The sequence below is a fragment of the Bos taurus genome, chromosome 13 (genome assembly GCF_002263795.3).
Source record: "Bos taurus isolate L1 Dominette 01449 registration number 42190680 breed Hereford chromosome 13, ARS-UCD2.0, whole genome shotgun sequence".
NCBI lineage: Eukaryota > Metazoa > Chordata > Mammalia > Artiodactyla > Bovidae > Bos > Bos taurus.
Window position 1 is genome coordinate 66,867,615 of NC_037340.1, and position 119,765 is coordinate 66,987,379.

Sequence of the window (119,765 nt, forward strand, 5' to 3'; positions counted from 1 at the left end):
GTCCATGGAATTCTCCAGGCAAGAATACTGGAGTGGGTAGCCATTCCCTTCTCCAGGGCATCTTCCCAACTCAGGGATCGAACCGGGGTCTCCTGCATTGCAGACAGATTCTTTATCATCTGAGCCACCAGGGAAGCCCAATGTATTCTGGTTGTCCATAAAAAAAAAAAAACACAAAAAACAGTTTGGATATGACATCTGGGATTTGCTTCAAAATAACGCAGGGGCTGAGTGGGGGCGTGGAGGTAACTGGGAAGGGGAGGGATGAAGCAGGGCTGGCCAAGTCCTGACTGGTGCAACTGCGTCATGGCCACATGGCCGTCAGTAGACCATTATCCATGGTAGACAGTTGAAAAATACTTAAAAGGCATCCAAACAACTGTCAGGAGAGTTTGCCTCTAGAGAGGGAAACTAGATGTCTGGTGAATGAGGATGGGGAGAATGACTTCTCAGTGTTTTGTACCACTTGGATTTTATACCATGAGTCTGTTATCCCTTTACAAACATAAACTCATTTTTAAAAAGTCACCCAATTTAAATAACAAACTTCAAAGTGAGGTCTTGATCATACTTTTCATTCAAGAAGTGCCTTTATTTCATTTCCTTCCAAAGAACAGGGGAGGTTCCATCTCCTTATTTGAGGAGAGGGAGGTGTGTGAGTTGGTGCTGCCGGCCAGTGACCGGAAAACTCGTGGATGGGTGTCGCTTCCACGTGGCCCCTGAGCGCTCACAGGACACACACAATGCACAGGCCTCTGCCCCACATGTCCCCAAGCTCTCGGGTATGGGTGTGTGTGTGGGGTGGCCTGTGAGGCAGCTGGGGCCGCAGAGGTGGTAAGCTAAGGAGTTAAGCCCTTAGAGCTGCCAGACAATGTCATTTGAAAACACCAGGTATGAAATATAAATAACAGTCGGCTGCTTTCCTTCAATCCAATTTCTGAGCAGTTGTGTGATCGATCAATTTATAAATCGATCGGCTGTCTAATCCACCTTGGCAGTCTTCTCCGCTGCCACCACCGCCGCCCTCGCCAGGGTGGGGTCGGCCCCACGACCTCGTCCTCCTCGGCAGGGGAGGGAAGGGACCTCCTCTGGCATCCACCTGCCCACCCGGGAAGGGGAGGGCTGTCACTGCAGCTCCGGGAGCAGGAGGAGCACGTTGGCTGAGTAGGGGTTCTGCTGCCTGGTGGCCCCCCGCAGCTGCACAGGGTGGAGGCTGGGGTGGGGAGGCGTGAACTCCTCCGGGCAGTAAAGTTCGTTCAGGAGGAACCAGGTAGAGTCCGGGTCGACCTTCATCAGGTGGAGGAAAACGCTGTGGAGAGATGGAAAAGGAGTGTGGGGGCATGGGGTGGGGGGTGGCTGCTGGGCTCCCCGCACCCCCAGAGGCTCTATACTGGGCTATTTGTGAAAACAACTGATAACCACATCACTTCAAACAGCAGAACAAAACCCGCTTTAGTTCTGAAAACCATTATGATGGTCCCATAGATGGTCTCCTTCTAACAGAAAGAGAGGTAAAGAGTTTCATTTCCGTTGACAGAAAAAGAAGGAAAGTAATTAGTCTGAGTGGAACCATATTGACATCAAACAAGCTCTTGGCAAAGAAAGTGGTTAAATTCTTGGCTACAAAGCAGTTTTTAGAAGAAAGGAAATGGATAGGGCCCACCTCCATTACACGGTCCTCTCCGCTCACGGGACCAGTCGGGGGCAGGGACTCCCTGTCCTGCTTGGGGACCTGAGCAACCCTCAACTCGTGGGCCTCAGGTCCTTATCTCTTCCCTCCGGCAAGCTGATGAACTCAGTAGTCGAGGCCTCTGAGAGCCATGGAATTTCGGTGGTCTGGATTCACCCACAAAGAGATCTGATCCAGTTGTTCTCCCGTGGCAGGATGGGCTAAGCCCTGCCCTGAGACCTTTAGCAGATGCCAAGTACTGGTCACGAACATACAACACAAACACAGCAGAAGGGCCCAGGCTACCCAGTGCCAGACACCCACCACAGGTGAGGTTCTTTATCTTGGTCTGAATTGTGGGGTCACAACCCTTGCCTCTTATCTGCTCACATTTCATTTCTAAACAATGCCCAGGGCCATGGCACTGGGCAACCCAGGTGTAAACTTCTTACGCTCGGCTGACTCAGCGATGCAGAGTCTGGCTTTTCAGTCTCAGGAAGGGTGAGGCCCTCCCCTAGCTGGGTGGCTCTCTTGCAGCCATCGTGCCCATCTCACACCTGACCCACCTGCACAGAGAGGGTGGCCTTCCCGACCACCTTGCCTAGGTGCTTGCTCCGACTTTTCCTTCTCAGGACACTCTTTCCAGCATTTGTCAATGGCCTATTGACTGACCATCTCCCTTCCTTATAGCACAAGCCCCTGAGGCCAGGGACGCCTGTTTGGTTCACTGATGTATCTCGGGTGTTTGGTGTCCACACGGTAAGCACTCAACCAACATTTGATTGAACAGGTTTCATGTTTAATAAGGAAGGGACTTACCATGCTGCCCACTAACGACTTCAGGTGGCATCCCTCACTGAAATAGTTGTTGTTCAATCGCTAACTCATGTCTGACTCTTTGCAACCCCATGGACTGCAGCATGCCAGGGCTCCCTGTCCCTCACCATCTCCCATAGTTTGTCCAAGTTCCTGTTCATTGCATTGGTGATGTCATCCAGCCGTCTCATCCTCTGATGCCCTGTTCTCCTTCTGCCCTCCATCTTTTTCAGCACTGGGGTCTTTTACAATCAGTTGGCTGTTTGCATCAGGTGACCAAAATATTAGAGCTGAAATAGCGATATTCTGTAAAATGACCTAAAGAAGAGGTGAATGGCTCACCACTAAGGAAGGATCCACGGATGTCACTAACGGTAGTCACGTTACCACAGACGTCACTAGCTGTGTGACTTATCTTCATCTCAGGTTCCTCATTTCTGAAAACGGGAGATACACTTCACCCAGGGCTCTGCTGGGGTTTAATTGGGAAAACACAGATCCGGCCCTACACAGGGCTGCCCGCATGGGATCCCTGTCTACCAGCTAACAGTAGACAGAATCTATCTGATGGATCACGTTTGATTCTTGATGACCATTCTGAGGAGTCTCTCCCCTACTACTGGGTGTCGGATAGGAACTTAAACAGTTGTGGCGTGCCTGCTTGGTCATGTCCAAAACGGTTGCTAACTGGCGCTAAATTCTGGCTTTTAATTTTGTTAATCTGAAAAGCCTGTGCCCTTGGGGGACGGGATTCAGGTTTTACTTCAGTGGAGCCAGTTGTGCTTCCTTCCTTGGGTATAACAGATGTGGGCTCAGGTGGCCAGGGAGGCAGGTGGAGGGGGCACTTTGATTTTCTGACCTGTCTAGTGCCTGAAGTTTTCTTTACTCAGGATAATCTTGAGTTTATAACCTCAGCAGTGGCTCCTGGAGAAGTGATTAGAATATTCTAATGCATTGTTTCCACTTCACCGCAGAAAGGAGATGGGGCCTGCGTAGGAGACAATTTTTGTTTAAAAACAAAAATATCTTTGATAATTAGAGTGGCGAGGGAAGTGATGAAAAAATGCACCAAAACTGGGAAGCAGATTTCTATTTACACGTGACACAGTTGATAGTTTTTCCTGGTGCCAAAGGCTGTTAGAATGCAAATGATTTCATTTGATTTTTTTTTTTTCTCCTCCTTCAAGAACTGGAACAATTCTTCAAGCGATAGCATGGGTGCACACTCTCAACTTCAAGGAGTATTTTGATCTGGGCGACACCCAGCCAAGTGGTGCTGCAGCCCAGTTCAGTCACCGCTCTGTTCTGCAAAGCTGAAGTTCATTTTCGGCATCCCTTTTTAACTTGCTAAATTCGGGTGTTATATTCGTTGGCAGGAAAGGAAAAGGAAGGAAACCACTCTCTCTGCCCTTCGAGAACCCTAAATAAGACACTAACGGGGAAGCAAAGGAAAAATCACGTGCAAAGTTCATCTTCTTCTAGAAGCCAGGGCCAAACTCTTGGAAGAATTATTTTGGGTCTCATTCCTGAGCTCCTAAAGTGATAGAATCCCCAGAATGGCAGGTTGGCAATGCTGGTTTCTTCTCTCTGCGTCTGGAAGCAAATTATTTTGCCTCTGTGAACCTGTTTTCCTTTTTCTCCAAAGGAAAATAATCACACTGGCCCCACCCTCCTCACAGGTTTGTTCGGAGGCTCTAAGGAGATGAGGTGCAGGAAAACACTTTGAAGTGTATGATGAAAACAACTGTTCCTTCCAGAAAGAGTGTGTGTGTCTCAGGAATAATTATCACTACCAACCCCGGCAGGACTGCCACACCATGGAAAATTCTCAGATGCTCTGAAAAGGGCAGAACATTTGTCTTTTGCTTCAGTCATAATTTCCTTCATATTGACTTGGTAGGGGTCCCAATTCTCAGCCACTGGGGTTGTAATTTTGCCCATTATTTTCAGGAAGAAATGAATGCACTGTTCTTTGCCCTCCATGTGCCTGAGGTCGCGAGCAATTACTGTGCCGTTCAACTGTGCCAGGTGCCTGGTAGGCAGAGCTGTGCTCTTTGCTTGGCAAAAGACATGCGACCTGCTGAACTCTAAACACTGACAAATTCTGAACCCAAACCCTCGCTCACTCTGAGGCCCTGGGAGCTGAGCCTGAGACCCAGGTGGTGTTGTCTGACTACTCAGAGGCCCAGCTTTGCTCCAACCTCTAGGATCACCCTGTCCCAGGCCAGGTTCCTGGCCTTTTTGGGGAGACGGGCACCCAGACAGGGAAAGGCAGAAAGCCAAAGACCCTGAAAGCATCCTTCTGCATAATCGAAAGATGAAAGACAAAGAGGAGACCTCTGCTTTGAATTGATTGGAGTAACTGCCTGGAAAATGTTCCCAATACATCTTGAGACATGGCCGGGATGGCTGGTGAACACGCCAAATGGCCAACTCCATCTTTTTTCAAGCCCAAAGAAAAATACTTTAAAAATATATATATATGTACACCATTTAACTCCTGCACAAAAATTTCTTTCTCTTTCCCCCAGGCCCAAATCGGTGGCTCCAGGGAGCACAGTTATCAAGAGATTATCTGGTCCCCAGAGTTCTGGGAGGCACTCAGCTGGGCCTCCTGCCTCCGAGTGTCCTGAGGCGAGTGATTATCTCTCAATAACCTGTAGGGCCGTGTAGCTTAAATGATAACTTGACTTTAAAAAATTTAGAACTCGCCGTTAGGCAGTTTCTAAGCAACCTCTGTTTCCATGGCAAAGAAGCCTGGTGTTTATACTGATTTTTCACTTAAAATGCGGTTTTATTGAATTTCACTTCATGCAGGCAGCCATTTCCCTGCACTTCAGCCCTATCTACAGTTGACGGGTATCAGTAAGTACCTAATAAACTCCAGACACCAAACCAACAGAAGCGACTCATTCCTTTACGATCAATATCAGGTGCTCTGAGTGACAAAGCCAGGGGTGAGGGCGCCTGGGGGGCTGGGAAACGTGCTGCTGGAATCTGATTGGCTGGGTCTGGTCCCATCCCTGTGTGGTTCACCAAATGTTTACTGGCACCTGGTCCAGCGCAGGGAGCTGTGTCAGGTGTGTGTGGGACACAAAGATGGGTGGACGAAGGCTCTGGCCTCAGGGCTCCCTGTCTGGTGGGGGAGGACAGACGGACCACAGACACCCACAGTGTGACATGAAGAGGGCCAGGCTCAGGTCACGGCTGGGCCGGAGCCGGGGAAGGACTCCTGAGGTGGGGACCCGCAAGTCTTTCCTGGACATCAGTGAGATTGCTTCTAAGCCCCTTCCAGCTCCAACATGCCCCAGAAGTTCTCAAATCTGGGGGCTGAGTCCTGGGCCTGTCCATCCCAAGTGGGGCAGAACCAAAAAGACACCCTTCTGCTGAAGACGCGAATATTATGGAGTGTGTCCTCACCATCTCCTGCTAGACCGCGCTGGCTTCAAGGGGAATTCTAGAAAACCGCCGGCCAATTGAGGCTCGGCAAAGCTAAATAAACCGTAACTGAAATTCAGTGCTCCCAGTTCTCCTGGGTGACAGGCTATTCTTTCTCTGTCAATTACTTGCTTGAGGGATCTGCTGCTCCTTGTCTCCTTCTGGATTTATAAAATGCTCTCATGAGCTGTCTGCATAAATGCCAGTGGTAAAGAACTTGTGGCTCTGAGAGGTTTATTTATTTATTTATTTGGAGCACTGAAAGAAGTTACTCAGGGCGTCTCCTTAGGGACACGACACAGGCTGTCTCAATGTGGGTGCAACTAAAGGCAACTGGAGGATAAACTCACTTGTTGGAAAGCAGGCATACTGCAAAGTGATTTTGGCTTCCCTGTGGTTCCCTTTCTGGCAGAACAGCCGCCACATTCTTCTTTTCTCCGGCCACCTCCTCTCCCATGATTCTGTACCTGCTGACTCAGTACATGCTGACGCTACAAATGAGGCTGTGCGTTTCCTTTTAAATAAACGGATGCTAAGGGTATCCACGTGTTGGAGTCAGCAAAGCAGTGGGGCGATGCTTCCATACTCGGTAATTTACTCTAATGGGTCTCGCTTCATTGGTTAACCAGTATTTCAAGCCTGTCCTTTCTTGCTATTCAATTTAGCTATCTTCCCCTGCACAGAGGCCGTTTTTTTGTTTCTAAATGTTGGAAATGGAGGATTATGACTTGGAGCAACGATTTACTCTCCAAATAAATACCACCAATTGCCTTTGCAGCTATACATACTCGTTCGACTTAACTATATTTACCTGTTCACAGCCATTCATCTATCGATCGCCAACCCGCACACTCATGCAGAGCCCGGTATTAAAAACATTTTTAAATGCAACCGGGATAGGAATTAAAACCATAAACACTAGTGAAAGCTTACGATGCTAATGCAGTCCCTAAAGTATCACAAGACAGAGTATCATAGTTGCAGTGGAATGACTCCATGGCTTTGTGCATATTTAAAAAGATATGGCACTGAGAGGCCCAATCTGTTACCGACAATTCAAAAATAAGCCAGAGCCGAGAAGGGTTTAAATCCCACTGGGGCCGGATTTAAAAGCAGTCCTTCCCATCTGGCCAGCTCTTCCGGCTCCAGGCCCCACTGACAGCCCAGATCCCATGATGGCAACGCTGCTGGGCATGGATCTCAAAGTGGCCCTGCCCGTCTGTACTTTCCGGCTGCATGCCAAGTTTCCTGGCCCTCCCTGGAAGATTCACACCCTTGCAGAAAAAGACATCTTCCTGGTAGCCTACCTGTTTTGCACCCCCTTCCCTGCCACCCTCAAACTCTTTTCCTGAACCCACGCTTGGGCACCAAGCCAGCAGCCTCCACTGATGGAGCTGTAAGAAACAGCTCTAGGAAATACTTCTGTATTTACTGCAAGGATGTTAGGAGTCATCAGTCACAAAGGTACCTAGTGTTCTTTTAAGATGACCCAGGGGGTGCATTTTCTCAGGGTTTAGTACCAAGGGGATTCCAGAGGGTTGCCTTCTAAAAGCTTTCTGTTCTGACTTCAGTGATGACTGTAAGTCGCACAGCAGGCATGTCTCCCTCTCTGCCTCCTGTGTTAGGAAGCCCAGAGCCTGCTGCAGGCTCATCTCTAGCACAGGTGAAGAGCTCCAAGTCTGTGTTTTACAAATGAACCTCAGCCCTGGCTTCACTTTGTTTCCCCTCTTCTTATTTTTCCTTTAAAAAATGTCTTCAGTTCTTATTTACCTTGTTGCATACACTTCAGTTTGTAAGATACTCAAGGTCTTTTTTGGAATAAGGAAGAAGTTTAAATAATGATAATGATTGACTTTTTACTTTGGGCTGACATTTTGTGCTATAAACTAATATACATGACTTTGCTAAATCTTTGTAATAATTTTATCATGCAGAAAAAAAAAGATATGCTTATTCTAGTCTTGTAGATGAGGAAACTGAGACTTCCAGAAGGAATTAATTTGCCCAAGGTGATACCACTGCTAAGCAGTCATGTGAGGCCAACTCTACCGTGGTCTTTACCTTTGAACTCTCAGCACAGTATCTGGCGAATAAGAGACTCTAAAGCATCTTTTGAATAAATACATATATAATAAGACAATTGAGGCCATGTCCCTGGCTACTTCACTAAGCACTGAGATTGTCAACATTCATTCCTGCTTCTTAGGTGTTCAAGACAGACCTCAGACCCTGCAAAGGGATGAAATGACCACTCTGTAGTCGGCCAAGGCTTCTGATATCTGAAATCTACTTGGTGCAGGCTGTCCAGCTACCAGGCTCGATCTCCCATCATGAGCATCATGGTTCCCGACCCAGTACGGCACATATAAGTGTGCATGCAGGCCCCACACTGGGCTTTACCACTGGGTGGTAGAATGGATGACCCTGGCAGATTATCAGTCATGTGACAACACCGAGAAAGCAGGGGAAGGATTGGTAGCATTTGATTTAATTGGTGGCACAGAGGTCCCTGCCTTCTGATCTGAAACCCAGCAACCCACTTCGTTTGTAATTTGCATGGCAGATGTCTCTTATCTCTGACACCAGGAAATCATGCCTATATCCACACAGTGAACAGCCTCAGATCTGAGTGCATTTTTAGAACAATGAGACTTGAAAAGCAGCAGTGCCTGCCAAAAGATGGATAATAGGAAAGCTAACTACTGGGTCTGGATTTGTCCACCATTAATCAAATATCAAAAGGAAAAATATTAGGAGTGCCCTCATTTCCATGCTGGGTGTAGTCTGAGAGGGAAACAGCTCGGCAGCCCAAGCTCAAACACATTGCCCACACCATTTAAGGGGGTGAGCTGCTAATTTCAAGCTCAGCTGAACTAACGGATCACCTCTGTGGCTGCTGATCCATTCAAATATAATAAGCCCACATGTGGGTAAAGAGGAGTTGGGGCTCTGACGGGGATGAAATGAACAAGCCTCTGCCAGTCTGAGTTCGTCCAGGGTTTGAGGCAGTGGCTGCATCTTTGATGGGCTGAGATCCTACTGCTAGAAAGAATGCGGGGAAGTCAGTCAGTAAATGAGCATTCAAACTTGGTCCTGGCTGCTCAAGCAAAAGTGGTAAGGGAAAGGTTTAACAACTGACATGAAAAAGACCTTTCAGGGACTTCCCTGAGGCCCAGTGGTTAAGACTCTGCACTTCCCCTGCGGTGGGCACAGGTTCTGTCCCCAGTTCAGGAACCAAGATCCCGCGTGCTTCGAGGTGCAGTCAAGATAAGTACATAAGATTTAAGAAAAAGATCCTTCTGAGGTGAATACCCCGTTTCAGATTTCAGTCAAGATGAAGCAGGCTTCCAACAAAAATACCATGCCCAAGGGTATACATGTATGTGTAACAAATACAAAACATATCATATATTTGGCAAATTATATATCTCCCCACATGGATGATTCCCTGGTGTCTCAGATGGTAAAGAGTCTGCCTATAACACAGGAGACCTTGGTTTGATCCCTGGGTCAGGAAGATCCCCTGGAGAAGGCAATGGCTACCCACTCCAGTATTCTTGCCTGGAGAATTCCATTGACAGAGGAGCCTGGTAGGCTACAGTCTATGGGGTCACAGAAGAGTCAGACATGATTGAGCGACTAATGTTTTCCACACAGGTGTGCACATACAAACAAATGTTAACTCCAGAATGGGAGCACCATGAGGGCACAGGCCTTCTCTCTCCTGCTCCCCTCTAGTTTTCATGCCTGGAACAGTGCCAGGCACGGAGTAGCTACTCAGTCAATCAGCAGCATGAATGATTGCCGAGTGGAGTCTTACACACTAATGCTAAGCATTGGCGTGACATGTCGGGAGGAAGCTGTTATCACCAAATCCGGTTTACAGGGAAAGGAGATGAGGGGCAAGGAAACGAAGCCACCTGCTCAAGGTCGCAGAGCTAGGAAGATGTGAACCTGGGTTTGCCTGCGTCCAGGACTGCAGCCCCGGGCCTGTCTACACAATGTCCAGGAGAGGTAGATGGGGGAGGCTCTCTCCCTTTCCCACCACACGCATCAAGAACCACAGCGTCCCACACCTGCCCAACCAGGAGGTGTACCAGCTGGTCACTAACTGCTGGCACCTTGCACCCCCACCTGGCACCTCAGGGTGACAGGTGGAGTTAGGACTGTGGGGGTGGAAACTGGGTGGCCTGAAAGCATTGTCCCTCCCTTGCTGGGCATGGGCTTCCAAGTTTGAAAAAACAGATATTGCCCAGTTCTAGTTCTGTTTAGCCTGAGGGTGGGAGACTGACTGGATGATGTATGCAAAAGACAGGGAACCTCAGAGGCTGCTCGGAGAGAGGCCTGAGGAGTGTGGTTTTAATGGAGCTGAACTGAACCAGGTTGAGAGCATGTACTGATTGGAAGGAAAAACACAGGAATTTGGGGGAATGCGTGCTTATCTCAGATTCCTTTCATGTAGGAGAAGGAAAAGCTCCGTGGCCAGAAAGGCACAGAACCGTGGAGGCCCACTGCATGCCGGGAGGTGCCTCAAAGGCCACTGGGGCCACTGGGGAATTGATGTCAGTTAAGTTCTCCAAGGCTGAGACGGGGGCGTGGCTGAGAGAACGTGTTACTCTGTACTCCAGTGCTTATTCTCAGGGACTGGGCCTTATTTATAGCTACTGACATGCTGACCCCTCCTCCCACACCCCAAACATGGTTTTCTCATTTGTTACCCACTGAAATCACTTAACTAGGTGAACTCTGGGAGAGTTGGTATTTTCTCTTGCACAGCCAGTTAACAGTGACACCTGGTGGTAACAAACAGCAAGATTATACCCCTACTCCTACCACCCACCCCCATGCCCCCCATCCCGCCCCCCTCCCCCCAACCAAGCTGCAAGATTTATGTTCCTCCTTACAAGGCACATTCGCTAGATAAAAGCATTAAACTGGAATGGCATCTCCGTTCTTAGCATTTATGGCCTTGGTTATATCAACCACCCCCTGATCAATTTCCATTTCTAGAGTTTACAGCCAGGATGTAAAAGCCTGCCACAAAGGCTATATTTAATATGACAAATTAAAAAAGTAAACACAGGCTTGGTCATTCTTTGGAGCCAGGAAGAGCAAACAGGAGGAAGGAAAAATCCAACCGTGAATACACGCAAAGGGGAACTCGCCTCGAGCTGCTGAGTCTGCCTCCATCCCCACACGAGGCAGGCCACCCTGCCGAGGTCTCACCGAACCCCCACCTGCCAGACCTACAGACACAGCTGCTCCTCCATCTCCTTTCTGCGTTGGGGTGGGGGTGGGCTCAGAGCAGCCACCTGCCCTCCCAGGTATCCTCACCAGCCCTACCACAGCCCAGCCAGTCACCTGCCCGGTGCCAGGAAGTCACTGCCCTGGAGGGAGCTGGGGCGTCTCTGAACGGCTCTAGTCTGTACTAGTTCTCTTGAATACGGAGCTGAGACTGGAGTTTTTGTAACCCTCTGGTTACAGAACTCCCTTATGGGCGCTGGCAAAGAACACACCACCTTTACTTCTCCCCCAAGTGGGTAGGGGTGTCACTGACAGTTGTTGGGGCGGAACACTGAGGGGCAGGAGTGGAAGCAGGGGGCTGGGGTGAGGCTTCTGCAGGGGATCGTAAAGAGATGAGGGTGCCTGGCCTGGCAGCTTGGAGGTAAGGAGAAGCAGACAGTGTTAAGAGAGATATCGCAAGTTAGATAGACAGGCTTCACTTCTGGAACGGATGCGGCGTGTGAAGGAAAGAGGAGAATTAAGGACAAACAACAGGATGGATGTGCAGCCATTTGCTGAGCTGGGGCCTGTGTCTCACTCAGGGGACCTCGTTCGTTAGTCCCTGGAGGTCTGACTGCTTTCATACTCACTGGCCCACCCTTCTCCCTGCTTTGCTCTGCAATCAGACTCACAAAGGGACCAGGTTGCCTATTGTCTCACGCTTCTTCTCCCATTTAGAGAGCTTATTAATTTCTGAATCAAGATGCCAAATCAGCTCCGGATCAAGGACAACACAGGTATTTTTTTCCTCTGACTTCAAAATAAGTTTGCAGATGATGCGTTCGTGAAGCAATCAACCTTGTACTTCCTCCCCGCCTGGCCCGCCCGGCAGAAGGAGGTCATCTGACTCAACCCTGAGTGGAATGCGGTGGAGCAAACAAAAGGCACCTCTATCAGGCTGGCAGCAACCTCCTCCTTCCCCACCCGCCTCCTCCTGAGGCACCTGGAATTCCAACTCAAGAGTCAGCAAGGTCCAGTTTGGGTTTGATTGCTTTCAGTGGCAAAAAAAAAAAAAAGAAAATTAGAAATGAAAAGATAATGAATTGTGAATATTAGCCTGTTTGATGGGTCTGAATTGGAAGGACAGCTATGGGGAGGGTGGAGGAAAAGTAGAATGAGATGGGAGATGAGAAAAACCAGACCTTTCAGACTCTCGATTGTAGCAGACACCCAGAAGAATCTGCTTCCAGATGGATCCATCATGTTCGTGAGTTGTACTTTAAATCAGAGCACAATTAGCTTCAGGGACTCTGCCTGGGGGAGGACGATTTTCATCTTTAAGGAACGAGAATGTCTGGGGACAAGAAGCTGGTTGAGATGCACCCCTGCGCTCGAGAAACCATGACTGATTCTGGGCCTAGAGGATGTGACAGGAAAGGGACAGAAAGAAAAAAGGGAACTGGGGAAATCAAGAGCAGAAAACTGGAAAGGATAATAAATCAATTTGAAGAGATATTTCCATCACTCCCAGAGAGTGCAAGGTTTGTAAGGGAGCAAGTGGGCTTTCCTCACTCTCAGACAGAGAGCAGCCTTCCAGCCCTTCAGGGAGTGAGGCGACACTGAGCCCACCAAGGAAGATTAGGGGCACATTTCCAGAAACTGATGGAGTGGGAGGGGCTGTTTCTTTGCCTGGGGAGGTGGAACTGTAAGGCCCAGGGCAGCAGGCAGTGCCAGGCAGACCGGCCAGCTTTCACCTCCGCTGCAAACATCCAAAGATGGCAGTTCCAGGGCGCAGGCTGCTGCCGGCTAGAAGGAGGGCTTGGGAGAGGAGGGTCAGGGTGCACTGTGGGTCTCAAGTCGGGGGAAGGCTGCTGTGCTCAGTTTTAGCTTTTGCTGAATATTCCTTAGGACTCTCGGAACCAGACATAGGTTCTTCTGTTGAAGGCAGTAGAGCTATTCTTCAATAAGCAAATCTTTTAGAAATGAGAATCACATAATTTCAGAGTTGAAAAGGCCCTTTAAATCATTAGTCTAGGGGTTTTGAATAATTCTTGGTTCACAGACTCCTATTATATATCAGATGAATGATGTAGACTCCATCTAGAGAAAGACATGTACGTGTCTGCTTGCACACACACACACACAATGCTGCATACGATTTGTGAGGGTCTGTGGCACCTGAAGACCATTCAGACATTCTGTGGAGCCAAGGTCTGGTAGATCAATAACGCAATGCTTTTGCTTTGCGAGTGGGGGAGCTGAGAGAGAGGCGCCAGGGAGGAGAGCTAGACGCCAATCACCCTCTGCCTGCTCCCCTCCAGGACACTGTCTTTATGCTTCTGGCCCCTTTGGGACTGTTGCTGATGCTGCAGCAGAGGAAAAGGTTACTTTCCAAGAGAAAGGCGTCTAGTCAAAATGCCATCTCTGGATGTTGGCACAGTTAAAGAACCCATCTTAACCTGGCGAGGAGAGAGAGAAGAGAAAGGAGCAGAGATGCCTCCACTCTGCTCACCATTAGCAAATCATCCATAATTTAGGACAAACGTAAAAGAGATGCGGGTGATCAAGCAGACGTACCTCCTGGCCGCCTCTTGTAATTTCACGGGCTGTTTGGCACTGAGGTAAATCAAGCAGGCATCCGCCACTTTACTCAGGTCACCCTCACCTGCAGAGAGGAAAAACAAAACAAGCGTTGGCCCTCAGACTTCATCAGGGATGAGCAGTAACCCACTGCTGTTGCATGAAACTGGAACAGCTCGGCAAGATGCATGGGCTCTATACTCCATCCCCAAGTCCAAAAACACAGCAAGGTAAACGGATAAATGAGGCCAAAGTGAGATGGAAGGATGTGCACAGGAAGGGAGATGAGGGAAGCAGGGCCAAGTAAAGAGGGCAACAGAGCGGGTGAGACAGAGAGGATGGGGTGTGGGTCCAGGCGAAACGGGCTGGTGCCTACCGAGGTCCAGTCTCTCACAGAGGGGGCCCAGGCCCTGTAAGACGGCCAGCTGCAACTTGAAGGCCAGCGTGTGGGAGTAAACTGGTCCAGCTCTGGCACTGACGGGAGCCTGGCTGACTAAAGAGCCAGCCAGCTTTGGCAAGACATCTTTGCAGAACCGGCTCCTTAGAAAATCGCCACACTTGCCTCCCAGGGTACGCAAAACCTGCGGAAACAGTCCCTAATCCGGTGACTGAACATCGCTAAGGCAGCAAGAGCGTTTAAGAGAATGTTTGGTAATTCAATTTCATCTCAGTCTCTGCTTGGAAAAAAAAAATAGAATTATTGCTGTTAATTCCTTGCCCACGGTTTGTGATTCTGACAGTTATGAATTCGGAGGTCTCTGTTCCCGAGGCATGGCTGCTTCTATCCATAAATACAGATTATGTGGAGAATAATTCAAAGGAATCTTGGGTTGGATGAATAATATGGTTAATACCTGGATTTTCCTTCCTTTTTTGTTAAAAAAAAAACCAAGAGCTTAAAGCAGTTCACATAGATCATCTCTCGAATCTTCCTAACAGCCCTTGAAGGAAAGACTTGTGCTTTTTAACTCTGAAAGAGTTGGCTGAACACACACAAACAGGCCCAGGAGCCCAGGCCCAGCTCAGCTGCTGCCATGTGCAGGTGTCGGGAGGGCAGTGACTGGCCGAGGTCCTTGGCTGGGTCTGGGCAGGGACCCTGGTGGGCAGAGCTGAGTCAGAGTTCCTTCTGTTCCGTGGCACAATCTCTTATGTACATCATCCTCATTCCAACTTTCACAACAGGCAGTCTCTTTGCATGTCTCGTTTTAAACTTTCTCTAGCAGAACATATTGAAACGTTTTGCCCCACTGCACAGGACTGAGTGTACAGGATAATAAGAATTTCTTTAAAAATTGGTAAGCAAGGCATATCCAGCACAGACAGCATTTGCTGACTTTGTAGAGAACGAGGCACTTATTTCAGCGCCCTCAGCTGGGCTGCACAAGGCCTGACGGAGCTCAAGGGTCACCAATGGGTCTGGCAGTGGGAAAGCAGCCTCAGTTACAGTGCATACACCTTTATATTTTTTTCCACACTTGCTGTCATTTCAGATAACCTATTAATTTTCTTAAAGGAAACAACACAGCTGAGTACAATTTGAGCAAGACCTCCTTCCTCCTCCCTTCCCCTAACTTCTCTTCTTCCCTCTCTCTCTCTCTCCCCACCCCGCCCCACCACCAACACATCTGTGTGTCACCTTGCACATTTTGCTTTTGAAAATACATTAACAATTTTGTATGTTATCAATGTAAGCTTGCATTTTGGTCCAGTATATGTTAAAGAATCTTACAGAAACACAATATACTTCTGCCAAGTATATCAGTTGCATCCCTGGCTTCATTTTATATCCCTACACATCTTTTTTTCTTTGCCTTATCTTGCTCACTCACTTCTAATTTATGTTAGCTTGCCATGGTAAATGTATCTCTGTAAGCTGCCTTAAGTGCTTTTTAGAACAAGGAAGGATATAAATAAATAAGCCAAAATATGTGTGCTAACATAAGCCAAACTAACTCAGGGAGAATAATACCATGCATACACAGAGGGCTTTTACCTTTTTGAAGCATTTCATCAAATAGTCCCATTTTATCCTTGACAACAACTATGAGAAAGGTGGGCTGGGTGGCCGCAAGCTTTGTCCAGAGCTGCTCAGCTGGACAGAGGATGCCCACTGCTAGACTGCAGACCCTCGGCCTCTTCACCTTGACTCTTTGTGCCATGCACAGAGGTGGGCATGAGCTCACAGACTCAGGTCCTATCACTGACTATCTGGGTCTTTACTGCTGTGTGAGGGCTTTCTCTAGCTGTGCTGAGTGGGGGCCTACCCTCTCGTTGCGGAGTGTGGGCTTCTCACTGTGGTGGCTTCTCCTGTTGTGCAGCCTGGGCCCAGACTGTGGGTTTAGTAGTTGTGGCACAAGGGCTTAGCTGCCCTGAGGTATGTGGGATCTTCCGGGACCAGGAATTGAACCTGTGTCTCCTGTACTGGCAGGCGGATTCTTAACCACTGGACTACCAGGGAAGTCCCTAGCTGTGTGATCTTGAGAAAGTTCCTTAATATCTCTGGGCTTGTTTCCTGCTCTGTCAAAGATGGGGATGTTAGTATCTTCCTTGCAAGGGTGTTGTAAGATGAGCTCACACATGGAGAACTGCCAAGCATGCTGCCTGGGGCACAGGAGGTGCTCAGTGGATACTGGTGGCCCTTTCATCTACTAGCTCACTCATTCTGCTTCAAATTCAAAAGGAAACTGACTTTCATTTCTTTTTCTCTGTGCTTTTCTTATTTTTCTGTACTTTCTTCAAGGTATAGTAGGTCACATCAGATAAAAAGAGAACCAATCCCCCCAAAACACTGCTGAGCTTTCAGCTTACATCTCCCCATCCCTATGACTGATGGCAGTGGGGCTCTGGTGAGGTACCTTGAAGGCTCTGAGCACCGCCAGGGGGTCATCGTTGGTGAGTCGGTGTACGAGCGAGGGCCATGCCCGATGAGCCAAGGGAAGCAGCTGGTTCTTGTGGGACTGCAGAACAACCACGCACAGATCCAGCACGTTCAGGACCTGAAAGGGAAGAGGACATGATTGCAGCAGACCATAAAGGCTTGAAACCAAATATCTGCAATCAAGTCGCCACTTGAAAAGAATAAAACTTAGACACTCATTAAGTCAAATAAGTATTCATGAGTTCCTGACTACATGTCAACCACTGGTGAGGTATACTGGGTGGTAGCACACAGGGACAAAATATGTGTGTTCATAATACACGTGTTTCCTTGCCTTCATGAGGGGCTTATGGTCAACTGCGGAAAGACCCAAGGTCTCAGACCTTAGCTAAGACAAATAAACGGATGAATGATCGCCAATTGTGACGAGTGCTACGAAGGACAAAATCAAGGGAGAAATGCAAAGACACTAAAGGGAGGGATCTACACCATACAAGCTGCCGGGAGGGCTGCTGGGCTGGCTTCCTCCTCTGTCAAAAGTGGGGATGTCAGTATCTTCCTTGCAAGGTTGCTGTAAGGAGATAAGCAAGGCAGAAACAAGGTAGTAACTTCCACAAGGAGGCATAAAGGATGAGCAGGAGCTAGTCACATAAAGAGTGGAAGGGGTGGGACTTCCCTGGTGGTCCAGTGGCTAAGGCTTGGCACTCCCAATGCAGGGTTGCTTGGGTTTGATGCCTGGTCAGGAAACTAGATCTCACATGATACAACAAAGATCTCGTGTGCAGCAACTAAGACCCTGTACACCCAAATAAATGAATAAATAAAATTAAAAAGAAACTAGAGCAGGGCAGCATGGAGCATGACAGAGGAGGGTAAGATGGGGCTGGACCATGAAGGCATCACGTTAAGACTTTTTTTATCTGGTACTAAATGTGGTGGGGAGCCAGGGGAATGTTCAGGAACGTGACATGATACAATTCATGTTTTAAAAAGGTCACTCTGGCTGCTGAGTGGAGAGGGGACTTGAAGGGGGAGTGAGAAGAAGTGAGGAGGCCCTGGAGGAAGCCAAGACATATGTCCACTTGGGTGGCGTGGGGGTGGAGTCACGCAGCCACACGCTGGAGACAGAGGCAGGGATGTGAAGCGTTTGAGATCTGTTTTGGAGATGAAATGGCTTAAATTGCTGAAGGACTTGCTCTTTGTGGAGGTGAAGAAAAGTATTAAAACGAGCTGCTTGGATTCAGGCTTAGCAACTGAACAGATGCAGGTGCAGCTTTACGAGACAGGAACAGGGGAGGGGGAGGAAACTGGGAGAGGGGAGGGAGATCGGGTTCTGTGACCTCTAAGCAGAGAGGTCAAGTAGGCAGCTGGGACACCAGTAGACCTCAGAAGAGAGGTCTGGGATAGCCTAGATGTCAATTGGTTTTTTTACCTTTCCTGAAAACATGTCTCCTGATCTCTCACGTCTCAAAGTTCACTGAAGATAGACGGCCTGCTCAGGGTCACAGGCAGCGGTCACCATGATGACCAGGGCGGGCTTTCCCCCAGCACAGAGGTGAGGGTGCGTATGTGAGTTAGGAAGACAGAGTGAGGTCTGCAGGAAACGCAGATTGGATGCCTAGTGTGTGCTGGTCATAGGAAGACTGGAATAGAAACAGAACAAAATAGGCCCTGCCCTTGAGGGCTGAATAGTTAGGGGAAGAAGAGAAACCTCAGGAGAGAAGGGTAGTACTCAGGGGGAAATGGCTTTGGGATTGCTGACTGGCTTTGGATTTGTGTTCTGTCACTAACTGGGCAAGTTACACCATACTTCATTGACTCAAAGATGCATGTTTTCCCCCTTTTGCCTGGAATGTTCTTCCTCTCCCTTTTTCCCCTGCAGGGCTGGTTCCTTCTCAGCCTTTAAGCTTAAACATCACCAACAACCTGGTCTAAATCAGAACGTAAGCTCCCTCTTATTCAACAGGCCGTGGGAGAGTAGGTTTCCAAACACGTTTACTACAGGGGTGAATTTTCTATCATAGAACCTCTTACTACCTTCACAGCATTTCCTCCATGTACATGTGTGTATCTGTGCATCACCTCTTTCCCCTTGAGAGACAGAAATTTCCATGAAGACAGAGATCATGTCTGCTTCACTTCCTTCTACACACCCTCTGTCTGATCTGTAGCAGTCCTCAGTAAGTACTGAGCGAATAAGTGAATGAGTATAAATGCCACACCTGATGCTGTTTTTTACTTATAGCCAACAACTCAGTGAGGCAGGTCATCATCATGTCTACTTTACAGATGAAGCAGAACATGCTCAAAAAGGTGATGTGGCTAGTGAGGGGCAGAGCCAGGATTTGAACTCGGGTATGCCGATCTGACTCCAGTGCTGACGTTCTCCATAGCTACAGTGTTTACATGGCAACTGGGCTTCCCTTGTGTCTCAGCTGGTAGAGAATCCGCCTGCAATGTGGGAGACCTAGGTTCAATTCCTGGGCTGGGAAGATCCCCTGGAGATGGGAAAAGCTACCCAGTCCAGTATTCTGCCCTGGAGAATTCCATGGACTGTATAGCCCATGGGATCACAAAGAGTCTGATATGACTGAGTGACTTTCACTTTCATACATGGCTGCTACAAAGTGTCCAGAAGAGGGAAGACACTTTGTTAATGTATCAACCAGACACCACTAACAAAAGGCACCTGAAAAATGACTCCTGAATGGAACAGAAAATACTAAGAAGTATCTCTGGGAAGACTAAACAAGTCCACAAAACCCAGATGCTGAAGTTTGAAGTAATCTGTGGACCAGGGTTTTCCAGCCCACTGCCCCTGGTCAGGGCGAAGTGCCCTAGTCACTATCAGTAATTCATGGAGGCGGCTGTGTTCCTCACTCCTGCTTGGGGGTGGGCAGGAGCGGGTCAGGCTGTACTTTCCTTTGGGTGTCAGATCTGCCCCCAGGTGATCTGAAAACTGTGTCTCCCATGCTCACCCTGCCCCCATGCCCCCAGCCTATTATCAGAATCACTACTGTATAGTTTAAGTCCTTGCTGATGGGGAGGAAACTGCTGCTTCAGAAACTGCCAGCAAGTGAGGATGTAAGATTAAGAAAAGTGTTGATGCTCGGCCTAGGATGAGAATGGAAGCGGAAACAGAGATAAGGGCTACAGTCAGGCTTGGAAGAACGACCACTTTAAAGTATTAAAACCTGTGTCCCACATTAAGTCAGCACAGAAAATGATATCCTTCCCAAAGCTTATGACTTCCCTCCCCGCCGCCCTTGGAGATGCGATGACTCTCTGAAACTTTGTGCTTTTTAATTCCATCAAGGGGACTCAGCTCCCTTTTGGCATCTGGGTCGATACAGAAAGAATAAGATGGCATCCCACAGATAAATTCCTCCTGGGGCCTTCTCTCGGCCACCACACATGCACCGGAGATAAGGGTGGCTCCTGCTCACCCTGCAGTCACTGCCCGCAGACCAAACCTCATCCCGCTGCTCTGTGAACACAGGGGTAGGGCTGCACACTGACCTTCAAGCGCATTTTCAGGCTTTTATCTGACATCAAGTGGACGCAGCGCTCCATCACATCCGTGGCTATTTGGATCTGCACTGGCAGTGGTGGCTCCACGTGGGGACCGGTGTCATCCCCCTCCACTTCGGGAGGGTCTGACTGCTCCTCTGGAAAAAAAGGATACCTGGGGGCAGTGTTTCCTGAGAGATGCCGCACCTCAACTTAACCTCCCAATCTCAGATCTGGAGTAAGATTTTAGAGGGAAAATGTCGAGGAACTGATCCCAAGAAAACCATGTAAAAAAGGTGGGTCAAGCTCTGAGTCAAGATATTCACCAAAATACTACCTCTAACAGCTAGGGAAACCCTCCATGTCCACTGTAGGGGGATGGTTATATAAACCATGGTATGATCCATAAAATGAACCGCATGTTATGAAGGCCTGAAAATTTGTGTTTATCAAGGGCTTTAAGGACAAGGGAAAATGCTTATGAAATAACATTGTGTTAAAAAGAGAAAAGCAGGATACAAAATTGCATACACAGTGTGAGTACTATTATATAAAGTTTTATATAAAGACAGGAGGAAGTACAAAATATTAACAGAGATGAGGTCACGAGATAAGGATTTTTATTTTTTCCCTACACCATTAGCCTTTTCTAAGTTGCCATTCATAAATATTTAAAATAAAAACATAAGAGGGCAAGGTTCTAATTGGGAGCCCTGAGGCTGGGCAGTTCCCTGGTGGGCCTCTGGCCCTTTATTCTCTTTCCTCTCCTTTTGACTAAGGGGGTACGTGTCTGTCTTCTCTACCAGCCTGGAAGCTCTTTGGAGGGCCAAGATCAAGCCTTGTACCTCCTGGTATGAGGGATAACACCAGGGCAGCTTGATGCAACATACAGTGATGGGGTTTGGTCAGAGGACTAGTCTTGCCTCCTCATCCTACGAGCAGCTCCTCTCACCCCATGTTACCTCACTTGACAAAAATGGGGATAAAGCATTGGCTTGTTGAGAGAATTAAATGAGATGAATGTCACCAGTTATTTGCTTTCACCGCCTGGAGTGCTACATTGCATGAGATAAGTGTAAGTTTGTAAATTAAAACAAAAAACACTTGAGTAGCGTGAAACCCAGGCCAAAATGCCTTCCCTGAAATTCTTCCTCCCTCTGCTTATAGCCTCTAGCCTCCTCCCCAATCCTCAATATCAGCTGTGCTCATTTACACGGAGCTGAGCATTGCTCCCCTAACTTTCTTCCATTTCAGTTTCCTCTGCTGGAAAAACAGAATCTTAAGAGTCCACATCTGTCTCTAACAATGCTGAAAAGATAAAGGAAAATGTGTTTATAGGATGCTTGGATTTCCTGGTGAGAGGCTTCAGATACCCAAGGTGCGTTTATGGCTAAAACAAAAAAACCCATGTCAAACCACTATCAATCTAAACATTCCTTATAATGCCAAGTGTGTGGTGTGTACTTGATGAATGATAACGATAAGAACAACAAGGCTGTGCTCTGCTTCTAGAGGAGGACTGGTTGTTTGAAATTCACCTACTGTGGAATGCTATTTGAGAGCTGCAGATTCTTGCTATTGGAAGAAAAATTTGATTCATTCATTCCGCTCCCGGCAAACATCAACTAGAACCAGAAGCTCCTAATCATGAAAGAATGGATTCAGGGACGATGCTAGAATTTCAAACAGGAATTGGCAATCTGGATTACCAGGGATCAAGATGCCTCTCCTTCATGGTTTCTAGGCTTGGTTAAGGGGTGCAGTTTACAAGGATTGGGTTGGCTCCAGAAACAAAATGGAGAAGAAAAAGCTGGATGGATTTCTGATTAGAAAATTCTGTTTCTGGAGAGAAAAACAACTCAGCTCTGCATAAATTGTTTCTTGGTTGTGATGCTCCCCTGCTATTTAGAAGGAATTTGTTGTAGTTTGCTGCATTGAACTACTATTTCCTGTTATCCTGAAAAAGTATTGGCTTCAGTTCACCAGAGCCTCAGAGTAGAGACTGCCAAAAAAAAAGAGAGAGAAATCTGCTCAACTCCAACCTAACAAACTAATTTGGGACTCAGTTCGATTTAGGATAGTTCTGAGACCACCAAGCTCATTATGACTTGGCATTTTATGTTTGCAGAGGAGATTCTAATAATTTATTAATCCTTCCGTGACCTGAAGCTCCAGATTGAGCTTGTGAATAAAACAACAGGCCAAAGCTTCAACTAGCCTAAACTCCCTTCTTTATCATATCAGTTGGTAAGAAAAACACTGGAATCTCCTCCTACCAATAAATAAAATAAATGGACAAAGCGTATGAAAAGATAATGGGCGTAAGGAAAAAAAAAAACTGTTAGGAAAGATGCATGCAGAAAGATGTTTGACCTTTCTAGTGATCCAAGACATGCAAAGTGAAATAATCAGAACCAGTTTGATTCAGCGAGGAGTAAAACTGGTGATAGTCGTTGTTGGCAAGGCTGTGGTGAAACCAGTATTAATCCTGTACTGCTAAGGGGAAGGCGTAAATTGACACAACCTTTCTGGAAGGCAATTTGGCAGGCGTAAAATAATGTTCATATCCTTGACCTAGAAATCCCACTTCTGGGATTTATAAAGAAATATGCAAAAGGAAGGAAAAGGTCACATGCACAGAATCATACACTGAAGCACTGTTTATCAGAGTGAAAAGCTAGAAGCAACCTAAACTTCCCACAGGGGAATGGATGCTTAGGAGCAGCTATTAAAACATTAATTATGAAAACTCCATAGCAACATGAAGAGCTCCTTCTTATATAACTAAATGCAAAAGGGGTATCATACATTTCAACTGTGGCTGCAATCAAATAAAAACAGGCCTGCAACAGAAAAGGATGGAAAAAAGACAGCACACAAAGTGAGGATGCCTACGTCAGCATGGTGGGCTTATGAATGACACTTCTTATTTCCAAACTGTCTATAACGATGTTTCATTTTTTTACAATAATCTACTTCAAAAAGAAAACAAACAAACAAACAAAACAGTTGAAGCCAAAATAAATGATAGTTACCGTCTTCATTATCAAGATCTGAGACATTCCCAGCTGCCACATCCTTTTCCTTGAGGTAGTTCAGCACGAACTGCTCGATGTCTTCGGCTGTGGTGGGGTTCTCAAGGCCTTTCTCAAGACTTGCTGGTCTCTGGTTCAAAGGACTTCCCTCTTCCCCTACGCTTTGCTCCTGGAGTTGCCCGAGATGACCCGCGTCTGGGAACCACTGAACTGTAAATAAAGTGTTATAAAGATCACCTTGGTCATTGACGATAGGCATTAGTACCTTCTAACTAGAATAAGCTCTTTGCTATGGCCCGTGTGGCCACCACAGGATCCAGTCTCTACCTCTCTCCAATCTTCTCTTCTAACCACTCCTGGCTGCCTGTTCACTGACCGTCTTCTGGTTCCTCCAGTCTGTCAGATGTCCTCCCGCCTGTGAACTTCCGCACATGCTGTTCTCATTGTCTGGAATACTTTCACCCCTATGTCACATCTGGTTAATTCCAACTCACTTTTAGTATCTTAATACAAATACACCTCACCCAGTAAAGCCATCCCTTGACTCCCGTACCCCATCCCAACTTCAGTCTCTTGTATGCTATATTAGATATGTTCTTTTCACGTCTAATGTTCTTTCATTTCAACTCATCAGCATCTGCAGTTACTGTATTTACTTTGTATGTCTTGTTTAGTGCCTGAATCTCCCATTAGACATTGTGCTCCAGTGATTACCCCTGCAAAGTCAGTCTGCCCAGCATGGAGTGGATGCTCAAAACACACGCTGAATGAATAAATACACTAGACTGAAGGACAGCTACAAGAGACAAAATTCTGAGTGCAGACTACATTGCTCATCAGCACAAGAGAGGTTCAGCAGAGCCTTGAGAACTAACAAGGCTCACACAGGTATTTGATACAAAATGCTTCAGAAGGCTGGCATTTTCTCTCCAAAGCTTTTCCTTCTTCAGTGATCCTCTAATACTTCTGATGTGTCACCACGGAATAAGCTTCAAACAGTACCGAATCTGGTTTTCAAACTGTGCCTTGAGGAGCCCTAGGGCTCTGCAGAAACGTCTCAGGGTCACAAGAGGAAGGGCACCCACAGACAGCAGGTTAAAGGGTGGGAACAGGGTTTCTACACTTTCTGTGGCCAGCACTGCTCTAGTTTTAACTCTTTTTATATATTGGGGTCCCCCAGGGCTTCAGTTCAAAATGGCAGTTAATACTTAAAGAACAAAACAATAAGAAAGCCCTGTAGCCTGAATTTTTGTCCTCCTTTTGCAGACAGCAGGGGAAAGTCTCTGATAACCTTTGGCACCTGCTAATCTCCTTTCTGCTTCCCTGGTGGCTCAGCGGTAAAGAATCCACCTGCCAAAGGAGGAGACGTGGGTTCAATCCCTGGGTCAGGAAGATTCCCTGGAGAAGGAAATGGCAACCCACTCCAGTATTCTTGCCTGGGACATTCCATGGACAGAGGAGCCTAGCAGGTTGCAGTCCATGGGGTCACAAAGAGTCAGACACAACTTAGCAACTAAGACAACAGCAGCAACAATCTCCTTTCTATCAAGGAGTATCTGCAAAGAGTCACAGCAGTAGCAGATGGGCTATGCCTGGGCCAGGCAACTGGGAGTGGCAGAGAGTGAATGCTGGACATGAGAACCCCTGGTTCAGTATTTGAAGGTTCCTACATGAAGGGATCGATTATGCCAGTGCTTCACTGCCCAGACATAAACCTGTCCTTATTGTACTCTGAGGGACTGCAGTCCCAATGGGTTAAAGCCAGTACCCAGCATTTACACTGCTGAAAGCAGACACGCTGCGAAGATTATTTTCTAGATTTAAGGCTACTGCCAGACATTAAAAAGTCTTTGCTCACAAATGGCTTTTAAACATATGAAAAGAAGCTCAACCTCACTCTTAATGCAAATTAAACTATAATAAGGTGCAATTTTTCTCCTACTGGATTAGCAAAGATCAAAAAGCTAAGGTAATATACAGGGTGGGTGGGGGGTGGCAAAATTGCTGCTCTCTTATACTGCTGATGGAAGTTTAAATTGGTGTAACCTCTTTACAGAGCAATTTGAAACTGTATCTCTCTGTGAAAGACTCAAATGTAACACTCTCTAAGCCAGCAATTGTCTTAGGAATTTACCCTATAGATACACTTAGACATGTTCAAAATGACCTACAAAGATACTCACTGCAGCATTTTTTGGGGGGAACAAAAAGATCAGAACAAACAAAATGTCCACCAAGAAAGGACTGCTTAAATCATGGTGCAGCCGTGCAACAGAACACTATGCGGCCATCAAAACAATACAGCAGCTCCGTGTGTGCATGTGGCACGTTCTTCGGGGGCCAAGGTGTGTGGCATGGATGCTTTCTCATTTTTCAAAGAGACTCAATTTTTTGTTGTTGTTGCTGTTACAAATAATCAGCCAACCAGTAGCTGGTGCTAAGCAGTAATTTAACTGACAGTTCTTGCCTTCACTATGGAACCTTATGGCTTTTTAGTCAATGAGTGTGAAACGCTGTGCTTATAGTAACTCGGTTTCCTAAAAGGCATACCGGGTTCTTTTAAAACCTTTCGGAAGTTCCCTGAGACCACACTTCCACTCCCGTCTTAAGAGAATGTGACCATCAATTAGAAGAAAGAAAGCCAGCAGACAGTGCTACTTTGCTTCATGCGGGGCTGATCCCCACATGTGCGTTCCCCACAGAACTGCTTACCATCCAAAATGCAAGTGTTGTCTGGGTTATTTTGAAACTTCTGGAATAGCTATCCCCACTTTGGCAGCTTTTCCTAGAATGTTATCAAGTCAAGCTTTTGCCATCCTCATTATCCTTTCTACAATTTAAGGAAAGGGTGCTATACAGGATCCCTCCTTTAGAAATGATCAAAGACACTGGCAATCCAAGGCAATTCCATTTTCAAGGCCCAAAATGAGATATCTCCTGAGAGAATATATATATATAAGTAATTCCATAGACAGAGGAGCCTGGCAGGTTACAGTCCATGAGGTTGCAAAGATTCAGACGTGACTGAGTGACTAACACACTTTGGCCTTTCTCGATGGCTAAAGCGGATCAAGAATCCATCAGCAGTGCAGGAAATACAGGAAGAAGAGGGTTCGATCCCTGGGTCCAAAAGATCGCCTAGAGGAGAAAATGGTGACCCATTCCAATATTCTTGCCTGAGTAATCCCATGGACAGAGGAGCATGGTGGGCTACAGTCCAAAGGGTCACAAAGAGTTCGACACAACTGAGCAGGCACAACTACCATGAGTGTGTGTATGCTGCACAGCATGTGAGATCTTAGTTCTTCAACCAGGGATCAAACCCGAAACCCCTGCACTGGATGCATGGAGTCTTAACTGCTGGACTCTCAGGGAAGTCCCCGAGGATATTTTTAATAGGTTTTTTCTTAATATATTTTTTAAAACTCAAATTAAGACATAGTAGAGTTCTCCAATGGTACCCCACTCCAGTACTCTTGCCTGGAAAATCCCATGGATGGAGGAGCCTGGTGGGCTGCAGTCCATGGGGTCGAAAAGAGTCGGACACGACTGAGCGACTTCACTTTCACTTTTCACTTTCATGCATTGGAGAAGGAAATGGCAACCCACTCCAGTATTCTTGCCTGCAGAATCCCAGGGACGGGGGAGCCTAGTGGGCTGCCGTCTATGGGGTTGCACAGAGTCGGACACGACTGAAGCGACTTAGCAGCAGCAGCAGCAGCAGCAGCAGAGTTCTCCAAAGCACTACGGGCAGGAGTCTAGGCCCTGGAATATTTGGGCCATGGAAGCCATTCATAATCTAAAATCTATAAACAGTCAGCAAGTGTTAGCTGCACTTCCACAAGGGCAGGGACCACCAGGTTCTCCTTGGTCATGGCTGCTATCCCAGTGACTAGCCCAGGACACAGGCTTCTTCGTGGTTGCAAAATATAACCCCTACTCCTTCCTTTGGTCTACAAGGCCTGTGGGATTCACATTTACCCACCCTTTCAATTTCATCTGGTGTCACTCTCTCCACAGTGACCCCTCTCCCATTCTCCAAAGACCCCAAGCCCTTTCTTCCCTCCAGGCCTTTGCATCTGCTATTTGCTTGGCCTGAATATTCTTTAAAACCCTGAAAAGGACATGAAAGCTCCATGATGAGCCCTTCTCAAACTTTGGGTCATAACTATAATGTCCCTTCTTCTGAGAAGCCCTTCCTGACCACTCTGCTACTGTTCCTGTTACCCTCTCACAGGAGCAGGAAAGCTCCTTGAGTTTATCAGTCTTGTTCACTGCTGTACCCTGATTTAGCACAGTGTCTGACATCTAACAGGCACTCTTTATTTAATGAATGAATCACAGAACATTTACATTGCATGTTCATGAATGAACACTGGAAGCAGGATCAGCTACAGGGCAGAAGACTGTCCCTGTTCAGTCATCTTCCTTGACAAACTTTTCTTAAGTGGTCTTGGCTTTGTCAGCTGATAGAATGAGGTCAGTGACCTTTCCACCTACTTTGGCAGCTACTAGCAGTACTGAAATAAATACTGGATGTATGTTCTCTGGATAGAAGGAGCTCATGTATATAGCTCGTTTTTTAGTTTTTTATTTTTTCATGCAAAGATGGACTATCCAGTGGAGGGCTCTTTTTCTTAAGAGTCCAAAACTTTGCCATTGCCAATGGTGGCTAATACCTCCAACAGACACCCAACGAGGTCAAAGGGAAGGAGAGAAATTCAAACCAACTCATACAATTAAAAGGTTAAAGTTTCTAGGCCTGCTCTGACGTGGCCGTCGCTGGCTATGTGTGGCTATTTAAATAAAAATACTTCAGTCCCTCAGGTGCACTTGCTGCATGTGGTTAGTGTACTGGACAGAACAGATATAGAACATTTCCACCATCACAGAAAGTTCTGTTGGACAGTACTGTTCTGGATTATCTGTGGACTGAATAATTCATGCTAGTTCTGTTGTCCATTAGCAAAGATACTGCTAACTCTAAATACTGTCAGAAAAAGTCTGGTATATTGAAGAGAAAAAAGTCATAAATCCTGACTTTCCTCCTTATTAATTGTGTGACCTCGGCTAAGTAGGAGCTCACTGAGCTTTAGTTCTCCTTCTCTGTAAAATAAAAATAACGTTTATATTTAAAGTGTGCAGGGTTTTATGTCCCTGGGATGGAGCAGGGGCATTGAGCCTGTTGGGATGGAAGAGACTGTTATAAGCATAAGAACATAAGCAATGGAACCCTAGCATAACATGTGGGACCAGATAAACAACTATACAAATAATGAAACAATGTCCTCCATAGCATAACCACAAATAAACAAACAAACAAAAACAAGATGCAACAAACAAGGATACTAGTCCTTCCCTCCCATCAGCATTAAAAAGGGCTCTCAATTTACCTAACGCTGCCATCAGGGCGTGCAGGACACTGACAAAAGTTGCAGCTTTCTTATCATAAAATTGGTCCAGGGTGGCCAAGACATCTTGAACCACGTCTGCCACCAAAGGAAGCAGGCTCGAGTCCGAGTTCTGCAGCATGACTTCCAGGACCTTCGGGGTGTGGGGGTGCAGAGAGAGATGACGCAAGTTTAAAGAGATCCCATTCACCAAATAGTCGGAATTCTCATTGATCAGGTGCTGCAGGGAGTCGTAGCCACAAGCCTGGCAGATGTCTGTCATGGTGCCGATGGCCGCCTGACTGATGAGCAGGGTTTGGTCCCCAGCCTTCTCCAGTACTGGATATAGGGCTGACATCAAGAGCAAACGGAAGTCCTTCCCTAGTGCGTGTGCGAAGTGGCCTATCCCTTCCAACTGGATGCATATCTGCCAGATGTTGCTGTTCATGGAGCAGACCGTGGGACTTGGCTTTGAGAATTCAGGGAAAGAGGTAGGTGGGCAGGTGTGTGGACCAGAAGCGAGGGCCTGAAGGCCCGTCCACCTCATCGTCGGCTCCTCTCCCGCTTCTTCAGCTTCCACACAAGTGACCAAATACCAGTTTTCTTGGCTCGTGTACACTTCCAGTATGGAGGTCACAATCTCCCTCAGCTCCTGCAGGTCAGCTGGAGTGTGTTTTTCATGGAGATTCTCCACCCCCAGCCCAGCAGCTCCCACGACCAGCTCATTCAGAATCATGGCGGCCTGCTTCCGGTACACCATGGACTCGTGGTACAGTTCCATAAAGTGATCCACAAGCAAGTAGAGGTTCCCATAGAAGCCAAGCAGCTGACAAACCTGCCTCAAGAGCAGAAAAACCCTCTCGTCGGTGAAGAAGCGGAAATATCTCCTCTGCATTTGAGCCCAGGGCCTTGCGGCTGGAGCCTCTGAAGAAGCGCTCAGATGTTCAGAGTTCCAGCGCCGCTCTTCAACAATTTTGACGTCGGCCACGTCTAACTCCAGAACTTGGATAAGCGCTTTGGAAAGGCGCTGGAGGTGGGCCACAGAGTTGAGGACGAAGTCCACTTTGGGGCCCAAGAGTTTCAGGTATCCGAGTAACAGGGAGAGAGTGGAGAATCGGCCCTGGTCGTCTTGGGAGCTCATCAGGCGGGGAAGGGACGTGGCCAGGGAGTGCAGGTTTTCTGACAGGATGTCAGCGAAGGCTCTGCTGCCCACTACCACCTTCTCGTCTGCAAAACGCCTCAGGGCTTTATCGCACTGGGCTTGGACGTCAGGACTCTCATCGTTTGTCAGACTCACCAGGGCCTTCAGAAGGGGGCCAGCTGACTCGATCAGTGACCGACTGCACTTTAAGAGAAGGGCCTCGACAAAGTCTATCAGCTCCAGCCTGACCTTCCAGTGTGGGTGGACTGAAATGCACTCTGTTATCTTCTTAATAAGGATGGTCAACTTGTCACCAGTATTTTTTACCCAGCTGGCTTCCCTGTGAACCATCAGTTCTGCTACCCTGCGCTCCACGGCAGACTTTGCCTGGACCTCTGAGACCCTTCCGAGCTGGTCATCGGCCATAATGAAACTCACTGTCTTGTAAAAGACCTTGAGGGAAGACACGACGATGCTGTGCCCCTGTTTGAAGTCTCCTGTGATGACTCTGGTCAGGGTAGTGGAGAGTCCAGGTAAAAAGGAAGCAAACAAATCCCCCAGCTGCTTCTGCTGGAGCGCATCCAAGGTGCGGGGATGGTCCGGACAGTCACACTGAAAGAGCAGAACCTGCAGACATGTTAAGGCAGCCATTTTAATTTCCTTGGATTTCTCCTGTTCTGCGAGGCCCAACAGCAGAGATACGGCAAATCCTAAGCGAGGCAGAATGGAGGGCTCATAAAAATTCAGAAGGATGTCCCCATAAGCTGAGTGCATCAACGTGCCGAGGCCCCGGATCACAGCCAGTTTCAGCTCCTCCGACACAGCCGCAGGTTTCCGGGAGCTGGGCGAATACAGGCAGGCAGAGAGCTCCGAGAAGAGCTCCTGGAGGAGCTCTTGTTCCTTGACGCATGTGGAAGAGAGGACGAAGGTGATACACTCCACCACGCTCTGGATCAAGCGCTCTCTTTTGGGGCCTGGGGTCTTCAGGGTAAATCGCAAAGGGAAGAGAATGTACTGCTGAAGTTCCTGAAGGGCAGAGTCACTTACGGCTTGTAACTGGGCCTGCAGACGCTCCACGTTCTCCACCGTCTGTGTCTTGGTGAGCTGAACGCAGACTGGACGCAAGACACCAAAGGCCTCCTCCGGGGTATCAAATACCGCCATTGTGCAACAGCCTTCCTCTCACTGAGGAAACATCCTGCAGGCTGGAGGGAAGGAGACTTTTCAGTACAGAAAGCCAAGCTCAGAGCAAATACAAAGTGAACTCGCATTCATCACTCAACAGACGTTCAGCAGGGGCCTACGTGCCAGTCACTGCACAAGGTGCTGGGGGAGCAACGGACGGAAAAGAGCCGGTTCCTGGTCTTCGGGAGCCCTCAGTCCAGTGAGGGAAGCAGATATACAGTGACAACACGGTCTATGAAGAATTAGGAGAGACCTGTGCTTACTGTCCTACATGAGCCTGGAAGACCTACGTGTCTTAACACTCAGACAGACAGCCTCGGTTTCACAGGAGGAAAACGCTGAGGCAAGACTCAAGGGAGGAGTGAATAGAAACCTCAGTGGATTTCAATATATGCAGAGGCCCACGAAACACTACCCAAAATAAAATACAGAATTATTTCCAGCACACTGAAAGGCTCCCTCATTCCCTTTTGCAATCAATTCCCACTTCCCCTACCCATGGGTTCCTCACCCAGAGGTAACCGTTACTCTGACTTTTACCAGTGTGGACTAGTTACACCTCTTCTTATCATAGACAGGTTCTAAGCAGAGGGTGACTGAATCAACTTTACTCACTGAAAAAGACTCCTGGCAGCTAGTAATACAGAAGACTCAGAACTGGGTGGGGCTGAGAGCAACACAAAATGAAAGGGAACGGCCAGAGAGATGGGAAAACCAGGAGCGCACACGATCACAGAGACCACGAGAGAAGAGAGGCTGGGGCAGGATGGAGAGGTGGACGGCAGGTAGGCAGGGAAAGGAGACAGGTTTATAGGTAATCGAAGGAGCTCAGCAACTTTACACAAGAGAAGCTCTTTTTCTCTACGAGGGGAAATGCAAAGTCATGGGCTGACAGTGAACAAGAAGGAGGGGAAACAGAGGGCTTGAGGAGAGAAATAAAAGTCTCCAATATTCCCTCTGGGGAAAGCAAAGCATGCTGGGAAGACATAAAAGTCTGGTCCCAGGGTACTGAGGATTGAGCTGAAGCTGGAGACCATAAATACATGTGGCTGTAAAAGGCAGGCAATGGATGGAGGCTTAGAGATCACCTAGCCTGGTGGTGTCTCTCTCTCTCTCTCTCACTCTCTTTATTTGCTGGGGGCTTTTGAACAGATAATGACAAGAAAGTGTCTGCTGGCACTTCCCTGGTGGTCCACGCTGCATTAGGACTCCACGCTCCTAATGCAGGGGACCTGGGATCGACCCCCAGTCAGGGAATTAGATTCCACATGCTGCAAATAAAAATCCTGCATGCCATGCCTAAGACCCAAGGCAGCCAAACAAATAATTTTCTTTTTTTTATAAAAGTGTCTGTTGCTTCTCCCTGTCCCATTACAGCTGGCAGGCAAGTGGTGCCTGGTAGGTGTGGGCAAAACCTGCTCAGCCCAGAGAGAGAGCTAGTCCTGGATTTCTCCCCTGGGGTCAGGAAGGGGCTCTGGGGCAACAATTAGGTTCTCATACCCTGTACAGAGTTTGGTCCCCAGAGTTCCACGAGAGGAAGGGCACTGCTGGTCTGTGAGGTTCCTGGTCTCTGCGACCTCCAATAAGCCAGGGAAGGGAAGAAGCTCAAATCCTCTCTAATCCAGGCTAGCAAAATGCCAGGTATGGATGCCAGAAAGCTAAGTCAAGGACTACCGACGCTCCATCAGCACCAGCTCACACACCGATGATCCAGAGGTACTAGTAACTGTAACAACAGAAAGAAAGAAGTTACCACTTAATGGGACACAGAGGTCAGGAGTAGGAAAGGCAGACAGAGCACCCCTGAGGTGGTGAACCTTAGAGTAACAGAACAACTGAAGGAGATACAAGGTTTCCCTGGTAGCTCAGCAGTAAGCAATCTGCTTGCTAATGGAGAAAACACAGGCTCAATCCCTGGGTTGGGAAGACCCACTGAAGAAGAAAAATGGCAACCGACTCCAGTATTCTTGGCTGGGAAATCCCATGGACAGAGGAGCCTGGTGGGCTACAGTCCATGAGGTTGCAAAGAGTCAGACAGGACTTCACTTCAGTTCGGTTCAGTCGCTCAGTCGTGTTCGACTCTTTTCGACCCCATGAATCGCAGCACGCCAGGCCTCCCTGTCCATCACCAACTCCACTTAGCATGACCCAAACAACAACAAAAGGAGATAGATAAAAATCCAAAAAACAGTAATAAGGAAATTCAATTACAAGACAAAAAGATATCTCTTAGAATTTTAAAAATATGTCTTTCCATACCAAAAAAACTGATTAAAAAAAAATTTTTTAAGACAGTTAATCGCTGTGATCCTATTAGTGGTTGGCAAGATCAAGTAGAGCTATCTTAAAACTGAGCAGAAATACAAAGAAACAGAAAATGTGAGGCTTGGAGGATGGGAATTCTAGAAGGAGAAAAAAGAACAGATGGAGGAGCTAAAACAAATAAACAACTGAAACACTTCCCTGAGCTGCAAAAGGATTTACCTGGAGATTGAAAAGACTGAAGGATACACATCTAGTCACATTCTGGTAAAATTCCTGTACACTAAAAGATAAAAGGGGGGAAAATCATATATGCCTTCAGGAAGAAACAACAAATAACTTAGAAAAAGACCAGCTTTGGACTTCTCATTTGCAATAGAAGACAGTGGAATAGCATCTACTGACTGCAAATTAAGGATTGTGGCCCCCAAACCCTACTTACAGTAAAGAGATGCACCCATCAGGGTCAAACAGCCACAGACAAGGATTCAGAGAGGGTAGCACTGCATGTCCTACCAAAGGACTCCATTCAAGCAAGCGACTCAAAACAGACTTAAAATGGGAAGATGAATGAAGAAGGAAACACTGCTTAGTAACTTTCTTATCTTTTAGCATGGAAAACTTCCTTCAAATAGAACAGTTTAAATGGAAGCCCAGCATGTAAAACTGATAAAATCAGTGTCTGGTTAAAGCTGGGTGGAAGGCGATGGCCTGGGGTCCTGCATCTCTCTTATTCATCTCAGGAGTTTCAGGAAGATAACCTGGGGGTCCCAGGAACTACGTTCTCAGATTACATGACGAAAACTGTAACAGAGCTAGTGAAGACACCACAGCCTGTCCCAAACTGGACTCATCTGCTCTTTCTGCTGTATTCCCTTCGTGATTTATGGTCCTCACCTGGGCTAGACACCTTAGACTCTGCATTCTTTCACCTCCCTTTAAAAAAAAAATTATTTTTGGCTGTGCTGGGTCTTCGTTGCTGCCCAAGCTTTTCTAGAGTTGTGGCGAGCAGGGGCCACGCCTCATTGTGGTGGCTGGGCTCTCCCTGCAGTGGCTTCTCTTGTGGTAGAGCACAGGCTTCGGTAGTCGCAGCTCACAGGTTTCAGTAGTTGGGGTGGGAGAGCTCAGTAGTTGCAGCTCCCAGGCTCCAGAGCACAGGCTCAGTAGTTGTGGTGCGCAGGCTTGGTTGCTCTGTGGCACGTGGGATTCTTCTGGACCAGGGACTGAACCTGTGTCTCCTGCGTTGGCAGGTGGATTCTTTACCACAGAGCCACCGAGGAAGCCCTCACCTTTCTCTTAATTCCACTCTTCCCTTAAGCTTCATCAGTTCTACGCCTTCAGTATCTTTCAAATCTACTGATGCTTATAATCATCTATTTAACATTGGACTGATCATAATGTTTTTTCTTTGGCAACCCTTGCCTTGTGTGTATGTCCTTCTTGAACCCACATTTCACATTGACATGTAAGTAATTTTTTAAAACAAAAACCTGGATCACTCTTTTCCACGGTTAAAATTCATCACCTGTTCTTTGTAGCCTGCTTAAAGTACAAACGCCTTTGTACCATGGCGTACAGGGCTCTGCACCATCAGGCCCATGCTCATCAACTTCATTTCTTGCTGCTTCGCCCCTTGAAGTGGAAACTGCACCATGTGAAATGACAAAACTTGCAATTCCCTAAGCAGGTGGTGCTGTCATAGTCACCTTTCTCCTTGCACTGTATACACTGCTACTACAGTATTCAGCATGCTGAATTATTTTGTTTGTGCCTGTTTTACCTACTTTAGACTAGGCAACCATACACCTAGAAGCTGCAAGAGCATCTGGCATATGACAAAGCACTCAAAAACATCTGTACAGATTCTCCTTTCAAGTAGCTCCAGTAGAGGATAGCAGGCCAATACACCTGGTGACAACTAGAGAAGCCCAGAGAAATTTTAAAAACCACTTCTTAAATCAAAGTTGGACTGTGAAGCACAGAGTTGGACTGTGAAGAAGGCTGAGTGCCGAAGAATTGATGCTTTGGAACTGTGGTGTTGGAGAAGACTCTTGAGAGTCCCTTGGACTGCAAGGAGATCCAACCAGTCCATTCTGAAGGAGATCAGCCCTGGGATTTCTTTGGAAGGAATGATGCTAAAGCTGAAGCTCCAGTACTTTGGCCACCTCATGCCAAGAGTTGACTCATTGGAAAAGACTCTGATGCTGGGAGGGATTGGGGGCAGGAGGAGAAGGGGACGACAGAGGATGAGATGGCTGGATGGCATCACTGACTCAATGGACGTGAGTCTGGGTGAACCCCAGAAGCTGGTAATGGACAGGGAGGCCTGGTGTGCTGCGATTCATGGAGTCTCAAAGAGTCGGACATGACTGAGCGACTGACCTGATCTGAACTGAAAGCATCAAATAGTTGTAGAAGCAACAAAGACCAGATGGACTAATATTCCAGCGAAGGATGAAAGTCACAGTGAGTCAACAACCAACAGCTGGTTTGTTTGTTTTCCTTTGGTCTATTTGCTGATTCTGGACGTGGCTCAAGCTTATGATGAGGCCTAGGCCGAGGGCTGTCACTGATGAAAAAGCAACGATGATGCTTTTAATGTGGTCATATAGGATTGGGGTCCTATAAGCAAAACCATAGTCTTCAGGAATCTCAAAATACATGACTTCTGAGAGGAGGCTGCTGCTGGGGGACAAATGGCTGAGAAATGGCTAACAAAATGAAAGAGATTAACCCACAGATTCAAGAAGCTTAGAAACTCTAAGCTGATAATACAAAGAGAAACACAGAGACACATCATACAGCCAAAAAGCCAGAAATAAAGAGAAAAATCTTAATACAGTGGTAGAAGTGATAGATATCTTCTCTAAAGAAATGATGAAATCCACAAAACAACAGAATGACATCTCTAAAGCGATGAAAGAAAGTAACCGCTAACCTTGAATTTTACACTCTACAAAAATATCTTTCAAAATTAAAGGTAAAATGCAAGACAATAATGCACAAAAGGTGCATGGATGGTGTAAAAGGAAATAAGGATATTAAGACACTAGTAGTACCAGCAAGTAGTTAAAAAAAAATCTGTATTAGCTAACATGTCAAGAATGCATGTTGAAATCTGTAGGGTAAATTCCAAAAGAACTATAAAAGAATATGTTTCTAACAAGTTCAGAGAGCAGTAAAAATGGGATACTAAATTCATTGTTGTTCAGTCACTCAGTTGCATTCAACTCTTTGCGACCCCATGGACTGCAGCATGCCAGGCTTCCCTGTCCCTCACCATCTCTTGGAGTTTGCTCAAACTCACGTCCATTGAGTCGATGATGCCATCCAACCATCTCATCCTCTGTCGCCCCCTTCTCCTCCTGCCCTCAATCTTTCCTAGCATGAGTCTTTTCCAATGAGTCAGCTCTTCGCATCAGCTGGCAAAAGTATTGGAGCTTCAGCATCAGTCCTTCTGATGAATATTCAAAGCTGATTTCCTTTAGGATTGACTGGTTTGATCTCCTTGATGTCCAAGGGACTCTCAAGAGTCTTCTCTAGCACCACAGTTTGAAAGCATCAATTGTAGGGGCTCAGCCTTCTTTATGGTCCAACTCTCATGACCATACATGACCACTGGAAAGACCACAGCCGTGATCCATGGAGCCTTGTTCCATGTCTGGTTCTACAGGGAGGGAACACAACCTCACCCATTAGCAGAAAATTGGATTAAAGGTTTACTGAGCAAGGCACTGCCCACCAGAGCAAGACCTAGCTTCCCTTACAGCCAGTCCCTCCCATCAGAAGCTTGCACAAGCCTCTTATCCTTATCCATCAGAGGGCAGACAGAATGAAAATCACAATCACAAAAAACTAACCAAAATGATCACAGGGATCACAGCTTTGTATACCTCAATGAAACTATGAATCATGCCATGCAGGGCCATCCAAGACAGATGGGTTATGGTGGAGAGTTCTGACAGAATGTGGTCCACTGGAGAAGGGAATGACAAACCGCTTCAGCATTCTTGCCTTGAGAACCCCATGAATAGCATGAAAAGGGATAATAAATATTTTTTGTTAATCCAAAAGAAGGTGAAAAATGAGAAAAAAAGGAAGCAAAACCAGTGAGTCAAACAGAAGACCAATACTTAATAAGATGGTAGACAGAAGCCCAAAGAAACACTGATTACGTTAATTCTGAATTTCTCTACAGTGGTTCTATTGACATTTTTGAGCTGGATAATTTATTGGTAGAGGACTGGTCTGTGCATTGTCAGATGTTGAGCAGCATCTCTGGCCCCATCCCCAACATGCCAGGAGCACTCCCCTAAGAGTACCAACCAAAATGTCTCCAGCTAGTGCCAAATGTGCTGTGGAGGGTAAAAATCACTCTGGCTGAGAACCACTGGTACAGAGTCAACACAATCCCAACCAAAACACAGTAGCGTTTTTGTAGAAAGTTACAAAATTATTCTAAAATTGATATGGGAATACAAACCACCTATAATAGCTAAGATAATCTTGAAGAAGAGGAATTAAACTGGTAAATTACACTACCTGATTTCAAGATTTACTGTAAAGATATGATAATTAAAGGCAGTGTGTTATTGGCAAAAAGAAAGACAAATTAATGGAGCAAAATACAGTCCAGAAATAACCCCCACACAAAGAGACTTAACCGCCTCAACAGAGCCTCCCCATGTAGGCTCACATACGTGACAAAGGTGACACTGAAATAAACTGGCAAAGAAGAGGTCTTGATTACATCTCACACTAGATTTAAATGTGAAATGTCAAATAATCAATCTTTCTAAAGAAAAAGGAAATCTTTGTAATGTTGGAGTAGCCAAAGATTTCTTAAACAGGACACAGAAAAGAGCTAACCATAGAAAAAAATTGATAAATTGGATGATGTTAAAATTAAGAACTTTTGTTCATCAAAAGATACCATTAAGAGGGTGAAGACAACCCATAAAGTGAGGAAAGATATCTGATATGTCTGATAACACATCCATATTTATAATAAAGACTTTCTATAAATCATTAAGGAAAAGACAATCCAGCAGAAATATGGAAAAGGACTTGAACAAGCATACCACAATAGAGTATATCCACATGGCCAATAAACATATGAAAAGATATTAACATCATTAGTTGGAGAAGGCAATGGCACCCCACTCCAGTACTCTTGCCTGGAAAATCCCATGGACGGAGGAGCCTGGTGGGCTGCAGTCCATGGGGTCGTGAAGAGTCGGACACGACTGAGCGACTTCACTTTCACTTTTCACTTTCATGCATTGGAGAAGGAAATGGCAACCCACTCCCGTGTTCTTGCCTGGAGAATCCCAGGGATGGGGGAATCTGGTGGGCTGCCGTCTATGGGGTTGCACAGAGTTACAGCAGCAGCAACATCATTAGTACGGAAAATGCAATATAAAACCACAACAAAACACCATTACACAACAACTAGAAGGGCTAAACTGTAAAAAGGGGGAGAAAAAAGCAAATACTAAGTGTTGGCAAGGATATGAAGCAACTAGAACTCTCATTCAGTGCTGGTAAGAGTATAAGTGGTACTACTACTTTGGAAAATACTCAGGCAGTATCTATTATTCTAAAGATAAACATACATACACACTATGATCTAGTAATTACATTTTTTGATAAATATACCTGACAGAAATGCATACAATAGGTGTGTTCTGGAATACACTATCCAGAATTGCCTCCACATTAAAAACTACTGCACATCTATAGTATAATGGATAAATAGCAGTATATTCTCCCAATGGGATCCTGTACAGATGAAGATTTACCACAATTGGAGATCTTCAAAGAATGGGTTATGGGTTCAGAAATACATAAACCAGCTTTCTGTAAGGAAGAGAGTGTAACAAATGGCTACTTTGGCATGACTATAAAAGGTACTCATATATAACACCTTTATGGGATGGCCATGAAATCACACCTGTGTGACAATATGTCAATTACAGAAGAAACTGTTTAGAGATTTAGAAGCTTAGGTGTCCTAGATTCTACTCCTATAAAATGCAACCCTGATTATTTACAGTGGTACTGCAAAGTCTGATATTTATATAACTTATAGCAAGGGGCATTCTGGCCCAGAAAGTGATATTGGGATGAGGCACTCAGAACAAGCTGATTCTCTGGGTGAGCAGAGAAGACAACCCAGAGTTCAACTGTGGCAGAGAATGACTGAATAAACCAGTTCTCGACTCTAATCTTTTCCAACTTCAGTGGAGCCCTACTGGGTTGTGGAAAGCAGTCCCTGGGGAGGTGCTAGAACAGAACTGCAATCAGTGTTTGAGTGAACTCATTTCCCTGGCAACCTCTCCCCCTCCTCCCCGACTCTTTCTGCTTTGTCACAGGCATGGGCGATATAAGACCTCTGTGCCATAGTGTACAGGTGCGGAAGACAAATGGGACACTCTGTATAGGATAAGGTGCTATACTTCTGTTGTTGTTGTTTAGTCGCTAAGTCGTGTCCCACTCTTTTACGACCCCATGGACTGTAGCCCACCAGGCTCCTCTGTCCGTAGGATTTACCACGCAAGAATACAGGAGTGGGTTGCCATTTGCTTCTCCAGGGCATCTTCCGGACCGAAGGATCCAATCCAAGTCTCTTGCCTTGGCAGGCAGATTCTTTACCACTGAGTTACCAGGGAACCCCCCCTCCACCCCAACCCTCTTACCTTCCTTTATTTTTATTCAAGGCACTTACAACTTTTGGGCTCATTTTACACACAACTATGTTTATCTTCCTGTGCAGAAGATAGGCTTCTGAGGACAAAGATTCAGTCTGTTTGCACTATTCTGAATAGTGCTTCAGACAAAGGCTCTCAAAAATTACTGGCTGAAAGAATAAATGAACCCCTGGCTTGAGAGTGAAAAATCTGTGACAAGATAACCTCAATTTGATTCCCAGTTCCGTTGTTTCTTGTGTCCAAGTGACACTGAACAGATTACTCATCCATGTTTAATGTTTTCTCATATATCAAATAGTGATACCCATTCCCCATAGGACTGTTGTTAACGATTAAATAAAAGAATGTATGTAAGATGCTTAATACATAGGAACTTGGTGTAAAAGTGCTCACTATATGACACTGTTACTTAATACAGAAAGATGGCCTAGATTTGGGGCTTCCCTGGAAGCTCAGCTGGTAAAGAATCCGCCTGCAATGCAGGAGACCCTGGTTTGATTCCTGGGTTGGGACTATCTGCTGAAGAAGGGACAGGCTACCCACCCCAGAATTCTTGGGCTTTCCTGGTGGCTCAGCTGATAAAGAATCCTCCTGCAATGCGGGAGACCTGGGTTCGATCCCTGGGTTGGGAAGATCTCATGGAGAAGGGAACGGCTACCCACTCCAGTATTCTGGCCTGGAGAATTCCGTGGACTATATAGTCTATGGGGTCGAAAAGAGACGGACACGACTGAGCAACTGGACTCAAAGGCCCTAGGTTATAATTATGACTGGATATTGACTGTGATTTTAGGCTTTTCAGCTTTTTGATATTAATTCACTCAATCAGCTACAAATAAGGTGTTAGGGTAAAAAATATAGGTAGAGTCCCTTCCCTGTAATCTTAGATATGTGATCTTAGGTAGGTCACCTAAACTTTCTCAGCCTCAGTTTCTTCATTTGCCAAATGGGAATACATAATACCATCTCATAGCTTTGTTGCGACGATTAAATGAGTCACTGTGTGAAAACAACGTGTCTAACTCACAGCAGCAGCTCATTATGTTGGCTATGATTATCACCATTCCAGTCTGGAAAAGTAAAAGCAGCTAAGCAAAAAACAGGGCAGTAAGAGCAAAAACAGGCATCAACTATAATAGAACAGGGTCTCCGAAGTGGAATCTGCTTCAACTGGTCGGTTCCACTGTGATCGGGACATTTTAAAATTCTGTTATGTCTACAATAACCTAACTCCCTACCACCAACCTCATTATCAGTTAAAAGAACAAACTGCTCTGCTGATTTGATAACTGAAATTTATAACTTTTTTGAAATAGGAAAAGGGTACAGAGTATTTCTGTTTCTGAAAACAGAGTGTCAAATAGTGTTTCTTAAAGGAGGTTAACGAACCCACTGACTTCCTTATCCACCCACAAAGTTAACATATGGTACTTAAATTTGAGCAACAGTCAAATGGACCCCTCACCCCACCCCCTCAAGAGGGCAGCCTTTAATTCCCCGAAGAGCAGGAAGATACCCTGGAGTAGGAAACGGCAAACCCACTCCAGTATTCTTGCTTGGAAAATCCCATGGATAGAGGAGCCTGGCACGGCAGTCCAAGGGGTTGCAAAGAGTCAAACACTAGTGAGCACGCACGCAGGCACGCACAACAACTAACAGCACAAAGGTGTGTTTTACAGCGGTGCTGTCACAAACTCAACATCGGAACTAGCCACTACGGGTGGTTCTGGAGGTGGAGTAGGAACCCACCACGTGGGGAGGGGGGCGTCACCTCTGGAGAAAGAAGAGCAAACTCCAAGGTGTGGAGGCAGAAAAAGTGCACGTGCGTGGCTTGGCAGAACCAAAAAAAAGCTTTTTGTGGTGGTAGGTCAGAAAGCAGGAGGAAGAGTGTGGCTGCGGCCTGCCAGGTGAGGGAGAAAGGCCCCGTTCCATTCCCAGGTTATGATCTCTCAGCCTCATCGTCTCCCTGGGATTCCCCTCTAAGGGCTCGAGGTTGTTGGGCTCCCTCCTGCTCGCGCCAGTCTTCCCTTACCTCTTCTTCCAGCCTTTCCCTCAGTCTCCCGCCTCCTCCGCCGCGCCGGAAGTGACGCGTAATTCGCGCACCGCCCAGAGCCAGAAAGGTTCTGCGGGAGCGGGAGAAAGGGTTCCGATGAGACTCACTGCGCCGGCGTGCGGGCGCGAGCGGTCAAAGCGCCTTCCGGAGGCCGTCGAATTGCGCTTTTTTTCCCGGTCTGCCGCTCTCGGACTACTCAAGAGCGAGTTTCAAATAGGCGTTCAACACTAGGGTGTTTTCTACACTCTGACTCTCGCCCCACGGTGTCCCAACACTTCTGCGCTTGCCCTTTGACCCTGCGCTCGCGGCGGGGTGAGAGGTCGGTGGCCATCTTGTGGCGGCGGTGCGGGTGGCTGTTACTGCGGAGACCCATCCCCTCCCCCGCCGGGCCCCCCGGCCGTCTGTCAGTCCGTAAAGAGTCCCGCAGGCGGGTGGAGTGAGGCCCCGGCCTCGTGCCGTCACTCTTCCCGCCGCACTGGGCGGCCTAGGCCGCTCCCTGCCGGCCCTCACCGCCGCCACCATGTCCTCCTTCTCCGAGTCGGCGCTGGAGAAGAAGCTCTCGGAGCTGAGCAACTCTCAGCAGAGCGTGCAGACCCTCTCCCTGTGGCTCATCCACCACCGCAAGCACGCGGGCCCCATCGTGTCGGTGTGGCATCGCGAGCTCCGCAAAGGTAAACATCCCCTCCGTCCCCCTCCGGTCCTACCCCGGGTAGCCCTCGTCCGCACCCACTCCCGCGGCTCCTGTAGCTGCTTTGCTGAGCCTTGGCTTTCCAGGCCCGGGCCTGTGATCGATTGCGCTTGCTGAGATTGGAAACAGTGTTATCCTCATTTCTCGGAGAAGGAAACCGAGGCCTCGGAAGGTTTAAGGTGCTTGTCTAAAGTTCCACCGACCGGGGCTCAGGATTCTCAGTTCATCCAGTCGTTTTCCCCCTCCGGCTTTTTCTGACACTAGTGACTATTATTCTCTCGGCCCCGTTGAGCGCCAGGTGGAGGGTACAAGCCCTGGCCTGTTGTGTGCCAGGAGCTGGCTAGGGATTTGAAGTAAGATTGCCCAGATCGAGCCCTGGCTCAGCCACTTTTACTAGCTGAGTGATATCGGGCAAGTTTCTTCTAAGCCTCTGTTTTCTCATCTGTCAAACGAAAATGAGGACAGTTGGCCCTTACAGAGGCTTTATTCTGTGCCAGTTAGTGTGCTAGGACCTTTCGTACATCCTTGTACTCAATGCTCAGCACTGTCCTGGGGAGTGGATATAGTCACTGCCATTACAGAGAAGTTAAGAGGCCACTCCACCTACACCTAGCCTCTCAGGCTCCTCTTCTCATGCAGGTCTCCTTGGTTCTAGATCCTGCTCAGGATCTGGCTGCCATTGATTGAGCTCAACCTGTCATGTACCAGGCACTGGGTTGGGTGCTTGAAAGCCTGTTGGCCCCAGAGGCCAACTGCCTCAAATCTAAGCCCGACTTTGTCATTTACTGAGCCCCGGCAGCTTAACTTCTCTGTTTCTCAGTTTCCTGATCTGTAAAATGAAGATGATGATAAGTGATACTTACGGTTCGTTTGTTCTGTGCCAAGTGCAGTACCCATCTCTTTACACACATGTCATTTTTTAAAATTCCCAGAGTTCTATGAAGTAGGAACTTGGCAGGTGAGAAAAAAGGAGGCTCAAAGGGTGTATGGTGAAGAGTAATCAGCCTAATCCACATGGACGTCTAGCATGGTGTCAGGCACAGTGTAGGCATTGGATGGATACCATGAGGGGGGATACTGGTGACTCCATGTGCGACACGGTCTTTGCCACAGTTGCTTTCAGGTGAGGAAAGATGGGCACCTACATAGCTGTCTTATGCCCTGGTGAGTTTCAGAGCAAAAAGCTGAGGAAATGAAGCTTAGCGCTGTTTTGGACAGCCTGTGTGTGGTAGACCTTTTATAGCATAGGAGGTAACTTTACATGTGTCCTCTGCTCTCTGTGAGCTCAGGATGTCACCCTGTTATGCAGATGAGAGAACCCATGAGCCTCGGATAACATCAGATTGGCAGACACCAAAATCCAGGATTCTTTGGGGAGACCCAATTCTAGTCCTCTGGCAGAGGCCCTCCCCCCAACCCCCTCCAGATATCACGTGTTGTACCGAGATGTGGGGGGCAGCCCCCTCATCCTTCTAGGTAGTTGGAGAATAGAGCCTGGGGCTCCCAGAACCTCATTCATGGACCCCACTGTGCCACTCAGATCATCTGAGATGTGGGGAGAAAATCTGAATTGCCTCTATAGGATCCTTTCTAGTAGGATCTCAGAGGCATGTCAAAATCCATCTCAAATGTCACTTCTTTTGTGATGCCATCTTGATTCCCCACCTCACCTTATTTGAGTTATTGAGAGTAACAATTTAGAGTTCTTTTGTTTATGAAGCTTCTTAAACCCTAATCTTGTATAATGGAACCTTATGTTGTAAGTAGGTCAGCATTATTATCCCTGTTTTATAGATGAAAAGATAAAGATACGAAGAGATTAAATGCTTTGTTAAAGGTTATCCAGTTGGGACATGAGCTTTCTGTGATGAAAGAAATGTTTTACATTTGCTGTCCAATAAGGTAGCCTCTTGCCATGAGCACTCACAATGTGTGACTAAGGAAGTTTCAAATAAATACAATGGAAAATTCAGTTCCTGAGTTTTGTTACGTACAAAGCAAATATTCATAGCTGCATGTGGCTAGTGGCTACCATATTGGACAATATAGGACTAGAGGCTGGTCTTCCAAACCTCAGGATACAGTTTTCTAATACCCAAGCTTCCTTCATGAATTGAAAATGCCTCCACACTAAAGTGGAAAAGGATTTTGTGCCCCATCGTTCGATTGACTAGCCCTTTAGGTTCTAGCCCACCCTGAGTCTTTAAAAGTGGACATTTCTGTCTGTAGTCATTTCTTTAAGACACTCACAGATTGTCTTTATGCCTCCAAATATTTATGAGACTTTAAACTTTTTCCTTTTCCTGCTTGGAAATAGAATACTATTTCTATGCCTACTGTTATTTTCTTTCCATTTCCTAGGAATAAGTCTTAATTTATCCCTTTGGACTCTGTTCTAGGTAGAACGACTCCCTTAATTTTTGAAACAATTTGGTGTAAGATACTCTGTGTTGTTGTTATTTAGTTGCAAAGTCGTGTTCAGCTCTTTTGCAACCGCATGGACTGTAGCCGGCCAGGCTCCTCTGTCCATGGGATTTCCCAGGCAGGAATACTGGAGTCGTTGGCCATTTCCTTCTCCAGGGAAAATGCTCTTAGATGAACATTTTTCAGTAGTGTTTTGTACCTTAGCCTGAATGCAGGTAAATAAACCTTTTTTAAAAAAGTTAGTTTCCCTAGATGTCTGAACTAGCCAAACAAGTGAAAATTTTTGGACAGCCAGTTACTTAAACCTTGCTCAATAACTGTTTGAACCAATTTGGAATGAGCCTCTGTAGGGAGTGAAAGAATCTGTACTGACATATTGGAAAGACACCTGAACAAGTGAGTTATCACCCAGGGCTGGAGTAGACGGGTGGGTGGGGGGGTGTGTGTGTGTGTGTGTGTTCTGTGTATTATGACTGTATTTTCAAGTATTCTAGGGTTTTGTGGGGGGTTTTTTGTTGTTTTTGTTTGTTTCGGCTGTGGCTTGTGGGATCTTAGTTCCCTGACCAGGGCTAGAACCAGGCCCTAGGCAGTGAGCGCTCAGAATCCTAACCACTGGACCACCAGGGAATTCCGTCTAAGACTTTGTTATATTGCCTTTGCACACATGGTGCTAATGTTGACTATTCAGGACATTGAATGTGGAGGGATGAAGTTTTATCCTAAACAAATTCCCATTGCTTAGTTTGAGGGTGATGAGAATTAATTACATCATAGATGGTGAAAACCTTGGCTCTGTATCTTCTTAGCTATCATATTTGTAATAATGCACAATATATCAGGTCTTGAATGGCCTAATAGACATTTTGCAATATGGATTCTGGGCTTTTTTTTTTTTTTAACATAAAGTATATCATATTTGTAAACCTTCACTTAGTTCGATTTGCTTTGTAGAAGTTCTGTTTTACTTCTGAATCTTCAGCTTTCATGGTGTTGTTTACGTGATAGTTTAATTTGCTGCAATATCCTAGAAAAAGGTTTACTTTTTTAAAAAAGTGCCTTTTGAAGAAAGCGCTTTTTGCTGTAATCATACCTTTGTAGCAACAGTGGCATATTGAAACTATTGACGCTTACATTCTGCTTTTGAATAATCATTAGAACAGTTAAAGATAGCTCAAGGTGTTCAATATTCACATCAGCTGGCTGTCTAAACTAGGTTATTACCAGAAGGTTAATACAGTTCAGTGTATCCATGTATGATTTTATGAGCATTTTAAGTCATCAGTTTAAACTATAACATGCCTTAAAAATCTTGTTTTTACCTGAGTTATTCTTCTGTACTACATTTTAAAATGTCAGATCTTATGCCTGCTGTGTCAGAATTTATGCATGCTGTGTGCATTTCAAAAGAAACAGAAATGGTTTCTCAGAGCAAGGAATAAGGACTAGTAATTCAGTGTGTAAAGTTTGACATAGGGTTTGCTTGAGTTTTTCAGGCACTTTGATGTTGAAGAAAACTTTGTTTTGAACTGATTGTGTTACAATTTATTTCTTACAAAGGAAAGCTGGGACCAAAAATGATATTGATGTAACTCCATGGTTGAAAAGTTATGTGCAGAGAAGCTGGGAAATTCAGTATGTTCCACTAAGCAACTGTAACTCAGATAGATTGCATGAGGTTTTTATGGTTTAATATATGATGCCATGTAGAGTAATAGAGAATGCTGCATTTAGTAGGTATAAGAGAGAAGAATTTTTGTGGGAGCCATGGTTTTGCATATCCAGGTTTCAGACGTGTGTAAATTTTCACTGATTATGTAGCATTAACATGTATTTTTATTTAAGATGAATATCCACGGATAGGTACATCTAGAGATTCCTCTGAATTGTAGAGATGGTATCATTGACTGATTATGGTTATTGAACTGTTGAAAAAGAAATTCAAATTCTTGGTCCAGGAGCATAAATTACAAGAATCTATTTTAAAATTGAAACCTAACTCAGTCTTTCATTCTGTGGTATTTGATAATTAACAGTGAGTTAGAAATGTTCCCTGGTGGCTCCGATGGTAAAGCGTCTGTCTACAATGTGAGAGACCTGGGTTCGATCCCTGGGTTGGGAAGATTCCCTGGAGAAGGAAATGGCAACCCACTCCAGTACTCTTGCCTAGAAAATCCCATGGATGGAGGAGCTTGGTGCAGGCTACTATCCATGGGGTCGCAAAGAGTCGGGCACGACTGAGCGACTTCACTTAGAAATGTTCATCTTTGCAACAGAATAAATGAAAATCTTGCTTTTAACATGTCTTCTGGAGAATATTGACTGCTTATCTTTTAGGAATCTTCTTTGGATTATTTTCATTTTTATTGCCAATTAATTACACTGATTAAAATAACACAGAAATTAAGATGGCTTTTTTTGTTTCCTGTTTTTTTCAAAATTTGTATTCTCAGTCCTATTTTACTAGACACACCTCCAGGAGTTCCTTAAATTGTGGTTTTTTTTGTTTGTTTTCAAACATAGCTGTCTAGACCTCAAGTGGATAATGTTTGTCTTAATATTCTTTAGGAGTAGCATAATGCAAAAGAATTGTGGATTGAGAATTTCCTTGGTGTAAGCTATCTTTTCTTTTTTTCCAGCCAAATCAAACAGAAAGCTTACTTTTCTATACTTAGCCAACGATGTCATTCAAAACAGTAAAAGGAAAGGACCCGAATTCACGAGGGAGTTTGAATCTGTCCTTGTGGATGCTTTTTCTCACGTTGCCAGGTATGTTTTATTTTTAAATGCATTACTTTTTCCCTTTTGTTCTTTTTTTGTGATAGCCTTTGTACCTCACCAACTTCATACTTAAAAGAGATGTGCTTTATAGAGAGTGTGGTTTTATATTTTGCCTGGGCCCTTGAGAACTCTCTCAGACATGTAAATATTTTGTTGTATTGAAGGGATTCAGTCTAGCACTTGAAGCACATTTTGTCTCTTAGAGGTACTCACTATTGAATTTATTTCTAGAATATGGTATTTTCCTTGGTTTGGCTGAGTTACCTCATTAGCTTATGGTCAAAAAACAAAGCTAAATTATACAAGGGAACCTTCCGGTAACAAAACCATGCTATTTAGCAAGAAATTAGTTGCTTGTGCCTTTGTTTTTATTTACTTCCTTCTGGGTGTCTGGATGTCTAACTCACTAAAAATAGTAGTCATTATTGTAACTGCAAAGATAGGAGCTATTAGTGTTAAAAGTTTCTCTGGCTCTGTCATACTGAGACTCTGCCCCTGTTGTGTTTTGTGACAGAGGACGGGAGCGTAGGGCATACCTATAGCTGAGATCATGGAAATTATACATTTCATTAAAAATTTTACAAATCATTTTTATTCATTTAAAAGCAAACTGCTTTTGACACCTAGTTGCCCAGAAGAAGCAAAGAAAAGTTACTTTTCACTAGAATGTTACTAAGTAAACATATGAAAGTAAACATCTTTGCCAAAGGAGACTGGCAGTGAGGAGACTAGTGGGTTAAACAGAAACTGTTCTAGGGTCTAGAGTGTAAGTGAAAGACCTTAAGTGTGGAAATATGTCTGGCATTCTGTGAAAGATTTGCAAAGTTTGAAAGAATGAAATGAGAAATTCAGAACATTTTGAAGAGATGACATCTAGCTTTATAGAGATGGAAACAAAATATTTGTTTGTCAAGTGACTTTTTTTGTGAACATGGCTACTGAAAAAGCAGAATGTGTTAGGAACTTGAAAACATGGAATCCTCGTAACAGTGAATAAACTTAGAACAGACTACTAGAGTAGCCATCTGAAATTGGAGAGAGGCAATTTCTTTGTTTGAGGAGATTTAGTTAACAGTTTCTTAGATGTGGGCTGCAGCTCTACCTCCAACACTGTCTGAGTGGCCTTGGATGTGTTACTTAGCTTTTTGAACCCGAGTTTCATTAATTGGTTAAAAGGGGATGTTACCACCTATCTCCTTAGAGTTGTTGTGAGGTTAAAGTAAAACAGTCTTTGCTCATTCATGGGAGTGCACTAAGTTATAAACTCTGTGAAGAGAAGGACTGTTTCATTTTTGTTCTTTGCTGTGTTCCAGGCACTTGGTGCAGTGTCTGGCGTAGAGCTACTGGCTTACATAGCTTAGGTAACACCGTTTAGTCTTGATATCAGTGGTATCCCAAGAGCTGAGCAATATTGTTGCACAGCTTTGGCACAGAGTAGGGATACAGTAAATAGTCACTGAATAAGTTAACTAATTTAGAGTATAGGAAATTGACTAAAATAATTCCTGTGGGGATAACACACATTTTCCTTAAACATTGAACAGTAATCATTAGCTGCCCCCAAATCAGAAAAGGATAAGTAGAAAGGGGTGGGAGAAGAGGGATGAGCAATACCAAGATTAAAAATTCCTTTTCTACTTGGTTTCATCTTAAAACCTTTCCAGGAGACATTGTAAACATGTCTTGGCAAATTCCATGGCATCGTGGGGAAAATAGACCTGATCCTAAAAAACATAAAATAGGCCTGTTACCTTTCCTCTTTGCATTCTTCTAGTTCTTTTAAGGTTCTGTTTGGATATTATTCCCAAGATGCCCATGTTTCTAAGTTCCCTCCCTACTCCCACTCCCATTATTAGGATAGAAAGTCCAGCCACTCCACTTTGATCCCGAGGCACCTTATCAACAATGAGAAATGCTGTCTGTATTGTTTTTTGTGTGTCCAATTAATGAACAAAGATAGACCCATTAATATTGACTAAAATTGATTAGGAATCTCTTTATGATAATTTCTTACTTCCTCCTTCAAACCCCCTGCCACCTAGGGTGGGGGGAGGGGAACAAACCTCTCAAGTCTGGGAAAGCTTGCCAAGCTTGTAAGTAAATAAGTGTTAGTCGATCGTTTGTGTCTGACTCTCCTTGATCCCTTGGACTGCAGCCCCCCAGGCTTCTCTGTCCATGGACTTCTCCAGGCAAGAATGCTGGAGTAGGTTGCCATTCTCTTCTCCAGGGGATCTTCCCCACCCAGGGATCGAACCGGGCTGTCCTGCATTGTAGGCAGATTCTTTACCATCTAAGCTACAGGTTGGAACCCAAGCTCCTGGGAGTAGATATAATTTGAATAGCAGTTTAAGTAACCAGAGAGGCCAGGTGACAGTCACATATGCCCTGTGAGCCTTGGCAGAGTGTTAGGATTTTGTCCTGATGGGATGTCAGTGAGGGATTTTAAGCAGGGGAATGATGTATTCCAATTACTTTTGTTCTAGCATCCCTCCACTTTGGGGTGGAGAATGAATTATAAAGGGCAGGGACATGGGCATGGCGGGTCTTGCACTTGCATGGGGTAGAGATGACATTGGCTAGGACTCAGAAGCGCTGAGAAAATTACAGCTTTATTAAATGTGTATGGATAGATTTGTGTGGCCCACTCCCATGTAAAATCGAGAAGATTTGTGGGAATTAAGTGGAAGCTGGTAGTGAGGGAAAAGAGAAGTCAAAGAGCGCATATTTCTAGGTTCTTGACATGAGTATATGGATGACTGATGGCCCTGCTTACTGTGATGGAGATTGGGGTAAAGAATTGGTAGAGGAAATCAGGAATTTTGTTTTGGCTATATTAAGTTCGAGATGGCTGATAGATATTCCAAGGTATGATGCCAGATAGGCAGATGGATGAAATAGTTGGAAGCTCAGTAGGAAATTAATTTCTGGAGACATGAATTTGGAATTATCCCCCTATACATATTTATTTCCTGTTATAACAATCATGGGTCCCCAAGACCACTTCCAGGTTGGTGACTTTCTAGGAGGACTCACCGGACTTAGTGTGTAGTTGTGTTCATGGCTGTGAGTTATTACAGTGAAAGGATATAAAGCAAAATGAGCAGAGGGAAAAGAGGCAAGGGCTGCAGTCCAGAGGAGGCCAGGCATAAGCTCCCGGGGTCCACTCGTGGTGGGTCCCACGCGACACACTCAGTTCTTCCCACTTTGAGTTGTGATGGCACACGCCAAGTGTCAACTACCTGGGGGCCCATTAGAGATTTAGTACCTAGGGGTTTTGTTGGGGTTGGTCACAGGTATTCTTGGCCAAAATTCTAGACTCGCAGAAGAAAAGCAGGTGTTCAGCATAAAACCATACTGTTTGTACAAACAGTTTAAGCACAGAAAACCACCCTCTTCCATTAGGACGTGATGGGGCCATGTCTGAAATCCAAGTTCCCAGATGCCAGTCAGGGGCCAGCCCTGTGAGCAGGCCTTTGTCAGGGCAGCAGTCTCAGGCCTGCCGTGTTAACTCTTTTCTCAGTTCAGTTGCTCAGGCATGTCAGACTCTTTGCGACCCCATGGGCTGCATGGACGCCAGGCTTTCCTAACTTTTTTCCTATTTTCTACACAATTGCAAAGAACTGTTTCTGCTCTGCTGTTAACCTGAGGTGCTTTTGGAAGTGCTGAGGGTACTTAGCATTTCTATCCTGAGTAGGCCTGCCATTGGCCTACTGTGCATGGGATTAGAGAGAAACATACGAGCTATGGTGGGTGTGCCAAGGAAGGCAGTGCCCTTAGCACTGCAGAGGAAGACCTGTAACCTGGCTTGGCGGGCCCTCGGGTATCCAGCTGACACTTCAATCAGCAGTCCCACATGGGTATAACACATACTTTTCACTTTTTAGATTAGATTTTCAGTGGTTGAATTTATAATAATTAGAATTAAGATACATACTAAGTTGTGTTCCACAAAATAACTTATATATGTACTTATCTCTCAGTTTATTCATTGATAGGTGGCAAGGGGTTTTTTGGTGTTTTTTCACTTAAATATCTCTAATTAGAATGGACTTAGTACAACTTGAAAAGATAGCTCCTCCTATCATAAAATGATTTTATTGCTTTGGTTGTATCCAGTTCAGGTACTAAAGTGACTTCAGCTTCATTGGAGCTACTTATAGCAAAACCCCATCTGTAAAAAGATTTGTTGACTGTTGTGTCTCTGTCTTTGGACCTTAGGTGGCAAAACTTTGTTTTACTATAGTGCTCAAGGAATCAGCCTATCACGGTTAATTAGTTCACTCATTAAACTAGAGTGCCCTTTTGGGCTAGTGGCTCAGACGGTAAAGCGTCTGCCTGCAATGCAGGAGACCTGGGTTCGATCCTGGGGTTGGGAAGATCCCCTGGAGAAGGAAATGGCAGCCCACTCCAGTATTCTTGCCTGCAAAATCCCGTGGACCGCGGAGCCTAGTAGGCTATGGTCCATGAGGTCACAAAGAGTCAGACATGACTGAGCAACTTCACTTCACTTTAGTGGCGAAAGCCTTTTGAAAATCTTTTGGTGATGACAGATGTGAGCATCAGTATCCACTGTCCGGTAGTGAGACTGCAGCTGCACTGCCGGCCTTAATGGAGCACCAGGCCACCTGCCTCAGGAATGGCGCGTGGTGTTTGGGTGGTGTCCCTCAGTCCTTTCAGGAATTTGTTGACATGATTGCTTTCTCTTTTAGGAAAATTTGCAGACGATGGATTTTATTTATTTGTTTAATTTAAAAAATACTTATTTGGCTGTGCGCTGTTTACTTATTTGGCTGTGCGCTGTCTTCATTGCGTCAGCAGGAGCTTTCCTTGTGGCGCACAGTCTTTGCAGCACGTGGGCTTAGTTGCCCCTTGGCATGTGGGATCTTAGTTCCTCTACCAGGGACTGAACCACATTCCCTCCATTGTGAGGCAGACTCTTAACCACTGGACCTCCAGGGAAGCCCAAGAGAACAGATTTCATGTTAAAATACCAACCAGTTAAACTCTGGTTAGTTGTGATTTTGTTGTTACAATAGTTAAAATGACTTTATTTTTCTAAAGCCTACATTTGATCACATTAGGGACTTTGTTGCCTCCAGGATAAAGGCCATAACGACTTAACAACAAAATAAGGTCCTCTATAATCTCAGGCCACTCTGTCTCTATCCCTCCAGTTTCTTCTGCTGTTTCTACATACTCCCTATACACTTCAGCTACCTGAATTACAGCTTCTTGCTCTTCACCATGTTCTGTTTTGGGGGTTCCATTCCAGGGAGCGGAGATAGCATGAACACAGCCACATTCACCAGTGGCAGCAAAATGCTGAGTAGAGAACACGGTTGAGTGTTCTAGAATGTGAAGATGTGGAGAGGTGGGGTGCTGCTAGATCAAGTCCTAGAGGTGAGGACTTAGACCTTGTTCAGTGTATTCCAAGCACGGTATTTCACAAACCCCAATGAATGAGCAGATGAATATTTAATTGAAATGACATCTGACATGAATGACCTCCATGTGGTAAAATAGTCTTTGAAAGCTAACTAATTGCCTGGCCTACTGAAACTTATCTAAAATTTTATTAAAAACATTGCAGTTCAGCATTTATTGTGTTTATTCTTGGGCATATAGCAGTTGGGGGAAGACACATCCCTGCCCTTGTGAAAACTACATTCAAATGGAAAGAGTATAAACAGGGAAACTATACATACAGCACATCCAAATATTAAACGTTGTGGAGAAAAATTAAGCAGGAGTAAGGAGTGTACTTTTAAATAGGAAGATTAGCAAAGGATTCACTGGAAAGGTGCTGTGTGAACAGACACACCTGAAGGAGAGCAGAGGGGCCTTGTCGGGCCTGAGCTGTGTCGGGTAATGTGGTTCCAGGCGAAGTGCAAAGGCGCTGAGGCAGGAGGGCCAGGGAGCTGCTGGGGAGGGAAGGGAGCATGAGGACGGGAGGTGAGTCAGGGAGATGACGGGCTGGGCCAGGCGCTGAGGCAGGAGGGCCAGGGAGCTGCTGGGGAGGGAAGGGAGAGTGAGGACAGGAGGTGAGTCGGGGAGATGATGGGCTGGGCCAGGCGCTGAGGCAGGAGGGCCAGGGAGCTGCTAGGGAGGGAAGGGAGAGTGAGGACAGGAGGTGAGTCGGGGAGATGACTGGCTGGGCCGAGAAGGGCTTTGTAGGCTCTGTTAGGCCCTTCACTTTTATTCTGAGGGAGAATAGGAAGAACTGTTGAAAGTTTGGAGAAAGAAAGTGACGTGTGAACTGCCTCCACAAGACAGGTAGGAATTGGAGTTTGAAAACTTGGGACTAGATGGAGGACAGGGTGGAAGTAGGGGGACTAGTAATGAGCCTGCTGCAGCCATTAGACCAGAAATGATGGTGATTTGGACCAGGCTGATAGCAGAGAAAGAGAAGGGATTTGTTTCTAGGTGTATTTTGAAGATGGAGTAGAGATGTTTTTGTTATAAATATCAAGGTCATATCTTTAAGTTTTATAAGCTATCAGTGGAAAGTTTTCCCCCCTTTTCCTCATCCTGACCTCTGACTTAAAAAAAGGCTGAACAAAAGAATAATTAATTTTGCATGTGTCCTGATTTAGTTAGTACTTTGACTCCCCCAATTTAGCAAAATTTGCCACTAATAATTCGTAAGTAATACAATCTGACCAGATGACGCCAAAACCTCAGCTCATCTTTTAAGTTTTAAAAGTGTTGTCAGGGCTGGTGGTGGGTGAAGTTCCCACCTAAGTTGAACTTGGTATGGAGGGCTTCCCTGGTGGCTCAGTTGGTAAAGAATCTGCCTGCAATGCAGGACTTCCCAACTTCCCTGAGTTGGGAAGATCCCCTGGAGGAGGGCATGGCGACCCACTCCAGATTGTCCAACCCCCTAGAAAATCCCCCTAGACAGAGGAGCCTGGGGGGCTACCGTCCATGGGGTCGCAGAGTCGGACAGGACTGAGTGACTTTCACTCACTACTTTTTGAGGTTCTTGTTAAAGCTATTTATTGACTTAGATGCTAAAATGTCGGGGTATTTTTTCTTGTGTAAAGCCCCTCAGTGCTTCACGGAACAGAACAATTCATAGTGATACAGCGGATGGTGAGGGGATTTGTTTTCCTTTCGAAAAGTCTTTCCCCGACGCTTCCACTTGCTGTCTGACACTTTATGGTAAACAACTGTCTAACACTGCTTGTGAGCTATGGTCATTGCCCTGAAAAATGGTCTGTTTTAAGAAGAGTAATATGTCAAGAATAAAACTATCTAGCTTCTTTCATTCAGATATAAATTACAAAGAACTGTATTATGCTCCCTGTGTTCTAAGATTATCTGCTCCACACCTTTGTGTGAACCTGGAATGTAGACCTAGCAAGGAATGAAAATAATTATGAAGTAGTGAGTATAAAGTTGAGATTAGTCTTGACATATATATGTGTACAGTTGTATTTGTGCATGTTAGAGGTGTTGGTGTGTTAGCATTGATGCGTTGTTACAAATGTATTCCCCATTTTAAACATTTGATTTTAATCATTTTTTTCTCATCCTAAAAAGTTTTGGCCTGCTTTAATTTTCCAGCAGTATGTCTGGCACTAGATTTAAGTTAATGCATTCTAAAAAGCAGGCTGTCACAATTGATATGATTGGTTTTTGATAATTTTCTGTCAGTGAAAATGAGCCTTTGGCTTTTGCCCTATTTGCCTTTCAAAGAGGATAAAAGACACAGATTACTTTTGTAACATAATCCCTCTCTCTTCCCTACACACCACAGGAAGAATATAGTTTCTGGTGAAGTTTTGAGTATCCATTAATTACAGTATGTACCTTACTCTTTCTTCTGTTTTTAAATATGTAAATCATGTAGTCAGTTGTTGATGTTTTCTGTTTTTTATTTTTTTTAAGTAAATCTGTCCTAATTAAAATAAAAAATCTTAAGCTTATATATATCTTTTCATCTTTTCTGGGCAGAGAGGCAGATGAAGGCTGTAAAAAACCTTTAGAAAGATTGCTGAACATCTGGCAAGAAAGAAGTGTGTATGGCGGCGAGTTCATCCAGCAGCTGAAGCTGTCTATGGAGGACTCCAAGAGCCCTCCCCCCAAAGGTAGAGACATCACCACATGCTTACAGCTCTTGGTCTTTGCCTACTTTCGAATCAAATATGAAAAGCTGCAGTGGGGGTTGCTGTGAACCACCAGCGATTGTATGATTCTTCAGAGAGAAATGCTCATAAATGATGGTGAGAATTTACATAGTGCTTGCAGCGTGTAAGCCTGGTTCTCGTATTCATGCTGTTCATCATCTCGTTCCCTGCCTTTTGCTCTGTACTCTCCTTGGGTCGCTCCTACCTTTCTGAGACTTTCCTTGCACAAGGGGAACGAACGACAAACTTGTTGAGAGTTCTAGGGAACTAGGAAGTACCCTGAGTAAGATTTTGTCCGAGCTTTGCCGTTAACTACTATAGGCTCTTGAATAAGTCCTTTAGCCCTTTTGGAACTTGGTTTCATTAAATATTCATGTGGTTTGGTGATGTATCTTTGACAGGTGTCAGCTGTCATCAAAAATTGGTTTTGGTCTTTACTGAACCAAGAATATCCTCAGGTAATGTGTACATGCATGTATGTGAATTTTGCCAAGTCCTTAAAAGCTATTTTGTTTTTTCCTTTGAAGAGAAATAAGACCAAACATTATTTGGTTCTTTGGCTTCTGGTTAGTTGTGATTGAATTCTGGTTGGCACAGCTCTCATGTGACTGCATATATACCCATTGCCTGGAGGATCAAGTCCGAGTCCTGACATGGTGTTCTCTTTATAATGTGAACTAGTCTCCTTTTCCAGATTCTTCTCCCATTTCCTCATATGTACCATATTTGGCCATTCCTAACAACTTCCCTTCTGAATGCTCTGTGGTTCCCCTTCCTTTGCATCTGCTGTTGCTGCTGCTCCTGCTGCTAAGTTGCTTCAGTTGTGTCCAACTCTGTGCAACCCAATGGATGGCAGCCCACCAGGCTCCCCCGTCCCTGGGATTCTCCAGGCAAGAACACTGGAGTGGGTTGCCATTTCCTTCTCTAATGCATGAAAGTGAAAAGTGAAAGTGAAGTTGCTCAGTCATATCCAACTCTTCTTGACCCCACGGACTGCAGCCCACCAGGCTCCTCTGTCCATGGGATTTTCCAGGCAAGAGTCCTGGAGTGGGGTGCCATTGCCTTCTCCGTTGCATCTGCTGTTACCTCTGCCTAAAATGTCTCTCTGCCCCCTTGTACGTGGTGAACCTACTCTTCAAGAATGCTACTCTGATTCTGACATCTTTGCCAGCTTGACTGGGTACATGTAGCCAATTCCCTCCTTGTTCCTCTAGTATTTTATACATGCGTCTGTAATAGAATTTAACCATGATTAGCACTTTCACTTTTCACTTTCATGCATTGGAGAAGGAAATAGCAACCCGCTCCACTGTTCTTGCCTGGAGAATCCCAGGGATGGGGGAGCCTGGTGGGCTGCCGTCTATGGGGTCGCACAGAGTCGGACACGACTGAAGCGACCTAGCAGCAGCAGCATACGTGATGATATTCATTCAACAACTCTTTATTGTATACCTTTCATGATCCCTTCCAGACCTGAGTTTATATGTGTTTTAAGGTAGGATAACTTCCTGTGAAATTATAGGTTAGAGGCTTGATAAGAATGGCATAAGTGCTTTCAGATTGCAGATCATTGTTGTTTTACTTGGAGTTGACAGAAGACAATTTTGGGGTCGCTCTGAAGAGCAAGATACTTCCTATTTTGGATTCTGGCCGTGTTCGTGTTGTGTCCTTTGGAGGTGTTTTGAACAGCGTCGGTGAATTATCCAGCATTCTTTTCTCTCCTCTGACTTCAAGTTCATTGGTAAACAGTGCTGATTTCTTAAAAACACCTTTGGGCAAGTAGGAGAGCTCTGAAAGATGATGTTTGAAGCCAAGTGTTGAATTTCAATTCAGCAAACATTTGCCAGATATATGCTATGAGTAAACAGATCTGCTAGACAGTATAGGAAAGAGCAGAGAGGAGTGAGAAATAGTTCTGCACTCAGGGAGCAGTCAGACTAATTGGGGGATTTGTGGTAGCAGTAGATTTGAAAATAGCTCCATTAGGTTTCTGATTTTTTTTTTTTGTAGTGTCTAGACATTAACAATAGAGACAATATTCCTTTACTGTGGAGGGTGATGCTGATCCAAAGATAATTTCTCTTTTTCTAGTTTGTAAAGATGAAAACACTTATCAAAAGGTTCCAGCGTGTGTATTCGTCTCAGCTAACTCACTGTCTTCTCACTGTCTTCTTCAAACTTCAATTACCAGAATATTTTACACAGTCCTTTCAGAATGTTGATGAATTTTTCCAGAAGCTTATTTCCAGATTTAAATAGTCCATTTATATTGCAGTGTTAATTCATGAGTAATTCTTTGTCTGCAGACAGCTTTATAAAAGTTTACCCTTGGAATAAAAATTTTCTCGTGGAACTTTGGCAGTTCTAATCTTTTAGAATGTATGAGTTTAGGAATTTTTAGAATTGGACTTTTTTTGAGTTTATATACCTGTGATAGCTTATGGTGAACAGTGTCGGATTCTTGATCTCCGAAGATTTAGCTACAGGACCAGGGACCAGGCTTGATCACTCAAGAGCTTTTGTGTAGCAGAGTTTTATTAACGTAAGACAAGGAACAGAGAAAGCTTCTGACATAGACATCAGAAGGGGGATGGAGAATACCCCCCTTGCTAGTGTTAGCAAGGGAGTTACATACTTTTTAATTATTACAATAAATCAAAAAAATGTCTCAAGTTTGTGAAAATTTTACCAGACCCACTCCCACAATTTACATTTTAAGATAACAGGATTAGCCAGAAGGTTTTCAGGAAGGAGAACTGCCCTCAAGCAGGATACATTGTTGGTTATATAATCCTTAGCAGAGTTTAAACTGAGTTGTGTAATCATCAGTTACAGACTTAAAGAAAAAAACGTTGTATATGACTAAGATTAATGAATGTAGAGAAAAAAAATGTTTGTCCTTTCCTCCTTGAGAACCCCAGACCCCTCTCTCCTCGGGGACCCCCGGAATTCTTATCAACCTGCCTAGGAATTGACTCGCTCACCTGTCTCTCAGGTACAGGACCCAGGGATTCTAAAGTTGTCGCTCTGTTCTTGGGAATACTCAAGTCGTTGCTTGTCTGGGTGGAACATCATCATTTACTTGAGTCCCGCATAAATCACACAGCATCCTATAGTTGTAGACTTTGGAAGGGAAAGCGAAGTACAAAGGAAGTAGCATTTATTCAACTCCAGTCTCTCTGCTGGCTTCTTTTCCTGTTAATTTATTTTAGGTACTTAAGGACTATAGGTATTTAGTACTGTATCTCAGATGACAGTACTAAGACTCGAAAGGATAGAGTACTTTTGTCCAAGTAGATACAATTGATAAGTAAGTCTATATAAACTCAGGTCTGTATAACTTAAAAGCATTATTTTCTTCACACCTTAACTTTTCCTTGCAAGCACATGGATTCAGTTGACTTGAATTAGGTTATGAATTCATGAGTAGGTCACTCAGCTTCCCTGGACCTTTAGTATAGTTAGTTTAGCTATTCGGGGCAAGGGTTTGAAAGCAAACTTCCAGAGTATGAATCCTAGCTCTGTCGCTTGCAAGTTGTGTGACCTTGGGCATGGCATTTGACCTCTCTGAGCCCCAGCTTCCTCACTGTACAGTATGGCTATTGATAGTAATACCTCATAGGCCTGTGTGAAGATTTCTTGAGATCATGTAGATATGAAGTTATTAATGTGATCACATGGCTTCTTTTTGGCACCCCCTCCCAGTTCTAATATCTAATATTCTGAGTTTCTAAATACAAGCCAATAGCAAAAGTAGGAAGAATCTTGTTAGTATTTTCAGTCCCTGAGACTTTGCGCGAGGTTGGAAAGCATGGTGGTTCAGAGCGCACACTCTAGGCTTAGCTTCCTGGGTTCAGGGCTGGACCTGGCGGTACAGTCCAGTGAGATGAGAAGGGTCGGGTGTTTCCAGAACTGTGCCTCGAGTGTCAGCCCTTGGTTTGCTGCACATCTTTTTCTCCCCACAAGTAGAAGTTAATGTGTTTTTTAAAAGAAGAGTCTCTTTTGCAGGGAGGGAACAAAGAATGAGGGAGCTATTAGAAATAGTATTTCCTGATTCTTTTTTCATTATAAAAGTAATATAAAATCTGTGGGGGTTTTTTTCTTTTTTCTTTTTTTTTTTTAATCTTAGAAATTTTTAGTAGATCTTTAGAAGGTCCAGCTTTTTGGGTAGATGACTGCATTTTCTAATGTGATTGGGGACCATTCGGGCTAACTTTTTGCCTTAGAATTAGTTTTATTGTCGGAAATTCTATCACAGTCAGGTCTATGCATACTGTAAACCCTTCGGTCACCAGAGCATTTGACGGTTAGCGGAGTGCAAGGCCCCCTGGAGACGCGGGAATGAGTTGGAGGACGGAACAGAAGGTGTGCAAGATGAGGACAGAAGGAACTTTGCCCCCAAGGTGTTTGCCCTGCCTGTGAACAGCGTGAGTGAGGGCGTGAAAAGGGGATGAGTGGAACTGCTGTGGTCAGAGCCGGATGGATAGCGGAAGGTCCCTGGTCTGAAATCCACTCAGGAACGGGCCTGGCAGATGCCTGGGTCGTTTTAATGGTTGTGTGACTCAGTTGAGGATTCTGGGCATCCTCACTGCTAACCCTGCACATGAGCAGAGGAGAGTCTGGTTGGTGTAAAGGACAGTGGGGATGGTCATTGTGGCACAGCCCTGGGGCTTTCCAAGCACTGTGCTTCCTCTGCCCTCGGGAGGTTTCAGGCTCAGGTGTGTTGACACTTTAGTGAGCATCGTAGGGCTGTAAAGGAATAAGGTGCTGAAGGTTTCTATCAGCACAGAAGGCCTGTGCCTGCCAACGGCCATGCAAAGTAGCAGGGCCAACTGCTTTCAAAGAGAGGCCCATGGGGTTAGAGGGAGACGGTGATGCTTGAAAGCGAGTGCTAAGAGAGATGCTGCCATTTCCATTCATTACCAAGCAAACTGAGCCTCGGTGGCCTTTCCAGGGTTTTGAATAGAGGCCTGATGGGGCCAGAGCTCAGCTTTAGTAAGAGAAGGGAGTATAGTCTATGTTGGAGAAGAAGTGGTTGGAAGAGGCAGGAGGCAGTTGGGACAGCGGTCTGGATGAGGCATGAGAAAGGACAGGTGGCTGATAAGAGGCTTTGGGAAGAAGCAGAAAGTGGACATATGGAAGAATTCCTCACAGGTGTGGAATCTGTTACAAGCTGGGACTCGGGGAGAGAGTCTGCTGTTCTCCAAGGCATGGTACTTGGAAGATGGAGCCAGTGGAACTAGACAGCTCAGGAAAGGAGGAGCCTTGTGGGGGAAATGATAAATGATTTATTTCCAATAGGTCCTCTAAGTGGAGACAGGAGAGAACCGGAAACAGGATGATGATGGTTACTTCCTATTACACCCTCTTCCATCAGGATGTTGAAGGATGGAAACAGCCCTAAAATTGTCATCAGTTTGATTTTAGTTTTGCATTGCTGTGAGTGAGTGACAGCAAGAACTCCCGCTTAGGAGACAGAAAGCTTTTGCTGTAGGACCCAGACTTACTAAACAAGGTCTCTGGCTTTAGAGAAACCTCAGCTGATGGGCCTTGACATTCTCATGAAAAATGAGGTGGGGAGCAGTGGGGAAAGCAAAGACATGGTTATGTGTAAGGGCTTCCACTATCTGAATTCAGTGGTTCCGAGTGTCCTGAGATGTTCAGTGATATGTGGTTTTTATATGTAATAATTTCTGTATGAGAGTTGGAAAATTGAAGTTTTATAATTTTTTCTCCCTTCTTTAGTGTCTTTAACAGTTATTTTTTGAGCATTCTCTTCTAGGTGTTTGGAAGTGAACAGAACAATACTATAAATTCATTTTTGCTCCAGTGCTTACATTCTTGTGACCACTAATCAAACATAGCCACTTTGACGCTGTAGTGACTGAATGTCGACAGGATCATACCACACGCTACACACTACTTAGGCAGCCAGTGTGTGCAAAGACATTTCATATGCAAATTATAGCCTTACAGGTTTTCTGTTTGAAAAATACAGCCATCCTTGCTTTGCATAGTGCAGGACTGTAAAAATGACTGGTCAAGCTGAATATCATCAAAGTGATCTTAATAATCAGTGTGGAAAATTACAGTTGTTCTGTGACTTTTAAAATTTTTTTATCAAAGAAAAACTCACTGTTGATCTCAATTGTATAAGAAAACAAAAAAGTAAAACAAAGATTTATTTAGCATGTTTTAACATAAATTAGAAACATGAGTTGCAATGTTTATTTCTCTGTAACAGACTTATCAAGAGTGATTTGAACAAAGCTTGTTGCATCTTTTCCATCTTTGTCATGCTCCTTTCTAACTTTGGATCGTTTCTAACATTTTTTCCTTTGTGCTGTCACTGTTGTGAAGTATCTCTTAAGCGTTCCTCTAAAGTGAATTTTGTCAACATTACTTCCTCTAGGATATTCTTTTCATCACAACCACTTTCTTCATTTATGTTGATAAGTTGGCCTTCACTAAGTTCCCTCTGGCTATGAATCCAGAGTCTCCTGGAGAACATGACAAGGGTCTGCATCCCTACAGCCCCAGTCTCTTGTACAGCCCCATTTATGTTTATGTTTCGTGTGAATTTCATTTCCAGCATTAATTTTAGTTTTAGTTTCTTTGTTTCTCTTTCATCTTTGTCAGTCAGTTCCCTGTTTTGATTATTTATTTTTATAAAATGTCATGTGGATTTTGACACTGGGAGACTAACAACACGACTAAACACTTCGTTGCCTATGTGTGAACTGAATAACAGTGACCAGTTACTTACCTTGAAAGAGGTGATGCGGTCACTAATCATGATGCCCTTTAGTTATTTACAAAGTGATTTGTGGACCGAAGTTAGCAGCGAGGTTTGTGGTTGATGCAGTTACTCCGAATAAATACGCCATGACAACTGAAATTTAAAGTGTGTTGGGGGAATGGTATCATTTAACCAAACTGTGGTAATAAATCTGTGCATAATAGAATAGCACGAAGACAGGACTGCCCGTCATACAGATGCTGCTGTTTCTCTTCTTTAGCAGAGCAAACAGAACATTAAGAAAAAAAAATGAAACCCACAATATTGACTTGGCTTTCACGTCAAACACAGTTTGCTCGGTTAATATGTAAGGTAGAGAACAGAAGCTACATCCTGGGGTCCAGAAGAGAATGTTGAATTAAGCAGGAAGTATCCTGTCCTGTTTATAACTCACAGAAATCTGAGGCAGGTGCATGGTGCCCCTCCCTTGACAAGAGGAGAGGATAGTTGTGTGGCACTAAGTAAGCTTTAGTTGAATTTGGTGGAAAGCACACAGATGTTGAAATCATACCATTACATGAGTTATTCAGCCTCTCTGGGTCTTCATTTTCTCACCTATAAAATGGAGACACACCACGCCTTAGAATTGTTGAAAGGGTCAAATGTAAAGAGGCTCTTGGGATGCCTGGCACATGTTAGGCGTCCAGTAGTTTCTTTACTTTCCAAACTTGAATTTCTCGTTTATGTCCCTCAGTTGTTTGGCGTTTATTTTGTATTGTCCAATTTGATGCAAAAGGAATGATTTTGGAATTAATACATCCATCATAAAAATTTAAGAGCACATGATACAGATAATTAAAAAATGTAACCCATTAGCCTCAAAAGTGGTTAATTTTAAATGTTGACTTAGGTCATTTCTCTTAGTAGTATCATCATGCTCAGCAATGGTTATTTTAAATTTTAGTGTAAAACTAGGTTTGTTTTGTTCTTAAAGGGACGATTTAAAGGGTATTTGTTTTTAGAGCTTTTGACACAGTCTTATCGATGGGTCTGTCTACTACTTTTTTCTGAAATGATCCCGGAAAGTGTAAAGTCTCTCACTGTACACACGGTATAGTCTGTTCAGGCCTTGGCAGACGTTGGCTTGCTTCATTATATTTTCTCATGAGGTTTGTTACCTTTTTACTTTCCCTGTTAACTTTTTCTTTTCTTTTAAAGATAATGAAGTTTTTTAGTGAAATATGTTAATTTGGTAAGTTTCACTTTTAGATGCTTTTTTCCGGTGGTGGTTTTCCAGTGAGCCAGTCTGAGACGACCAACTGAGGCCGTTTTGACTCTTCTCAATAATGTACGGAATGACCACCACTGGAAAATAAGTGGCAGTTAGGGTTAACGTTAAGCCATCTCTGGAAAGGTGCACCCTTCTACCCTGTTTTACTTGTGACCCGTTGTGCTTAGCATTTGACCTACCTCTTCAGGCTGCAGTGACCCACGTGTGCCCTCTTTTCTTTCCTCTAGCAACAGAGGAGAAGAAATCTCTGAAGCGAACTTTTCAGCAAATACAGGAGGAGGAGGATGACGACTATCCGGGCAGCTACTCTCCCCAGGATCCTTCCGCAGGGCCCCTCCTGGTACGTCCGGACCCCCCAGAGCACTGGGCCGAATGGCTTGAAGTGACCCCTAGTTGAAGATTCTGGCCACAAGGTGGAGCTAGTGATCAGTAGTGTGGAATCACCAGAGGGCAGCTCTTGGCACTGGGTGCAGGATCCACGTCGTGAAGCAGGCTTGATTTTGTCTTTGCGTGCCTCAACTCCGGGATGGATTTGTGTTTTACAGAGTAATTGGATTTGGCGTTTTTTCACTCCTAGAAATTTAAAATATTCTTTAAAAGTAGTTTTTGTAAAGCAGTAGATATTACAAAGACATTCAGAAGTCCTCTACTATGGCTTGTCTTATAAGTAAACAAGGTGTTAGTATCTGAGGATAGTGTGTGTAACAACAGCAAATTTGCTACACTATAGCCTATTTAAATATTAGACCAGATGCTAGCATTGACTGAGTTTTTAGCCATATATTTGCATTGTTTGACCCCCTTGTGTAAGTTAGTTCATGAACTCTGTATGGTTGGTTCGTTTTAGCTGTTTGTTTATTTATGTATTCATTTACAGTCAAAGAAAGTGAGTCTCAAGGAGACAAATTAAGTAACTTACTTGGTGTTTGAACTGAATCTGGGCCTGGCTAACTTCAAAGCCCATACACATTTCACTGAGTTGCACTGCTCTCATTCTGCCTAATGCAGCTTTATTTTATTACACATGGGTGTGCTTAAGGCCTGTGTAAATAGAAAGCATGTCTGATCTGTGTTATGTTAAGATGTCAAATTAGCCTGGGAGTTAAATGAAAACAGTGTTAGGCCATGTATCTTTGCATTTAAAAACTTGCAAGAGAACAGCCCAAATGACCAACTTTCAGGACACCCTGACTGCCATCTCCAGGGCACTCTGGGGGTCGTTGTGAACTAGCTAACCTGACTGCCGTCTCCAGGGTTCTCTGGGGGTCGTTGTGAACTAGCTAACCTGTCAATGTTGTATGTTTCCCTGATAATTAAAAGACCCCTTTTTGGTATATACAGAATATGCGTTCTTGGTTTGTTTTTTTGTTTGTTTTTGTTTTCTTCCCTCTTTGTTTATAATTAACGAGCTTGACACATTTAGTTTTGGTAGTGGCTGCCGAAATCAAAAACGTCATCTTTGTGACATTCATTTTGTAGAGCAAATCCAGGAAAGAATTGAAGTAGGTAGTGTCCTTTCATTTAATCAGGTTGCTGGAGCATTTGATACATGTTCCTTTACTCTAAACTGGAGGCCGTTCTGTACTAGAGACTATGAAACTAAGCAGTGTGAACCAGACTCCATTTTCTTAAGTTTCCAAAAACATACCCTTAAAAAAAAATTCTTTTCCACAGTTATGTAGAATTTCATTTGTGTTCTGCCTCACACTTAGAAATACTATGTGCATTCTCTTAGAATTTGTATCACTGATTCAGTATACACTGGGGTAGGGACAGTGGTTCTTTTTTAAATGTCAGGGATGATCAATTTTAGAATTCGCCTTCACCTTGTTGAACTCCAGCTAAGTTTCTCTAAACCCCACATCCCCACATATCTTCACGGATGGTATTATCTTTGTTTTCCTTGTACAGACTGAGGAGCTGATCAAAGCTTTGCAGGACCTAGAAAATGCTGCATCGGGGGATGCTACTGTCCGACAGAAAATTGCTTCTTTACCCCAGGAAGTGCAAGACGTTTCTCTTTTGGAAAAAATAACAGGTGAGAAGTTAGAGGTCGGGTGAAGGATGAGGGAAGGGGAACGTATCTCCAGTGCATCAGACCCCAGGACATGCCAACGTCTGCAGATACAGACCTTCTACCTGGGCCTAGGTTCTCTATTGTCTTGAGATTTGCAAACATAACTCACGGACTGAACAAAGGAGCTGCTGGGATAGTCTGAGCTTGAATAGTGACTCTAAGAATTATTGCAGAAATGCTAGCGTGCCACAGCCTGTGGTACTCAGTTCAAGTACGGTCTTTTGAAATCAGGGTACAAACTGCGTGTGCAGGAGGGCAAAGGAGGGGGAAGCATTAAACTCATGACCCTCTTAACAAAAAAAAACATGTATGACTCAGTGTCATGATTTTTATATTGTACCCTGCCACGCCCCCTTGAGGTTCTTCAGTGGTTTGTATTGTTAATCTTAATCACCTTGCCCTTGTGATGATCAGATCAGATGAGTCACTCAGTCATGTCCGACTCTTTGCGACCCCATGAATCGCAGCACACCAGGCCTCCCTGTCCATCACCAACTCCCGGAGTTCACCCAGACTCACGTCCATTGAGTCAGTGATGCCATCCAGCCATCTCATCCTCTGTCGTCCCCTTCTCCTCCTGCCCCCAATCCCTCCCAGCATCAGAGTCTTTTCCAGTGAGTCAACTCTTCACATGAGGTGGCCAAAGTACTGGAGCTTCAGCTTTAGCATCATTCCTTCCAAAGAAATCCCAGGGCCGATCTCCTTCAGAATGGACTGGTTGGATCTCCTTACAGTCCAAGGGACTCTCAAGAGTCTTCTCCAACGCCACAGTTCAAAAGCATCAATTCTTCGGCTCTCAGCTTTCTTCACAGTCCAACTCTCACATCCATACATGACCACAGGAAAAACCATAGCCTTGACTAGACGGACCTTTGTTGGCAAAGTAATGTCTCTGCTTTTGAATATGCTATCTAGGTTGGTCCTAACTTTCCTTCCAAGGAGTACTTTTGATGATAACCCCCAGTTAAACAGGGAGGGGCAGTTGACATTCTTCCCCCTCTATGCTTGGTCAGTCGAGAGGAAGGAGTGAGCGTGAACTCTCCGCCTCCTTCATTTAGGAAGCAAGCTATGAGGAGAAGTGAAGGAAGACAGTGCTGCCCAGACAGAGGGGGCGGAAAGCCCCTCAGGCAGGAGTGGGTTACTGGAGAGCACAGCCAGGCCTCTTGGCTCACTCTCTACTCCCCCAACCCCAGCAATCAAACCCACTGGATCGAACAACCTGTTGAGCGCACAGGCTATTGATCTTTCCCCCTTTTCCCAGCCTTTAGCCCCCTCCTGGCCTCATGTTCTCTGTTACTCGGCTTCGGGTCTTTATAATCACCCTTCGCACACACCCTCAGTGCCTTTTGCTCTTTTTTCCCTTCACCCTATAATCTCCTGGAAAAACTCAACTTTTTGAATCACAGTCTGCAAAACTGAAAACAAGTTAACATAAAATCAGCAGCATGTGTAGTTGCATTTGTCTGTTTTCACTGACTTAAAGGACTTACATGGCTTTTAAAAAGTATTTATTTTGATTTTTAATTATGGTGAAATACACCTAACAAAACTTGCCATCTTAACCATTCTGAAGTGTGCCGTTCAGAGGTGCGCCATTCAGAAGTGCTGAGTACATTCACGTGCAGTTTCCAGAACTCGTTCCATCTTGCAGAACTGAAGCTCTCTATCATTAGAGTAACAATTCACTGTCCCCACCCACGCCCCAGCTCCTGGCGGCCGCCACTCACAATTGTATGTGGCTGGCAAAACAAATGATTAACATTGGCTAACTTCTCTTCCTATTTCTGTGGATGAACATGCTGTTTTCTAAAGCAGCCCGTTAGCCTAGTAAGCCTATTTCTTCTTACCCACCCAAGGGCACTGCTCTGACAATTCTCCCCTTTTCTCCTGAATCTCCAGTCCATCCCCACCCCGCTACTGGGCCATTCTCCATAGCATAAAATACATATTTTTTTCCCATGTGGGAAAAATTTTTTTTTCTTGGCCTAGTACCTTCCTCCAGCTATTGTCTCCTTTCTCTGTTGTGTAGCTAAACATTCTAAATAGATGGCGTATACTCATCTGTCCCTATTCTCTACCACCGCCCCCCCCCCCACCCCCGGCCACCCACCCTTTGGTTTTACTTCACTGACTGCTCTTATCAGTGTTGGCTCATGACTTCCATGTTGCTAAATTCAGTGGTGAACTTTTTGTGCCCATTCTTTTGTGTGTGTGTGTGTCTGGGGCGGGGGGGTGCAGAGTTTTATTAAAGTATAAAAACAGAGGAAGTTTCTGACATAGGCATCAGAAGGGGGACAGAGAGTGCCCCCTTACTAGTCTTAGCAAGGCCTTATACATTTTTGCCCATTCTTAATTTGGCCCAGTTGATCATTTCTTCTTCCTAAAAATACTTTCTCACTTGGTGTGGTAGGCAAAATAATGGTCCTCCCCAAATGTCCATGTTCTGATCCTTAGAGCCTGCAAATATATTGTCTCACATAGAAAAAGGGACTTTGTGGATGTGGTTGAGTGAAGGATCTTGTGGTGGGGAGGTTATTCTCCTGGGTTAGTCAAGTGGTCTGGGTCCTTAGAAGAGCAAGGAGAGCAGGAGTAAGAGACATGACTGGGGAAGCAGCAGTTGGAGAGATGCATTTTGAAGATAGAAGGAAAGGGCCATGATACTACGATAAATGTCAGGATGCTACGTCTGTGTTGTTTCTGATGCTGTGTTTCTGGCAGCAGGGGGAGGCTGGGATGCCACATGTTCTAGCTTTCCTCTCTAGTCTCGTGTCTTTCAGGCTCCTTTGTTGATACTTCCTTCTTCTCCTCTTAATTTTGAGTAATTAGCTCTCTTCCCTAGTTAGTTTCACTGACAGTTCCTTTCATCCTGTTTGATGACTTTAAATAACAATTTTTGTGCTGATGATCATTTACATCTCTAGGGTTGACCTCTTTCCTGAACTTGAGACCCATACATCCAGCCTCCTGCTCTGAGTGTTACTGAGTTGGATATCCTGAAAGACATTTCAGACTTCACCTGTCCCAAACCAGACTCCTCCTCTTCCCCCCAAATTTGTCTCATGGTCTTCCCTATCTTAATAGATGGACCCTCTCATCATTCCTGTTGATCTGAACTACAGCTTGAACCTGACACCTGTTACCACCTCCGCTGCTACCACCTGGTGGGAGTGTCCACCATCTTCACTTGAATTATCCCAGTAGCTTCCTGTCTGCTCTCCCTGCTGCCTCTTGTCCTCCAGCCATCAGTCTGTCTTCAACATAGTAACCAGAGTGATCCACTAAAATAGAAGTTGGATCATGCCCCACTCTGCTCAGAACACTCTAGTCATGTGGGTTCCTTGCCGAGCACTCTCCAAGGGCCCTTGTACTTGACTGTTTCTTCTGCCTGGAATGATCTTCCCCAGATGGTCACATGACTTGTTCTCGCGCCACCTCCTTCCAAATGCTTTGCCTTTTTGTTCTCTAGGGTTCTTATCTTCAGCTGGTAAATAAGTAAAATATAGTGTATTATTTATTTCTTTTCCTCCCTTTGAATGTAAACTTGAAGGCAGAAAGTTTTGGTCTTTTTGTTACCTTTTGGCTGAGAGCCTAAAACAGCGTTGGACACACAATAGGAGTCCACATATATGTCAGGCTGCTTGGAAAGGTTGGGGTATAAAAGTCTGATTGGAGTGAGTTTAGTGACCTGGTAGGAAAGAGGGTGGGGACCAGGAGGAGAGACAGCTCTGTCGAGTAGTTCTGCTGTAAGGGGAGCAGGCACGTGCACGGTAGCTGGGGAGGGACATGTGGTCAGAAGGCAGAGCAGCGTGTGTGCATGCTAGTGGGAATGCTTCCAGAGGGAGAGACGGCTGGGGACACGCAGGTGACAGTCCCAGACACTTGAGTCTTGGAGGCAGCAGATGGGGTGCCCGTGCTAAGTGACAGAGTGGCTGAGAGAGGCACACAGCGCTTGTCTGTGGACTTGGGAGGGCAGAGCATTTGAGGGTAGCCACGGGTAAGTTCCCCAAAGTGAGCATCTCACTGCTACATTTCAACTGCATTTTTTTCTTTGGCTCATAAAACTATCACAGGTTCTTTTTCTGGGTTGTAATTATTTGTGTGAATGAATTATTTCCCTTGTACAACTTCATGGAGTGTGAGAATTGATTTTTTTTTTTTTTAATCTCAAAAAGTAGTGTTTTACCTGTCATTTTCTGCCACAGGCCCTGAAACATTTTAATGAAATTAACCATTACAAAAATAATTCAGCAGTGATGAAGGTAACCAACCTAACGACCCAGCAGCTTGTTCCTAGACCGTGCCACCAGTCTCGAAGAATAAGTTTCACTGTCCTCTTTACCCTCGGTGACTGAAATCGTCTCTCTCCTTTGTTTTCTCTTGGCTCACTCCTCCTCCACCAAGAACATCCTGTTGTTTCCCTGTCCCCGAGGAGCCTAGAAGTACCTGATCTTTGGCATCAGGCCTAATTTGGAATCCCTCAACAGTTCACCTTCCAGTATTCATATTGAGGCAGCGTCTAATAGTCAGACACTGTTTGCCAGAGAAACTCGGTGGGGAATTCTTAAATCTGGGTTACCTATGATTGTGCTGAACTCTCTCACCTTGACCACCTGCATTCAGAGGAAGCAACAAATCTGTATCACTGACACTCACTTTCAGTTTATCCCATGGAGCTACTGGCGTCTCTAGTGCTTTGTTTCAAAGCATTAAAGCCTTTTTAGCTATGACAAACCTAGACAGCATATTAAAAAGCAGAGACATCACTTTGCCAAGTCTGTATAGTCAAAGCCATGGTTTTTCTAGTTGTCATGTACTAATGTTGGGCCATAAAGAAGGCTAAGTGCCAAAGAATTGGTGCTTTTGAATTGTGGTATTGGAGAAGACTCTTGAGAGTCCCTTTTACAGCAAGGAGATCAAACCAGTCAACCCCAAATATTCATTGGAAGGACTGATGCTGAAGCTTCAGTACTATCGGCCACCTGATGTGAAGAGCTGACTTATTGAAAAAGACCCTGATGCTGGGAAAGATTGAAGGCAGGAGGAGAAGGGGGCGACAGAGAATGAGATGGTTGGATGGCGTCACCGACTCAATGGACATGAGTTTGAGCAAAATCAGGGAGATAGTGAAGGACAGGGAGTCCTAGCGTGCTGCGGTCCATGGGGTTGCAAAGAGTTGGTTGGACACGACTTAGCAGCTGAACAACAGCAACAACAACGTGCATACTTCAGTGTTAATCTCGCCATCCCCACGTGTAATTAATTACGTCAGGTTTTCTTTAATACAAATCATCCTTTGTCTTTTTTCACTTCCTGAGGTTGAGTGTGGTTCACCACTTTTTCCCAAGGATACCCTTTCTTATGCTTTGATTCTTCTGCAGTTTCTTCCCCAAACAATGAGTTGCAACCCATTAATTGGGCCTGAAGTCAGTCTGGTAGATAATAACCAACCTTTTCTTTTTTTTAAATGAGGTGGCAGATAGAATGCTCTGCACACACTGAAGGAAGTATTGTCTAATGAAACTTTGGTTTCTTTTTTAATATATATTTATATAAAGTGTATTTCTTAGCATGGGTCACATTCAAAAGCATTTAAAAACTTCTGTCTTACCAGACTGTATATTTTGCTGAACAAGAGATTTAATGCTTACACAGATTAAGAAATATAATCTTAAAGGTCCATTTTATTTATTTATTTTTAATCGAGCTTTTTTTGTTTTGTCTACTGAATTTGTTATAATGTTGCTTCTGTTTTATGTTTTGGTTTTTTGGCTATGAGGCATGTGGAATCTTGGCTCTCCAACCAGGGATCGAACCCACACCTCCTACATTGAAAGGTGAAGCCTTAACCACTGGACCACCAGGGAAGTCCCTATAGGTCCATTTTAGAGCTATGGTTTTGAGTCCACAGCTCCTCAGCGAAGCCCACGATACTGAATCTGTTGTGTAGCTTTTATTGTCTTAGTTTTCACACTCAAGAAATGGGTGCTTACTTTTGTATTTCAGATGGATATGCAAAGAGTAGTTAATGACATAATATGAAGAAAGCAGTTTTGAAATTTTCAGAGACGGGGAAATATTATTTCATATATGACTGTAAATCTGTTTATTTGTAGAGCTTTTATAGGAATAGGCATTTTGAAGTCCTTTGTCGGATTCACCTCTTTGTACAATTGCCTCACTTCAGGTAGTTCAGAAAGTCCCATCTTGTTGACAGGAGTAAGTGCCTCTGATTTTTTTGCCAGCCAGTCCATTGTCTACAGGTTCCAGCCTATTCTTGGACTTGGGTGTTAGGGGAGAAACTGCTAACCTCCCCCAGAAGTCTTTGCAATTATGCCTGTGTCATTATTTATTGTCTCTCTCTTTTTGGTCTCACTTGTATTTAGACAAAGAGGCAGCTGAACGTCTTTCAAAAACAGTAGATGAAGCATGTCTGTTACTAGCCGAATATAACGGGCGCCTGGCGGCGGAGCTGGAAGACCGACGCCAGCTGGCTCGGATGTTGGTGGAGTACACCCAGAACCAGAAAGACGTTTTGTCAGAAAAGGAGAAAAAACTGGAAGTGAGTACACAGCAAGGCAGACCCAAACTCCCCAAGTTTACCTTCCTGGAGCCCACGTTAGGAGGGTTTTATTATGCCTTAATTAGCACATTTTTTTCTTTAAAACATTCATGAGATGAGAACATCCATCAGATACTGTAATGATTTAAACCAAGTTGAAAATTGAAGTCATGTTTTTTATATGTCCAGGAAAGAACAAAGTGGAATGCAGAAAGCAAGCAATGAAGTCTTAAATCACAGCATTTAGGGTCTCATTGCTTTAGTTTGAGCTCATATTTCAAGAAAAACAATTGTAGATTGAGGTTTGAGAAGAATAGGCATTCAGCACAGCCAAGGAATGATTGCATTTGGGAAATGGTTAAAACTTTCTTTTGGATTATATTGAGATTTATTTCCAACTTATATCCTTTCTAAGGCCAGTAAGTAGTGTGCCTCCAAGCTCTGTCTGCAGTCTCTTCTAAAATTCCACATAAACCTAATAATGTTTGTGGAGCCCAGTTCTCAAACTGTTGAGAAGGAGCTTATTTTTACCCTGAGTTGACGTTGTCTGAATGCCCTTGGAGAGCGGCTCCAGAACTAGTTTCTCTCCATGCATTTGTCTGGCTTAATTAAATACCTGGTGGTTTATCTCAGTCCTTTGATACCTGAACCAGCAGTGTGGATATCTGGGAACTTTTGCTTGCATCCTGCAGCTAAGCTTCCTTTTAAGGAATGTCTGCCCTTCTTTTTTTCAAAGATATATAGAGAAGAATTGCAACCAGTGGCTTGGGAAGGGAAGACAGTTTTGAGTTGAAAAATCAGTCACTTCTTATAGGAAACAAGAGTAGGTCAGGGAGGGAGGGGATTGTCCCCATCTGCCAACCCTGCACTCAAGAGACACTTTCTCTGGCCCAGAGGGACGGAAAAGTGAGCTAGCCCTGAGGCTGCCATGATTATGTCTGCCTTTCAACACAGTCATTTGACTTGTGCAGGGAAATGAAAGATGTGTTTCTTCCCATGTCGTTACTGCAGTGGTTACGGGAGCTGTGATGGGTAGTGGTAGGGGGGACTTCATATTCCTAGCCAGCTTGAAAGTGGAAGATGGGAAAGAGATATAAAAATAGTATGGCTTAGATTTAGAAATCAACACTGATCAGAAATCCTAAAGGGAGTTTCATAGGCAGTACCAGACGGTCATTTATCTGAAATGCTCATCTTTCACTGAGGAAGCATTTTCAGCCCTGTGCCCCGGGACTAATAAGAGAGTGTAATTAATGATTCTGGTTGTAAGTCACCATACCATCTGTTGAACTGCCCCTTGGCGACACATTAAGGGCTTTCTCTGATCTGTCAGACATTGATTATCATGAGCAGCTGCTGTTGGGTGGAACGTGGCAGGCTACCATAGAGGACAGAGTCTTTGAGAAGGAGATTGAGTTGGTAGAGTGAATTAACCCTTTGTTCGTCTCCTTTTCTCATGGTTGCACTTTCCTCCCTATATTTCTTCTGGGGAAATCTTCCTGGTTTCTGTAGAACCAATGGTTTGCTAAATGCCACAGGAGGTTATTAAGGCAGAAATGGATCAGAAATTTGGATCCGTTGCTTTCCAGCCCCAATTTTTTTACTCACTTGGGCATTGGAATTCTTTAAGAATCAGAACAGGTATGTCCCATCACCCGAAAGTATAGATTCTGAACTCCCAGTTCTTATCCCAAACTATGTCTGTCAGACACATGAGTGAAAATTATTCATTGTAAAAATGGAGCTAAATTTGCTACATTTTAAAAAAGCAAACTGTTAGATATAAGATGTTGAGAGATGATTTCATTCTTTATCCATGTTTGCTAAAAATATGAACAGTCTGCTCCCTAGAATCTTGAGATTTTTTTCTCATATCCCATAATAGACTGATCTTAATTCCATTATATCTTTATGGTGATGATAAAACTTAATAAGTATGTGCCACTTGAAAGACACATTATTACTATGATTTCTTCTAAATCTTCCAAAAGTGTCTTATTGATAGGGACAGTACATAAAGTATATGTATTTTTTTAACATTCTTTTTTTTTTTTTTAACATTACCAGTCCTTGTTTTAAAACTGCCACGTCAGAAGAGTAATGAAATCTACTTTTATTTTTTAATCTTTTCATTGCCATCAGTGTATGAACATAGAATTCTTAGAACTCTGGAAATGTAGTTACTTGCTTGAGAGTCTCTTTTCTTCCCAGAGTTCTAATTTGATAACACATAACATTTTTTTCTACAGGTTTATGTCTTCCTTATATAATGAGTATACCTCTTTATTATTTCACTTGAGAATTTTATCTTAGATTCTCAGTGTCTCCTGAACTTTGGGATAGGAAGTATAATGATTCAGAGCCTAGGATGATTCAGACCCTGAGACGTAGAAGACAAGAGTTATGGCTCCCAGAGAAATTGTGTTTCTGCCCTCAAGGAAATAATGTTTTTGCATAAACAGGATGGTTGAACGTAAAACCAAACCAAGGGATTGTACGTAATATAGATCAAGGAGGCAGCTGGCAATTACGATTGTGGTTGCAGTTATGATTGTGGTTTAAGGTTAAGTCTAAACTTCCTGGCAGGCAATACAGACTTTTCATAAGAGGAAGTAGCAACTGAAGAAGGGAAATACATTTGTAAATGGAGAACAACCACACTGGTGCAGACAGATGAGTAAAGGAAGACAAAGACAGAAGGTACGGGAAGCGGGCTCCCAGAGCCCTCCCGTGGGAATTAGGCGTCATACTCTTTCAACAACAACAAAACTCTTAGCAGCTGCTCATTCAGCCATGAAGTTAGCAGAACCCACGCCAGGCAGGAGATAAGTGGAGATGAGCAGGATATGTGCTCTCCCTCAGTGAGCTTCCACTCTAGTAGAAGCAAGAATGAAGTTAAAGTAGAATGTGAGAAATGTTCTCAATAAGGGGAATACCTTAACTCACTATGTCTAAGCTAAAATCAACTGAGGAAAGTTGATAATGTTATTTGTTTAATATACTGTATCGATCAGACATTTATTTAAAATAGAAGTGAATTATAAAATGCACAGACAGTTTTTGAACAATGCTGTGCTTTCAGTGGGCTTCTCTGGTGGCTCAGTGGTAAAGAATCCACTTGCCAATGCAGGAGACATGGGTTCGATCCCTGGGTGGGAAAGATCCCCTGGAGAAGGAAATGACCACCTACTCCAGTATTCTTGCCTGGGAAATCCCTTGGACGGAGGAGCCTGGCAGGCTGCCGTTCATGGGATTGCAAAGAGTCAGATGCAACCTAGCAACTCAACAAAAATGCCTTCAGCAGGTCTTCCAGAGTTCACTAGAATAGGTGTTCTTTGGCAGCTCTTCCAGTATCAGAAACGTAATTTTTTTCAGTAAATATTTGTTCTGGGAGTGAAATTCATCACCTGATACAACCTTACTCAATGAAGAGGGTTTTTTAGGTTGCATTTAAAAACTAATTCTTAGTTGTAAAGACTATATTAGTAAAGAAAGGTGAGTATTTGATGGAAACTGTGGGTTTCCTCCTTTGTATTTTTTTTTCCTTTAAATAGAATCATGATTCATTTTTTCTTTGTTTACCTTTTTTTTCCTTTCTTTTTTCCCCATGCTCTTGCTTTTGGATGTTATAATAGACATTGGCCTTAAACTCCAGGCAAGTTAGAAGGAAAGCTGCTTAATATTTGTCATGCTTTTGTCGTGAACATGAGAAAACATAGAAATGGGAAAGAGGACATGCAGCAGGAAGCACAAATAGCAGCCTGAAAGGGAGGATCAGGAATGTGGAGGAGGTAGAAGAAAGTGAATTCAATAAAGGAAAAGGAGCCAGAAAAGCCTCTAAAACTTCAGTTCTTAGAGCAAAGGGAGAATTTGTTTCTGGGGGACAGAGGTGACCATTAACCCCAAGTGATTGCTAGAAGCTCACAAGCTGTAGAGTAGGGTGGACAGAGTTCCAGTCTTGTCACTTTGGAGAAAGCCTGATATGGTATATTCCATCTGGGCATATGCAAAGGGGAAAGAGAGAGAGGGAGGGAAATCTTACTTGTACATGCATTGAAGAAAAAAATCAGAATGGGGAAGGTGCTCATAATTTTGACACATCGGTCCTTTTTTTAAAACATCATGATGTTTGTTGACTTAGCACTGCTAAGTGCTCTAAACTGAAAGGAGACAGGTCTGTGTGTGATGTCCCTGCCATTGGTACACACACAGACTGAATGCCGCACAGGGACGAGCTCTGGAGAACTGTGTTCCTGTCTGCAGATGTTTTAAAAATACGAGGTGAAACATGAAAATAATAACCCTTTTAAAGTATATGCATTTCAGCGACACATAGTACATTCATAGTATTGAGAAACCACCACCTGTATCAAATTCTAAAATAGCTCGCTTTCTGTCAGAGCAAAAGAAAACCCTGTGCCCCATTAACCAGTCCCTCCCTGTGGGCCCCTCCTCCCAGCCCCTCATAACCACCAATCAGCTTTCTGTGCCCATGGATTTGCCAGCGCTGGATATTTCATATAATTGGGTCTGGCTTCTTTCACTTAGCATGTTTTGGGATTTATCCAGGTTGTAGCATGTATTAGTACTTCATTTCTTCTTATGGCTGAATCGTCCATTTTATAGATATGCACAAATGTCTACCCGTCCCTTTGCTGATGCACGGTTGGGCTGTTTCCACCTTTTGGCCATTATGAACAGTGTTGCCATAAACAGTTGTGAACAAGTTTTTGTGTGGGCATATGTTTTATTTCTCTTGGGTATATGTATACCTGGGAATAGAATTACTGAATCGTAAGGTGAAGTCTATGTTTAACTTTTTGAGGAGACGCCAGAACTGGTTTCCATAGCAGCTGTGCCATTTCCCATTCCCACTAGCAGTGTATGAGGCTGCTTTTCTCACATCCTTGTCAACACTTGGCGTTGTCTGTCCTTTTTAAGTTCTAGCCATCCTGGCGGACGTGAAGTCGTATCGCGTGGTTTTGATTTGCATTTCCCTGGTGACTAACGAGGATGAGCATCTTAGTGTGTGCTTGTTAGCCATTTGTGTATCTTTTTTAAGAGCGTGTTTGTTCAAGTCCTGTGCCCAAATTTGAACTGAGTTGTTTGTTCTTGAATTGTAAGAGTTCTTGGTATGTTGTGGATATCAGACTTCTACCAGTTAAATGCTTTGCAAATATTTTGTTCCATTCTGTAAGCTGTTTTTTCACTTTCTTCAGTATGCTGTTTGAAGCAGTAAGTTTTGATAAGATCTAAATCGTTTTTTCTTGTGTTGCTTACGTTTCGGTGTCACATTTAAGAATCCATTGCAAAATCCAGGTCATAGGAAGAGTTATTCTGTGTTTTCTTCTAGGAGTTTTTTAGTTCTAGCTTTTACATTGAGGTTGTTGAGCTCATTTTTGCTTGTGATGTGAGGTGGGCCAGGGGAGTGTGAGCGCACCTCCTTTATTTGCATATAGATGCCTCGTTGCCCTGGCACTGTTTGTTGTTCCCCACTGAATACTTAGTACTTTTGTTAAAAATCGATTGGCCATAGATGTATGGGTATATTTCTTGACTCTGTTCTGTTCCACTGATCTGTGTGTCCGTCCTATGCCAGTATCACACACAACTACTTTGATCTCTGTAGCTTCATAGTAAGTTTTAAGATCAGAAAATGTGAATCCTCAAACTTCGTTCTGTCTTAGTGTCATTTGGCTGTTCAGGGCCTCTTTCAGTTCTGTGGGAATTTGAGGATCAGCTTTTCCATTCCAATAAAGTTTGTTGGAATTTTCATAGGCGTTGTGTTGAATCTGGAGATTGCTTTGGGCACTATTGCCATCTTAAGTCTTAAGCCTTCCAGTCCCTGAACGTGAAATGTCTTCCCATTTAGTTAGATAATTCTTTAATTTCTGCTGCAGAATTTTCAGACATGCTAGAGCATCGTTTCCCAGCGCATTTGGTTTTACGGAGGCCTTGTTTAGGTGCCCTCAGTGTCCAGAGCCGCAGTAGACGGCAGTGTGCGCCTCTCCTTCCAGTGGGCAGTGTTCACCCACCTCTGGAAGGCCTGCGTGTGTATGCATGTGTGTTTAACAAAGTCACCAGGGCACAGGCAAGACTGCCAGCTTTATTCTGCAGAGGAGAGGCCTGGATGTCTAGGTAAGGTCTTCAACAGGATTATGGAGCTGGATAGGACCTCAGGAGGTGTATAGTCCAGCTTCTGAATCATATAGTCTTCTCTTCAGACCCAGAGTTAGCGCAGACCAGAAATACAATTTAAAGCAGACATCTTGTCATTTTATCAAGTTTGTTTTGGTTTATTTATTGTGGTTTTAAAATTTTATTTATTTATTTCATGAGGTCAGGTCACAGCAGAAAGACGCTCTACACAGAAGAGTAGCCAGAGTTGATCATTTCAGCAGTCCCAAGAATCTTATTTTAGAGACATGATGTCTTATATAGGGGCATTAAAATGGTTGCAGGAAAGCATTCTGGAATGGCCCCTGAGAAAACCTTTCTGAGTTTGAGAGAGCGTACTTTGCCACCAAGCTCCTAAGTACCCTCCTGCCATAACTCTGCATTCTCTTGCTCTGAGAAGAAGGGAGAAATTGGTCACTGAACTTGGGCCTGTTGCTGTGTCTCCCAAACTTGGTAGGTCGCCCTCCACTGTAATGAATACTCAAGAGTACATGTGACGTTTCCTTTGAGACTCTGGTGGCTCAGATGGTAAAGAATCCACCTGCAGTGCAGGAGACGTGGGTTCGATCCCTGGGTCAGGAAGATCCCCTGGAGAAGGGAATGGCTACCCACTCCAGTATAATTGCCTGAAGAATTTCATGAACAGAGGAGCCTCGCAGGCTGTATAGTCGATGGGGTCACAAAGAGTTGGACACAACTGAGTGACTAACACTTTTCACACTTTCACTTTCACTTAAGACAGCACAGCACAGCTGGGAAGGGGGAAATGGCCCAGAATCCAGCACTGACTTGTGACTTCTTATATCTGTTTGTAATTTGGTTCCAACAAACTTGAGAGATTCTTGGGCTATAGCTCAGGGGGCACTAACGGCATCTGTTATTTCTGGCGGCATCCCCCACCCCCCTGCAGGGTGCAGATGGTGAAAGATGTTCATTCCAGTAATGGGATGGGCAGTAGGTAGAGATAGAGAGCTCCATTTTTGGTCAGCTTTGGACAAATCCTCCCCTTTCTCCATGGTGAGGGAAGCCAGTATCTCATTGTCCATTACAGTCAGGGCAGATGGGAGCAGGCGATATAATCCCTCTTTTAGATGAGAAGACAGAGCTCAGCGTTCCTTTGAGCAGTTCAGGGTCACAGAAGGAAGTCAGTGAGGAGAGAACCCCAGTCTGCAGAATCCTGACCCCAGTGATCATCTACCATGTTCCCTGGGAACTGAGAGGCCCTGCCTGTGGGTCCTCTGTACTGCTCCCTTCCTTAGCGTGTTCTCCCCTCCCTAGACTAGCAGCGCTGTCAGCACCATGGGCGGAAGCAGGCCAGTCTGCTCACACTGGTCACTTGATCAGCGGTGGGCTGGTGGGATGGGGTTGTACTTGTGTCCTTCCCCACACAGCAGGCCTTGGCTCGCTCACTGCTTTTTCACCCCTGCTTTGATGTGCATCCCCTTTTTTTTCTTCTTTTTTTTTTTTTAAAGTTTCCCTCCAGTAGGTGGGGACTTTTTGAGTTGCGTGGTTCTGTAAGTGATTTGGAGTTTGGAAGGTGTGTTTAATCCTTGGATTCCTTCCATTCTTTTTAGGTACTGCTGACCCTTTTAGCTCAGGCCAGATTTGTAGCTGGAGCTCTTATCTATCCGTGTGTGCGCTTACGGGTGTGTGTGTGTGTGTGTCTTTCTATATTAATCTCTCATTACTCTAGGGGAGAAAAGGCCTCATATAATGTACTTCACTTACTTGGTGACCTAAGGGCATGGTTCCCTGACACTTGAGACTTTACTTTGAAAACCGTGACGTGAATTCAAAGCTCTCCCAGCTGTAAATCCATACCTTTAGCCACAGCATTGTTTTCCTATTTATCAACTTTTGATGGTTCCTCCTCCTTCCCAGAACAGCTCCACTGAGTTTTAGCAAGTGTGTGTAGCACTAATTCTTCAGATTTATTATGAAGTGCATATATACATTGAATAAAAACAGTGTTCAAGCCCTGCATCACTGCTTTGTCTGCCAAAATATTCATTCATTCTTTTTTTTTTTTAAACTAACTTAACTCACTTACTTGGCTAGCTGCCTAACTGCACCAGGTCTTAGTTGCAGCATGTGGGATCTAGTTCCCTGACCAGGGATTGAAGCAGGCCCTCTGCATTGGGAGCTTGGAGTCTTAGCCACCCCACCATCAGAGAAGTCCCCAAACATTCATTCTTACTCAACTAATATTCAGTTCTTTTTCTTTTTTGAATTAACAAAAGAAGCACTCACAGGAAACTTAGAAAAAATGAATATAAAGAAAAAAAAATCATAATCTCACTATTCAGAGATATCTACTTTTAATTTTGATATATTTCTTTTATTTTTTCCTCCTGTTTTAAAATTAAAATGATCATATATGCCTTTAAAAACTTTACGTGGTTATTTTCCCTTATTAGCAAAAAACTTTGTAAACATTTTAAATGGTTTCTTGAATATGGTTTGATATTCAATTACTTTTATTGAAGTTTTTTTTTTTTTAAACTTTGGGCTAACTTTTAGTATCTGGATTTTTTAATTCCTAGAAATTTAAAAAAATGGATTCTGTATGTGTGCAGGTGTCTGCTTGTCTTTAAGTATACTCCAGGTCATATGTATTTCAAGGTCTTTGCCTTCAGTAGGCATTTCTGACTTATGGGTTCTTGATCTTTTTCAAAGCATCTTAAGTAGACTAGAACTTCACTGAGCTTTATAGACAGACAGATAGGTAGAAGATACATACATATGTGTGTAATGTGGATATATACCCACAAGTTAAGGATTAGTCTTTGTTTTATGAAGGAGTGAACATTGAAGCAGACAAATTAGACAAATGGGGCTCTCTTCTGGGTTTTAAATTAACTGTTTACATTTGAAACAGCTGTGTGAAGATGGCAACTACTTATTATAACATTGACTTGAGTGAGCATAGCTTTGAGAGCAGAGTTCAGATTACAGAAATTTGAGCTCTTGTGTGTTACGTTGAGCAAAGCTCTATTTTGGTTTTTATGAATGTTCCTACTCCTGTTCAGGTGGGCCTTCTGCTCCTACCGTAAGTTGTGGTTTTTGAAGAAAGTGAAACTAGATTATGGCATGCTCTGCTTTTGCAAGTTGTATCTCTGACTTTGTTTTCCCTTATAAAATGAAGGGCTTAAAGTAAGGTCAGAATGAGTCTTTTTCCATGTTTAGAGCAAAAATTTGCTTGCTTATAATAAGGAGTCAACATGAAACCTTTACAAAGTCCCTGAGCTCCCAAAGGTATGGCATGCTTCACGTGAAGAAGTGATGGTACCAGTCAACTTTCTCTATGACTCTGCAAGCCTCCTTATTTGTTCTCCTCCTTATTCAGATTCTTTCAACATCTTTAGGAAAAAGTTTGGACATCTCTCTTACTCCAGTCATGAGGTTCTTTGAGAATTTTAAGCAGAGTAACTTTGTGAACTTCAACTCAGCAAAAATTTGCTGGTGGCTTTCTAAGCATTCTTGAGGTTTTGATAATGATTAAAATAGACTCATCCCACTTTTCCTTCATGGCGTCTGGTAGGCTCTGTTTGGTGCTTTTATTTTGCCCACCACTGTTTCTGCTCTGTGGGACATAAGACTCACAAGGAGTTATTCCCAGAAATATACCATTTAACCCCAGTCAAGATTTAGTGATGAGGATCCGCAGTGCCCGTTCCAGGCTCTTTGTGCCTTTCTCTACTGAGGCCAGTCAGTGGTTTTGGCAGCCTCCTATCTTTGGCATGGTTTTTCATTTATAAAATAATAATTTTACCTTCACCCGTAACAAAGAGGTTCCAGCGCTTGTCCAACCTCAGTAGTTAGTGTTTGCCTTTCCTTAGCGCACAGGACCTTTAGGACCAAGTTATTTTCCTTTCTGTGTAAAAAGTCTCCAGTAGGCTGGCTGAAGGGCTCCTTCTCAGCAGATGTATCATGCCTTGCCTCTCTAATATGGTTTTTACGTCACGCTCACACGAGCACACCCCGCATCACTACTACTCTCCCTTTTTTACCACATCATTGCATCGTGGCTCCCCATTTTGCCTCTGCTTAACCCCACTGCAGCTTGGCAGGTACATCTCCATTACTGTCTTTAAAATCCCCCACAGTAGCCTAGGGCTTCCCATATGGCTCGGCAGTAAATAATCAGTCTTCCAGTGCAGGAACCTCAGGAGACTCAGGTTTGACCACTGAGTCCGGTAGATCCCCTGGAGGAGGAAATGACAACCTACTCAAGTATCCTCGTCTGGAGAAGCCCATGGACAAAGAAGCCTGGAGGGCTACAGTCCATGCAGTCAGTCGTAAAGAGCTGGACATGACTGAGCACCCACACACACCAGTAGTCTAATCTCAGAAGCCTAAAGATATTTCTCAGTCTCTGGCTCTCTTTTTCTTTTCTCTTTTTGGCCCTCTCTATAGCATTTAATCGGAGAAGGCAATGGCAACCCACTCCAGTACTCTTGCCTGGAAAATCCCATGAAAGGAGGAGCCTGGTAGGCTGCAGTCCATGGGGTCGCTAAGAGTCGGACATGACTGAGCGACTTCACTTTCACTTTTCACTTTCATGCATTGGAGAAGGAAGTGGCAACCCACTCCAGTGTTTTTGCCTTGAGAATCCCAGGGACAGGGGAGCCTGGTAGGCTTCCGTCTATGGAGTCACACAGTCGGACACAACTGAGGTGACTTAGCAGCAGCAGTAGCATAGCATTTAATGGGAGCTTCCCTGGTGGCTCAGTTGGTAAAGAATGTGCCTACAATGCAGAAGACCCAGGTTCAATTCCTAGGTCAGAAAGATCTCCTGGAGAAAGAATGGAATGGCAGCCCACTCCAGTATTCTTGCCTGGAGAATGCCATGGACAGAGAAGCCTGGCAGGCTGTAGTCCATGTGGTCACAAAGAGTTGGACACAACTTAGTGACTAACAGTCATCTATACAAAACCCAGGAATCCTAGCCACCAGACCAGCAAGGGCTAGAGGCTAGAAACTATAGCATTTAATACTGTTTATTACTTTTCATGTGTTTTCCTTCTCTTGGTTTCTGGATCCCACCTTCTGCTGGTTCTAGGCCTTTTGTCCTTTAATATGCTTTTCTCTATTCTTGCCCAATAAATGGATATTCCTTTAGCTTTTTTCTCATTCTCATTCTCTGAAGTGGCTTCAGCTACCACCTCTGTGCTGATGGCTTCAATTTAGGTCTATACCTAGATCCTTCCTTGTACTTAAGACCCATGTATCTAATTTCCACAAACACCTTATGCTTAATATGATCACATTCACCATCTTCTCCCTTCCAGCTGCCATTCATCAGAGCCAGACACTGGGCCTCATCCAGTGTTTCTCTTTGTGTTTTTCCCACCTCCCACGTGAGTCACTTCATTCACCTCATGTCCCAGTCGCTTCTTCAGCTCCACTTCTGCAGCTCTGCAAGACAGCCTCCCATCACCACTCTTCCACATTGGAGTAGTTGCTAAGCCCTTGTGATTTTTATCTCCTCAGTTTTTCTTGAATTTGTCCTCCTTCTCTTCATCTCTGTCTCCACTTACCGGTGTAGTCCAAACTGACACCATCTCTCACCTGAGTGTGTGAATGCTCAGTCACTCAGTCGTGTCCAACTCTTTGTGTCCAACTCTTTCTTATTTATTTATTTGACTGAGCTGGGTCTTAGCTACGGCATGTAGGATCTAGATCCCCGACCAGGAATTGAACCTAGGTCCCCTCCATTGGGAGCACCAAGTGGAGTCTTAGCCACTGGGCCACCAGGAAAATCCCTGAATCTGGAGTTTCTGACTCCAGGTTTTTTCTGTTCTACTATGGAGACCTCCCTCCCATGGGAGGGTGACGTACCCTCAGTCTTTTGGGAGAGTTAGGAAATGCATTTTACTTCCTTTTTTTTTTTTTTTTTTTTGGCTAACGGAAGGAAGTGAAAACTTTTTATTGCTTGTAGAGAGAGCTGTATCAAATGCAGAGCAGTAACCTACAGGCCACCTTGCTCCAGGCAGACCTTTCAGCACTTTAAATTATAACAAACATTGCTTAAAGTTATTTAGTGTGAAAAATGCCCTTTTCCTTTCTACCCTTTGCTTCTCACTGCTGCCCTGCAGGAATATTTGACTCCACCAGTATTGGGCTCGACAAGAGAAACAGCTGAAAGGTCTGCCTGCACCTTTCATGTTTGCACAACATCAATAACTTGGTTTTTTATTAAAATGGTTGTTAAGGAAATCAGTTTGTGGGGGCTTTATTTGCATAAAGCTGATGTTTTTTGAAGGTTAACTTTTTAAAAAATGAATTAATTATAAATATACTTCCTGTGCATTAGTGGTTTGGTTTTACCTGGTTTTGTATGAGGGACCCATTGTATAACTGGTATAAGCATTTTTGAGGGACCCAGGTGCATTTTAAAATTAGTCTCTTTTTAAAGCACTTTCACAGGCATCTGTTCAATTTTAAGTTTTAGCTTTATGATTACATTAAGATTTGAAAATTTGCCCAGTCCCAGAATGGAGTTTGGCCTTCCCAGGTGGCACTTGTGGTAAAGAACCCATCTGCCAATACAGAAGACAAGACATGTGGGTTCAGTCCCTGGGTTGGGAAGATCCCTTAGAGGAGAGCATGGCAACCCACTCCAGTATTCTTGCCTGGAGAATCCCATGGACAGAGGAGCCTGGTGGATTCCAGTCCCAAGGGTCACAAAGAGTCAGACACAACTGAAATGACTTCGCACACATGCACGCAAAATGGATTTTATTTTTGTTAGTTTCATTTTTATTAGTTTAATTCTGTGTGTTGGGCTTCCCTGGTGGCTCAGATGGTAAAGAATCTGCCTGCAATGCAGGAAACCCAGGTTTGATCCCTGGGTTGGGAAGATTCCCTGGAAGAGGGAATGGCAACCCACTCCAGTATTCTTGCCTGGAGAATGGAGCGGACAGAGGGAGCCTGGCAGGCTGTAGTTGCAAAAGAGTTGGACATGATACATAGTAACTTTTCATTCTTCTTCCCTTGCTTTTGCAAATCCCTCTCAGAAGGGGGTTTTTGTTGTGATAGTAGAAGCTCCCTTAAACCTTTTGTGTAGAGGGTCTTCTGGGGAGAAAGAAATACTCCAAAAACACTTTGTGGTATGATTTCCAGCTTAAGAAGCCAGTTCCCATTTGATTCCGCCAGTCAGTTCATTCCCTCAGTTGTGTCTGACTGTTTGTGACCCCATGGACTGCAGCACGCCAGGCTTCCCTGTCCATCACAAACTCCTGTAGCTTGCTCCAGCTCATGTCCATCGAGTCGGTGATGCCATCCAACCATCTCATCCTCTGTCATCCCCTTCTTCTCCTACCTTCAATCTTTCCCAGCATCAGGGTTTTTTCCAATGAGTCAGTTCTTCACATCAGGTGGCCAAAATATTGGAGCTTCAGCTTCAGCATCAGTCCTTCCAATGAATATTCAGAACTGAATTCTTTTAGGATTGACTGGTTTGATCTCCTTGCTGTCCAAGGGACTCTAAAGAATCTTCTCCAACACCACACTCCAAAAGCATCAATTCTTCAGTGCTCAGCTTTATGGTCCACCTCTCACATCCATACATAACTATGAAAAACCATAGCTTTGACTAGACAGACCTTTGTTGGTAAAGTAATGTATTGCTCTGCGAATACTTTGAATTATAGTCATTTTGTCGCTTTCCCTCCTGGGAAACACTATGGGTACTTTTGAAGAGGGGGAATTTCCCCCTCTGCTCCTCTTGAGTTCTTGTGATTGTACTACTAAAACGAAAAACAAAAAGGACAGAAGGCAGATTAAGAGGAAAAAAAGAAATGTTTTGTCTTTTTTTTTCATATACACAGAGGTCTTCTAAAAATGAGACCTAAGAAGTAACCAAAGCAGGCAGCTTTTATATGTTTTACATAGTAAATTTGTGAGGAATGACAGCACAAAGAAACTTAGGCTTTGGGTGCTCAATTAGAAAAGAATCTAAACAGAATTTGAGTGTGGGGTAGTGAATCAGAGAAGTAACAGAGTTTGTTTATACAGGCTTCTCAGCTCTGAATTCCTGTCTCTGACAATAAGGGTGTCTGTCTTTCCACCTCCAGATGCAGAAAGCGAACCTTTCACTTGAGAGATTTATTTCCTGCTTTTCAGGGAGACAGAAGAGGATCAGAATTTTTCTTGTTTTTTAATTTCTTATATCAGTGCTTTTCATGCAACTTCAAATAATTAATATGCCATGGTATAGCCATTTTGAGGTAGCCCACTCGGAGCCCCAGCAGTAGTAGCCCCTTTATTATTGGTTTTGGTAACAGAGCTGAAAGCCACTGAAGACTAGAATCAGAGCCACAGCTTTCTCTTTCCCTTGTATCTTCCCCAGCATCTTAACTCAGCAGCTCCAGCCCTGCTGTGACACCTCAGAAGGGATCATTCTGAAATGTCGCAGCTGCCACTAAGTCACATGGAGCAATGGAGCTGGCTGGGAGAGAGGTGCGAGTTAGCGATGGGTTTTTAATGTTCCCATGTAGATCCTTGAAGAAAAATTAAAAGCAGCATTCTTATTTTCAGCCCAAAGATTTAGATATTGTATTTTCCCATAAAAAATGAAGGATGAGTTAATTAGTTGTAGTTTAAGTTGAAGCTGTGATTTCTAAGTGTAGATTTCTAAGTCTATAGCATCAGCAACTATAGAGTTAAGCCTCCTGGAAAGACAAGAGGGCTGAGGGGGCATGTTAAGTAACCTTGGGGCAAGACTCAGCTTTCCCTTTCTGCCTGGCTCTCTTGGCGTTCCTGTGATGAAGCCGTTCTTTGACTTTAATTCAGTGTGGCAGGTCACGTTTCAAACAGGGCCCTTCATAAACTTCTTCATGCATAATAACCCTTTATAATTCTTAATTGGAAGTAGCTGGGCAGTGGGTGATTTTTATATACCATGTGTCCTATAGCACAACAGGGCAAGATAAAGGAAAACAGACATCTTGTTACTGGAAATCTTATCAAATCAAGCCCCTGCCTTTGGTGTTATTTCTAACACAATTTTTGTTGTGTAAATACTTCTTAGCAAGGAGAAAAAAGTAGGTTTGACAGTTTACATTTTGATCTGTATTTCTTACATGAGTTGCTAGAGGAAATGCTTACAATTTTTGTTTGTTTTGAAAGTGAAATTCCCCTCGAAAGGTCGTTGCGACATTGGCCCCTGTCATTTCTAACCGTCTTATCCCCCAGCTCATCTGCAGCATGTCAGCTCTGGCTTACCCCTCTAACCAAAAAAGGCAAAGAATGTGTCAGCCTTGCTTCCCTTGGCCAGTTGTCTCCATGTGCTGTGCTGGGCTGTGTTCCCACAGTGTCAGCTGGATCCATAGGAAGCAGGGGGATGTTGGACATATTTTCTACTTCTGGTTCAAAGAATCTTTGAGGCAAAATTCCAGAGTTTTGCCAGGAACATAAATCCTAGGCTCAGTCTTAGAGCCACACCTCTGTCCTTTACCTTCTCTGTTTTCAGCATTTCTTGGCGATCACAGAAACCCAGGCAGTTCATCATGTGTGCCTGCTTCCCCCTGCACTACCTCCCCTCCAGGATCCTGCACCAGGGCAGCAGTAGCCGCAAGTCTGGTAGAACGCCTGCCTGTTTCATGGCTCCCCATGGTGGGGGTCGGTGGGGGCGTGTTTTGCTGCAGTGAGTGCCTGTAGCGAACGGCGGATTCAGCTCAGCGCTTCGCCTCTGCCACCACCCCAGTGTAAATTATGCATGAGCAGGGAAGGCAAAGCAACAGCGCTTCCTGGGTTTGTCTTGTCTTCTTGCTTGCCTGGTAGTGGAGGAAAAGGCAAGTGTCTGAAGATACAGGTGTGAAAAAGAGCCGTGTGAAGTGTGGGTGAGGTGAATCAGCTGGTGGGGAGAGAAGACTGAGAAACAGGAGCAGGGCAGGGGTGGCATCTGCTGGTGTAAATGGTGCAGGGCTCCATCTCTCGAGTTCCTGGACCAGGAAGGGTAGTGGGAGCCTTAGATTAAAGGCTGAGTCCTCTGTTATACACAGGTCTAAGGTATTTTAAGCAAACAGCATGTGACCACCTTGTCGCATCATTTGTCTGTGTGCTGAAGAGATTGTGGGATGCAGCACACTTCAGTGAGTCAAAAGAATTTGAATGGGTCTCATCACCTGGAAGTTGGTTTCATGGTGTCTTGAAAAGAATTCCTGATTTCTGCTGAGAACAGGAGTTCCTGAGGGCTCAGTGTGGAACCTTACCGAGCTTGTGGGTCTTAGTTGTCAGAAAACACAGTGTACCTTGAGGAAAAAGATGCTTGGATTCTCCTGAGGTCTGTCTCCTTTGCCTGTTTAGAACCTAAGAGAATAACAGGAAGGCAGCTATCAAGGGTGTGCCCTGCCCCTACTGAGGGAAGACGTAGAGACAGGTAAATGCTGGATTTGTGTCTGAGGAAGTAGTTTTATTTGGATTCATGCTTAATTTTCTGTTGGTCAGTGGCAGCATTAAGGGCTTCCCAGGTGGCTCAGTATTAAAGGATCTGCCTGCCAATGCAGGTTCAGTCCCTCAGTTGGGAAGATCCCCTGGAGGAGGAAACGGTAACCCACTCCAGTATTCTTGCATGGATAATCCCATGAACAGAGGAGCCTGGTGGGCTACAGTCCATGGGGTCGCACAGACTCTGACACAAGCTGTACATATATACACTTGGGAAAAGGCTGACTCTAATTAAAAAAAAAAAAAAAACCGTTAGGATATCACAGAGTCAGTTACTACTAAATCTGTTTGGAAAGTGGAGTTGCTCAGTCGTGTCCGACTCTCTGCGACCCCGTGGACTGTAGCCCCCAGGCTCCTCCACCCATGGGATTCTCCAGGCAAGAGTACTGGAGTGGGTTGCCATTTCCTTTATTTAGGGGACTATAAAATTACTATAGCCTCAGTTTGACCTAATTAGAGCTTGGGGTGAATTGTTTGTCTTTCCTCAAGGCATTAAGTGGGGTCATTCAGCTGTCCCAGTTAAGCAGCTACATATTTTAACAGTTTTGTTTGTTTATTTGTTTGTTTTTTCGGCTGTGCCATATGGCTTGTGGGATCTTATTCTCCCCCTGTCCAGGGATGTTTTAACAGTATTAAAGGCAGTCTTTACCTGTATTTAGATATTCAGAGTATGTACCTAGTGGCTCTTGCTGATACATTTTAACCAGTTGGCCGATTCACCATTTTTCAGAACAGTTTTAGGTTCACAGCAAAATTAAGAGGAAGGTACAGAGATTTCCTATATACTCCCTTATCCCCAGACCTGTCTTGTCTCCCCCACTATCTACGTCCTCCAGATGGGGTACATTTTTGCTCCTGATGAACCCACATAGTGAGCAGTAAAAGTTGTTCAGTCTCTTTGCAACCCCATGGACTGTAGCCCGCCAGGCTCCTCTGTCCACAGAATTCTCCAGGCTAGAATACTGGAGTGGGTAGCTGTTCTCTTTTCCAGGGGATCTTCCCAACCCAGGGATTGAACCCAGGTCTCCTGCATTGCAAGTGGATTCCTTACCATCTGAGCCACCAAGGAAGCCCTGATGAACCTATGCTGACACCAGATTAATAGTTACCTGAGTTCACATCGCTGTTGGACATTCTGTGGGTTTGGACGATGTGTAATTCATCACTATTGTGTTTCCACTACCCTGAAAATCATCTGCTTCACCTATTCATCCCTACCTCCTCCCTCCAACCTTTGTATCCATGATTTTGCCTTTTTCAGAATGTCATATAATTGGAGTCATACAGTAGTTAACCTTTCCAGATTGGCTTCTTTCAGAAATAATATGCATTTAAAGTTTCTCCCTGTCTTTTCATGGCTTGATAGCTCATTTATTTTTGTTGTTCAGTCACTTAGTCATGTCCAGACTCTTTGCAACCCCAATGGACTGCGGCTCGCAAGGCTTTCCTGTCCACCATCTCCCGGAGCTTGCCAACTCACATCCATTGAGTTGGTGATATCATCCGACCATCTCATCCTCTGTCATCCTCTTCTCCTCCTGCCTTCAGTCTTTGCCAGCATCAGGGTCTTTTCCAGTGAGTCAGCTCTTCACATCAGGTGGCCGATAGTATTGAAGCTTCAGCATCAGTCCTTCCAATGAATATTCAGGGTTGATTTCCTTTAGCGTTGACTCATTTGATATCTTTACAGTCTAAGGGACTCTCAAGAGTCTTCTCCAGCACCACAGTTCAAAAGCATAAATTCTTTTGTGTTCAGCTTTCTTTATAGTCCAACTCTCACATCCATACATGACAACTAGAAAAACCATAGCTTTGACTAGATGGGCGTTTGTTGGCAAAGTAATGTCTCTGTTTTTAATATGCTATCTAGGTTTGTAATAGCTTTTCTTCCAAGGAGCAAGCGTCTTTTAATTTCATGGCTGCAGTCACCATCTGCAGTGATTTTGGAGCCCAGGAAAACAAAGTCTGTCACTGTTTCCATTGTTTCCCCATCTATTTGCCATGAAGCAATGGGACTGGATGCTATGATCATAGTTTTTTGAATGTTGAATTTTAAGCCAGCTTTTTCACCTCTTTTGAATGTTGAATTTTAAGCCAGCTTTTTCACCTCCTCTTTCACTTTCATCAAGAGGCTCTTTAGTTCCTCTTTGCTTTCTGCCATAAGTGTGGTGTCATCAATATCTGAGGTTATTGATATTTCTCCCAGCAATCTTGATTCCAGCTTGTGCTTCATCTAGCCCAGCATTTTGCATGATGTACTCTGCTTATTTAATTGAAGTTAAATAAGCAGGGTCACAATATACAGCCTTGACGTACTCATTTCTTTTTAGTGCTGAATAATACTGTGTTTGGATGTACCAGAGTTTATCCACTCCTCTACTTGGCGTCTTGGTTGATTCCAGCTTTGGGTAATTATGAATAAGGCTGCTGTAAACGGTGGTGTGATGGTATTTGTGTGGGCCCAGATATTCAGCTCCTTTGGATAAATACCAGCAAGCATAGTCGTATGGTAAGAGTATGTTTGGTTTTGTAAGAAGCTACCAAATTGTCTTCCAGAGTGGCTGTACCATGTTGCATTCCCACCAGTGGTGTATTTGAGCCTTCCTCTTGCTCTGCATCCTCACCAACATGTGGTGATGTCTTTTCTGCACTCTGACTATTCTAGCAGGTATGGGGTGGTATTTCAATGCTGTTGTTGTTTTTAATGTTTATTTTATTTTTTGCTGTGCTGGGTCTTTGTTGCTGTGTGCAGGCTTTCTCTAGTTGTAGTGAGTGGGAGCTACTCTTCATTGTGGTATGGGGGCTTCTCATTGCAATGGCTGCAGAGCACAGACTCCAGGGTGTGTGAGCTTCAGTAGCACAGGCTCCAGAGCATGGGCTCAGTAGTTGTGGCAGATGGTCTCAGTTGCCCTGAGGTATGTGGGATCTTCCTGGAACAGGGATCAAACTTGTATCCCCTGCATTGCAAGGTGGACTCTTAACTACTGGACCACCAGGGAAGCCCTCGGTATTGTTTTAATTTGCATTTCCCTGATGACATATGATGTTTTTCACAGACATTTTCTCCCACTCTCTGGCTTATCTTTTCATTCTCTTGGCAGTCTTTTCTAGAGTCGAAATTTTTCATTTTAATGAAATCCAGTTTGTCATTTCTTTCATGGATCATGTTGTTGATGTTGTATGTAAAATACTATCTGCTCTCCATTGTATTGCCTTTGCTCCTTTGTCAAAGATCGGTTGACTGTTGATACATCCTGGGCCCTCTGTTCTGTTGCACTCATCTTTTTGTCTGTTCTTTTGCCAGTATTGCGTTCTTGATTACAACAGCTTAAAGTTAAGTCTTAGAGTTAAGTAGTGTCTAGCTTTGTTCTTTTAATAGTGTGTTGACTCTTCAGAATCTTTTGCCTCACCATATAAACTTTAGAATTAGTTTGTTTATATCTTCAAAATAACTTGCTGTGGTTTTGATTGAGATTGCCTTGGATCTGCAGATCAAGTTGAGAAGAACTGACATTGTAAGAGAATTGCATCTTCTATCCACGAACGTGGAATATCTCTCTATTTATTTACCTCTTCTATGTTCGATCATCAGAATTTTGTAGTTTTCCTCCTGTAGATGTCATAGATATTTTGTTAGCTTTATACTTAAGTATTTCATTGTTTAAAGACTAATGTAAATGGTATTGGGTTTTAATTTCAATTCCACTAGTTCATTGCCAATATATAGGAAAGCAATTGACTTTTATATATTAATGTTGTATCTTGCAACTCTTTTTTTTAATCCTGTTCATCGGCTCCTGCTTTCATCCTTTGTCTAGTGATGCCCTCCTCCTAGACTCATGAACCTGCCCTTAAAATAGAAATGTGTGTGGGTAGAAAACAAGAAGACCTCCCTGGGTCACAAGGAGGTGTGGGCCTGATCCATCCACTTTCAGAGTGCTATGAAAAGAGGACTTTAATGTGGAACATACTTCCTTTCATTAAAATGAATTTTCTCTAATGATATCTAGAATATAATAGCAATCTAAACATGATGAGATATTCACGACCCAGATAATCATGATGGTGTGATCACTCACCTAGAGCCAGACATCCTGGAATGTGAAGTCAAGTGGGCCTTAGAAAGCATCACTATGAACAAAGCTAGTGGAGGTGATGGAATTCCAGTTGAGCTATTTCAAATCCTGAAAGATGATGCTGTGAAAATCCTGCACTCAATATGCCAGCAAATTTGGAAAACTCAGCAGTGGCCACAGGACTGAAAAAGGTCAGTTTTCATTCCAATCTCAAAGAAAGGCAATGCCAAAGAATGCTCAAACTACCACACAATTGCACTCATCTCACACGCTAGTAAAGTAATGCTCAAAATTCTCCAAGCCAGGCTTTAGCAATACATGAACCATGAACTTCCAGATGTTCAAGCTGGTTTTAGAAAAGGCAGAGAAACCAGAGATCAAATTGCCAACATCCTCTGGGTCATGGAAAAAGCAAGAGAGTTCCAGAAAAACATCTATTTCTGCTTTATTTATTGACTATGCCAAAGCCATTGACTGTGTGGATCACAATAAACTGTGGGAAATTCTGAAAGAGATGGGAATACCAGGCCACCTGACCTGCCTCTTGAGAAACCTGTATGCAGGTCAGGAAGCAACAGTTAGAACTGGACATGGAACAATAGACTGGTTCCAAATAGGACAAGGAGTACGTCAAGGCTGTATATTGTCACCCTGCTTATTTAACTTATATGCAGAATACATCATGAGAAACGCTGGGCTGGAAAGAGCCCAAGCTGGAATCAAGATTGCTGGGAGACATATCAATTACCTCAGATATGCAGATGACACCACCCTTATAGCAGAAAGTGAAGAGGAGCTAAAAAGCCTCTTGATGAAAGTGAAAGTGGAGACTGAAAAAGTTGGCTTAAAGCTCAACATGCAGAAAATGAAGATCATGGCATCTGGTCCCATCACTTCATGGGAAATAGATGGGGAAACAGTAGAAACAGTGTCAGACTTTATTTTTTTGGGCTCCAGAATCACTGCAGATGGTGATTGCAGCTGTGAAATTAAAAGACGCTTACTCCTTGGAAGGAAAGTTTGACCAACCTAGATAGCATATTCAAAAGCAGAGACATTACTTTGCCAAGAAAAGTCCCATCTAGTTAAGGCTGTGGTTTTTCCAGTAGTCATATATGGATATGAGAGTTGGACTGTGAAGAAAGCTGAGTGCAGAAGAATTGATGCTTTTGAACTGTGTTGGAGAAGACTCTTGAGAGTCCCTTGGACTGCAAGGAGATCCAACCAGTCCATTCTAAAGGAAACCAGTCCTGGGTGTTCATTGGAAGGACTGATGCTGAGGCTGAAACTCCCAATACTTTTGCCACCTCATGCATGCTAAGAGTTGACTCATTGGAAAAGACCCTGATGCTGGGAGGGATTGGGGGCAGGAGGAGAAGGGGACGACAGAGGATGAGATGGCTGGATGGCATCACCGACTCAGTGCACATGAGTTTGGGTGAACTCCGGGAGTTGGTGATGGACAGGGAGGCCTGGCGTGCTGCGATTCATGGGGTTGCAAAGAATTGGACACGACTGAGCCACTGAACTGAACTGAACTGAAACATGATGAGATACCCTCCCACCTCTTGTACTCCTAAAAGAGGAACAAATGAGATTTTTTTTTTTAAGATGAGAATTGTTTGAATTTAAGATGGTGTGGGAGTGTTAATCCAATCAACCACCTTTTGATCTCAGGTGGACTTGCTAAATTAGTCTGAGGATCACCCGAGAGTAGGGACCCTTGGATTCTGATCCTAGGTCACCTCTCCAGGGAGTCGGTGATTTTCAAACTGTCCTTGAGGAATTCCTCCTTCAACTGAAGTGCTCTCTGTCTACTCTGGATGGCTGTGAGTTGAGGTGGCTTTCATGTGTCAGCTTTGGTCAGAGGATGGTCACAGGGAACAAGGGGTAACTATTACCCTTTTTGTACTAGAATTCAGGAGAAGTTCAATAAATGAATCCATGTCCAGTAACAGAGAATAGGTGTCCTCTGTTAGCTTCTTGTGATTTCTGTAAAACCAGAGGAGAAAACTGTTTGTAGAAGGAAGAGCAGAGAACTTTGACATTTTATTAATAGGTCCTCAGATTTGAAATCAGTTTTTTGTTTCAAGAATGAAAGGTAATTACTGGTACATAGTCCTATCTTTTATATATTGTTAATTCATTGGGCAGCTGTGTAGATACTTACTGTTTGCAGGGCACTGCTGGGCATGGTGGATGCTGGGGAGGCAGTTGGGTTTGGTCCTTGCCTTCTGATGCTTACTGGTTTGTTGGGGGAGTTACTAGGAATAATTTATAGAAGTCATTATTTTAGTTGTGTTAAGTCTCAGAGGAAAGGAAGGGGCTATCAGAAGAGCTGCCTTTCTTTACTTGCCCCTTGTCTCTGTTTGAGGGCTTGTGTGAGCAGCTGTCACTTCAGGGGGAAGGCTGACTGCCAGCAGTCACATAGGGGCAGAGCCTCCCTGCTCATTTCCCCATTTCCCTCTCCCACTCCTTGCTTGGAATTTGTCTTTACAGCTTCAGCTAAGTGTTCTTTTTTAACCTATCTCCTATCTTATCACTCTTCTTCAAACCTTTTGCCTCTCTAAGTATGTGGAAGATGTCTGGCATGAAGGAATCTAGAACATGAAGAAAAACCTTATGGGTACTCCACTTCCCTCATTTTCAGATAAAGAAGGATGGAGGAAAGGAGGGAACACCTCCACAGTCACACTGGAACTTGGGAGTCGGAGCCAGGACTAAGCCCAGGGCGTTGTGTCTCAGCCCAGTGCTCTGTTATGTTCCTGGAGGAGAGGCTTTAGTCAGCAAGGGCCCCGTCTCAGGAGCCACCTTGTCTTTGCGGAAACACCGAAGAGGGTGAAAAAAGAAAAAGTCGAGCCCCAAAGGAGCCATAAACCACGCATGTCCTCTGGCCTAGAGTTGTTACCCAAGACCTTATAGCTGGGAGCTGAGGAAAGAAAATAGTATATTCAGTTCCTATCATCAAGGGAGTCGTATTTTAGAGGAACGTAGAACTCTGACATGTGGAGAGAGCACCTCAGAGCAGTCCATGAGGGGCGCAGTGCTCAGGAAGGCCAGCGGAGAGGGGGACCAGTGTATTGGATGAGGAGGAAAGATTTTCCTAGAGAGGCGGGACTCAGCAGTTGGCGAAGGAGCAAAGTCAGGACCTTGCCGAGACCAGGAGAAGAAAGAAACCCTCAGGCTTAGGGGGATCCTGAACAAACGGCCAGTGCAGGCTCTGGCCTGTGCAGCATGTGGGCAGGAGCTAATTTTAGAAGACCTTGCACTCAGATCAGTCATGGAGATAGTGTGGCCCTATGCTTCCCTTTATCAGAGGAGGGACTTGATGAAAGCTGGGCTTCTGAAAGATAAGTCCAGGGGCATGTTTAGGGGTGACTGCCAGAAGGCCTCAGCAGGGCCTTGCTACAGTGCCTACGTGTAGAACAAGGAAGTCCTGAACCAGGCGGTGGCGGTGGGAATTTTGAGCTTCTGAAGTCCTTGTCTATGAAGATGCTAACTCTGGGTTAATCTAAGTTTAACACAGAAAATAGTTAGCTCTAGAGTGGTTTTCCTAGTCATGTCTAGGTGGAGCCTTCAAAATAATTGTAAAGCTCAAGCATTATCTTACAGAGCATTTTGAAATAGATAAGCACCAAAGACACTACAAATACATAACATCACTTTTTACTTCCAGATCTCAAGCACTCAGTTAAATACCATTTAATTCACTATTTCCAGTATCGAACTCTAGAGCTTTCATTTTTTGTGTACAGTCTTGCTTTTGAGCATTTGAAAACCTGAGCCTGGTAGCTTAGCTGAATGTGTGAGGGGCTCTCTGGTCAGGAGCACAGGCCAGGAGGCTGAGAGTATCTGTATCAGCTCCTTAACGTAACTGCATCATCTCCTCGGGACCATAAACAGAAGCTTGTTTTCTCTTTGTCCTTAACGTAACTCTTTGTCTCCTCAGGAATATAAACAGAAGCTTGCTCGGGTAACCCAGGTCCGCAAGGAACTCAAGTCCCACATTCAGAGCTTGCCAGACCTCTCGTTGCTGCCCAACGTCACAGGGGGCTTGGCCCCCCTGCCCTCTGCTGGTGACCTGTTTTCAACTGACTAGGGCAGGTGTCATGCCCCAGATTCCCATCTGTACCAGCAGAAAGAAGAGGGCGCGTCATGGTTGGAAATAACCTGGAAGCCCCTGGTTCTGTCCCTCGTTCAGTCGGCCCCCATCCTCAAGAAAGAACCACAGACTCTGATTCTCCTCCCTCTCCCGCCTCTCCTCTGTCGAGCACAATTGAGAACAGTGGCAAATGGAATCCAGTTTCAGTGTATACTTGGAAAGAACACAAACTCACTTCACGTTTCCATGCCCCTGTTGGTTTTCCCTTTTTAGCCCTCTCTGTACGCCTAAGAAGTTATGAAAATCATGTGTAGAAGAATCTTGTCCCTCATGACGACATTGTGTCATGAAAGCAGTTGCTCCTTTTCGAGCTGGGCTTGTTCAAGTTCAGGGCAGGCTTCCGCCAAGGGACTCAGGTCTGGAATCGTTGGCTTTCCTGGCTGCCATCCACCCCAGAGGTTGGAGGCACAACTGTTTTGAGCGTCTTCGCCATAAAGAGTTTGCCAAATCTCAGATTCTCCCTTGTTGTGACTTCTGGCAATGTGTTGTCAGAGGTTAGGTGCATGTGTTCTGTGAGCATACTAGAGAATCTAGCAGTAAAGATTCAAAGCTGATCTGGGACATCAAGCCACAGTTCCGAGACAGACAGACTCACGGGGATCACAAGCATGAATCAAAAATAAGGTATTTCCTCAAGGTTCCTATCAACCTTCCCAGGCTGCTCTGATCAAGGGTCCCAACCTCTGGTCAGGAGCACGTTTCTAGAAACATTATCCTTGCCCCACATTGTGAAAGCTTGAAGGCAGTTATTAGAAATGGCACAGTGGGCCCCTGAAACTGAAGGCTTTCTGGGAGTCCGGGTTCTGCTGTTGCTTTGACCCCTTCTTTGGGGGAATAGGGCACACACTACCAGTTAATTCATTGCGTGGGTGCTTGTCCACAGCATGGTGACTAAACTTGAAACTCTCCCCTGCAGACCTGACACGCTGCATGCTTATCTGTCCTTCAGTTCACGCCACTATATGTGTCCTTGTGCCCCGGGGAGGAGGAGTGCTTTGTGTTAGGTGCCGCTGACTAACCCATCTCGGGAAGGGGGAGAGTGAGGGATATTAACTGGGGGGGTCTTAATTCCATTATCATGCCAGCTGACGTTATGACTGTATGATGTAGTTAGGATTTTTATCTTACTTTTAGTAAAGGCTAGGCCTGCTGTCTGTAAATCATTCTCATTTGGCGGGCTGATTTTTGACATTGGAAAGGGCAGAAAACAATTCGCCCTAATAGTGTAATAGGAATTAGAGCCCTGAGGCTGAAATCCAAAAGCTATAAAAGGAATTCCTTGGAGGGGGCTTCAGAATTTCCATCATTTTGAGTTGCTCTTTTCAGGATTACCAAAAAAGCCAATTACATGTGATTCTACATGTTCAACATGTTAGAGCATGATGATGTCTGTTTTTAGAAGTGTAACAGGCTTCCCTTCAGGAAGCTCTTCTGCCTGCCATGAAGTGAAAACAAGGAAAAGTCACAGCAGGTATGCAGTTTAACTCTGTAGAACCTCGTAGCATTTAAGCTATTTTTCAGATTGAATACGGACTGTGTGTTGGTTACATATCGACACTGCCTGTCGTCCTGTCATTATTAAATTAATGGGTCTGTCTGTAAAGTGTTTCTCCCAGAGGCCAAAGGGCAGTAAATGACTTTAGCACAATTGCAGAATGAATTCCAGCCTTTGCTGTATCTGCATATAAGCCCTCCCCGTGTGGTGTGCTGCTGTGGTCTTGCAGGCGAGCCGCTTCCAAACAGATCGCCGTGGGCGCACTCTGTGCTTTCAAAGGAGGCGCGTCTTAGCAGTCACAAACCAACCAGAAAGGTGGAGAAGGCATTTGGTCTCATCAGCTAGATGAAAATGTTATATAACATAATGGATTTTGCCCACTGCTGTGTTTTATCTGATTGAGTCTTTGACTAGAGATTGGTGCGTAATTATTACAGCAAGAGCAAGAAATGAAACTGTAGCAATTATGTAAATGAATGTGTTGGCCTCTTAACACCTGTTACTAGTAGACTTCCTATAAGGAGGTTAGTCCTGTTTTTTTTTTTTTCCCAATGAAATGCTTTTGGTTTTTAACTCTCAATTCTCCCACATCCTCCCCAAGTGTACTTTTTACTTCGTTTGTTTAATTTAAATGACCCTTTCTCCTTGTGTGTATGAGGTGACCAGGTGGGGTGGGGGTGGGGGGTTTGTTTTGTGTTTTCCTACACTTAGGACATCCATCGGCCTCCAAGACCTTTCCTTTAGGTCATGTTCCTCAGAAAGTCTTCAATCTTCCTTTTTGTTTTGTTTTTTTTCTTAAAGAATATTTTTAAAGCTTAAATTTGTATATTAATTTAGGACTTTATTTAGAAGTATAGGCTGCCATTGGCGGTAGCAGTATATTCTGAAATGTCTCATAGATATATATTTTTGAATAAAGATGGTGTTGTTGAACAACATTGTACAGTGTTTCTTTTCCCTTCCCTCTTAGGGAACCCTCAAAACTTTCTTTGTAATCAGTGGGTAATTAGTAATTACCAATAGAGATTGTACTATCTGTACAGAATCCTGTCTCTTAGGAGTTTTTGTGACAGTTAGTGGCCCATAAATACTCAGCTGTTACATAGAATTTTTGGTTCTTTCCAGGGGGTCAGTTAGCCAGTCCACACAGTATCCAGGAGAGGTACCTCCAGAGTTTTATCCTCATTGTACAGAAATGGGATGGAGAGGTCACATGACTCTTTCTCTAGTACCACACAGTCTCTGGCAGATTAAAACTTGGAAGTTCTTTGATTTCAGTGCTTTTGTTCGTACCACCAGGCCTCCTAAGAGAGATTTGATGCTGGCGGTACAGTGAAAGCCACTCTGAACAGTAAAAAGAAACATGGGAGATAAAAAAGTATTTTTTTGTGGCTTCCTTTTCACTTTTACATTCATGAGACCATATTGACTATTACCAGTTAAAATTCAAAATATTGAAAAATGGTTTGAAATACAGTCCTTTGAAGCAATTGATACGTTTAGAAGGATGGTTTTAACCTTTGTTATTGGTGAGAATAGCCTTTATCAGAAGTACAGTTATCTGTTTATCTCATGATGCAAAAAACTGCTGCAGTCATGGTCCTTCAGGGCTACATATGTAGCAACTCGAGATGAAGATCAGAGTTGGAAAGTTGAGACTATGGCATTAGCCAAGTTCTTCCTTAAAATATAAAGGCTTGATGTAATATGTGGATCTCAGGAGACAATCTCCTTCTGTGTCCCCAGGTTTCATGGCCTAGTTAATGTCTTCACTCCTACCTATAAATAGTAAGTCCATAATTCCTCAGGTTTAATTAACACTTCAGGCTACAAAATGTGACTCCAAGGTCCTCAGAGCTGAGGGTGGAACTACCCAAGAGTTCATGAATCTGTCAAACTGCGTTACTTTTGTGATGGGAGCCATTAACTGTGTGACCTTCCTGGCAAGTTACTTTCCTCTCTGGGCCTCAGTTTTCCCATCTTTGAATTGTATTGGTTGAAATTATTTCTAGACACCCTGCCAGCCCTGAAGCATATGATTTGTTGTGTCCGAGGAAATGAACGCAGGACTGAAGTCTGAGAATGCTGAATGGCATGTCCTGGGTTGCCAACAGTACTTGATAGAGTAATAATATCATCATTATACCATATATACTTATTTCTTAAGAAATATCTGTGAAACCCTGGGGTACTGTAGCCAATAAAGGTCAGAACATGAGACAGTGCCAAGACTAGGAAGATGAGAGTAAGCACGGTAGTTCACTATCTGGGTACAAACTGCCTGTATTTGGTTTATTTGAAATCTTTAAGAAAAAGCCGCTCTCCACCCTGGCTTTGCTATCTTACTTTCTCTTGAGATCATTCATCTAGCTAAACTCATTTCTCATCACCACCTCTGTGAGATTTTCCATTTAAAAACCATTCTTCCACTCTGAGGCACAGATTCAATTAAGAATCCATTATTCTCCTGTACAGCAGATTAGGATTCTCACAGCTTTATCTCGTGTTGAAAGCCCAGATTGTTCAATTTTTTAAGACTCTGAAATAGTTATTTTGCATTAAGAAGTCATTTCTACCACTGGTTTGATAAATATTAAAATTAGCAGTATGCATCAGAATGTATCTAATGCTTTTCACAAACAAGAGCTGCAGCAAATGGCAGCCCCCATCTTCCAATCTCCTGTCACTCTGATGACCTTGGGCACGTCCCTCAGCCTCTCGGGACCTCAGCTGCTGCTTAAGGGCAATGAGTAAGGTTGAATAACCTTTGCCATCATTTCCAGATCTACAGTTCTGCAACTAGGGTTTCAAAATATTTCTTCCTACTGAGAATCTTATTAATACCACCTCACTCTGTAGATTTTTTAATGCCAGTTATCTGTGGGAACTCATGAAATTGATAAATCAAAGTAATTATAACTATTAATAACTTGCAGTGAATTTAAACTGTTAATATCTTTAAATGTTGTTCAGTTGCTAAGGCATGTCTAGATCTTTTGACACCCCGTGAGTTGCAGCACACCAGGCTTCCCTGTCCTTCACTGTCTCCTAGAGCTCATGTCCATTGCACTCTCCTCCTCTGCCGCCCCCCCCCCCTTTCCTTTTGCCTCAGTCTTTCCCAGCACCAGAGTCTTTTCTAATGAGTTGGCTTTTTGCATCAGGTGGCCAAAATATTGGAGCTTCAGCTTCAGCATCAGTCCTTCCGACTTTAAATGAGATGTAAAATAGGGCCTAATACCATGTCTGGGACAAATTAGGGGTTCAACAGTGGCTGTTAACTGTATTCAATAATGGTTGTACTTATTTAAATGTGCGTGTAACAAAGTGTTAAAATACATGTCTTTTGGAAGACACTACATACTCTGAATTTATAATGGAGATAGTCAAAAACCTGAAGCCCTCTTTAACTCCCTAACCCACACTGAAGGTGTAAAAGAAGAGTTAGAGGAGAAGGAGGAGAGTTCTTGGTGTGACTTTGAAAGAGCCATTCGTGTGTTTTGAGTCTCCTCAGGGAGAGTAGTGGGTGTCAGCTGCTCCTCACCTCAAGGCCAAGGAAAGGGGGCCTGGTTGGAAACTTAATGAGCATCCCCTGTAGGGTGACAATCCAGTGGACTACACAGACCCCAGCCTGGAAAAATCTAAAGGATGAGCTACCTGTGTCTGGCTGCGTGCTTTGATGATGGAGCAGATGACAGAGGTGAGTATGGCCTCTACTCCTGGAGCCTGGATGGGGCAGAGCGGGAGAGGGGGTGTGTGCATACCTCCCTAGGACCGGATGTAGGCTGTGTGCGTGTAAGGAAACCGACACGTAGTCATCTCAGAGCCTGAACAAGAGGCAAGGGTTTCCTCCAGGAGGTGAACTTCGGCTCACAGTGCGGACAAAGGAGCAGAAAGCAGAGCCACAGGGTGGGCATCACTCCTGAGGGATCTCTGGGCATGAAGATGGCAGGACTGGGAGGGAGAAGCTGCCCTGAGGGGTGCAGGAGGAGTCCACGGGAGAAAGACACAGTTAAAACTCTTGCCAGGTCAGGGTCCAGTTACCACAACACCTCAACTCAGGATATTGTTCCTGCTTTGCCTTCATTTCCTCACTCCCACGGCCCTATCCCTGGAAGGGTCAGAAACCTTAGTACACAAGCAAGACCTCAGTTCCCTAATGCTGGCTTCCAGTCTGCAGCTGGCCTAGAGAAGCCTCAACTTCAAGTGATAAGCCATTTTGATTATAACCGAATTGGACATTTAAATTTCTGAACTGAGACTGTTACACACCTTAAGTGTGACTCTGTGTGTGTGCATGCTCAGTCATGTCTGACTCTTTACAACCCCATGAACTGTAGCCTGCCAGGCTCCTCTGTCCATGGAATTTTCCAGGCAAGAATACTGGAGTGGGTTGCCATTTCCTTCTCCAGGGGATCTTCCCGACCCAGAAATCGAACCGGCATCTCTTGTGTCTCTTGCATTGGCAGGCAGGTTCTTTACCACTGTGCCACCTGAGAAGCCCCAAATGTGACTACAGGATGATACTAAGATGCACTAAGGAAGTGGAGCAAACTCCAGGAGATAGTGGAAGATGGGGAGGTCTGTCATCGCTGCAGTCCATGGGGTCACAAAGAGTTGGACATGACTGAAGAGAAGTTGCAGAGGCCCGAGTTTTCTTCTAGAATTAAGGGATACACTAGTCTCAAGTTGGATTTTAAGGGAGAGTAGGAGACAAAAATAAAGTTGCTTTGTGATTGTAATTCTCTATAAGCCTGCCTGTTTATTGTAACAGTGGTTGTTGTTTAGTCACTAAGTCATGTCTGACTCTTTGTGACCCATGGACTACATGTGGCCCACGCCAGGCTCCTCTGTCCATGGGATTCTCCAGGCAAGAACACTGGAGTGGGTTGCCATTTCCTTACGGTTACACACGTGATTTATTTTACGCCCTCTAATTCTTCATTCACTGTTGTTTTTTTTTTTTAACTTAAAAAGTTCACTTCCGTATCTTTAATTTGTTTCTTAGTAATTTCAAGAATCATCCTTCTCTGTGTACTTGAACACATTTTTTAATTGTAGTAAAATGCACATGATATAAATTAACCATTTTAGCCATTTTAAAAGTGTATGATTCATTGGTATTTAATACATTCATGATATTGTGCAACCATCACAGCTTAGTTTTAGAATATCTTCACCCCTCAAAAGTAAACTCCATAGTCATTAAGCAGTCACTCCTAATTCCAAGCCCCTGTGAGTGAAAGTCTCTCAGTTGTGTCTGACTCTCTGCGACTCCATGGACTATACAGTCCATGGAATTCTCCAGGCCAGAATACTGGAGTGGGTAGCCTTTCCCTTCTCCAGGGGATCTTCCCAACCCAGGGATTGAACCCAGGTCTCCCACATTGCAAGCAGATTCTTTACCAGCTAAGCCACAAGGGAAGCCCCTGTGCCAAGCCCCTGGCAACCACTAGTTTGCTTTTTTGTCTTTATGACATTGCCTATCCTGGATACTTATAATGTAAATAGAATTATACATTGTGTGATCTTTGTGTCTGGTTTTGTCCATTCAGCATAGTGTTTTCAACGTTCATGTTATAGCATTTATCAGAATTTTATTTTTTTATGGTTGAATAATATTGTATAGATATGCCACATATTCATCAATATTTATCAGTCAACAAACATTTGAGTTGTTTTTTACCTTTTGGCTATTGTCAGTAGTGTTGCCATGAATATTCTTGTACAAATTTTTGTTTGAACACCTATTTTCAATTCTTCTGGCAATATACTTTGGAGTGGAAATCCTGGGCCATATGACAACTCTGTTTAACTAATTGCTGCTGCTGCTGCTAAGTCACGTCAGTCATGTCCGACTCTGTGTGACCCCATAGACAGCAGCCCACCAGGCTCCCCTGTCCCTGGGATTCTCCAGGCAAGAACACTGGAGTGGGTTGCCATTTTCCTTCTCCAATGCATGAAAGTGAAAAGTGAAAGTGAAGTCGCTCAGTCGTGTCCGACTCTTAGCGACCCCATGGACTGCAGCCTACCAGGCTCCTCCATCCATGGGATTTTCCAGGCAAGAGTACTGGAGTGGGGTGCCATTGCCTTCTCTGTTAACTAATTGAAGAACCACCAAATGCTTTTCCACAGTGGTGGCACCATGTACATATCCATGAGTAGTGGATGAGAACTGCTATATTAGGGTTTTCCAGAGAAAATCATCAGGATATTGAGATAGATGATTTCTTCTAGAATTTTATACTTTCAGCTCTTATATTTAAGTCACTGCTGCATTTTTAGTTAATTTTTGTGTATGGTGTGAGGTGAGAGTTCAACTTCACTCTTGCATGTGGATATCCATTTATCTCACCCAGGACCATCTGCCAAAGAGATTATTTTTTTCCCCTTGAATGGTTTTGGCATCCTTGTCAAGATCTTGAATGCTTTAAGAAAACAAATTTAAAGGTTAAGTAATGCGTTGTGTCTTGATCAATTCAAGTTAACCTTGAAGATCTTTGCCTAGTTCAACTTTTCACAAAATCTTCACAGAGCCAGACTTCCTGATAGAATTGTAAAACTCAAAAATATTCATGAACTAACTCCCAACACAATTTTCTTAAACTGTCTCTAACAACTTTTAATGAAACCACCATCTATTAAATAAATGATATTTTAAAGTATAAACCAATGGTGAAAACAACTAGGATAGAGATTTTCTGTTCCACCCATGAAGGATTAAGTGCGTGGGATTTGCCTTTCACTATAAACAACCAGAAAAGCAGATGAAATACATAAAACAAATGTTTTTAGACATTGGACATCAGGAAGCACAGGCTGTGACTCCTTGAGAGACAGGAAATGCACAGGAAGGGGTGATTACCAATCTTACTCATTTAGGATGCCTCCAACCTTCAGCACAGAGATGGGGAAACTGACACCCACTGTATCACTGAATTGAAGAGACAGAGGTAGGGGTACAGGAAGGCCGAGGCAGATGAAATTTACATGGACATGCAACAGATATTTTCTTGGGCTCCAAAATCACTATAGACGGTGACTGTTGCCATGAAATTAAAAGACCCTTGCTCCTTGGAAGAAAAGCTATGACAAACCTAGACAGCATATTAAAAAGCAGAAACATCACTTTGCTGACAAAGGTCTGTATAGTCAAAGCTATGGTTTTTCCAGTAATCAAATATGGATGTGTGAGTTGGACTATAAAGAAGGCTGAGTGCTGAAGAAATGATGCTTTCGAACTGTGGTGTTGGAGAAGACTCTTGAGAGTCCCTTGGACTGCAAGGAGATCAAACCAGTCCATCCTAAAAGAAATCAACCCTGAATATTCATTGGAAGGACTGATGCTAAAGCTGAGGCTCCAATACTTGGGCCACCTGATGCAGAGTCGACTCATTGAAGAAGGCCCTGATGCTGGGAAAGATTGAAGGCAGGAGGAGAAGGGGACGACAGAGGATGAGATGATTGGATGGCATCACCAACTCGATGGACATGAATTTGAGCAAGCTCCGGGAGATGGTGAAGGACAGGAAAGCCTGGCGTGCTGTAGTCCATGGGGTCACAAAGAGTCAGACACAGCTGAGTGACTGAACAACTGAACAACATAACAGAGAAGGTAGCTGCACAGAGATAGAGCTCAGAAAATCCCACAGGGTTTCCTGGACCCCTAGGTGAGTTCTGATCAGGACATGGGATTAAACTCCATGCAACCAGGGAAAGAAAAAAGAGAAAGTTGCATGCCAAGTAATTCCCAGGGTTCCCATAGTTCTGGGAATAGTTGAAGTCTCTGCCAGCCAGAGAAGGGACATTCTAACACACAGTGATAGATAGAGTCCTGCAAAGGTCATGCCTTTGAAGTGGGGCTCAAGTAATCCTAGGATAAAGGTTGCTTTTGGCCTGCCATAAAACAAGCTCAGTATTAATCCTCAGACTGATCTGCAAGCAACTTAACTGCTTGTCAGAACAAAGTCCAGCATGTTTAAAGAAATACAACAAAACCCAACACTCGACAATGTTAAAATTTATTATGTTTGGTGCAAAACAAATTCACCAGGCAAAGCATTAGAAACATATGATCAGAGTCAGGAGAAAAATAATTCCACAGATCCAGAATGACACAGATGATAGGATTAGCTGACAAAGACCTTAACAGATAATATTATAAACACATAAGGATATGTAAAGGAAAGCATGAACGTAATGAGGAAAGGCATAGGGCATATACTTTTTTAAAAATCCAAGTCAAATTTTGGTGATGATATGTGAAATATCTGAAATTAAAATAAACTGAATAGGATTGACAGCAGAAGAAATTAGACCCTCCCAGAAGAATGGGGGCTTCCCAGGTGGCTTAGTGGTAAAGAATCCACCTGCCAATGCAGGGAACGCAGGAGATGCAGGTTTGATCCCTGGGTCGGAAAGATACGCTGGAGTAGGAAATGACAACCTGTTTCAGCATTCTTGCCTCAAAAATCCATGGATAGTGGAGCCTGGTGGGCTACAGTCCATGGGGGTCACAAAGAGTCAGACACAAGTGATCACACAGAAGAAAATACCAGTGAAATTGAAGGCCCAGAAATAGATATTCAAAATGAAGCACAAAGACAAAATACTTTTAAAGGAATGAACAGAAGAGGCTGTGAAACAATACCAAGTATCAAAAATACATACCAGAAGGAGATGAGAGAGAGAAAAGGAAAACATACTTGAAAAAATAATGACCGTTCTCCAAATACGATGAAAACGATAAAGGCATAGACCCAAGAAACTCAGTAGTCCTCAAAAAGAATACATATGGAAAAAAAAAAAAACTTACATCCTAAGACACATCATAGTCAAATTGATAAACCACTGAGAATGAATCAAAAGAAACATACACCGAGGAACAAATATCAGAATAGCAGCAGACTTTTCGTCATAAGCTATGCAAGCCAGAAAGGAATGCCATGACATCTTTAATGTGTTGAAAAGTCCCCCCATTACGGAGGGAAAGTCTGTAATTCTGTGTTTAGCAAAAACATCCCTCAAAAATGGATAGTGTGGCCAAGGTGGTGGAGTAGGTGGACCCTGAACTCAGCTCTCCCCCGACAGGCATACCAAAATTACAACTATTTAGAGAGCAACTCTCTATGAGAACAACTTGAAGGCTAGCAGAATAGGTTCTCCACAACTAAAGACGTAGAGAACTACAACAAGACGGCAGGAGGGGTGAGGATGCAGTGTAACCAGGACCCGCACCCTCAGGTAGGTCACCCACTGTAGGGGCGTTAGTTTGATCCCTGGTTGGGGAAGTTCCGCATGCCGTGTGGTGCAGCCTAAATAAATAAGCAAGCAAATGATGGAGTGTTGAAAAAATCAAAGAGGACGTTTTTTAAAAACTTGAGTGGGAGACTCCTGGGCATATATCTAGAGGAAAACATGGTCTAAAAGGATACATGCACCCCAGTGTTCACTGCAGCACTGTTTACAATAGCCAAGACCTAGAAGCAACCTAAATGTCCAACAACAGGAATGAATAAAGAAGATGTGGTACATACACACAACGGAATATTACTCAGCCATTAAAAAGAATGGAATAATGCCATTTGCAGCAACATGAATGGACCTAGAGACTGTCATACTGAGTGAAATAAGTGAGAAACAGCGTGTATGACGTCCCTTACATGTGGAATCTAATAAGGAATGGTACAAATGAACTTATTTACAAAACAAACTCACAGACTTAGAAAATGTACTTATGGTTGTGGTGGCAGGGGGCTAGGTCGGGGGGAAGGGGTAGTTAGGGAGTTAGGAATTGACTGAACACACTGCTGTATTTAAAATGGATAACCAGCAAGGTCTTGCTGTACAGCACAGGGAACTCTGCTCAGTGTTATGTGGCAGCCTAGATGGGAGGGGAGTTTGGAGGAGCATGGATATATGTATATGTATGACTGAGTCCCTTGCCTGTCCACCTGAATCTATCACAATGTTGTTAATTGGCTATATTCCAATATAAAATAAAAAGTTTAAAAGAAAAAAAAAAGCCTGAGTTGGAGAACATATGTGTGAACCATATAGCCAAAGGGGGTTAATACTCGCATCAAAATAAACTCACATCAAAAAGACAAACAAGCCTTTTTTTTTTTTTCCTTTATATATATATAATTTTAAATTTTATTTATTTTTAATTGAAGGATAATTGCTTTATAGAATTTTGTTGTTTCCTGCCAAACACCAACATGAATCAGCCATAGGTATACATATATCCCCTCCCTTTTGAACCCCCCTCCCATTTCCCTCCCCACCCACCCCTCTAGGTTGAGACAGAGCCACTGTTTGAGTTTCCTGAGACATATAGCAAATTCCCATTGGCTGTCTATTCTACACATGGTAATGTAAGTTTCTATGTTACTCTTTCCATACATCTCACTCTCTCCTCCCCTCTCCCCATGTCCATAAGTCTATTCTCTATGTCTGTTTCTCCATTGCTGTTCTGCAAATAAATTCTTCAGTACCATTTTTCTAGATTCCGTATCTATGCATTGCTGCTGCTGCTGCTGCTAAGTCGCTTCAGTCGTGTCCAACTCTGTGCGACCCCATAGACGGCAGCCCACTAGGCTCCTCTGTCCCTGGGATTCTCCAGGCAAGAATACTGGAGTGGGTTGCCATTTCCTTCTCCAATGTGTGAAAGTGAAAAGTGAAAGTGAAGTCGCTCAGTCGTGCCGGACTCTTCGAGACCCCATGGACTGCAGCCTACCAGGCTCCTCCGTCCATGGGATTTTCCAGGCAAGAGTACTGGAGTGGGGTGCCATTGCCTTCTCCGGTATCTATGCATTAGAATATGATATATATCTTTCTCTTTCTGACTTAGTTCACTGTGTATAATAGGCTCTAGGTTCATCCAGCTCATTAGAACGGACTGTATTCCTTTTTATGGCTGAGTAATATTTCATTGTGTATATGTGCCAAACTTCTTTCTCCATTCATCTGTCGATGGACATCTAAGTTGCTTCCATGTTCCAGCTATTATAAATAGTGCTGCAATGAACAATGGGATACATGTGTCTCTTTCAATTTTGGTTTCCTCAGCGTATATGCCTAGGAGTGGGATTGCTGGATAATATGGTGGTTTTATTCCTAGTTTTTAAAGGAATCTCCATACCGTCTTCCATAGTGGCTGTATCAATTTACATTCCCACCAACAGTGCAAGAGTGTTCCCTTTTCTCCACACCGTCTCCAGAATTTATTGTTTGTAGACTTTTTGATGGAGGCCATTCTGACCAGCGGAGGTGATATCTCGTTGTAGTTTTGATTTGTATTTCTCTAATAATGAGCTATGTTGAGCATCTTTTCATGTGTTTGTTAGCCGTCTGTTTCAGAGAAAGGTCTGTTTAGGTCTTTTCCCCACTTTTTGATTGGGTTTGTTTTTCTGGTATTGAGCTGTATGAGCTGCTTGTGTATTTTGGAAATTAATCCTTTGTCAGTTGTTTCATTTGCTATTATTTTTTCCCATTCTGAGGGCTTTTCACCTTGCTTATAGTTTCCGTTGCTGTGCAAAAGCTTTTAAGTTTGATTAGGTTCCACTTGTTTACTTTTGTTTTTATTTCCATTACTCTAAGAGGTGGATCATAGAGGATCTTGCTTTGATTTATGTCATCAAGTGTTCTGCCTATATTTTCCTCTAAGAGTTTTATAGAACGAACAACCCTTTTTTTTTTTTTAATGGGCTTATATACCTGAATATACCTTTTTTTCCAAAGAAGGCACACAAATGACCAGCAGATACATGAAAATATGCTCAATACCACTAATCATCAGGAAAATGCAAATCAAGCAATAATGAGATATGGTATCATACCTGTCAGAGTGGCTATTGCCAAAAATACAAGAAATAACAAGGGTTGGTGAGGAACTGGAGAAGGGGAACACTCATGCAGTGTTGGTAGGAATGCAAATGAGTACAGCCACTACGGAAAGCGGTATGGAGAATCCTCAAAAAAAGTAAACATAGAAGTGTTGTATGATCCAGCAGTTCCACTTCTGGGTATTTTTCTGAAGAAAACAAAAGCACTAATTCGAAAAGATTTATGTGCCCCTATGTTGGGGTCGCACAGCGTCGGACACGACTGAAGCAACTTAGCAGCAGCAGCAGCAGCTTCACTGCAGCATTATTGCCAACAGCCAAGATATGGAAGCAACTTAAGTGCCCATCAACAGATGAATGGATAAAAATGAGGTATATACACATAATGAAATATTACTAAGCTATATAAAAAAAATCTTGCCATGTGTGACACCATGGGTGGACCTAGAGGGTATTATACCAAGTGAAATAAGCCAGAAGAAGACAAATATCATATGACTTTACTTATATGTGCAACCTAAAAAACAAAACAAACATCACAAAGCAGAAACAGACTCAGAGATACAGAGCTCAAACTGATGTTTGCCAAGAGTGGTGTATGAAACAGGTGAGGGAGATTAAGAGGTACAAACTTCAGTTACAAACTAAATATAAGTCATGTAATGTGTAGCACAGGGAATATAGTCAATAATTTTGGAAAAACTTTGATGGCGACTAATGGTAACTAGACTTTTCATGATGACCACTTTGTAATTATAAAAATACTGAACCATGATATTGTACCCCTGAAACTAATTTAATAGTGTAAGTCAGTTTTACTTTGTTTTTAAAAAGAGAGAAAGATGAAGATGAAAGGAAAATGTTTTCAAAGCAACAAAAGCTGAAATAATTCATCACCAGTAGACCTGAACAATAAGAACTGTTAAAGGAGGGTTTTCAGACTGAAGAAAAACGATACCAAGATACAAATCTGGATCTACACAAAGGAACGGAGAGCACTGAAAATAACTCCATGGGGGAGTATATAATTTTTCTTATAATTTAAATGTCCTTAAAAGATAATTGACTGTTTAAACAAAAATAATAATCTACTTAGTTTTATGATGTACAAGAAAGCAAAATATATGACAACAATATATATATATATGACAAAAAATATGACAACAATAGCATGAAGTCAGAAGGAGGAGAGATGAGATTAAAAGGATCATAGTATTTGTGACATAATGGCACTTGAGGGTAAAAAGTGATAAGATAAAGATATACACTAGAAAGTTTAAAACAGCCATGAAAATACTGAAGAACTGTATGTAGCTAATAAGCAAAGGAGATGCAATGAAATCATTAAAATTATTCAATTATTCCAAAAGGAGGCAGTTAAAGGGAAAAAAATAGAGCAAAGAATAGAGGAGACATGTAGAAAACAAATAGCAAGATGATATGTTAAAATCTGAGCATGTCAGTAATCACATTAAACGTCTGAATACCTCAGTTAAAAGTCAGGTACTAAGAAATTTGCTTATTTTTTTACTGACCACACATCATGGCTTGTGGGATTTTAGTTCCCCAACCAGGGATGTGGCTCAGTCAGTAAAGAATCTGCCTGCAATGCGGGAGACCTGGATTCGATCCCTTGGTTGGGAAGATCCCCTGGAGGAGGGCATGGCAACTCACCCCCGTATTCTTGCCCAGAGAATCCCCATGGACAGAGAAGCCTGGCGGGCTACAGTCCATGGGGTCACAAAGAGTCAGACACAACTGTGTGACTAGGCACAGCACAGCACCATCAGGCATAGAACCTAGGCCCTCACAGTGACAGCCCTAACCACTGGACTGCCAGGGAATTCACAATAATAAGAAATTTAAAGTGTATGGTTTCAGGTGTTGGAGTCACCAAGTAAGACATGACTCACATAGGCATTAGATTAGATGGAATGATGCTTGACTCACAGAGAGAAGAGAGCAAAGTCTGCTTTAAGAGTGAGCACTGGTTCCCATGGTCAGCAGGTCCTATCCTGCAGCTGACACAGAAAGATGGTCTGCCTGCTCCCCTCTCATGCTGCAGGGGGAGGACCCTGTTCCCTCTCCCCAGGAACAGATAGAAGCGGTGGGGTTGGCCAGGTGCCACTCAAGCAGCACAAAGACATACACATCAAGCCTGTTCGCAGGGAAAAGATATTTGCAAACAAGTGCTTTGCCCAACACTGGCTATGAGAGCTCCTTACCTTCCTGTAAGGAAATGTCCCAGGAACACTTTTATGCAACTGTGCAAGAATCACCAGCCTGAGACTTCCTGGTGGCACAGTGGATAAGAATCTGCCTGCCAGTGCAGGAGACATGGGTTCAATCCCCAATCCAGGAAGATTCCACATGCCGCAGATCAGCTAAACCAGTGTGCCACAATTATCGAAGCCTGTATGTGACCAAAGCCCATGAACCCTAGAGCCTGTATCCACGAGAAACCACTGTAATGAGAACCCCATGCACTGCAACAGAGTAGCCCCTGTTTGCTGAAACTAGAGAAAGCCTGTGCAAAGTACCAAAGACCCAGTGCAGCCAAAAATTAATTATTTTTTAAAAGGATTGGTACACCTTAACAATAACAACAAAACAATCACTAGGCAACGGATGACTGACTTTCTCAACATACTTACTCTCTGACACTTTACCAAAGTTTGCCCATCTTTGGATTAATGTAATATGCATTTCAACCCAACAGAGACCATGATGGCTTCTGAATTAATGGACTATGAATGAATGAGGTCTCCATGTATGTTCTAACATGGGCACTTTCAAACTATCAGAAGCCTAAGCTGGGTAGTTCTCCTCTCCCTGGCCCAGGAACCCACTGGGTTAACTGTGGTGTGTTATATATGCATGTGGGCTCAAAGCCAGTTTAGAACGCATTTCACTTCCCTAGGTAAGATTGAATCTGATAAGTGCACACAGCATGCTCTCAGTTCAGTTCAGTTCAGTTGCTCAGTCGTGTCCGACTCTGCGACCCCATGGACTGCACCATGCCAGGCTTCCCTATCCATCACCAACTCCCAGAGCTTACTCAAACTCACATCCATCGAGTTGGTGATGCCATCACATCATCTCATCCTCTATCGTCCCCTTCTCCTCCCGCCTTCAATCATTCCCAGCATCAGGGTCTTTTCCAGTGAGTCTGTTCTTCACATCAGGTGGCCAAAGTACTGGAATTTCAGCTTCATCATCAGTCCTTCCAATGAATATTCAGGACTGATTTCCTTTAGGATGGACTGCTTGGATCTCCTTGCAGTCCAAGGGACTCTCAAGAGTCTTCTCCAACACCACAGTTCAAAAGTATCAATTCTTTGGTGCTCAACTTTCTAGTCCAACTCTCACATCTGTACATGACTATTGAAAAAACCATAGCTTTGACTAGACAGACCTTTGTTGGTAATGTCTCTGCTTTTTAATATGCTGTCTAGGTCGGTCATAACTTTTCTTCCAAGGAGCAAGTGTCTTTTGATTTCATGGCTGCAGTCACCATCTGCAGTGATTTTGGAGCCCAAGGAAATAAAGGCTGCCACTGTTTCCACCATTTCTCCATCTATTTGCCATGGAGTGATGGGACCAGATGCCATGATCTTCATTTTTTGAATGTTGAGTTTTAAACCAACTTTTTCACTCTCCTCTTTCACTTTCAAGAGGTTCTTTAGTTCTTCATTTTCTGCCATAAGAGTGGTGTCATCTGTATATCTGAGGTTATTGATGCTTCTCCCGGCAATCTTGATTCCAGCTTGGGCTTCATCCAGCCCAGAATTTGGCATGATATACTCTGCATATAAGTTAAATAAGCAGGGTGACAATATACAGCCTTGACATACTCCTTTCCCAATTTGGAACCAGTCTGTTGTTCCATGTCCAGTTCTAACTGTTGCTTCTTGACCTGCATACAGATTTCTCAGGAGGCAGGTCAGGTGGTCTGGTATTCCCATCTCTTGAAGAATTTTCCACAGTTTGAGCCCTGGACTTGAAACCAGTTGAGGTCCCAACTCCATCACTGCAGAATGGAGTGACTTTAGATAAGTCGCTTCACATCTTAGGGTGAGGCTGACCTTATCAGGATGATGTAGATTTCCAGACCTCCCTGGAGATCTTTCTTCTCAAGCTTAACATGAACAAACGTCATGGAGAAGCAGCATAGGGAAGTTAGGAGCTTCAGCTCCAAACTTCAAGGATCTGAGTTTGAATCCCAATCTCCCAACTTAACTGACACCTTGGCCAAGTGACTTTACTTTTCTGTGTCTCAGCTCCATCATCTGTACACTGGGGATGATGATTTGCTCTGCTGTAAGTCACTTCAGTCATGCCCGACTCTTTGCAACCCAATGGTCTATAGCCCACCAGTCTCCTCTGTCCGTGGGATTGTCCAGACAAGAATACTGGAGTGAGTTGCCATTTCCTTCTCCATGGGATCTTCTCCACCCAGGGATTGAACACACATCTCTTAGGTCTTCTGCATTGGCAGGCGGGTTCTTTACCACTAGCACCACCTAGGATTATGGGGATTTAATGAATATTACTAAAGTAAGCTGAACTACAAGAGTATTTGTTAAGTAAATAAAAGCTGTTAACCAATATGGAACACTTTGTGCAAATTCTGGGCATGTCAACCTGAAATGTGGTCCAGCTGGACTCAGCCGTTCTTCTCTAGAAATCATAGAGCAAGAGCTGTGTCCTCTTAAAGTCATAGCTGTTGTGAAAAGATGCTGGAGAGAGGCATGGGCCAAGTGTAGGGGAGAAGCTAGGTCTTTCTATCAAGGTCTCCCAGGAAGGATGACCTGGAACAGTGTAGCCTGGTGATGAGAGAGTAAATATAGTGATGCTCAATATACATAGATGAAGAAGGGCATAAGCATGGTCCTAACTTTGAGGATAAAACTGGGGACAGAAGCTGGAGGTTTCAATAGGGAGAGCTTCTGACCCATTATCAGAAAGATGTCCCACCAAGGTTGGCTGAGTCTTCTTGTCTGGGGTGCTGTTGGAAGCTACTCAATTAAGGTGGAGAGTTAGACAAGTTGAAACATACAAGGGCCCTCCCGTATTGAATAGTCCTGGACTCTAATATTTCTATTGGCTTTGAGATATAGTCCTGGACTCTAATGTTTCTGCTGGCTTTGAGATTTGACTACTGATAAGTGTGGTAAGAACAAAGCCATTGCTTTTAAAGTTCCAAAGTTTGAAGCTTGCCAAGAGCTCTGTAAGAGTATCTGCCCAGATTCTCTGGGCCACCTCCTGATGAAGTGCTCAGTGGCCTAACGTTACTCTAAGCACTCTCCCTCACCCCCACCCTCTACTCCCCCCACACCCATGGATTATGAAACATGGGGCAGGAAGTGATGACAGCTCCTGGCAGGGTCATAGGCAATTTATCTGAGCACTGTCGTTGCTCAAGAACCCGAAGACAGACCTCCAAACCCTCTTTTGATATCAGCATGGATTTCCTTCAAAACCAAAAAGACCATCCCGACCTGGTCCCCAGTTTGGCCAGAATGTGATGGCATGTGGATTTCATTTTGATGGCCTGTAAGTCTATGAAGTCATTTCCTAGAGTCATTTCTTATCTGTCTCAACCAAAACAAGCATGGACTGTCCTGGTTCTGAGGTAATTAAAGTTCATTAGAATTTGGAAGTACCTTACAGCATGACCTGTTATACATGGATTCAGATAAGCCATGGTTTAAATCAAGCTCTCCCTCCCCACCACCATCTTCTTGGCCAGCCACAGAACGGACTGGAAGGAGACCACTTGTCTCTATTGGCATCAAACAGTGCCTACGTGACCCGTTACCTGGGGAATAGTTACAGAGGGAATTTGTAAACCCCGAAAGAACAGGGGCTCCAAATTCAAATGCCTTCAGGACCTGGGAAGGCAACAGGAAGCAGGCAATGTGGCCAGCTGTGGACAGGCGAGAGTGTGACGGCTGCTGGCTAGTTTAGCCAAGTGTCACACACTGGAGGGGAAGATCAGGATTATACCAGATTGGCTGATTTTTCTATAAGAATGTGGGAACTTGGATTTGCATGTAAAAATATTTTCGCTTTTAAATGTTGGCAACTAATTTGAATACCAGCTTGGAATTTTTTCTTTTTTTTTTTTGGAATGTTGGTTGGCTGGTTCTGGGAAAGCTGATTTGTTTTGGAGTGCCATATTTTCATTTCAGAACTTAGAAAGTTACTCTTGGCTAAAGACCTGAGATAGAAATTTGCACAGCTGAGCACAGTCTGAGGAAGAATCTCTGTTCAAAGAAGAATCTATTAGCCTCAGATCAGAGCCTGTAAGAAGCTTCAAGTTAATCCAGTCCAACTTCTTGCACCCTACTGTAGAGACGCAGGGGCTGCTGGCCAGAGACTGGAGAGGCCTGGGTTCCGGTCCCCGCCCTGTCACTGATTCCCTGAGTGACCTTGCAAAAGTCTCTGCTCTTCTCTGGCCTCAGTTTCCCTTTTGAAACTGGCCAAGAACCTCTTAGGTCCTGGCCAAACCAAAAGGTGGAAAGTTCCACTCGCGAGGAATGGAGAATGCCCCAAATGGAGAATTTTCAAAGGCAGGGCTTGTTCTTGATGTGGGCTGACACGGCTGTTTTCAGACTGGCTGTGCATCTTTGGGACTGGTAGTTGCAGAGCGAAGAAAAGACTTTACCTGAAGGGAGGCTTTGTCAGCAGCTTCTGGAGCTTTTGTGCCGAGGTCTGAGGACTGACGTCGGTGATCTGTTAGTGTTTGTCAGGGGCCATTGGTGAAGTTGAGGTGGTGATAGGAGGTTAGCGGGGCTCATGGCAGACGGAAAGTGGGAGGCGAGGGGGTCATCCAGGGCCCTGTCTTTCTGTCTTGGTCTCCACTCATTCTGCAGCCTAGAAAACCCTTCCTCATCTCTGGACCTTAATTTCCTCTGGCTAGTTTCTGAGCCCATTTTGAGCCCCCAAATTCTATGATTCTAATGAATTCTGTTTTAAAATTGTAGTTTTATCTTCCCAAGGACTTTAATTTTTTTTTAATTCTCTATGTTTCTTTTTTTCTTTTTTTTTTTTAATGTTTTGGCTGCACCGAGTGGCATGCGGGATCTTAGTTCCCCAACCAGGGATCGAACCCGTGCCCCCCTACAAAGGAAGTGCAGATTCTTAACCACTGAACCACCAGGAAAGTCCCTTAAATATATGTTTCTTAAGCACCCACTGGTGACAGGCACAATGGTTCCAGCTAGCAAAACCAGATTCAGTCCCTGCCATCATGGCACTTAAGAGTCTCAGGGAAGGACAGACAGCGACCAATCAGATAAAGGCACAGTGGGCCTGGCAACACGCTACGACTAGAGGATGAGTTTTCAACAGAGGACTTGAACTCAGTCAGGGTTGGACAGGGTCAGCTTCTTCAAAGAAGTGACTCTTGTGCCCATATCCCCAGGGTGATGAGGGTCTGACTAGGTGAAGGGTACAAAAAAAAAGTGTTCCCAGAAGAGGAACAGCATGTGGGAAACCTGGGTCAAGAGGGCACAGGGCCTGTTCCAGGCACCGAGAGGAGCCAGCAGTGCTGTGAGGTGAGGCTGTCGAGGTTCCGGGCGAGTCAGACCCTGCAGAATCTTGTTGTCTGTGGAGAAGTCTCATGCTGAGGATCACGGAGAGCCTCTGAAGAATTCTCAGCAAAGGAGGACAGCATCAAGTCAGCATTTTGACTCCTCTGAATACTATTAGGAAGGGACAGGTGATGGTGGGAGGGATGGTGGGGGCAGAGAGGAGCAGAGTAGATACAGGGGGACCAGTGAGGAGATGGTGATGGAGTGATGACATCCTGGTGAGACATGATGGGGGCCTGACTGGAGCCACGACAGTCCAGAGTGGTCACACTCGGAAACGATTTAGGATTTTGAATTACCAGGATTTGGTGATAGATGGAATGAGGAGTCGAGGCCAACTCCCAGCTCTGCACAGGTTCATCTGAAGGTGAGTCAGCCTTAGGTCTACCTGTGTGTCCCAGCTGCGGCCCCTCTGAAGTGGGCACCTTGTGAGATGGTCCCCAGTGACCCACAGCTTCCTGGCTTTCCCACCCTCATATAATTCCCCTCCTGAGTGTGGGCTGGGCTTACTGACTTACAGCTAAGAAATAGGAAATACTGGCAGGGGAAACACACTGACTGAAACTGCCCACCCTAGCCCGGCACCATAGCAACTATTTGCCTGAGTTATTTTACATTTTACCGCAGGGGGTACTGGAAAGGAACACAGAACTAAGAAGCCACCACCAACCGGAAGAGTTCAGGAAAGGTCCAAAGGAGACATCACGTGTCCCACCACCTCCCAGAATCCTCACTGGAGTTCATCTTGGCTGAGCAATGCATGCACCACCAAGAAGGACCCTGAGTCAGAGTGGTTGGCCAGAGACAACCCAGAAAGTAAGTCCAACACCATAAAACCCAGGACTGCAAGCCACATGGCAGAGCAGTCCTCCTGGGTCTCCTTACCCTCCTGCCCCCACCCAGGCAACCCTTCCCAATAAAGTCTCTTGCTCTGTCAACATGTGTGTCTCCTCAGACAATTCATTTCCGAGTGTTAGACAAGAGCCCACTCTTGGCCCAGGAAGGGATCCCCCTTCCTGCAACAGCATCACAAGTGGTGGGTGAAGAGGGTGGGTTATTAAAGGTCTGTGCCTTCCACCTTGGATGCTTGTCGTTCTCCCTCTTCACCTCTTATGCAGAGGTGGAGCCGGGAGGGCATGGGGGGAGCCCAGCTGCCTTGACACAAGCAGTTCCGTGGACAGGCACGTGTGAGTGAACTTGGTCATAGCTCTTCGGAAGCTGGCCAACAGCTACACGAGTGAGGGTGGAATCCAGTCCTCCCAGAGTCAAGCCTCGACGTGTCTGCCATCTTGCTTCCTGCCTCATGAAATCTCTTGACCTGGAACCACCCAGTGACACCACATTCAGATTCCTGAGCCACAGAAGCTGAACGTTAATAGTTATTTCC

General features: G+C 44.2%; 2 protein-coding genes across 5 annotated transcripts; one reads left to right on the plus strand and one right to left on the minus strand.

Moving 5' to 3' along the window:
- Positions 1-568: 568 nt before the first annotated feature.
- TTI1 (TELO2 interacting protein 1) lies at positions 569-41,922 on the minus strand. Of its 3 annotated transcripts, XM_005214792.5 has the most exons (9): positions 41,870-41,922; positions 32,366-32,591; positions 28,543-30,885; positions 23,150-23,359; positions 20,124-20,272; positions 16,582-16,722; positions 14,103-14,307; positions 13,724-13,811; positions 569-1,309 (listed from the first exon to the last, which is right to left on the minus strand). In XM_005214792.5, exons 3-9 carry the CDS (start codon positions 30,842-30,844, stop codon positions 1,126-1,128), a joined length of 3,279 nt encoding a protein of 1,092 aa, XP_005214849.2. In that variant the 5' UTR covers positions 30,845-30,885; positions 32,366-32,591; positions 41,870-41,922; the 3' UTR covers positions 569-1,125.
- Positions 41,923-42,032: 110 nt separating this feature from the next.
- On the plus strand, positions 42,033-119,280 carry RPRD1B (regulation of nuclear pre-mRNA domain containing 1B). 2 transcript variants are annotated; one of them, NM_001101134.1, is given in 7 exon segments: positions 42,033-42,561; positions 47,639-47,768; positions 55,737-55,870; positions 64,167-64,279; positions 65,851-65,977; positions 72,400-72,575; positions 97,230-99,870. In NM_001101134.1, coding segments are annotated over 7 exon segments (981 nt in total). In that variant the 5' UTR covers positions 42,033-42,410; the 3' UTR covers positions 97,380-99,870.
- The last annotated feature ends 485 nt before the right edge of the window (positions 119,281-119,765 follow it).

Excerpts from the sequence above, each read along its gene's own strand:
- RPRD1B (XM_059892647.1), top strand. The coding sequence starts at position 42,411 with ATGTCCTCCTTCTCCGAGTCGGCGCTGGAGAAGAAGCTCTCGGAGCTG. Across the intron at positions 42,562-47,638 it reads GCATCGCGAGCTCCGCAAAG|CCAAATCAAACAGAAAGCTT; the intron begins GTAAACATCCCC and ends CTTTTTTTCCAG. Across the intron at positions 64,280-65,850 it reads CTTCCGCAGGGCCCCTCCTG|ACTGAGGAGCTGATCAAAGC; the intron begins GTACGTCCGGAC and ends TTCCTTGTACAG.
- TTI1 (XM_005214793.5), bottom strand. The coding sequence starts at position 30,844 with ATGGCGGTATTTGATACCCCGGAGGAGGCCTTTGGTGTCTTGCGTCCA. Across the intron at positions 13,812-14,102 it reads CTGTGAGAGACTGGACCTCG|GTGAGGGTGACCTGAGTAAA; the intron begins GTAGGCACCAGC and ends TCCTCTCTGCAG. Across the intron at positions 1,310-13,723 it reads TTACAAGAGGCGGCCAGGAG|CGTTTTCCTCCACCTGATGA; the intron begins GTACGTCTGCTT and ends ATCTCTCCACAG.